The sequence below is a fragment of the Mustela putorius genome, unplaced genomic scaffold (genome assembly GCF_011764305.1).
Source record: "Mustela putorius furo isolate JIRA1106 unplaced genomic scaffold, ASM1176430v1.1 tig00000242_pilon_pilon_pilon, whole genome shotgun sequence".
NCBI lineage: Eukaryota > Metazoa > Chordata > Mammalia > Carnivora > Mustelidae > Mustela > Mustela putorius.
Window position 1 is genome coordinate 14174250 of NW_025421325.1, and position 144179 is coordinate 14318428.

Sequence of the window (144179 nt, forward strand, 5' to 3'; positions counted from 1 at the left end):
TATTGCTCTTTATACATAAAATGAATAATTAGACATGTCTTGATGTTGAATAGTATAATTGTGATTTACATAGTTGGGTGTTCAGAAGTTAAATTCTGCTTCTAAATAACTTAGTAAAATGCTACTTGATTATTTTCGTACGTGTTTGCAGCACACAAGTATTGATTGAGGCTTGATCCGAGTCTAGGAGATGCACATGTATAGTAAGCATCAGCATTACGATGTTAAGACACAGACTCTAGATTGAGATCTGATTCTAATACTGTCTCTGCCATTAACTTCCTGTCTAATGTAGGATAAGTCAACTAAGTTCTGTATACCTCATTTTTGTCATCTAAAAAGTGGTAATAAAAATAGAACTGATGTCTTAGAGCCATTATAAGTATAAATGAATGAGTTCATTTTTCAGACATCTTTCAAGAGTATGTGGGAAGTAGTAGGTACTATATAAGTGCTTGTTAAATACAACTTCAAAAATCAAAATCTCTGCTATGATGTAGCTTTTACTGGATGAAATAGCAGGGGAAGACAACAAATGAATAAGCAAATAAATGTACATCCTTTCAGGTGATCATCAATGTTATATAACAAAAAAAAGCAGAAAACGGAGAGTGATAGAGCAGGACTGGGAACTGCCTTTTAGGATCAGTGGACAGGAATGGCCTCTGTGATAAGATGAGGGGTGAGTAAGTGAAGGAGTGAGCCATGTCGGGGATAAGGACTGTCAGTCTTAAACAGTGATAAAATCCATTCTTTCAATGACATTATTAGTCATGCTCTCAGTCTTATTTTTGCACAATAGTATCTATCATTACAGGAGAAGTATTCATTATATGCTTTATCCAAAATCTAAATATAATCATTAGTTCAAAAACTCTAAAAATAATCATCCTTTTCTCAGATTCGTATTATCTTAAAAGTTGGGTATAAATGCTGCCAATACTTCTGTTCCATAAATGTCAGAGACGTCACGTTGCCATAATTATATCCTGGCCATCAGGGAATGAACTGCACAGCTTCGTTTTAAGGAGGTTATTTTCTTTTGAGCCTTTGATAAAAAAACAACTATACCACTTTTTCGATCATTGTAGATTTTTTGTGTTTCTGAATAAATATTAGAAATAGACCTCTTTGCTATGATGAAACCCAGGAATAGTGTCATGTTCAACAAAAGCTTCCAGGTAGATCTCCCACGCTTGACGTAGATCGCCAACATGGCCATGCAGTCAGAATGCTAGGGCTCCCTAGTGGTTGGGACAGCCATTTCTGGAAGAATGCATTTGCTGCTTAATTTCCTACCAGATGTTATTATAGCCTCCAGCAGAATAGAGCTCACCTTCTCTCCTGTTTTATTTTTCTATTTTGATAATTAATATTTAAGAGTTTTAGTAGTAGGATTATGGAGTGTGGCAGATTAAAAAGAAAAAAAGGGAATATTGAGAAATAGAAAATTCCTTTTTATGTCAGCTAGATGTTTATCCTCTAAACTGGCGCTTCTCACACTGAGGACTACTGACACTGGAGCCTGAAAATCTGTTGTAGGAGCTGTCCTGTACGATGCAGGATGTTTAGCAACACCTGAGCCTTTACTCTAGATGACAGTCAGCATCCCTCCCTTCCTCCCTCCTCCCCACCCATATGACCATCACAAACGTCTCCAGACATTGCCAAATTATGTTTCCCTAGAGAAGGATTGTCCCTGCTCGAGAACAATTTCTCTAATTATAGTTATAGCACTTTCAAATAAATTGTGATTAAATTTGCTTAAATTTAATCAGATGTATATATACATGCTTACATGTATGTATCAGAATTATCTCAGAGAAGGCTTGGCTAGCAGATTTCAATTAGCTAAGCCAGTAGATCTCCAGCTTTTCCTCAGATTATAATTCCCATTTCTCCTCTCCACCACTAGATCCCAAATCCCTGTGTCCCACAGTAAATTACGGAGAGTCCATTACAGCGAGTTAATGGACAGTGAACTCTCACTGTGACTCTTATTTTGATTAATTCTAATATGAACATAAAAGAAATAATGCATAAAGGAAGTACACAAAATATTTTAGCTGGTTTTAATTTCTAACATTAATTTCTACCAGCACCTTATTAAAAATGCTTTTTAAATTACTAAGTTGAACGATTTTCATACCCTGTACTATGAAATCTTGATTTGTTTACAGCAGTAGTGAATTGAGAGCTAAACTGTATGTGAGCTGGGAAGTGGGGAGACAAGGATATGAACAGTCAGCCACGGAATTATACACACAAACATCTCTTTCCAGGAAAAGGTAATAAACAAACGCTACAGAAACATAATGATACACCCATAAATACGGCATATGTTCTCTGTGTTCTGTTCTCTTTCCTTTGAATCATAAAATTTGTGTTGAAGAACCCAGATTGTGTGGCCATAATCACACCCCTTAGACTAAAGAGAGGTATGAGGAAAACCATTTCAGCAGCTCTGAGAGAAAAAAAAAACAAAAATTTAGGGCTCTGTCTCCTGCCCAAAAGTTGGTAGACCTCGTGCAAAACAGAGGCAGCAAATTGGAATTCTGCTTTTATAAAGTTTGTTCTTGAGTTGACCTTTCTTTTCCCATACCTCCCCCACATGTCTGCCCACTCTGTGTCTAAACCTGTTTTGTGATTGGATCCTTCTATTTATTTTAGCTTAAGATTTCCCAGCTTCAATTTCTTGGTTGACCTGCTTCTCCAGTCTTCAACCTCTTGGCTTCTCAGCTCGTAGTCATTCATTTAAAAAGTGTTCTATTATCTCAAACAATGGGGACCCAACAAAAAAAAGGAAAGAGTGGTCTATCTGGGAAGGTGAACATGGAATAATTACCATACAGGGTGATGAATATTGTGAAAAGAATGATGGGGGTGTGCTGGCTTGAACTCTTCCCCCAAAAATGATACACTGAAGTTCTAACCCTGAGTACCTATAAACACCACTGTATGGGGAAACAGTCTTTGCAGATGTAATCAAGTTAAGTTGAGGTCATTAAAATAGGCCCTAATCCAATAGGACTGTTGTTGCCCTTTGGAATTAGAAAACATTATACAGGGGCGCCTGGGTGGCTCAGTGGATTAAGCCGCTGCCTTCAGCTCAGGTCTTGATCTCAGTGTCCTGGGATTGAGCCCCGCGTCGGGCTCTCTGCCCAGCAGGGAGCCTGCTTCCCCTTCTCTCTCTGCCTGACTCTCTGCCTACTTATGAATGATGTCTCTGTCAAATAAATAAATAAAATATTTAAAAAAAATAAAAGAAGACATTATACAAAGACAGAGACACAGAAAGAATGCCACGCCATTTGATGACAGAGACGAAAAGCTGGCTTGTCATAAAAGAGGGGGATTTCTAAGCTCGTGGTTTCTCAACTGTGACAGAAGTTCACTGCATTAACTTCTGGCCCCTTAGAGCCCTCCGCATCACTTAGGTGGGATTTAGGGGACAAGGAAGACAATCCAAACGTGATGCTCCTGCTATGGGCTGTTCTGTGGTTAATAAAATGTTTTCTTTTCACCCAGTATCCATGAAACAGCAATAGGCTAACTTATAGGCTTTCCAAGAGAGTAATGTCAGGACCAAAGAATAAGTGGGAGACGGGACAGTAGAAGAGTTCATCAGGAAGCTGTGTTCAGATTGTAAAAAACTGCAAGCACAAGCTAGAGAGTTGGAGATCTTTTCCCCTGTAAGTTTGGGGCACTCTTAAAGGATACTACCTGCATAAATGTGCAAGGGGTTGGCATGCAGTGGCTACACTGCACAGTGAGTCTGGAGACAGAAAGTCTACGGAGACCATTCCACTGTCTACTTGAGAAATCATGGTGGACAGTGTCAGGACAGTACCCAAGAGGCTAATGAGAGAAGAAATATGCATGATACTGAGTTTGTAGAGTATGAGGCATAGTAAAGAATCTGTGATAAGTATTAAGAAAGAGTCCTGGTTGTCTGGCTTAGCTTCCTGGGTGGTGTATACTGAAGGGAACATACTGAGGAGAGCAGATATTCCTTCCTCCAAGGAGAAGGGATATGATGACTTCAGTGTGGCCATACTGAGTTTGAGGTGGCTCTATGATGTTCAGGGGGTGATATCCAATGGAATGCTTATAAAAAGCATATAGAATTCAGCAAAAACATGAGAGAGAATTTTAGGTAAGTGATAAAATTATAACATAGTCACTTGAGAAAATGGAGTAAAAAGCAAACTGGGACCATAAAAATGATTTCCAGGCAGATTGACAGTCTAACCAAGACTAAATAACATAAATGAGTCAAGCTGTAAATCTCTTTTAGTGTTTGATTATTCCTGCATCATTCCAGAGTCCAGAGCCTGCGAGAGGGTAGATGGTCAAAACTGCAACATTGGCAGTTTCCTGAGCAAATGCGGTGAGAAAGCAAGGGACTAAAGAAGCTAAAAGTGCTAACGCAACATGAATAACAAGTGTGACATGCCAGGGGTTCTCCGTAGGAGAAAGGACTAATCAGGCAAGGGTTGGTGGCTTTGAAAAAAAATAAAGGAATCAAAGGACTAAGGTGTCATTGAAATCAGATATTGGAGAAGGGACTGAGATAATGGGGTATATAAAGACTATGGCTGCTCTGGTCTGAGTGCATCCCCTAAAATTCCTCTGTTGAAATCCTTGCACCCTGAGGTCTTGATATTAGGAGGTGGGGCCTTCGGGAGGTGATCAGATCATGAGGACAGAGCCCTCATGAGTGAGATTAGTGTCCAGAGAGTTGGTTCACCCCTTTGACCATGTGAGGACCGAGAGAGAAGACGACATCCGTGAACAAGAAAGTAGGTTTCACTAGACACAGAATACACTGCTTCTTTGATCTCCTACTTCCAGCCTCCAGAACTGTAAGAAATAAATGTCTGTTGTTTATAAGCTACTCAGTCCATGGTAATTTGTCAGAGTAGCCTGAACAAATTAAAACAGTGATCAAAGAGAAGAGTATTAGATTTTCTTCAAGCTCTTTAATGTGAGAAAAAAAATGTGCATGAAGATTAAGATTTTTAAAATCATTATGAAATGAACCACTATGTCCAAAAAAAAAAGCTTTCAGAATCCTAGAAGCCCTTTGATCTAATACCCCCTTTTCTTCTTCAAGAGATAATAACTTTTACTTTTGCGAAAAATCATTTCTGGCTTTTCTATAGTTTTGCTACCTATGTATTTTCCCTAAACAATATAGTGTGGTCTTGTCTACTTCTAACTATATTTAAATGAAATCATATTGAATGTACTCTTTTGTAGCTGATGTTCTTTTGTCCTTTCCTTATATTTGTAATATCCAATGATATTTTTGCAAATAGCTATAGTTCTTCAATTTTCAGTGATATAAAATATTATATTGTATGTACCACCATTTATCCATGTGACTGTCGATGTACGTTGGGTCATTTCCAGTTTGGGTGTTATCACAGTACTCTAATGCACCTGCTTGTATAAGCATCCTGGTTCATTTGTGCACAAATTTCTCTAGAACACAAAACTAGGAAAGGAACTAAAGGGTTGCAGGATATGTGAATTTCCACAGATTATGCCAAGTGATTTTCCCAAATGGTTTGACCAATTTATGCTCCCACCTGCAATGTCTAAAAATTCCTATTTCTCCACACCTTCATCAGTATTTACTGTCAGACTTTTCAATTGTTAATGGGGTAGATGCTTAATATGTCAAAATACAAATGGATTTTCAGTTGCCTTATTACTAGTGGACTGAACATCTTTTTATATGATTATTGCTTATTTGGGATTAAATTCTCATAAAAAGCCTACTCGAGTCCTTTGCCCACTTTTCTATTGAGATATACCTATCCTGTCAACTTGTGAACATTGTTTATATATGGATATGAGTTCTTATTGGCTATATGGGTTGTGTGTAACTTCAAATTCTATAGCTTGTCTTTTCTGTCTTTTTATAGAGATTTTTTACATGTACAGAAGTTCTTAATATTATTTCACTAGAATTGATCAGTAAATTCCTTTGTGGGTAAAGATTTGTGCATCTTATCTGAGAGAACCTGACCTAGACCAACATCAAAGTCACAAAAATATATTTTTATAACTTCAAAAAGCTTTATACTGTTGCTATTTACATTTAGTACTTTAAACCACCTTGACTGTTTAAATATGGATGTTCTCTCAGATTAAACATTTTGGAAGTAGTTCCTAAGATGAGGATCTTTGTGCAGGTGACTCAATGCATAAGGCAGCCCTCACAACAGGAGCTATCACATCCAAAATGTCACTACTGCCAAGGCTGAGAAAACCCTGCTTTGGAGTGTGACTTATACCTTGGAGGTCTCAGACAAGAAAGCGCTCATCAGTCATCCACGAAGAACTTCCAGTAGGAAGTTGCGGGGGGGGCATGTTTCTGAGTCATTTCTAGTTCTCTGAAAAATGTGGAGATAAATGGACTACGTAGCTCAAGGTCCATCTTGCAGGATGGAAAAAAGTACATCAAAGCTATTCACAGAAATGGTACAGTGGCAATCAAGAACATCTAATTGGAACAGAGCCATAGACTCTAACTACTATGGTCCACTCCATGAACGGCTCGGAGGCTCCCATATTTTAGTCTACTCTGTTGTGTGCTTAGAATAGTGATGGTCACAATGTCTGGTGAGGAAAATTACAAGAGAAGGATCGTAGGCACAAAGTGGTCTCCACTGCTATAACTGATGTGGAGCTGAAACTAACCATACCACCCACTTCTTATTTCCTCACGCTTGCCTAGCACTTCCGCTGTCTAAGTTGCTTACCTGATAGGGTGATCTTCATCCTGGCCTTCATTCCTGGTGGGCTGCTGATGACCATGATCTTCTCAGGCAGTGGTTAAATAATTGTCCTCTCACTGTTAAATTTAGGTGTAAGAGTACCGAAAGATGCCTCATGGATCCCACAAATTCAAATCACACTTTTCTCTATCCCCATTATAAAATTATACCTCCTCATGATAACCTGAATCAATTGCCTGCTGACTGAACAGCAACCAAATGACCAAGCAACCTCTGGAGTTTTAGCTTTGATAGGATTCTTAATGAGTCTCCTCTCTAGGAAGCAGACCTCCCCCCCCACTTTGAACTTACAGTTACTGGAACCGGCAGCAAAAAATCCCCCAAGGGCTTATACTGAAGGATGGTGTGTGGAGCCACTCATATTTTTATCGTTTGGTGGTTTGTTTTCTTAACTTGGCAGTTTCAGAAGTGTCAAGGAAGGGGTCAGGAGTTTCCACTCAGCCTTTCCCTATAATACAGTTTTTATCTCATAAGTCAAGGAATCAAAATGAGAATTATTCCAGCTGTCCTAATGTCCATCCCATGCCAGGCATGAATTTATCACCTGAACTCCATATGTGTCTACTCTACCAAGGGGTTCATGATAGGTGGCTTGGGTCCCTTGCTATCAGTATCAGGCCAATCTCTGTATCAAGCTACCTTCAAAACACCTAGTAGATAGTTAGTGGCCATTTATTGGGTAAGTGGCCATTGATCTCTTTGGGGAAAGATGGGGAGAAATTACTATTGTGTACATTTGTTGTGATATCACAGAATGCTTCTTCAAGAGGACACAGTCATTCCTTCCATGAACTTTGTGTCTAAGAACTAGCTCATTTATGAAAACCCACTGGGGTGTCTAACAGCTGACTTAATGTTCTGATATCCTTTGATATCTTTCTGATATCTTTTGATCATCCCTTCTGATATCTTTTGACTATATAATCCCTCTTTAGATGTCCTTACAAATATAGTAATCTGCTTGTCATAGCCATGTTTCCCTACAGGCCAGAGCTCCCTCACTGCCAGTCTGACCTTGTTGCCCATTATTTATCCACATTTTGCTTCATATTATCCTGCCTCAACTACTATCATTTCCATTACTCTAGCAAGTCACATTTCATAATAGAATAGCCTACTAACATTGTAAGTGCAAGGACAACCATTATTGAGTTTCTAAATGATACCAGAAGATTTCTTAATACCTTAAGTGAAGGTAGTGTCTTCTGGACCTCCCTCCCCCAAAGAACATCATCATCTGGAGAGTCTCAGATGGGATCTTATAGAATGTAATATATAATCCATTCAATTATCCTTATTTCTCTGCATCTTTAGGCCCTTTGTCAACACTCTACGAAGACAACTGTGGCATCTCCACCTCATTTAATGTGTGCTCTTGTTTCTTCCAAAGTTAAGAGCTATCCTAACAGTATATGAATGGTTCCAGGAGGGGTGCCTGGGTGGCTCAGTGGATTAAAGCCTCCGCCTTCGGCTCAGGTCGTGATCCCAGGGTCCTGGGATCGAGCCCCTCAGGCTGAGCAGAGAGCCCACTTCCCTCTCTCTGCCTGCCTCTCTGCCTACTTGTGATCTCTCTCTGTCAAATAAATAAATAAAATCTAAAAAAATTTTAAAAAAAGAATGGTTCCAGAAGCCCTCATAAGAACATTATATCCTAAATCATTGGTGAATGATGCATATCAATAAATTCTTACTAGGCCTTATATTCTGCCTCCACACTCCAGTCCAACCCCCCTCAATATACATTTCTAGGCATATTCTCTGCATGCTTGCCTGGGGATTAATGTTCTCCAGCACATCCACCCTAATGTTTCTGCCCCAAGTCTCAGAGTCCCATTTCTTGCCCATTGACTTATCTTGGGAGATGTGCCAAGTCTGCAAATTGAGCCCTCTCAGTTATTCCTTTCCCAACCTTGATATTCAGCTCCTAGACCAAGGTTTGTAAGAGACTTGAGATACATACATCCTAACACAACCAGTAGTTCTTGATTGGATTCTGAAGGAAACAGTTGTAAAAGACATTTTAGAAAAATTAGAAAAACACAAATCAAGACTGCATGTTAAATGGTATGTATTACGGTGTTGGGGGGGTGGTATTTGAGGTAGTGATGGTAGTGGATTAGGTAATCAGGAGTCCTTGTTTTTGGAGATAAAGACTGGGATATTCAGTGGTAGAGTGTGGTGATGAATGTGGTTTTCTTGGGAATATTTCAGCAAAAAAGGATGATGAAGCAAAATGACAGAACATTAATAGTTGTTATGTCCAACACTTGGATGTTGGTATTCCTTATACTAAGACATGGGTGTTCATACATGTTTGAAATTTTGTGTAGTAAAAATTAAATAAAAGGTATTTATAGAGGAAGGAAAAGTTTTGACTTAGGTGAGGAAAGAACCGGGATCTCTAAGGAGAAACGGTCAGGTTAGAATGGTCCTGGAAGTATGCCAAGGAGGCTAAGTGATGCTAAAACTATCCCTCAGGCCCTGCAGATTTTTTTTTTAAGATTTTATTTATTTATTTGACAGACAGAGATCACAAGTAGGCAGAGAGGCAGGCAGAGAGAGGGGAGTTAGCAGGCTCCCCACAGAGCAGAGAGCCCCATGCGGGGCTCTATCCCAGGACCCTGGGATCATGACCTGAGCCGAAGGCAGAAGCTTTAACCCACTGAGCCACCCATGCGCCCCAGGCCCTGCAGATTTTGAAGAATGAAATCCTGGGAGGTCTATGAAGAGATGCTCTCCCGATTACGTGAGAAGAGAGGAAAAGATCCCTTGCTTTACAAGAGCCAGTTTTCTGAAATCCTTCTTAAAAAGGATTAAAAAAATACATCACCTCTTAAGATATACCACTTGTCTTCTCCCCCCATTAAAAAAATTTTTCACTTTAAATGGCCCATTAATGGGGCACCTGGGTGACTCAGTCTGTTGAGTGTCTGCCTTCGGCTCAGGTCATGATCCCAGGGTCCCTAGAATCAAGCCCTGCATCGGGCTCCCCGCTGAGCAGGGAGCCTGTTTTTCTCCTCTCCCCCTGCTTGTGCTTATGCTCTTTTTCTCTCTTTCTCTGTGTGTCAAATAAATAATAAAATCTTTAAACAAATAAAAATAAATAAATGACCCATTAACTCCAAATTACCTAGATACTGCACAAACTCTTTCTATAATTATTTCTCCTATCTTAGAATACCTTTAATCTTTGGGGTGAACTCCAAAGCAGAATCACCTTATACTCGATTCAATTTTAGTACTGAGATTCTGCTATACTACATTTAAAAAAAAAAAAAAGACATTGTTTATACCATTATTGAGAAACATACTTTGTTCCAACAGTCCTAATTCTGGGTATATATCCAAGTGAAATTATTATCTCCAAGAGACAGTCACACTTCAATGTTCATTACAGCCAAGATATAGAAACAACCTGTCTGTTGCTGAAAGAATAGATGAAGAAAACGTGGTATATATACACAATGGAATAGTATTTGGCTTTAAAAAAAAAAAAAAAAAAAAAAAGGAAACCCTTCCATTTACAATAACATGGAAGGACCTGGAGGACATTATGCTAAGTGAAATAAGCCAGATGGAAAAAGACAAATAAATACTGCATGGTATCACCTATATAGAGAATTTTTAAAAAGAAAGAAGAAAGTTGAACTCATAAAAATAGGGAATGGTGGTTGCCAGGGGCTTGAGAGGTGGGGGTAATATAGGGAGAGCCTGGTAAAAGGGTATAAATTTTCAGCTGTAAGATGAATAAGATCTGAGACCTAATGTGTTACATAGTGATTGTGGTTAGTAATTCTATACTGTATAATTGAAATTTGCAAAGAGAATAGAACTTAAATATTCCCACTAATAACAATAATAATTATTATTTTAAGACAAATATGTGAAGTGATGGATATATTCATTAACTTAGTGGTGGGAAACATTGTATACCTATATCAGATCATCACTTTGTACCCTAAATACATTACGGTTTTGTCATTTATATCTCAATAAAGCTAAAGAAAAAAAAGGAAACAGTTTGTTGATCAGATTAAATCCATCAGCTAAGTTATCTTTCCTTCCACAAATTACCTTGTTCTTTGAACTTGAGATTTCTTGAGATTCAAATTCTACTTATTAGTAGAAATCCACTCACCTTGAGTGGATTTCCAGGGACTTAGACCATGAAGTCACAGAGTTCCTAAAATATTGACCACTGTTCTGATTTGCTGTATGCCTAACATCTTTATCTAGTAGTAATTGAAGATGGTATTCTATATTCTCAATCATTTTTCATCTCATGGTGAATAAGCCCATTTACGCATACTGGCTATATCTTTAAAAATTGGAACTTTGGGGCACCTGGGTGGCTCAGTCCTTAAGTGTCTGCCTTCGGCTCTGGTCATGATCCTAGGGTCCTGGGATGGGCCATCAGGCTCCCTGCTCAGTAGGGAGCCTGCCCCTCCCTCTCCCACTCTTTTTGCTTGTGTTCCCTTTCTCACTGTGTCTCTATCAAATAAATAAATAAAATATTTTTTTAAAAAGATGGAATTCATTCACTAATTACTGAAGTGTTAGAATAGAGTTTTATCCACCATTTTCAATCAGTGAATAAAATTCCGTCTCACATTTGCCATGTGCCAGACACAGTACTAGACACCAGAAGTGCCATGTACACTGAAGACAGCAGGTCCCTGACCTCAGAAAGCTTACAGTTCTATAGAGAAAATCAAGATTAAACCAGAACATGCAAATAATTAATTAAATCACTATCTACATTGCAAAATATTTTAAAAGAGAACAAGAAACAGGGGACCTCCTGGCCTGTAAAATGCAGAGATGATAATATCTTTGCATCATTTTCAAGGTGAATAATACCAGGAAGCCAAACATGGTTGGGTAAAAGAAGAAAATTGCATATTTTTAGCAAAATATAGAGTATTTATTATTACTATTATTATTATTATTAAGAAAGAGTGAGAGCAGCATGGGGGAGGGGCAGAGAATGGGGTAGAGAGATAATCTCAAGTAGGCTCCACACACAGCGTGGAGCCCAATGCAAGGTTCGATCTCACGACCCCGAGATCACGACCTGAGCCAAAATCAAGAATCAGATCCTTAACCAATTGAACCACCCATGTGTCCCCAAAATGTAGAATATTTAAGCCAAGGAAGGGAGGGGAATGCTGTAAGAAATGAAACTATAAAATTCTTTTCTACCAGTAGCCAAACGAAATTTAACTATTTCAAGCAAAAGAGCATAAATAGTGAAAGGCAGATTTTTTTCTATAGTACATTTTGTTTGTGATGAGTGCCAAATTAACTAGTATAATCCCAGTGAAACTATTCCATTTTTTTTTCAATAAATGTACATCACATAAAATAATTCTTTATAATCTCCTAAGTCTTATTACAAATGTGACACATAATCAAATACCACATAAAAGATCTACTCGTAATTACAAAGTCTTAATTTTATTTGATGATCCCATGTCCTCTTACAGAAACATCAAACATGCTTTTTACATGTTCTCAAGAATTTAAATTATTTTGCCATAAGACACTGGGGAGATAGGTATGATACAATTTTTTCTTCAGCAAACACTCAACATATAATTTACCTTACAGACTTCAGATTCTGGAAAACTTAATTTTGTTCTTTTTAAGCAGCAAGTACAAGTCTCTCAACACAGTTGAAAATTTTAACTCACTTCTATTTTTTCAAACATAGAAACTGAGGCAGGGAGCACATTACCTTCTTAATTATTATCTGCTATTATTACCTTTGGGTGAACTGAACTCCTTTAGCTCCAATGAGAACTCTGAAATTTTGAATTGCTTTAAAAAAGTGTTTCCAAGTTTAAAAATTAGAAAGGATAGACTACTGCCAACAGATTTTCTGGAGCTGGGTAAAATTTCAGCGCCAGACATGAGTGACCCAGAAATGAATAAATCTCCGTTATATTCAGCATTCAAATACTAATCTATAATCTGGAACTTTTGTTGTCTATGAAGCAATAAAAATGCCATGTGGAGGGGGCAATATCTAATTTCACAGCACTTTACCAAACATCTCATTTCACGAGTAACCCCTCTCGTGCCAAAAATCCACATTAAAAACCCACTACAGATGACATGTGGCAGGGGAAGGGTTGGGAATGAGGGGGAATGTGGTAGGGACAAGTCAGTTTGTTGAGGGAAGTCAAGAGCACCAAGAAAAACAGAGAAATTGCCAGCAGCCAGAGGACGACGACAGCGGTCAGCACAGGACAGGGAGCAAGGGAGGGGCATGGAGCAGCAGTTTTAGGAAGGATTGCACAAAACAAGGTTCCAGATCTGGTTGTCATTGACCTTATGAAGGATTTCACATATTACAGAGAACTTACACGTACATTACCGTATTCAGACCTCACTGCAGTGAGGCAGCTACTATTAACCACATGTCGCAGCCACGGAAACAAGAGACCCAGAGCAAGGCTTGAGCTGTGGCACTTGTCTAAGGGGACGTGACTAATAAGCAGAGTTCAGACCTTCCCCAAATCGCCCATTCCTCTTCCCAGTATCTCACATTCAGACTCCACTATTACAACCAGAAGCACCAAATTTTACTGTAGGCAACTACTTCATCTACCATATAAGTTTTAGCATTTTCATCAGCTTAAGATCCAGTTTGTTCCTTTACGATGCTTTGATTGCATACTATGTAGGAAATCTGACTCAAATGGATACACGGTTATAAATGGTTTAACAATTTCTTAGCAGCTCCTCTTGTAATTTCAGGAAAACTTCAATTAAATAAAAATAGCAGGAAAAACATTTTTCTAATAACCACACAAAAATGAGTTAAGTCTGGCAGTACAAATTATAGTATTGGTCATCTCCAATGTGTGAAGGTACAGAATTCAATTCAATGTACCCGTTGTTTTTACAACACAGTTTAAATAGTATCTGTGTGCATACACAACTCACACATGTGTGATACACATATGTGATACACATATGTGATATATGACATATACTTGTGTATATACATATACAGAGATTCATATATAGACAGCGACATATCTAAGTACATGCATATATGTAGTGACTTGAAACTAAAACCAAGTATTTGAAAAACAAGGTATTACTCTATGTGAATGCCAATAAAGTTTGCTCTGAGTCTTTGAAAAAACAACAGAGGTAATAACCAAGTAAATTTATCAACAAGAGTTAATTGGATTGCATAAGAAGGCTATGACAGAAGCTTACAGTGCTGTAGAATTGGCCTTAGATAATTATATTCCTATGCCTGAGCTTTATATGAATGAATAAACAAATGAGTTAATTCATCTTTATCTGAGGCAATCAATCCATAGATATTTACTGAATGACTTCTGCTTGCCGAAAGTGCAGGGTTATGAACTCTAGGGGATATAAAGACACAGTCTAAATAGAAGTTAATAATGAAGTACAAACAGGAACAGATAACCAGCCTTACAGAGAAGTGAATAATGAGTACCATGAGAGTAGTGTGCACAGTAAGTAGTCAAGTGGTTCAGAAGAGGGAGAAATCACTTCCATCCTGGGGACTCAGGATGTTGTAGTAGGGGTTCAGCTGGTGTCTGATAGATGACTGACACTGGACTCTCCAAAAAAAGGAAGAAGGGCATTCCAGGTAAAGGAGATACCACAAACCACTAAGTAGAAGAAAAAAGAAAGGTGGGGGTGGGGTGAGAAGGAGGCTGTAGCCTTCTGTAGGAGGCATTACGAGACAGACTACAGAATTGAACTCTATCTGAGAGGTAAGAGAAATTACAGAAAGCTTTGAGGGAAAGGAGAAGCATGATCAATGTCGAAGGATGCAAGATGCATAGAGACTTGGAGAACAGTACAATAGTCCAGTCATAAAGTGACAAAAGTCTGGAGGAGGGAATTTGCAGTGGAAAAGGAAAGCCAAGATCCAAGAAAAATTAAGTCCTGAGTAGCCAAGGCTCTGAAGAGACCTGACAACCCCTAGAGGACAGAGATTGCCTTGTATTCATCACTGTGCCTGACTCTTAGCAAGGGGATATTTACATATCTGGCTATTTGCAGAGAGAATGAACACAAAAGATTAGAGAAGGAAGGCTTTTGATGATTAACTGGAAGAAAGGCTGCCCTCGTCATTAAAATGGGAAAATCAGTGGTGAGACAATTCTGATCATGCAATAACTACATTCGTACTTCGTTTTATCGTGCTTCAAAGATAATGGGATTTTTTTTACAAATTGAAGGTTTGTGGCAATCCTGCATCAAGCCTATCAATGCCATTTTTCCAACAGCATCTACTGATGTGTGTCTCTGTGCCACATTTTTGTAATACTCACAAAACTTCAATTATTTCTTTTTTGGGTTTTCCATATAAAGTATCATGTAATCTGCGAAGAGAGAGAGTTTTACTTCTTCATTGCCAATTTGAATACCTTTTATTTCTTTGTTGTCTGATTGCTGTTGTTAGAACTTCTAATACTATGTTGAACAAAAGTGGTGAGAGTGGGCATCCTTGTCGTGTTCCTGATCTCAACGGGAAGGCTGTCAGCTTTTTCGCCATTGAGGATGATATTAGCTGTCAGTTTTTCATAGGTAGATTTTATGAAGTTGAGGAATGTTACCATTATCCCTATATTTTGAAGGTTTTTAATTAGGAATGGATGCTGGATTTTGTCAAATGTTTTTTCTGCATCAGTTAAGAGGACCATGTGGTTCTTCTCTCTTCTCTTATTGATTTGTTCTATCACATTAATTGATTTGTGAATGTTGAACCACCCTTGCAACCCAGGGATAAATCCCACCTGATCATGGTGGATAATCTTTTTAATGTACTGTTGGATCGTATTAGCTAGGATCTTGTTGAGAATCTTAGCATCCATATTCATCAGGAATATTGGTCTGAAATTCTCCTTTTTGGTGGGGCCTTTGCCTGATTTGGGGATAAGGGTAATACTGGCTTCATAAAAAGAGTCTGGAAGTTTTCCTTCTGTTTCTATTTTTTGAAACAGATTCAGCAGAATAAGTATTATTCCTTCTTTGAAAGTTTTGTAGAATTCCCCAGGGAATCCATCAGGTCCTGGGCTCTTGTTTTTTGGGAGGTTTTTAATCACTGCTTCAATCTCTTTACTAGATATTGGTCTATTCAGGTTGTCAATTTCTTCCTGATTCAGTTTTGGAAGTTTATAGTTTTCCAGGAATGCATCCATTTCAGCTAGGTTGCTTAAGTTATTGGCATATAACTGTTGATAATAATTTCTGATGATTGTTTCTATTTTTTTGGTGTTAGTTGTGATCTCTCCCTTTTCCTTCATAATTTTATTTATTTGGGTCTTCTCTCTTTTCTTCTGGATTAGTTTGGCCAGTGGTTCATCGATCTTATTGATTCTTTCAAAAAATCAGCTTCTAATTTCATTGATGTGTTCTACTGTTTCTCTAGTTTCTATCTCATTGATCTGTGCTCTAATCTTGATTATTTCCCTTCTTGTGTGTGGAGTTGGCTTAATTTGTTGTTGATTCTCCAGTTCTTTAAGATGACATGATATTTTATATGGGAAACCCAAAAGACTCCACCCCCAAACTACTAGAACTCATTCAGCAATTCAGTAATATGGCAGGATACAAAACCAATGTACAGAAATTATTTGGTTTCTTTTATACTGACAATGAAAATACAGAAAGGGAAATTAGAGAATCAATTTCATTTACTACAGCACCAAGAACCATAAGATACCTGGGAATAAACCTAACCAAAGAGATAAAAGATCTGTAGTCGAGGAACTACAGAACACTCATTAAGAAGACACAAAAAGATGGAAGACCATTCCATGCTCATAGATCAGTAGAATAAACATTGTGAAAGTGTCTATACTGCCTAGAGCAATCTATACTTTCAATGCCATTCTGATCAAAACTCCACCAGCATATTTCAAAGAGCTGGAGCAAACAATCCTAAAATTTGTATGGAATCAGAAGAGACCCTGAATTGCTAAGGAAATGTTGAAAAAGAAAAACAAAAGTGTGGGCATCACAATGCCTGATTTCAAGCTTTACTACAAAGCTGTGATCACCAAGACAGCATGGTACTAACACAAAAACAGACACATAGACCAGTGGAACAGAATAGAGAGCCCAGATATGGACCCTCAACTTTGTGGTCAATTAATCTTTGACAAAGCAGGAAAAAATATACAGTGCAAAAAAGACAGTCTTCAATAAATGGTGCTGGGAAAATTGGACACCTATGTGTAGAAGAATGAAACTCAACCATTCTCTTACACCGTACACAAAGATAAACTCAAAAATGGGTAAAAGACCTCAACATGAGGCAAGAATCCATCAGAAACCATCAGAGAATATAGGCAGTAACCTCTTCGACATCGGCCACAGCAACTTCTTTCAAGATATGTCTCTAAAGGCAAAGGAAACAAAAAAAAAGTGAAAATGAATTTTGGGGACTTCATCAAGATCAAAAGCCTCTGCACAGCAAAGGAAATAGTCAGCAAAACAAAGAGGCAACCCACGGAATGGGAGAAGATATTCCCAAATGACAATACAGACAAAGGGCTGACATCCAGGATTTATAAAAAACCCCCTCAAACTCAACATACACAAAACAGATAATCACATCAAAAATGGGCAGAAGAGGGACGCCTGGGTGGCTTAGTGGGTTAAAGCCTTTGCCTTCAGCTCAGGTCATGATCTCAGGGTCCTGGGATCAAGCCCCACATGAGGTTGTCTGCTCAGCTGGAAGCCTGCTTCCTCCTCTCTCTCTGCCTACTTCTCTGCCTACTTGTGATCTCCATCTGTCAAATAAATAAATAAAATCTTTATAAAAAAATGGGCAGAAGATATGAACAGACACTTCTCCAATGAAGACATACAAATGGCTAACAAAGACATGAAAAAATGTTCATCATCACTAGCCCTCAGGGAGATTCAAATCAAAACCACATTGAGATACCACCTTACATCAGAAGGAATGGCCAAAATTAACAAGATAGTAAACAACGTGTATTGGAGAGGATGTGGAAAAAGGGGAACCCTCTTACATTGTGGGTGGGAATGCAAGTTGGTGCAGCCACTTTGGAAAACAGTGTGGATATTCCTTAAGAAATTAAAAATAGAGCTTCCCTATGACCCTGCAATTGCACTACTGGGTATTTACCCCCAAAATACAGATGTAGTGAAAAGAAGGCCATCTGTACCCCAATGTTCATAGCAGCAATGGCCACAGTCACCAAACTATGGAAAGAACCAAGATGCCCTTCAACAGATGAATGGATAAAAAAGATATGGTCCATATATACTATGGAGTATTATGCCTCCATCAGAAAGGATGAATACCCAACTTTTCTATCAACATGGATGGGACTGAAAGAGATTTTGCGGAGTGAAGTAAGTCAAGCAGAGAGTCGATTATCATACGATTTTGCTTATTTGTGGAGCATAAGGAATAACATGGAGGACACGGGGAGATGGAGAGGAGAAGGGAGTTGGGGGAAATTGAAGGGGGAGAGGAACCATGAGAGACTGTGGAATCTGAAAAATAACCTGGGGGTTTTGAAGGGGTGGAGATTTGAGAGGTTGGGTGAGCCCGGTGGTGGGAATTATGGAAGACATGTATTGCATGGAGCACTGGGTGTGGTATATAAATAATGAATTCTGGAACACTGAAAAGAAATTGAAAAAATAAATAAATTTTTTTTAAAAAGTTCAATTATTTCTCATTATTATTGTATTTGAGTTGCTGCAGTCTCATGATAAAACACTAATGGCTGAGGAGTTGCTTGTTATGGAACATGGTTCCTTGATATGGAAATTGCTCCTGGTGAAGATGCCTAGAGGATTGTTAAAATGACAACAAAGGCAGATTATTCCATTGACTTGGTTGATAAAGGAAAGGCAGGGTTTGAGAGGACTGACTCCAATTTTGAACATTCTGCTGTGGGTAAAATGCTGTCCAATATCATGGCATGCTACAGAGAAATCATTCATGAAAGGAGGAGTCAACTAATGTGGCAGACTTCATTGTTGTCTTATTTTAAGAATTTGCTCCAGACACCCTGAACTTTAGCAGCCACCATCCTGGTCAGCAGCCAAAAACATCAAGGCAAGACCCTTCACCAGCAAAAAGATTATGACTTGCTGAAAGCTCAGATGATGGCTAACCTTTTCTAAGCAATAAACTATTTTTAGTACATTTTTTAGACATAATGCTATTGCACACTTAATAGACTTCAGTATAGTATAGACATAGCTTTTATATGCCCTGGGAAATCAGAAAATTAATTTGACTCATTTTATTGAGCTATTTGGTTTAATGCCCTGGTTTGGAATCAAACCCACAATATCTCCAAGGAATGTCTGCAGAGTGAAATGAGATAACTGTGTTCAGTTGGAATATTTCTGTTATCCTGTTCCCCTTTAGCATACCTAATCTATAACTGACCCAGAAAATTGTTTTTAGTCAGGTCCTGCTGGTATATCTACAGTAACATGAGTCATTCCTTTCCTGGGCATGATGGTCTTCTTTCCTAGGTCTTTATACCACTCTTCTGTAACTCTATGAAGTAATTATGAGGTCAAAGTAATTAGAAAAAAAAAAAGTACAGTTGTACTCTGCTTGGAACTGCAACACCAAAAAGAGCCAGTCGAGGGGATTGCAATCTAGCTGTGCCATATGTCCAGAGGAATAAAAGACAGCCCTGACCATGGTTAGACAGACCTTACATCCCAAAGACCTATAAAGATACGAAATGTGAACTACATCTGGCATGAATGGACTGTATCACAGGTACATAGAAGGAGTTAAACTTTTACGCAATGAGTTCTACTCATGGAGGCAGCTATTTTAAGAGCAGGGAAAACATTTTAATCCTCCAAACAGATTATTTGGTTGGAATTATTCTCTTAATTGTTCATCATTTTCTTATCAATGCTTCTGTGGACCTTTTTATATAAACGGACATTCTCTCTTTCTGCCAAGTCTGAAAATGTTATCCAATTCTTTCTCATAAAGGCTGCAGTTTGCAAACTTAGCTCGCAAATCCAAATAACTATGTAATTACCAACCACATCTTTAATTTAGAGCATCTGATGTTATAAGGCATAAAAGTAAAAGTAATGGTTCTGAACACCATAAATGTCTTGATAACAAATAAACCAATAAAAATATTACTCAAGATAATGCATGCAATAAGGAAACTTATAGAGAATTTATATGTATGCTTAAAGCATCCATTCAAAATTTGCTTTTACAATCATTTTAAATGAATAATAAACATGTTACATTACTAAAAATAAACTCAATGACAGTAACAAAAGAAAAGAGAACAGCTGGTATAGTGTGGTGCAGTGCAGCTGTTTCGTATTATTTAAAATTTTACATTTTGCAATAGAAACTAAAGCAATCTAGGTTTTTTTAAAAATGCTGTATTGATTTGGACTACTTTAAAATTTCCTCTCATAGCCCAAAAATACAATGTTTTAAACTTAAAGTCATCAATTTCAATCTCCATATTACAATGGGTCTACATGCTCAAATATATGAATAGATGGGGTCGAATCTTAATAAATTTCATATACAGCATATTTGCATCCGTTTATAAGATTTTGTTTCAAGACCTGAAAACAAAAATAGACACAATCTTCAAAATACAGACTATTTATTCCTCCACATGCTCTAGGTACTAAGGCCAAACCCAGAAAGAGCTATACATACCACACCACACAATTATGTGAACTGTGACAACCGGACAAAAACTTTGGAATGATTTTTTTTTTTAAGATTTTATCCATTTATTTGACAGACAGAGATTACAAGTAGAGAGAGAGAGAGAGAGAGGGAGGGGGAAGCAGGTCACCGCTGAGCAGAGAGCCCGATGCGGGACTCGATCCCAGGACCCCGAGATCATGACCTGAGCTGAAGGCAGCAGCTTAACCCACTGAGCCACTCAGGCGCCCCTTTGGAATGATTTTGTGAAAAAATCTTATTGGATACCACTATGCGTTGCATCCTGAAAACAAAAATAAGTGAAAAAGCAATTCTTGCCCCTAAAAGGAAGAGAATGAGAAAGGAAACCACAGGTGCGGGGAGGCCAGGATGCCTCCATGCCAGGCACCTTGCACACCATCTCCTTTGAATCTCACTCTAAGAGGCCATCCTATTGCCCTCATTCTCTCTTTCCCTGTGAGCCTTCTCTCCCTCCTATTGTGTCTTCCCCTACAAATAGCCACCACCACTTTCCTTTCCTCCATCTTTTCCTTCCCCTAAAACATCCTAATTTCTCCCCATTTATCTTCCAAAACAGAATGAGGTACTGAGTGGATATTGGTCCAAAAGATGGCCTGCATACAAAATTTAAGATCACTTTGTGTACCATGTACAGCCACTATGGAACCCACACTTGGCTTCAGCATCCCTGCTGCATCATAGCCCTCCAAGGTCAACTGCCATGTCCCCAGGAAGCTTCTTTGCCATGTAGCTTTTTTTCTCTACTATGGGGTCAATGGATATAGCTCTATACCATTTCTCATGATCCCAAATTAAAATGAAACTCCATGCATACGAAGGTTCTTTCTCCCTGCCCCTTGCTGCACTACATACCCTGTGATGCTAAATATTCCCATAGTTCCTAAAAGATAGACATCTTCCAAAAACCATACATCTTGGCAGGCAAAAGATACTTTGCAAAACAACACTGTGTCCTTTAATAGATGACCATGCTTGAGTATAAAGGGTGCACTTTGTTAAGCCAGCCCAGACCAAGACCCAATCTCTCTCCTCTATTTTCTTCTGCCCCATATCTTGATTAATTCATGATATTTAACCTTTAATATATGTGCTGCCAAAGCGAGCACATGTTTAACCTTTAAGTAGTCGAGATCAGAGCTGCTTTGAATTCTCCAAATACAATCTGATCACACTCGTTAACCTTGTCAACCTTCCAAATTAATAGTGACATTTGCCCTTATTTAATGACTGAAAAATAAGTTTTTCTCATAAGCAAAATTTTGGCAGTGACTCCAAACTTCCCATATCTATCCTTTAGTGGGGGAGGAGGAGGAAGAATGATGGGTTGTGCTACTTGATGTGATTTCAAGAAGTCCCTTCTGCTAGTCTCTAGGCTGTCTTTGGCAAGTCCAGTGCGTTTCTCTCTAGCTTGGACACCACGCATACTCATCCACACATGCAAATACAGTCTCATTGGATCATCCTGCTACTTTTAGAATCTTCTTTTAAAAATACTTTTTTTTAAAGGATTTTATTTATTTATTTGACAGAGAGAGATCACAAGTAGACAGAGAGGCAGGCAGAGAGAGAGAGGGAAGCAGGCTCCCCCCTGAGCGGAGAGCCCGATGCAGGGCTCAAACCCAGGACCCTGAGATCATGACCTGAGCTGAAGACAGAGGCTTTAACCCACTGAGCCACCCAGGCACCCTAAAAATACTTTTGATATGCCAGTTATAAATTAGTCTTTAGCAAATGATTACGTCAATTTCCTTGGGAATTCCTAACAAAATGTTTAATAAAACTTGTTTAAATCTACCAAATGTATTGGAAATGCCCTTGAAAGTCAAAATTAAATAAATTTGCCACTTTAAAAATATTGTAAACATCATAAAGAAAGCCTTCTAGAAGTTATTCTGAATGAGATTTCAAAAACAACAAGTCAATTAGTGAAGCAACATTTACATGGCCTTCTCTTCATCTTCATTCCTAGGTCACTTTAAATGGAAAAACTTGCACTAGTTTTTAGTCCCATCTGAGGGAGATACACACATCTATAACCTATATGGACATCTATAACCTATAAGGATTTTCCATGTGTCAGTTTGGTATTGGTTTGCAAAAATTTGACCCTAGAGAAAAATCCATGGTAGGAGTTAGTGAGGCTACATAATACATTATTGATAATTTTTATTATCATAATTTCTGGGGAGAAAAAACTAATAATAAGGTGGATTTGCTCTTCTCTATAAAAGCTTGCTGAATTGATTTACTACCTAACTACCTGCATATGAATTTACAAGGAGCATTGCCTTAACTCTAAGTATGGATAATCAGTCCCCTATTTTTTAAAAGATTTTTCTTATTTATTTGAGAAAGAGAGCATGAGCAGCGGGGAGAAGCAGAGGGAGAAAGAAAAGCACACTTCCTGATGAGCAGGGAGCCCCACGTAAGGCTTGATTCCAGGACCCTGAGATCATGACCTGAGCCAAAGGCAGTCACTTAAATGTCTGAGCTACCCAGGTGCCCCTAAGCAATCCCTTATTAATGAGGTAGAACTCAAATTAGATTTTTCCCCCTTCAACTTGCCTGGCAAATGTTTCCCTACCAAGTTAGTAATCTTTACAACTAGTAGAGAATATTATGACATACCCACCCTTGGCCGAAGGGTGAGACTGATACTCAAATGGCTCCAAAAGACAGGAAGTCCAAGCCCCCAGCCAAAGAGAATTATTCTCAAAGATTAAAATCTAATGTCATTTGCCCTATCACTGTCAGACTTGCTCGGGACCCACGATTCTTTCTTCTTTCCTTTTGGATTGGAAATGTCTATTCTATGCCTGCCTACCATTGTATTTTGGACACAGATAACTTTGTTTTCTGGTTTCATAGGTTCACAGATGGAGAGGAATTATGCCCCTAGATTTATCCTATGCCAAGTATCACCCATAACTGATTTAGATAGTATGTGCCTATTTTCGACTTAGAGTTGATGCCAGAATAGGTTAAGACATTTGGAGATGTTGGGGTGGGATGAATGTGTTTTGTATGTGAAAAGGGTATGAATCTGGAGGGCCAAAGCAAACGTGCTATGGTTAAATCATGTCCCCCCAAGATCCATACATCTCAGTCCTGGCCCTCAATACCTCACAATGTGATCTTATTTGGAAATAGGGTCTTTACAAAGATAATAAAGTTTAGGTGAAACTATTAGAGGGAATCCTAGTTCAATATAATTGGTCCTTAGAAAAAGGGGGAATTGGAGCACAGAGATATGCATGGAGGGAAGATGGTGTGAAGACACAGAAGGAGGAGACAGCCATCTATAAATCCAGGATAGGGGCCTGGACCAGAGCCTCCCCTCACAGTCCTGGGAAGGAACCAAGCCTATTGAACCTTGATTTCCAACTTCTAGCCTCCAGAGCTTTGAGATTATAAATTTCTATTTAAACCACCCAGTCTGTGGTACCTTCTCATAGCAGCCCTGGAAAACTAACACAATACCATTTAATACTAATGATTTAACATAGAAAATATGTTGATATTTAAATCATAAGGTTTATGTGATATTTGAACATCTATTCAATGCTATTAATTATATTTTGAATAAGATATTGAAAAAGCTTTCACTTTCTTATAAAACATAATTAAAAATTATAGAGTTATACTTTGATAGTCATATATTTGGTATGCATATTTTGCACTTGCATAACTAATTAAAAGGAGAAAAGTCAAAACAGAACAGTCTGAAAGCATATGCAAAAGAAAAAATAAGAAGTAATAGTAATTATATTTAATTGATAAATAGGCTACCAAGTCATTTTCAGAATTTGGCTGAGCTTTTTCAGAGCCGAAACCATGATTGTAATATTCAACAGATCAATTCTTAAGTGAAAGAAAAAGCTGATTTATTAAAAATGCATAATTCCCCATCAGATAAAACTTGCATACAAATAAACAGGATGATGCCGAAGAGTAAGATTTCTTTTTAACTCACTCTAATTAGATTAATGGAAAACCCAAATAACAAACAAAACAGTACCTTTAAGCCATTCTGATGTCAGTTTCCATTGAAATATCTCCAAAAACCACTGCCAATTAAATACCATTCATGAGAACTTCTGTTTCTAAAATTTGAAACTACTTAAAAGGAAATCTCTGCTGAATACACATTGTACCTACATGTACTGCAAATGAATAAAGAATACCAAATAGACTAGAAAAACTCAATCTTTTAACTTTGATTCTTTTTTTTTTTTTGATGTGTTCTTCATGCCTTCCTCTGAGATTAAAAAAAAAAAAGTTCTTTTCTATGTTGTATGGTTTAGAGTAACATGATCAATGATCATGTCACAAATTAGTCCTGAATAATGCCTTTTGTTCTCCCAGGGTTTTATTTTCTACCAGGAATGAGAGAAATTGAATCAGCTCTTTGTCCTGGTGCACACCCAAAGAGAACCTTAGTCATCTCCCTCCCACAGGCTCCCCTGCCCTGGACTTCTCTCCACCCATCATCTTCCCTGAGCAGCCACAGCTGGAACAGGAGCCACAGGAGTCAGGGATCTTGTACCCAATGGCCAGAAGGATGGCTCTTTCTGGCATGAGAGAGGTAGGACTACCTGCTCTTTTCCAGGTGGCTGTTAAAATCTCAGAAGAGCAGACAAAATGTTCTGATTCCTGTCCTCCCTGTCCTACCCTTGTTCCCAAATGCTCTGACAGTAACAATGTACATTAATAGGATGACTAGAAATAATTGCTGGGAAAATTTTAGAAATTAACGCATGCAGCACCATGATGACCACCTCGCCTCATAGGGTGATGCTTGCCTTCCACAACACCTTATAATGTATGGAGGCACAGAAAACAATGGTGCCCATCCCAGGGCCTGGAGATCCCCCATCAGAGAGATCCACGCAAAGGCAGCTATGGCCCTGGAACACAATCATGGGGGTGGAGCTGTAGCTGCTGCGTTCTTCAGAATGGGAGGAGCTAGTAAGACACACAGGCGCCCCGCCCCACTCCACTGACTGTGGGGACAAGGCTGACTTGACCACTGAAGGCTGTGTGCTTAACCTCTCCGGAAGCTGCTGTCCTGACAGATGACAAATGACCTACACAGCCAGTGGATGCCGTTTTAAAATTTTTTTTTTTTTTTTGAGGGGAAGGCTTATTTGATTCTTCAACCTGTAGCCTCCCTGAAACATATTCTTCAATGTCTAAGAGACCATTGCTGGCTCCAAGGTCGATTAGAATAAAGCCTCCAGGTAGGTTTTACTGTCGTATATAACATTAAACATTTGCAAGCAATCTGATTCAAGGCATTCATCTTATGATATTTAGGATGTAAGCCCTTTTATTCCCTAGCTGGTAGAGAAAAAAACGGCATCAGCAAAGACCAGGTTGAACAGCTTAGCCTTGACGGGGAGCAGAGACACTGTGGTGGAACTTCTCGGTTCACGGGGTACAAACTCACTCTACTTGTGCTCAGTTAATTCTCCTAAAAGCTATGTGACTTTTCGGAGAATGGACTGCCACCTGCCAAAGCACAGGCAGGCCGTTTGGACCCATTGTCTCCTTTCTATGACCTATTAAATATCACTGTACTTAGGGCAGAGACAACTATTTATGGAGTGGGACTTGACAGAAAGTACCCTGGGGTGACAGGGACATATGAGGAGTCCTACACAGGACATACTTCTAGGGAAAGTTGAATTAATTTATAAGGTAAAATGCAGCTCAGTTTTAAATAATAAATTTGGGAGGATAAGAGGTAAAAAAGACATACAATTGAAATTGTTCTGCGGAGTGGGAAGGAGACTTCAATAAAATAAATATTTGGCTAGAAATCAAATTTTCATTCTCTACACAGAACTGTCACCAGCCTCTAAGGAATCGACAAAGTCTGAGGATGAAGAAAGTAAAACCAGTAACTAAAGTGTCAAGAGGACCAATAAGCACAGCTCCAACCGTTTACTCAGATCTCTCTCATTTGCTTTAAATGTCCCTGATTCTTGTCCTTCTGACTGAGGTGGTTTGGGGGTTTGTCTTCTGGTCTCCTGCTTGGCTGCCTCTCTGATGAGCTCTTTCCTTGCTGCATTTTTGATATCTCAGTGATCATCTCGGCTACCTATTAGGTACATGAATTTGGCTGTTTAGTTACAAAGTTAACAAGCCAACCTGGAGCTTTTTACCTGTGTCCATGCCCTGCCCCCACACCCCCCAGCTGGTAATGGGAGTTCAGTGATGAGTCCAAGCAGCTGCCTAGCTCTTTTTCCTAGAGACCGTCCCTGGTGCCCCACTGCACTGGACACCTAACCTCCGGCACCTAACTTAATTCTTGCTGCAAGGAAATGGTTTTGGAGTTCGGTTTGCACGGACAGATCTCTCTTCGTGAGTACTTCCAGTGGAACAGCACCTGAGCTCTTCCTCCTGTTTGCCTTGGCTCTCCCAGATTTCTTCCTCCCAGTTGGTTGCCTCCTTATAGGCGGTTTAGGGTCTCTTTGCCTGCTTTCCTAGCTTATAAACCTGAGGAGGAAGCCATTTGGTTCAGTCAGTGATGCTCTGAGCTTTGGGGAGAAACTAGAAAGTAGAAAGCTATTTGGTTCAGTCAGGAAAGCCCCAACTTTTGAGAAGGAGCCTATGCTCACAGAGGTCCTCTGGACTTCATTTGGTTTGCTTGTCCCTGAAGCTTTCTATATCTTTACATAAAACTGGCCATGTTCTAATTGGGAAATGGAAAATGTTAGCCTTGTTTTATAAAAGGAAGATTTTTGGAAATTGGGTCTTTAAGATTTTGTTTACATCTTGTTTATTTGTATATGTTCATGTATGTTGTACATGAGTGTACACGTAAACATACACATGTATGTTAAACACGTGTATGTTGTACTGCTAGATAATTTCTCTACCTTTCATGGTTTTGCTAAAATTAATTTGTAAAAGAGCTCTATTTAGTTGGTTTAAAGGCAAGCGCTTATAAGAATTGGACAATCTAAAACTCAGAAAAATAGAAATACAAATGTATTCAGGTTCATGCAATCTTGAAAAATACTCAGTATTAAAGCTAATTTAAGGTGTGGTTTAATTAAAATGGACATGTCTGTGAAATGATCAGCATTAAATGTAGGACTTTTATTCTGCTTGTGTTTACTGAAAGTCAAATAAGTTCGTGTTACCTTCATTGCAAAATTTGTCAGAAAAGAAAAAAAGGCCTGAGAACATTGTCAAATGCCTCAAAGTTTTATGGGTAATCTAATAGCAAATAGATTTGAATAATTTTAATAAATGTAATTGAAACTACTAGAAATAGTAGGGGAACAACACTGTATGCAAGGAAAGCAAGACCGATTATTTAAAGAGAAAACTTAGGACAAACTCTGAATATAAAAGGAAAGTTGTAGAAGGCTTTTGTGCAAAAGGAACCTTTGGAATAGGAATTTTGTGCATGGTCATGAGGAATGAGATGATGGAGATTAGCGTGTAAACAAGTTAACTAGGGAGTGAGCCCCACCTGGAGAGGAGAAGGGAGAGTCAGAGAACAAGATCAGGTGAGAACTGAAGCGTCAACTCTGCAACGCATTCCAAATGCAGGATTACCCTTCAGAACCACCCTGAATTTGGACAAAAGGGCTGGATTCTCTACCCTCCTGTGGAACAGTCTTTGGACGTGACCACCTTGGAGGAGGTGTCATCACCTGTAATTCTAATTATTAAAGTGTTGTATGTCACTGAATTTCCTTGTCAATTGCATTATAATAACAGTTTTGGTATCTTTAAGGTCACAAAACTAAACAGTGTAGGACTATTGGAGCTAATGGGGAAACAGCATTCAAACAGACTCTTGTTTAAAACATTGCCGGTTTGCTATTGTTTTCTTTCCCAGATTTTTTTTAAATTTTTTAAAATATTTTATTTATTTATTTGACACAGAGATCACAAGTAGGCTAAGAGGTGGGGGAGTGCAATGGGGCAAGAGAAGGGGTAGGAAGCAGGCTCCCTGTTAAGCAGAGAGTCTGATGCAGGGCTCCATCACAGGACCCTGAGATCATGACCTGAGCTGAAGGCAGAGGCTTAATCCACTGAGCCACCGAGGTGCCCACTTTCCCAGATTTTAGGCTATGTATGACTTAGGGAAATTTGGTATAACATTCCTTTGTAAACAAATATGAAACATGTATCTTTATTTCCCTACCTGATCCCTCCAGAATTTAGACTCCCTCGTGAGTATTCTTCTATTTCAATAGCAATGCATTTATTTGCATACGTTTAATAAGGATCTGTTCTCCTTATGTCAGGACACAATTGGAAACACTGGTTATCTTACCGAGGCTTTCCAGAGAATGTCATAGTTAAGGGAGATCTGCATAGATTCAGCTATGACAAGGCAGCTTTAAGGAACTAAGGTTAACTTGATGGAGCGAATGAATCGACCTGGTACCTTGCTTCCAGGGGTACCAGCTGCCTTCCCAGGTGAGTAAAGAAAATCAGTTCCTGGCAGGTGCGGGAAACTCGGGCTATTTTGGGGACCCCAAGAAAAGAGGAATTCACCCAAACCTCTAGGTATTGCAGGTGAAGTCAGATGGCAAGTATTTTGCTTGGCTTCTTAGCCTTAAGGGGCGACTAGAAATTCAATCTGAAATTTCTTATGAAAAGTTCCAGGAAAACCAATTTAAAAAAACAAGCAAACAAAAACCTATATGGACCATCACTATTTTGCTGCACTGAGGTAAATAATTAGGCCAAGTTTATTACAAACATTTTACAAACAAATTATTTTACAAACAAATTAGTCCTAATTTGGCTATCTTTGGAAATGAGGGTGATTTTAGAGAAATGATGTTTTAGTAAACATACTGTTATGGATGTTAGATTTTAGTGCTTATTAACTGTTTGTGAGAGCTTACTGTTTGCCTATAAAACTGAGTTGGATCCTGAATTCTGGTGTTCTCAATTATCTGGCCAAGACTCTCCACACTAATATTTCTAGTTTTCTCCCATTCTCTTGACTTGGAATCATTGAGAAATGAAACTACTCTTTTTCTTAAAACCCTGCAAACTGAAACTATACAGCTTGATGTAAACTTCAGAGAAAAACTGCCACCATGGCCCATGTTTAGGCCATCTTCACGCCTGTTGCTGTATAAACCACTCAAAGATCCCCAGAGACCTACAGATAATTGAGCAAGTTGATTTCAGCCATTCTGATATGACATGTCTGCCCCTAGAAAACCCAAAGTTTAGATGTTTATGGACAAGAACAGTTCCATGGATCAAGATCATTAAGATCTGGGTGCAATGGTGACCCAGCAGCTGTTGTCCACTGCTGAGAACACCAGAAATCAGACTGGTTGCCCAAGAGAACACCTGGGCAGATCACGCTACCAAGCCAGAGGCTCTGCAGTCTCTGCAGAGATCCAAAAACCTCTGTAATGGCTTTAGCACCAGGCACAGATTTAACTAAAGTTATCAACTGCAATATTCCTTGGAGGACTCAAAAAGACCAAAGGAATGAGGATTCAAACACCATGCCAGCACTAGAACCAGGTGGAAATACAATGAATCCTTATCCCAGAACATCTTATGGGAGAAATATTTAACTTATTCCCCAAAGCTCCTATGATGGGTGAGATGCTACTCTTCGATGGACCCAGGGTATATTGCAGGTCCCAGAGAACTATTTTTAAAATGTGGTATTTGTGGGGCGCCTGGGTAGCTCAGTGGGTTAGAGCCTCTGCCTTCGGCTCAGGTCATGGTCCGAGGGTCCTGGGATTGAGCGCTCTATCGGGCTTTCTGCTTGGTGGGGAGCCTGCTTCTTCCTCTCTCTCTGCCTGCCTCTCTGCCTACTTGTGATCTCTGTCTGTCAAATAAATAAATAAAATCTTTTTTAAAAATGTGGTATTTATGCTAAAAACAATCCTAAGACTGGGTCCTTACCCATTTAAAAAGGTACACAACTCAGAGACCTCAAACCTGGAGGAGACTGGCAAATAGATTTTGCCAGGATACCAAGAACAACAGGTAATTTTTTATTTTATTTTTATAAATACAACAGGTATTTATAGAGAACTCTACAGACTAGGTTGAAGCTCTTCCATGCTGTTCAAAGAAGGCCTTAAGTTACGAAAACACTTTATGCAAGATCATTCCTAGGTTTGGATTGCCACTAATAATTCAGAGCGATGACAGAGATGCATTTGTGGCAAAAGTCACATAAGCAGTGTCCAAAGCCTTGGGCATTAATGGAAATTAAACTCCTTCCTGAAGACCCAAATAAACTGGAAAAAGAGAATAAATGAACATCAAAAAAACGCTGCTTGTGGTTCCATATAAATTTTAGAATTATTTGTTCCATTTCTTTGAAAAAGATGGATGGTACTTTGATAGGAATTGCATTAAATGTGTAGATTGCTTTAGGTTCCTCAAAATGTTGAACATAGAACTGCCCTATGACCCAGCAATTGCACTATTGGGTATTTACCCTAAAGATACAAATGTAGTGATCCAAAGGGACACATGCACCCGAATGTTTATAGCAGCAATGTCCACAATAGCCAAACTATGGAAAGAACCTAGATGTCCATCAACAGATGAATGGATCAAGAAGATGTGGTATATATACACAATGGAATACTATGCAGCCATCAAAAGAAATGAAATCTTGCCATTTGCAACAACATGGATGGAACTAGAGCGTATCATGCTTAGCGAAATAAGTCAAGCAGAGAAAGACAACTATCACATGATCTCCCTGATATGAGGAAGTGGTGATACAACATGGAGGCTTAAGTGGGTAGAAGAAGAATAAATGAAACAAGATGGGATTGGGAGGGAGACAAACCATAAGTGACTCTTAATCTCACAAAACAAACTGAGGGTTGCCGGGGGGAGGGGGTTTGGGAGAAGGGGGTGAGATTATGGACATTGGGGAGGGTATGTGCTTTGGTGAGTGCTGTGAAGTGTGTAAACCTGGTGATTCACAGACCTGTACCCCTAGGGATAAAAATATATGTTTATAAAAAATAAAAAATTAAAATAAAATAAAATAAAATAAAATAAAATAAAAAAAAACGCTGCTTGGACCAGCAAGCCTCTGGTCCAGAGAAATCTGTGGACAAGTACAATAATTTGTTGGTTATAACAGACCTCCCCTAAGGCCCTAGATAAAATAGTATAAGAACAACAAACCAAAGTACAAAAATCCTGGTAACAGAATATTGGGTTTCAACTTGGAGCTAAAGTTTTCTAAATGAATGCAAAGAGTTTCCATTCCTCTAATTCTGCTCTTTGCCCCATTTTAGCAGGAAGTAACTAGAAGGGTCATTATCCCAATTCCCTCAAGAATGAGCCATAATCAAAAGACAGTGGGGATTGACACTGGTAACCAAAGGGTTAACAGGACTGATAAGCACAGCTGCAACTTTTACCCAGACCTTTCCCATTTGTCTCTAATTTCCCTGATTTTCCTCTTGCAGCAGGGTGGATCAGATGTTTGCCCTCCTGTCTCCTCCAGCTATTCTTGGGCTGCCTCCAAAATCAACCCTTTCTTTCGGTGCCCAATGTCTCAGTGATTGTCTTTGCTGCCCATCAGGCAGATGGACTTGTTTCAATTACAAAAGAGGCTAACTTATACTTGTACTGGTTTGGTTTCTCTTGTTTTTGTTGTGAGTTTTTTTTGTTTGTTTGCTTGGCTGGCACCTAGACTTCACAGTACATAATTACTACTTCTCAATTTCTTATTCATTCAAACAGTAAATACTTTTATGTACCCATTATGCACAACTCCTTGGCATCAATGGCTATCACGGGTCAATATTGCATGCTCCTTGCTCTCATGCAGCTTAATCATGTTATCCCCAAATGCAGAATTACAAACCGATTTAATATGGCTTGGGGAGCATAGAAAAAAGACTTTCTGAAGAAGATAGACTTAAACCACAAGGAAGGAGGAAAACCAGAAGGATGTGGCAAATGGACAAGACGAGAAATAGTCATGGGATTTTGCCACATGGTGGTTATTAATGACCTGACATAGAATTTTATTGATGTTTTTAAAGTGGAAACCAGACTGGAGTGTTCTAAGCAGGAGTGAGTGGAAGAAAAAGTTATGTAGATAACAGGAAAAACGAAACCCCACTTTTAAGAAGCTTGGTAGGGAGAACAGAACAGTAGAAAGAATGTTACCTGGAGGGGAAGGATCAGAGGACAAAATTAAAAACCTAGTAGCTTAGTTTTCTGTCACCTGCAGTCCCTACCCTCATCTCTATAATAAAAATAGCTCATGGACAACATAGTTGCCCAGAGTGAGTGGTGCTTGGACTGGAATCAAAATTACACTCATACAGGAATATTCATTTGGTAAAGTTTAGTACATGCAAAAAGTTCTATTATAGAAAAACTATCCTTTGGACAAGGCAGTAGCGTTATGAAATAGAATTTCTCTTTCATTTACAATGGAATTTTACCTGCTTCAATTTAAAATATTTTTTAAAATAATTTCTGGACACACTGGACCAGCATAATTCGCTAAATATTTTGTTTCAAATTTACTATCTCTTAATATTCAATTATATGAACAAATCTGCCTAATCTGTGCTGATGAGGTGTACTAGCATTCCACCTTGTGGATTATATAGACCCATGGCCTTTCACTTGCTAAATTAAATATTTAAAGAGAATATTAATGCTTTCAAGCCAAAAGCAGATTATTTCTGCTCTGGGAGTCAGTGCTGCTGCTGCTGAAATGCATAAGACAGGCTTCTGCAGCACAGTAAAATAAAATAATTTGAGGATAACATTGTATACATATATTCCCCTCGAAGACATATTTTATCATTATAACTTAGAACACAACTATTTTCACTGACATCAACAAGTCTCACATTTATATTAATTGCATAAGATAGCACATTACAATTTTTAAACACATTTTTTAAAACTTTTATTTATGCTTCAAATCTTAAGCCCAAGATACATTAACTTCACAGGAAATCCGCTCTGAGAAACCTCTTTCTAGGCCAAACACCTGCTTCCCCTCAGACTCCCCAAAACACAGCGCATACACGTCATTCTCTGTTCACAATCACCGCCTTCCTGCCAGTGCGCTGCTCACACCCAGATCGGCTCAACTGTGGTGTTCTGCAGCACATTACAATTTTAATTACAGGAAAAGAGTAATTGGCTCTGTGCCTAAATGGACACCCCTAATATTTGAAAAAATAGACATGAAGGGGCACCTGGGTGGCTCAGTCTGCTAAGTATCAGACTTGGGCTCAGGTCAAGACCCCAGAGTCCTGGGATTGAGCTCCATCCCCTCCAGGCTCAGCTCAGGGAGTCTGCTGCTCCCCCCACCCCCCATCCTATGCCCCTCCCTGCATTTGTGCACTCTCTTTCTCTCTCTTTTTTTTTCTTCTCTCAAATAAATAAATAAAATCTTAAAAAAAAAAAAGATATGAGACTAAGTAGCTAACATTACACCCACCCAGGGGAGGCATCCTTAACCTAAAAGCCACAAAGAGCAAGCCTAATTCCATTCCAAGTGTTAAATAGATTAATTCACAGAAATTGATCCAAGTACCTGGGCTATTTTCTCTGCTACCGTTTCTCTTGACATTCTAGCCTCTGGCTACTATATATTTTTCTACAAAGGAAGTATTTAGGATACAGCATATCTAATAAACTCAGAAGGAGTCACTGTTGATCAGATAAGGAAACCACATTCTTAAAAAAAAAAAAAAAAAAAAATGGAAGGAAGCCAATCTGCACACTGGGTTGTGTGGTTATGTGAGACCCCTGATTAGAAACAGATTTTAAAAGCCGTTCAAGTTCTCCAGCCTGGATGCTAATCTTTTTCCTCCAGAACTGAGTGAAGAAAAATGCCAGGGTTATTTTGGAAGCACCGAATTACAAGATCTAGGAATAAGCTACTTCATCAGACGGGCAGCTAGAAAATCCTATTTGCAAAATAGCTCCCACCAGCTTCTTTTATGTCCGAAGTGAGACTCAATTTTGGCTAGAAAATGCACGCCTGTCAGCGGTAAGGAAGAGGAATGGTGGCTCTCCCCGCTATCAGAAACACCGTTGCCTGGATGAATGGACCGCGGGAGCGCAGTGTCTTCCACGCACAGAACTGACCCGGGTACAGTCGCTGTCTGTCTCCCAGTCCTAAAGAACAATCTCTTCGAGACACCCGGGGAGAATATCCCAAGCAGATGGTTTGAAGCAGGCAGCCGGGGCTGCACAGTGGCCGACTACCCCTCCCGGCACGAAGGTCAGTAAGGTAGCGAGGTTAAAGGCACAAAGCAGCGGAGGGGCGAACTCCGGCACCCTCGCGAGGTCTGCGGGCGTTGGGCATATCTAGGCGGTCCCCGGAGCCAGCCGAGGAGAGGCTTGGGACGCAGGCAGGGCAGAAGGTGAGCATAGCCCTCTCTCCCCGCTGCTTTTACCTGCCACAGCTGGAGCATGGCTACTGGCTCCTGCTGAGTCCGCGCCCCGGCTCCGGACCGGACAGCAGCCTCCAACTCCCCAGCCTGCACCTGCAGTTGAGCCGGCCCTCTCTGGACAGCGTACTCTCCAGGTATCCCAGCGTCAAGGTCCCATGGCTGGGACTTCTCCGCGCCCCGCTGGGACGCCCCCGCAGCTTCTCCCGGCTCTCGCCTACGTGCTCCTGAGCTGCCCGGTGCTACAGGGACAAGCACCCTCGCCTGGGACGGAACCCCACCCTGCGCTCTATCTGCCCACCTGGGATGCACTGGCCTGCAATAACCCCGACAGCCCCAGCGTCCTGATCGCTAACCCCGGACTCCGGGTTCCCGCGGGCCGCTCGCTTTGGCTCGATCCGCTCCAGGACCTGGTGATTCGAGTGCAGCCCGGGCACCAGTGCGAGGTGACGGTGCTGGACACCCTGCCGCTGAGCCACGGTGCGCTCTCCCCTGGCCGCTTCCCCTGCACCTTCGGGCCCCGCCAGGTCCAGTACACTCACTTCGGCTCCCGAAGCCCGGGACGCGCTCGGGTGCGGCTGCAGCTGCGCTATGAGGCCCCGACTTACACGCTGGTACGGCCCTTCACGCTGGATGTGGACCTGGTCTTCTCCCAGCCAGAGCTGGTGACCCGCAACAGGCCTTTGTCGGTGGAGAGGCTGCGGGGCTGGAGCCAAGCCATCGACCGGAGAGTGCTGGAATTCGCCTCCCTGGGGAACGGAGCCTCTACCACCAGCAGGTGCTGGCTCACCCTTCTTCCTCCCCAGGGCGGTCCGCTGCCCAAATATGGACGTTTGGTGGACGCCATGGGGACTCCTCTCCCCAGAGGCAAGAGGGTAGACTGTGAGGCTTTTGTCAGAGCTGGGGTGCGGTATCAGCATACTGCCACTATCCTGTCGCCCAATCGGGACTATGTGCCCCTAATGGCGGAGCTGCTAGGGCCAGAGGACGGAGGCGCTGGGTCAGAGGAGGTGCTGTCCCGCGAGCACTTCCAGCTGCTGGTGAGCATCCATGAGGGAGTAGAGAACACTGCACCTAGGCCCAGCTTTGCGGCCCTGATGATGATGGAGGTCAGTCAGTTCTTACTAACAGCCCTAACCCCTGACGCATTGGCTGCAGATGACGAGGAGTCTGACCCTGATGACCTGGTCTTCAACATTCGCCTTGCCCGCACAACCACGCCAGGGCAGGGGTACCTAGTCAGCACTGATGACCCCCTGGGTCTTCCAGTCTCTTTCTTCACCCAGCGTGAGCTACGAAACCTGAAAATTGCCTACCAGCCCCCAACAGAGAAACTGGATTCAGAGCACCTCTTCCAGCTGGAGCTGGAGGTGGTGGACGGAGATGGTGCCACCTCAGACCCCTTTGCCTTCACGGTGATAATGAAACCCATGAACACCCTGGCCCCAGTGGCTAGATGTAACCAGGGACTGCTTCTATTTGAAGGTCAGTTAAAGCCTCTGTCCAGCACCCACAGCCTTCAGATTGGGGATCATGATAACCTAAAAGAGGTGATAGTAACTGCAGTAAGGGGCTTGAGGCACGGGCAGCTGGTGGTGCTTGGGGCACCAGCTGGGTGTAAGCATTTCACACCAGAAGACCTGGCAGCAGGGCGAGTGGTGTACCAGCATGACGGCAGCAACACCTACAGTGATAATATCATTTTTCGGATGGAGGATGGGTGCCACCAGGTGGAATTCCTCTTCCCTGTCACCATCATACCTGTTGATGATGAACCACCAAAGGTCAAGGCCAACAACGGGCTCTCAATTACAGAAGGACAGGTGGTCCAGATTTCCCCCTTTGTCCTGAGTGCTACTGATCCTGACTCTGATGACTCAACCATCCACTTCGTGCTGGAAGACCAGCCTCTAGAAGAAAAAAAGGAAGAAAGAGGGTGGGATCTTGCCCCTGGTTCCTCTTACTCAACTCAGCACCTGGGGGAGATGTTCCTGCGGCAGGCTAAACCACCTCTGTCCCCTGAAGATGAAGATTGGTATTATGTGGAAAAAGAAGGACTTTATGAGAAGGTGGTGACTGAGTGGCTTCAGCAAGACATCATGGAAGGGAAACTCTTCTACCGCCATCTTGGACCCCATAGCCCTCAACCTGTAATGGCTCAGCTGACTTTCCATGTACAAGATGACCATGACCCACCCAACCTATCCAACCAGCACTTCTTCACCATCAAGGTCCAACCAGTGGATCTGCAGAGTCCAGAACTATTTCCAGGAACTACCCTAGAAATGACTGTGCACCAGTACCAACTCACTTACTTCCAGAAGAAATTTCTCCAATATATTGACCAGGACTCAGATGACCAGAATCTGTGGTATATCTTACTGACACCCCCAACTGACACAGATGACAACCACCAAGTCCAGGCTGGAGAAATTGTGCTCACTGATTCACCAGATATGCCCATCATGAACTTCACCCAGGCCCAGGTAAATCTCCTTAAAGTTGCCTACCAGCCACCACAGAAGAAGCTGGGTGTCGTACCACAGGTTTTACAGTTCACCTACCAAGTGGAGGATGCTGCAGGCAACAGTGTACCTGGAACATTCACATTATTCCTGAAACCTGTAGACAACCAGCCTCCAGAAGTCACCAACAGAGGCTTTACTGTCTTAGAGGGAGGAAATTTTATCCTCAGCAGTAATGAACTGGATGTCATAGACCCTGACACTGATGTTGACCAGATTGTCTTCATATTAGTCTGGGGTCCCCAACATGGACATCTGCACTACTTAAATAGACATATGGTTCCAGGGGAACTTTTCATGCAAGCTGATATTATTAATGGGAAGGTCTCTTACCAGCACAGCAGAGACCAGTCTACCAACGACAACTTCCATCTGGAGGTAAGTGACAGGGTGCACCACATACCCATCACCGTCCAGATTTCTGTGCATCCTGCTGCAGCTTATAAAAATCCCAGGATCTCTATTACAGGTAGTCCATTATTAGATGTTTCCATAGATGTACTAGAGAGAAGAGCCACTAGGATCACCATAGGCATGATACGTGGCATAAAGAAGGGTGCAGGTGACTTGATGCTATCTTTCATTATGGAGGATAGTCCCAAATTGGGTACTCTTCTAGTGAATGGTTTACCTACAGGACGATTCACCCAAGAGGACCTCATCAGTGGGACAGTAGTCTATGTCCACACTGGGGGTGAAGTTGGCTTCCAGAAACAACATGATACCTTTAGCCTCACCCTTTCCAAGGATTCTTATCAATGGGTGGTGGGAGACAGCATAGTGGAGAGAGTGCGGGTACAAGTGGTTGTGCTGCCTGTGGATAATGTGGCACCCACAGTCTTGGTGGGGGAGTCTTATATTGTTGATGAAGGCGGTAAGAGTCCCTTGACCTTACGACATCTCAATATTGAAGATGTGGACACACCCCAAGATGAAATCCTATGCACAGTGACTGGTCAGCCAGCCTCTGGCTACCTGGAAAACATTGCACCAGCTCCTGGCTCAAAAGAATCACGGGCTGGTAGCCCCATCAGTGCTTTCTCTATCAAAGATGTCCAAGCGAGGCATATCAGTTATGTACAGAGTATTCACAAAGGGGTAGAGCCACAAAAAGATCAATTCACCTTTCATTGTTCCGATGGCATCAACTTTTCCCCAAATGTCTTCTTCCCTATAATCATCTTACCCACCAATGACGAGCAGCCTGAACTCTTTGCCGGTGAGTTTGTGGTATTAGAGGGGATGAGCCTGGTCATAGACACCCCACTGCTCAATGGAGTAGATGCTGACTTGCCACCAAATGAGCTTCACTTTCAGCTCACAGCCCTCCCTCAGCATGGCCGAATTGTCCAGCAGCTGGCCACAGGCAGCCAGCCCATCCACAGCTTCACCTTACAGGAAATCCAGGAGGCCTCTACTATTGTGTACGAGCATGATGACTCTGAGACCACAGAGGATAGTTTTGAGGTCTGGCTGAGTGATGGCAAGCATACCACCCACAGGAAGATTCCCATTATGGTGATCCTGGTGGATGATGAAACCCCTCGACTGACCACCAATGCTGGACTGGAAGTAGAGACTGGACACACTGAGGTCATCACAAATTGGGTCCTTAAGGCCACCGATTTGGACTCCAGTAAAAAGAGCCTCAGTTTTGTCCTCCGTTCAGGGCCTCAACAAGGGCTTCTACAGCGGCTGAGAAAACCCAGAGGGGAGGTGAGAAATAACCTCACCCTAGGAATGAACTTTACCCAGGATGAGATTGACAGAAGCCTCATCTGTTACACCCACACAGGCCTAGATGGAGTTCTTGACATTATCAAGTTCGATGTGACTGATGGGATTAACCCTTTGATAGGCTGCTACTTCCACATCACCATTGGGAGCTTAGACAGGGTCTTCCCTGAGGTGGTTAGCAAAGGGCTGACCCTGACAGAAGGTGGCAGAGTGACCCTTACCACCAATCTGCTTAGCCCCAGTGACCTCAACAGCTCCAATGAACAGCTTCACTTCAGAATCACACAGGCTCCTAGCCTCGGGCACCTGGAGAGCTCCGACCACCCTGGGAAGCCCATTGCCTCTTTCACTCAGCTTCAGTTGGCTAGCAACAAAATATTCTATGCCCACACTTCAAATGATGAGATAAAGACCGACAGCTTTGAGGTTCAAGTGACTGATGGGCTCAGCCACGTGTTCCGAACCTTCAGGATCTTCATCACAGATGTGGATGATAAGAAACCTATCCTAACCATCCATAAACTAATACTGCACAAAGGGGAAGGCAAACACCTAACTCCCTTTGAGTTGACAGTGGAAGACAAGGATACTCCCGATGATCTTCTCCTCTTCACTGTCACCCAGCTCCCCATCCATGGTAGGATTTTGTATAATGGCAGTCATCCTGTGACCACCTTCACCAAGCGGGACCTGAATGAGAACCTGATTAGCTACTGGCACGATGGGAGCAAGACAACTGAAGACAGTTTCTCCTTCACTGTGACAGATGGCACTCATGCTGATTTCTATGTCTTCCCAGACACTGTCCTAGAGACATACAAACCTCAGGTAATGAGGATCCACATAAACCCTCTAGACAACAGACTCTCCCAGATTGCCATTGACAGAGGCATGTCACCCTTGAAGCGCCTTCACACTGGACACGTGAGCTTCCTGATTACCAACAGATCTTTGAGGGCAGAGGATCAAGAGAGTTTCCATGGGTTTCTGAAGTATAGAGTGACCAGAGGACCAGAACATGGCTTCATTATCAACACTGGCCTTGGAAACCAGAGCACACGAGTGTTTGTGCAAGGTTAGTAACAATGTCCCTGATGCCTCTGTCCCTCTCCTTGAGCAGATCAGATCTCCCAATTCTGTATAAAATTTTCCCAACCTCAGCCCACTGACAGAAAGATTTTGATTCTAATGAAATACGATGGAATATGAGATTATTCTGGTAGTAAAAGAGGGCAACTAGTCCTTTTCCAGCCATCTCATCAGGATGCCCATTTAACTCTCGGACATCTAGTAAAGCTGGTAGTTATGCCCTAAAATTGCAGAATGCAGGTGGACAGTTTCTGCTTCTGAAATCCCCCTGTAAGATAAGATTACATTAATTTTGGTAATATCAGTTTAATTTCAAATTTTAAGTCATGACAAACCTAGGAATTGTTTCCCTGGTTTATTAGTAAGTTTAGATTTCTGAAGATGATATTTTTTGTATTTAGGTTTGGGAGATAAATATTACACTGCACATTTTATTGTAGTATTCAAATGTAACTTATGTATCTAAAAAAAAAAAAAGCATAGAACTAAATTTTCCTAATTGTGTGGTGAGATATGTTTTAACGAACTTTTTAAAAATATATTTGTCATCACTACATGGTGAATTTGAAGCAGGCTCCTCTGTTTTCCCAAGTAATGTGACACCTGCTGTCTTTGGCATCTCTTTACATTGTCTTAAAACTATTTCATGTAGCTTTATGTTTGAGATGTGAAAAGATACATGGAATGCAATCTTAGATTAAAACTTATGAAGGGTTAAAAAATAGTCCAGTTACATTTTCAGAATTGCTTCTAAAGCCAATGAAATCATGTGGTTTTATAAAAATTATCTTTATAAATAAATACCTCCAAAATGCATATTGTCTTTAATATACTAATAGTTATCCATACCCCCAAAAAACACAATTACAAACCAAGTGACAAATCTTAAAAATCCAAGAGAATAGGTAATAACAAAATCGTGATTTTATTCCCATTTTCTTTTTTCTTAGAATACTGCAGTTATTCTTGCTTAAATTCATTTGACTAATAGTTAATGAATAACCACTGTCATTCCAAGCTCCAGGCTTATACAGAACCAGCTGGGCTCAGCTTTCCATAGAGGGCCAGGGTGTTGTAAAATATGGATCCCTGGAATGTCTTTCTTGTTGGGGATTATCCTACAGATCATACACATAGCACAGTAACAAAAGTTTAATCTAACGTTCTATTTTTGTCAGTGTAACTTTAAGAAAAAATTTGATTCATTTTCACTTAATCATTTTTTAAAAGTTAGATTTGTATGCATTTAATCATTTTTAAATTTCTTTATTGTCATATTTCCATGCCTTAAACCACTGAAGTTCTTATACTCGTTTTCTATTGTGCCAATATGATGAGTGATACTTGCTCTTTTATTAGCTGACGTTGATGAAAGGAAGATCTGCTATGTCTTGAATGAAGGCAGCAGAGCAACAAAGGATATCTTCTACTTCTCTGTTGAAGACAATGGTAAGTCAGTGTTGAAACCTTAAAAGGGAGTCTTGGTTACTTAAAATCAATATGAAACTAGAAAATAATTAAATTATTTACATAGTAATTGCAGTCGGTATATGTCCTAATACAAACACGAATTCTTTTTGCTCTATTTGCAATCCTATGTCAAATGATTCTTGATATATCATTATTTTGGAAGGGAAAGCAATGAGGAATTTCAATAATAAGATATGAAGTATTTTGCCTGACCTAGATTATGTGTGATGTCCTATAGGCAAGTCAATCTGTTCTGGTGGTTCTGAGAATCTGACTGGTGGCTTCTGTCATTCTGGAACAAATTAGAAAGTCCAACTTTAGATTTTGTGAGGATTTTCAGCTCCAGCGCCGAATCTTAATGGCTCCTTGATCTCCAAATTGTAATATTCCTAGATGGAGTAAAAATTATGTTGACCACCATCGAGGAACACTTGCTTTAAAAATTGCCTTTGTAAGCTGCCCTCTGTCCTCAAAGTAGCATAATGGGAAGCAACAAGCTAGCAGAAGGTGCTTGACTCAGCCAGAAATGAGCTGATTATGTCATTGAAGAAAAATTATTTTGCAGTATGACAGAATAATTACAAAAATTATGTCCGTGTGCTGCTTGCTGCTCAATAACCCTTTCAGTATAAATCATTACTCATTTCTAGTGAGTAACATGCATTTTCTTTCACAATCATATGCCATCATTCAGGACTGTTTGGGAAAATAGTCCTACCTGAAGGCTGCACAGTATATTGTGTCTGAATCCCAGCGTACCTTGTGTGACTTTGGAAGAAGTAACCTGGGCCTCTCAGTGACTCATTTCACTCATGTGTAAAATGGTGGTCTTCATACCACTTCCAAAGGGCTGCCAAGAGGATTAGTGAGATAATATATGTAAAGCGTTGGGCACAAAGTAGATGCTTATTAATAATAAGTCACCTTCTCCACTCTGATGAGACTACGGTGGAAACCACTGATCCCTTCTCTCCATCTTCTCAGTTAAAGTTTAAAATCTGATCTTTCCTTCATCCTCCAACTTCCTAAGGACCAAAGTCACTAAAAAGATGAAGATGAATTCAAGCCTTCTAAACGGACTCACTAATGTAAAGCATATGTGAGACTCAAATAGTTTATAATGACTATTTTTCTTTCTGTTTTCTAGAAGGATGATATTCTAAAAAAGATGGGTATCTGATTTGCATGTTATACTTTCTGGATGACATCAGAAACAAGAGTCAGTCTGTGATGATAAATGTGAATTTTATATTGTGACCATTCTTGAGTACTTGCTATGGGCCAGGCAATGCTTATATACATTATGCCTTTGATCCTCACTGTAAAATAAGAGGTAAACATTACGATGCCTATTTTTAAATGAGGGCACCAAAGTTAACTAACTGGATGGAAGTCATCCAAGTAACAAGCAGGCGAACTGGAATCAAACCCAGGTAGTGCAGGTTCCAAAGCCAGGGTTCCTAACCACCATTGCTCCACCACCTCTGTTCATGAGGCCAAAAGTATGGACAGAAGTCAGGGAATAAAGCAAAGACAGCACTTCCTCACCTCACAAAGAAGCTTCTATTAAATTAAAGTGATAATAATAACCAAACATAGATTCCAAAATATTTGAGGACACCTTTGCTCAAGGTGTGGATGGTATCAGCATATGTGTTTGTCCATATGCTGATTCAATATTTATGCATTTACTTGTTCCCTGGATTTTGTTCTTGTTTTCTGAGAGTCAAGCACAGAGCTAAGACCCGTATCTGCCCATTTTTTGGAGCTTTCTTGGAATAGCTTAAAACTGCTAAAGAACTTGCTTAAACATTTTCGTGTCAGGCATTTTCAAATTTTATAAATTTTTTTTCTCTACAAGAGCTGACTTGATATTTGCTTTTAAAGTATCCCAGTTTGGGGGTGGGGAGTACCTGGATTGGCTCAGTCTATGAAGCATCTGCCTTCAGCTCAGGTCGTGATCCCAAGGTCAGGGACAGATCCCCACATCGGGCTCCCAGCTCAGTGGAAACCATACTTATCCCTCACCCTCCCCCTCTGCCTGCTGCTCTCCCTGCTGTGCTTTCTCTCTCTGGGTCAAATAAATAAATAAAATCTTAAAATATATGTAAAATAATAATAATAAAATAAAATATCCCAATTTTAAAAATATTTCCCAAACGGCATAAGATTTACAATTTGTTAATTTTTTTTTATCTTGACAACATATAGCACTAGCAGAAGGTACTGCTTCCAGTTATTTAAGCTTTTGGAATTGGGCACACTTCCAGGGCTGCATTTTTTACCAATGGGTTGGTGTTGGTGGTTGTACTAACTTTGAAGGCATTAAAAGAAGCCTGTGCCCTACCTCTAGGACTGGGCATTAGGCACATCCATAGGTGAGCTCAAGGGTCTTAAAGGTGGAACTATTGGCAATATGATTCTAAAGATGCAATGTATTAGAACCCCAAGCTGGACATCAGGAGGCTTCCAGTGCATGGGCTCTGAAATCAGGCTGTCTGCACTCAAACCCCAGCACCACACTTCAGTGGTTGTATATCTTTGAGAAACGGTGCTTTAGTTTGCTCATCTGTGACTCGGAGATGATTATAATGTGTATCTCATAGAATTATTATGAGAATTTCATTGGTTTCCCATTGCTACTCCAAAGAATTACCACAAATTTAGTGGCTTAAAACAACACAGACTTATAAGTCTGTTGTTCAGAAGTCCAGAGTGGTTCTTACTGGGCTAAAATCCAGGTTTGGGCAAGGCTGCCTTCCTTTCTGAGGACTCTAGGGGAGAACCCATGTCCTTGCCCTTTCTAGCTTCTAGAAACTGTTCCATTTCTCCATGATCAAAGCCAGAAGTGTCCAGTCTTCCTCGTTAGCTTCACTCTGGCCCCAACTCTCCTGCCTCCCTCTTTCCCTACGAGAATCCCTGTGATTCCATCGAGCTCACCTGAATAATCCAGGATACTGTCCTCCCCAACCCCACCCAAAATCGTTAATCACACCTGCAGAGTCCCTTTGGCCACGTGATACATGCACACGCTCTGGGAATTAAGATGTGGACGTCTTTAGGGACCCATCGTCGTAAGCACCTCGAGTCCTAAAGAAGGAACATGCATGAGACCCTGAAGAGTGCCTGGACGAAGCAAACACACGATGGGTGTTATTATCTTTAGAATTAATAGCTGAGATACCAAGTGTTATATTTCTCTTGTGTCAGGTAAAAAGAAATTTAACAATTTATTCCTGAAAATCTACGGTTAGATCGGTTGATTATATAAAAAGTTCAACTTCTTTTAAGATTTATTTATTTATTTATTTATTTATTTGAGAGAGAGAGAGAGAGGGAGCCCAAGTAGGGGGAGCAGCAGAGGGAGGGAGAAGCAGGCGCCTCGCTGAGCAAGGAGACCAACACGGGGCTCAATTCCTGGATTCTGGGATCATGACCTGAGAAGAAGGCAGATGCTTAACTGACTGACTCACCCAGGGACCCCCCAAAATTCAACTTTTAAACTATTATGGTGAATTATCTTATTGGGGTATTGCCTGGAACTCTTGGTTTCTCATCTTTTTCTCTGCCCACTTATAAACTGATTTCATAGTTATTAGAAGCCCACTAAGAAAAAAAAAAAGTCCACTAAGGAGATAAAGAGGAGGAAGTAACTCAGATCCACTGTTCTAGGCTTTGTCACTGCACTCTGAGCCACCACACACAGAAATACCTTACCTATCCACATCCTGTTTCCTATAGCAATTGTGCCTTTTTCTTTTTGCTCTGCTATAGTTAAATGAAGTAATGTATGCCAAAAATATAATAAGACACCCAGCATCTACCAATTCCCCAATAAATATGAGTTTTCTTTCCTTCTTTCCTGTAGGATAGTTATACATATACCTATATTCATGTACACAGCTGGACTGGGAATCCAAATGTAAAGTTTTTTACAATGTACCTAGTTTGTATGTTCTATCTGTTGCTGCATCATCAGTTTTGAGTAACTCAGACTAAGGCCATTGCTGTGTAAGATCTCAATCTTTTTTATAACATTGGTGGCAAATTTCATTTTGCTCAAGGTTATCATGAAAGCCACGGGTAAAATAGGGAATGCATTTTAGACTTCTAAAGCTCTGGACCAGGCACCTGTGTGGCTGTCATTAAGCATCTGTCTTTGGCTCAGGTCATGATTCCAGTATCCTGGGATCGAGCCCCACATCAGGCTCCCTGCTCAGTGAGAAACCTGCTTCTCCCTCTCCTACTCCCCCTGCTTGTATTCCCCCTCTCTGTCTCTCTCTCTCTCTCTCTCTCTCTCTGTCAAATAAATAAATAAAATCTTAAAAAAAAAAAAAAAAAAAACCTCTGGACCAATTAAGCATACTGTCAAGTTCATCTATCTTCCTCTCCATAAGTCATTATACTCGTAGATTTGTCTTGAAATTTTGCATTATCTTTACTATATGTAATGCTGAATGGATCTGTTCTACTTACCCTATAATAACATAACCCTAAATTTATGTAGCACTTAATATTTCTACAATGTGTTTTTACAGATCTTATTCCAGTCGATCCTTACTATGATCTGTAAAACAGAAATCATTATCTCAGATTTTAAGATGAAGAAATGGGCTCGAAGAATTAAAATGATCCTTAGGAAGGAACCATCAGAAACATTAAAAGTCAATACTTTCTAAAAAGCCACAACAGATTGTGAGACAGTTTTACTTTGAGGATGTGCTACAGATACTTCACATTCTCCTTAAGACCTGAAACAGATTGTTTTATTTCCTCTTAAATTATTCAGGGTCTAAAACCAATCTGATTAACACTATGCATTCTGATATTTGAATTTACTTTAATTTGACCTGATACATGCCTCATGGTCCCTGTGAACACCGGTTTTCTATTTAGGTGAAGTGTCTTTCTTAAGCAAGTTATGAAAGTAAAGAGCAACAAAAAGGTTTTTTTTATGACCAGTGATAGAGCTAACCATAAGTCTAGTGAGTCTACTCTGCCCATGCAGTTAAGGGAATATCACACTTGCTTTGGACTTCAAACTCTCCAGAACACATCTAAGACTTCAAGAGCAAGGCAGAAAATGTCTCTGAATAGTCAACTCACAATATGTGGCCTGATATTTTCACACTTGACTCAAAGAAGCCCTTATTTGGAGTCTATTTACTCTTATTTCCCAAACAATTCTAATTTTATTTCAAATAAAAACAGTGGTAAGAAGAGAGTGGGGTTAAAAGCAAAGACCTACAGAATGCAGAAGCGATAGATAACAATGGGCAGTCAAAATATTCAAAGTCAGGAGAAACCAGGAGACAAGGTAGTGAAGAGACAAAACGTTGAGCCTGTTTCTATAACTATTTATAATATGGCAGAAGTGTACCTGCAGTAAGATTATAAAATGTTTTGCAAGTCTTCAGGGTGATGTCATAATAAGCCATATATAATATGGAAAGAGGTTCCTGATGTATTGTTAAAAAGAAAACCAAGTAGCAATTTATATAAAGCTGTAAAGGATGATTATATTTCCATGTATACATGCCTATATATATGTCTAGGAAAAAGTCAAAAGTATATATAGCAAAATGTTAAAAATGATTTATAATGGCAGTGATGGATTTATATCTTTTGACTTTGTTTTACATTTTTTTGTGTAAATGCTTTACAATGACCACTATTATCAGGGGGGAAAAAAAGCAATTTCCATTTAAAAAAAAAGAACAATGGACTACATCACAACTAACGTGGTTCAATAATATTGATTTAAATGGCCAAACATATTATTCTAGCTTATCAATAATTCAAAAATGTCCTCTTAATAATGCAATGGATTTAAAAATCCAAACAAAGGAGAATCAAGGTGGATCCTCTTCAGGCAGAAAGGAACCAACCATTACCCATGTTGCTGGCTCTTCCCCTCATGAGTCCTTCTATCATTTCTTCATACCATGACCAGAAATGAGTTGTTAACTCTTGGGCAAGCTATAAGCAAGGCAGGTCCAGAGACAATGGGGCAGGTGGCTAGAGGGATAGGCAAGGCTCACCACCAGTGTCCCCATGTTCAGTCTATGGAAGAATTAGTTCAGAGTCACAAGGTACAGGAAAACGCTAGCAGTTTGGTTGTGCTCATACTGTGCTAAGCAAAAATTAATGTCATTCCCCTCTCCTTTGTGAAACATGCTAGGTAATCTTTCCTTTATGTCATTTATGTCATTTATGTGATTTAATTTGGTTTTTTCACTTTCATGCTGAAACCATTGTTTCTTGATAGAAAAATGAAAGAGGTACTTCTATTTGGATCACCTTACAAGGTGTCTAGACAGACACCTCAGCCACATTTCCTGTATCTGTCCGGAGGCCACACTTGGAGTGTACCTGTCCTACAGTAATATTTTGCTACAAACTAATTCTTATAGAAATGGCAACACCTTTTCACAACCTCCACTACTGAGTCATTTTTAAGAGCCCATTCCATGAATGGGAGAATGGTAAGGGACAATATTGAAAACTACCTTCATGGCACTATTTATGCCTTGTCTTTAGTATTGCTAATTGTACTTCCAGCTGAAAGCTTTAAGTCTACAACTCCGCATTCAAATACCTGACTGTACAGGTTATTTTTAACATAAATAGCCTAAAATTTTTTATATGGCCAGTAATTCCTCCACCAGATAACAAACTATGCACATTTTTTTAAAAAAATAAATGCATATACAGGGGTGCCTGGGTGGTTCAGTGGATTAAGCCTCTGCCTTCAGCTCAGGTCATGATCTCAGGGTCCTGGGATAGAGCCCCGCATCAGGCTCTCTGCACAGCAGGGAGCCTGCTTCCGCCCTCTCTCTCTGCCTGCCTCTCTGCCTACTTGTGATCTCTGTCAAATAAATAAAGAAAAAACTTAATATATATATATATTTAAAATAAATGCATATACATAGTTAAAGAATAATAATAATTCTTTAACCTAATCCCTTTGCATTGATACCTAATCCCTTTTCTTCTTTTTTCTTTCAAAAAGAAAATTAATCACATAGCAGAAAATAAATGTATATTCTTTTTATTTACACAAAAGAGATTATTTTTTATGCTTGGCTCTGAGCCTTGCCTTCTTTTGTCTAGGTTATATCCAGATATATACTGAACTAACACAGATCTACCTTACCTGCTTTATCCTTTGTAAACAGATAATATTTTTTACAGCTATGTAAACCAGAAACTCTTCTTACATATATATGGCGGTATTTTTTCCCTTGTATTTTCAGTGCTTCCTGAACTTACTCTTGGCCTACACTTGTGAATGCATCCTTTTTTTTTAGCAGTGAAGATGCTGATTTAACCTGGGTATTTGCATGTCTAAAACATTCTAGCTTTTCCCTAAATTCATAGTTGCTTCAGACATACAAGGCTCTCTCATATGAGGGTACCAAGTGTAGTTCAGATAGAAAATGTGAAAGTAGTTTATTCCAAAATTAACTATTAATCCTTAGAAGTTAAAAAGTATGCACAAGGGAAAAAGAAAAAAGAAAAAAGAAGCAAAGCATTTTCTGCTGGTAGGTGCTCCCAGAAACCCCCTCAGATTTCTTGCTTTCTTGGCTCTGCCAAGGCTGACTCTGGAGGAGTCTCAGTTTTTTGGTGTTTTTAAGGTCTGTCATGCTGAACTTGCAAGGACTGAGTCCACAATTCAGAGCAAAGTCTAAAGTCACAGGGGCACTGAACTGCCCCAAGATGGTCTGCTTCTCTGAGTACAGGTCGAAAGAAGTTTTGCAAATTTCTAGCTCCTAGTCAATGAGGTTGTGAGGACCACCACTCTGTGACACTACGAGAGACGGGCAACCTTATCCATTTACAGGACACATGGCAGAGCTGAGTCTAAGCCTGTATGGATAGTATAGGAACACTTTTAAACCTCCTAATTCTAGATAAGTCCCACATCTTATTTTTTTTGGCATCGGCTTGTCCATGCTTGAAAAACGTAGCTGCTTTTTTCATATATTTTAATAACAAAGTAGAATTCCTTACTGAGTTTTCACATAGAAAATTAGGTGAGGATTTGAGATAAAAGTTCTACAGGTATTGAGGTGAAAGTGAAATAATTTCCAGATGATTTTCTCAGTTCTCAGTTTTATCCTGTTGGTACTAAAACATCCCTAATGTTTCAGACATATTTTTTTAAACTAAAAATAATATGTGCACAAACAGTACAAATATTCGAATAGTACAAAATATTATAAATATCTATATTTTTACAATTTTTTGTGATTTTTTTTAATTTTTTATTTTTTATAAACATATATTTTTATCCCCAGGGGTACAGGTCTGTGAATCACCAGGTTTACACACTTCACAGCACTCACCAAAGCACATACCCTCCCCAATGTCCATTTATACAATATTTAAATAATTATTCAAATAAATATTCAAATATACAAGAGCATACAATAAAAAGTGGAAGTTCTCTCCTGTTCCCATCCATAGTCCTATCCCACATGAAACCAAAAATTGTTTTTACCTAAGCAAATGTTAGCACACACACATACATCTTGTCGTAATTATGTCTTCCATTAATGTTGAAAGTCCTGGAGGTCTGGGAGATAGATAAATTTTATTTACATATTGTCCAATTTTTAATCTTTATGTAAATGGAAGCTGTTTAAAATTGTAGTTTGGGCTGTGTATGCCAGATAAAGATAAAGAGGAAATAATTTGGCTAATTGAGCTGATACACTCAATCAAATCACATAATCCTGATCATAATCTGTGTTAGAACTGATATGCCTCCCAACAATAACTGGCATATGGTAGATGCTTAAATCATAGTGGTTGAATAAAGGGATAAACCCAAATTCATGAAAAAGTGACCAAATCTCAAATTCATCTTATGATTTGTAGAGGCTGTATGCTTAGTCATAGTCATGATTCAAAAAAATAATGTTGATCATGGTTGTGGGTAATTTGGGAGGAGACTTTTGAAATTAAAAAATAAATGTATTTTAGAGTTTATGATCCACAGCAAATAACCTCAGAGAAAAATGGCTTTGGTCTCTTTATCTTTGAGTATTTGCATGAAAGCATTTTGTTCATATTTTTCTCCCCATAGAATAAAACACAGGCTTATTTTTTTTAACCATAATCTATTTTTTAAAACTGTGCAATTCCATATATAAAAATTGAAAGCCAGGTTGAGCATGCAGTAACCTAGAAAAGCTCTGGTGTAAGAAAATAATTATACTTCACAAAGATGATTAATGAAAGGAGAAAACGTTTTTGAAAGTGAAGAAATACTATGAATGATGCTCTTTCAGTATTCTTGACTAGTAAATCAAGACCTGCTATATTCAGAGAGTGTCTCATTTAGATCACATTATTGTGCTTCTCTTGCTTCTCATTTTCCAGTTGCTAAATATCCTCATTACCACATACATCAATTTAGGGAACATTTTATTGCTTGAAAAGAGAATTTATTGCTTAAAAACAGCAAAGCTGTTTTTGTCTTATGTTATGTAAACAGGCTCTTAAATAATCACTTCAGGGATCAATTTAAAATAAAACTTGATAACCTCAGGATTAGGTCCTAAATTCTGTGTACATAACACATGTACCTAATAAATAGATAATTATAAGTAAACAAATACATATGTGTATATGTGCACGTATGTATGTATATTAGTTTGTGAGATATACATGAACACCCAGAGGTCTCTAAAATAAGAAAAAATATTTTGACTCATGTGGTATGGCTAGTTAACATGTATCCATCTTCTTGATAATGAAGTAAAATAGTTTGATTTCAAATTCGGGCTCATCATTTATTGAACATCTCTTTCTTGCCCCAGGTGTTATGTGAAGTAACTTACCTTTCATTTAATCTCCACAGTACCCTCACAAGATAGATATTATCCCCCATTTTATAGATAATAAATGCTAAGTCTTGGTGACATTGAGTGAAATTGTTATTAATGTTATTAGCACTTGAACATTCTAGGGAGTCTTATGGAAGGATAAGACCGTAGCAAAATCCTAATGCTTATGAAATTAAATCAGTATTACAATTATCCTTATGTATTGATCGCCTCTTTATCTAAAAATTACATGTTTCTCTGGAATGCAGAAGATATTTAACTTAAAGCAGAAATTATAGGGAATATTTGGAAGCAGCTGTTTATATAGGGCACATGCAAAAGATAAGTCCCACAGTGTAAGGAAGGCAAGAAGTACAAATGCCCGAATGATGCCATTGGTCCTTTCAGGAATCAGAAATCACTGTTTCAACTTGGGTCGGATGACTCATCTGTAGTTTTGAATGACTAGAGTCACCGAAGACACTATTCTTAATAGAAAAATTATCTGCAGATGCATTCTGTCTGAGCTTCAAATAAGTCGGTCTGCTGGGCACTTTGCTCATCATTCTCTATCAGGACACAAACGCATTGTCTCCATGTATGATAATGATTCAGACTTTCTTAAAGGAATTTACAAAAAGTGGGAATTAATGTGCATATATCCAGTCTGCATGGTCTCAGCCCAAATCTATGAGAAACTGGCAGAGAGGTGAAAATATGTACGAAGCGCAGAATGGGTATCAAACCCTGATCTCACTAGCAGGAAACCAGGTAGTAAAATATGCTGAGCATACCTGGTGCTTAACCCAGTCAGGTTTCCAGAGGCTTGAGCAGTAGCACAGAACCAGAGAAGTCAGTAACAGTGGCATTTCAGCCCCTTGAAATCTCAAGCCTACATCCAGGGCAAGGGATAACTGCTAGAATGGCCAAGGATCACAGTGTTTTGTTCGTTAGGTGTGTTATTAGGATGCTGTGCATTTGAAGGTGTGCAAGTAGAATGTTTGGCTTTCACTTTTCTTTTTTGACAGTAGATTAAGAAAATGAACATGGGAATGTATTGTTTCGCCAGGTGGCCTAAGCGGAGGGACCTTCAGAGCCTCCCAATCATCATTTGCTAGCGATGCCTTCAGGATTCGGTTTCCAGCTTTGACTTTCTTCGTCTTTCTACCTCTCCTTTCACCCTCTGTCCTCATTTTCTTCCTCATTTGCATTTAATTTCTTTGTACAACTTATAGAATTAGCTCTGGGTGCTCATCATATTCCTCCTGGTTTTTTTCCCAGCCCTGCAATATCCTCCACCTATGACTTTATTTACATTACTTAATCCTACTTTTGCCTTCTTTTCCATTCTCCGAGGTAGTTTCCAAAAACCATAATATCCTTCAGTGTGTTTATTCAAAAAGCGTTTGAAAAAGGATAACAATACTGTTATTAAAGCAAGCCTACATCTTATAATAAGAGTGGGTTTTTTTGTAAGATTTTTTTTAAGATTAAGATTTTTTAAGATTTTATTTATTTGACAGACAGAGATCACAAGCAGGCAGAGAAGCAGGTGGGGGATGGGGGAGAAGCAGGCTCCCTGCCGAGCAGAGAGCCCAATGCAGAACTCGATCCCAGGACCCTGGGATCATAACCTGAACCGAAGGCAGAGGCTTTAACCCACTGAGCCACCCAGGCGCCCCAATGAGAGTGTTCTTAATACCTGTCCTTAGTTATATCTAATAAATGTGCTAAGGTGTGCAATTTGTTATGGTTAGAAATAAAATTCTCTGAAACAGAACGAGGGGTTATGATGTCTACCCAAAAAAAGCCATGAACATTAGAAACATCTGCTAGAGCCTGGGTGGCTCAATGGGTTAAGCCGCTGCCTTCGGCTTAGGTCACGATCTCAAGGTCCTGGGATTGAGTCCCACATCGGGCTCTCTGCTCAGCAGGCGGCCTGCTTCCCTTCCTCTCTCTCTGCCTGCCTCTCTGCCTACTGTGATCTCTCTCTGTAAAATTAAAAAAAAAAAAAAGTCTGTTTCTTGATTTCTCTCTCCATCTCTACTCTATCTCATTTTTTAAAAATTAATTAATTAATTAAAATAAAATAAAATAAATTTATTTAAAAAATAAATAAATAAATTTAAAAAATCTGCTAGAAAATAAAATCCTGCTGAAGGGAGGGAAATGAGCTTCAAGGAGCTAGCTATCCTCTCTCTCTCTTTTTTTAAAGATTTTATTTATTTATTTGACACAGAGATAGAGCACAAGTAGGCAGAGCAGCAGGCAGAGGAAGAGGGAGAGGCGGGCTTCCTGCTAAGTAGGAAACCCGATGCTGGGCTTGATCCCAGGACACTGGGATCCTGAACTGAGCCAAAGGCAGCCACTTAATCCACTGAGTCACCCAGGTGTCCCAACTAGCCATCTTCTCTTTACTCATCAGGCTGGCACTCAGCCGTGCTCAGGACAGGCCCTTGGTGGTGAGCTGGCCGAGTTCCAGCCAGAAGCATCTTTGCTCAGGAGAGAGCCAGCTGAGGACCACTGTGGAAGCAATTAGGATAGACTGAAAACGGCTGTGGTCTCTGCTTCCTGTGATGAAAGTGGAATATGCACTAGTTGGCACAGCATTAGAACAAATAATAGGTTTCTTGAGACAATGACTTTCTAGTCTTTTTAAGAGACTCAAAAGAACTACTGGAGTTCAATAATTATTTGGGGGAAGACCTATAATGGATTTCTCATTTCCTTTTTTTAAATTAATAAATGCTGCCCTGCATCAAAGTCTCAGTGGCCAGAATTATGTATGTAGATGAATTAAAGACATCAAAGGCAAATTCAGTTTTTCTCTTTTGTAGTTTATTTTCAATAAAATAAATCTGTAGATCTTAACCCAAGAGATCTATAGATAGAATTCAGAGGCTCAGTGAACTTAAATGGAAAAAAAAATGGTATCTTTATTTTTATTAACCTCCACCTAAAATGTAGCTTCCCCCCCCCAATTATAAATGTAAGTAACAAACAACAACATGATCAGCAGCACTTGTGGCTTTGTAACTAGTAGAAATAACATATTTTAATATCAAATTATAGGAAGTGTAGAGATGTCCAAGTATCCTTTATAGTCATTACTTTGAAATTTTGGTGGTAATTACTATTGGAAATTTCTTCTGTAATAGACTTACAAGATAATTCATATACCATAATCATTCATATCCACCCATTTAAAGTATGCAATTCATTGGGTTTGGATATATTATTAATTTTTTAGACTGTAGTAACATATAGAGCATAAATGTGGTGTTTCAGCCAGTTTTACACATATAATTCAGTGGCATTAATTGCATTTACAGTATCATGCAACCATCACCACTGTTTTCAATTTTTTTTATTTACCCCAAACAGAAACTCTCTAATCATTCAACAGTAATTATCCATTCTCCCTTTCCCCCAGCCCCTGGTAACCTCTAATCTACTTTCTGTCACTATAAATTTGTCTCTCTGCGTATTTCATATAAGTGGAATCATACAATATTTGTCCTTTTGTGTCTAGCTTATTTCACTGAACATGATGCCTTAAAGGTTCATCCATGTTTCAGTATCAAATGTATCAACTTCCTTCTTATGGCTGAAGAACATTCTATTGTGTCCATATACTATGTTTTGTTTTTCCGTACACCTATTGACAGATACTTTGTTTCCAACTTTTGGCTGTTGTGAATAATACCATAATTAATTCATTTGGGTCTATACCTAAGAGTAGAATTGATAGGACTCATATGCTAATTCCACGCTTAGTTATTTTTAGTAGCCGCCAAATTGTTTTCCATAACAACTTCAAAAAAGTTTTTAATTTTCTGATAATTGCATTTTAATATAATTGAGTTTCACATAATCCTATGCATTTTTGCACATACATTCAGAAACATTGTTCGAAGAATAGGACCAGAGGCTTCCCCGGATTGCCAAAACACTTCCATGGCACACAGGCACAAACAAATGTGAAGAGCTCTGCACGCTAGCTTCCCTTTTTTTTTTTTTTTTTTTTTTGAAAATTTATGTATATTTATAAGCTACAGATCTTTAAAATAACATATATATTTCTTTTTTTAATTTTTTCAATTTATTTATTTTCAGAAAACCAGTATTCATTATTTTTTCACTACACCCAGTGCTCCATGCAATCTGTGCCCTCTATAATACCCACCACCTGGTACTACCACCTGGTACGCCACTTTAAACCCCTCAGATTGTTTTTCAGAGTCCACAGTCTCTCGTGATTCACCTCCCCTTCCAATTTACCCCGACTCCCTTCTCCTCTATAACACCCCTTGTCCTCCATGATATTTGTTATGCTCCACAAATAAGTGAAACCATATGATAATTGACTCTCTCTGCTTGACTTATGTCACTCAGCATAATCTCTTCCAGTCCCGCCCATGTTGCTACAGAAGTTGGGTATTCATCCTTTCTGATGGATGCATAATACTCCATAGTGTGTATGGACCACATCTTCCTTATCCATTCGTCCGTTGAAGGGCATCTTGGTTCTTTCCATAGTTTGGCGACCGTGGCCATTGCTGCTATAAACATTGGGGTACAGATGGCCCTTCTTTTCACGACATCTGTATCCTTGGGGTAAATACCCAGGAGTGCAATTGCAGAGTCATAGGGAAGCTCTATTTTTAATTTCTTGAGGAATCTCCACACTGTTCTCCAAAGAGGCTACACCAACTTGCATTCCCACCAATAGTGTAAGAGGGTACCTCTTTCTCCACAACCTCTCCAACACATGTTGTTTCCTGTTTTGTTAATTTTGGCCATTCTAACTGGTGTAAGGTGATATCTCAATGTGGTTTTAATTTGAATCTCCCTGAGGGCTAATGATGATAAACATTTTTTCATGTGTCTGATAGCCATTTGTATGTCTTGATGGGAGAAGTGTCTGTTCATATCTTCCTCCCATTTTTTGATATGTTTGCCTGTTTCGTGTGTGTTGAGTTTGAGGAGTTCATTATAGATCCTGGATATTAACCTTTTGTCTATACTGTCATTTGCAAATATCTTCTCCCATTCCGTGGGTTGCCTCTTTGTTTTTTTGACTGTTTCCTTAACTGTGCAGAAGCTTTTGATTTTGATGAAGTCCCAAAAGTTTATTTTCGCTTTTGTTTCCTTTGCCTTTGGAGACATATCTTGAAAGAAGTTGCTGTGGCTGATATCGAAGAGATTACTGCCTATGTTCTCCTCTAGGATTCTGATGGATTCCTGTCTCACGTTGAGGTCTTTTATCCATTTTGAGTTTATCTTTGTGTAGGGTGTAAGAGAATGGTCGAGTTTCATTCTTCTACATATAGCTGTCCAGTTTTCCAGCACCATTTATTGAAGAGACTGTATTTTTTCCACTGTATATTTTTTCCTGTTTTGTTGAAGATTAATTGACCATAGAGTAGTTGAGGGTCCATATCTGGGCTCTCTACTCTGTTCCACTGGTCTATGTGTCTGTTTTTATGCCAGTACCATGCTGTCTTGGTGATCACAGCTTTGTAGTAAAGCTTGAAATCAGGTAACGTGATGCCTCCAGCTTTATTTTTGTTTTTCAACATTTCCTTAGCGATTCAGGGTCTCTTCTGATTCCATACAAATTTTAGGACTATTTGCTCCAGCTCTTTGAAGAATACCAGTGGAATTTTGATCAGAATGGCATTAAAAATATATATTGCTCTAGGCAGTATAGACATTTTAACAATGTTTATTCTTCCGATCCAAGAGCATGGAATGGTCTTCCATCTTTTTGTGTCTTCTTCAATTTCTTTCATGAGTGTTCTGTAGTTCCTCGAGTACAGGTCCTTTACCTCTTTGGTTAGGCTTATTCCCAGGTATCTTATGGTTCTTGTTGCTATAGTAAATGGAATCGATTCTCTAATTTCCCTTTCTGTATTTTCATTGTTAGTGTATAAGAAAGCCACTGATTTCTGCACATTGACTTTGTATCCTGCCACGTTGCTGAATTGCTGTATGAGTTCTAGTAGTTTGGGGGTGGAGTCTTTGGGGTTTTCCATATAAAGAATCATGTCATCTACTAGCTTAGCTTTTGTCTAAGCAAATCAATTTAAACCTGTAATATCCTGGCAACTGTTTGATGTCTAGAACTAAAATGAGCAATGTTATAAAAATAGTGATTTTGCATTATCTTGGAAATTCAGTACAGCTGAACTGGACTAATGACCAAACTTTTAAAGCACTTTCAGAACCAAATTTTCTCAGTTGAAAACATAATAGTCATCTTTACCAACAAAAATGTTGAGTGGCCTTCAACATACAAGAGGCCTTCAACATACAAGAGCATAAGGGCTAATTAGTTGAAGATACTTTGAAAAGCCAGATGGCAGGGATCTGTGGGTGGCTCATGCGTTAAGCCTCTGTCTTCCATTCAAGTCATGATCCCAGGGTCCTGGGATCAAACCTTAGGTCTGGCTCCTTGCTCAACGGGGAGCCTGCTTCTCCCTCTTTCTCTGCTGCTCCCTCTGCTTGTGTTCTTTCTCTCTGTCAAATAAATAAATAGAATCTTTAAAAGGAAGGAAGAAAAGCCAAGTGAAACCAAGCCAGATAGCTCCTGAGATGTAGTTAAGTAATCAATCAGTTATTTTGGAGTTCTGAAAAAAGAATAAAAAATATAAATGCTTCAACAATTTACAGCTCTCTTTTAGAGCTATAGTCAATTTAAAACATCATTAAGTACATTATTTCACAGTCGTATGCAACCATCATCTCTCTGTATTTTCAAGAATATTGCAGAATTTTCAACATTGCATTACTTTTCACATTATAAATGGTGCTGGGAAAACTGGACAGCTATATGTAGAAGAATGAAACTCGACCATTCTCTTACACCATACACAAAGATAAACTCAAAATGGATAAAAGACCTCAACGTGAGACAGGAATCCATCAGAATCCTAGAGGAGAACATAGGCAGTAATCTCTTGAAATTACTTTTCAACAAAATGCAGAAGCCATGCAACCATTAAAAGTATCTGTCAGCATGACTGTGTCATTTATGTACCGTTTCACCTAAACTCTGTGTTTTATAGTTAGAAATACATTGTAGCCACTTGCTCAATTCAGGTGTTTAGGATTCAGAATATGATAGCCATCAACTATGAAAAATAATGCACAGGAAGAACTTGGACTCAAATTTCAGAAATGGCATAGTACTTTTCTGACTTAAGTATCACTCATTTAATTAACAAATGTTTATGGAGTACCTGCTGTATACTAGGCTAATGGGATAGGGCAAGGAAAAAAGGCATAGTCCCTCCTGTCAAGGAGCTTATAGTTCAATGGGGGATAAGTTTGAAGGCAGGGTAGGGCGCCTGGGTGACTCAGTTGGTTAAGTAACTTCCTTTGGCTCAATCCTGGTGTCCCAGGATTGAGTCCCAAGTAGGGCTCCCTGCTCAGTGGGGAGTCTGCTTCTACTTCTGCCCCTCCCCTGTCATGCTCTCTTTCTCACTCTCTCTCTCTCAAATGAATAAATAAAATCTTTTTGAAAGGTGGGGGGGTGGTTTACAGGATAAATGCTATATTAAGAGTCAGTGGGACACCTGGGTGGCTCAGTTGGTTAAGCATCTGCCTTCAGCTCAGGTTGTGATCCCGGATTCCTGGAATCAAGCCCCAGATGGGACTCCCTCCTCAATGGGGAGTTTGCTTCTCCTTCTCCCTCTTCCCTGCCTCCTGCTCTCTCTTTCTCAAATAAATAAATAAAATCTTTGGGACAAAAAAAGGGTGGGGGGGACTTAGATTGTTATGAGAGCAAATGTGCAAGGCATCTTATCCAGGACTCAGATGAGGCTTCCCAAGAAAGTGATCATCTCAGCTGACACTTGAATGAGTGGGATTTAGCCAGGTGAAGGGAAAAGAAAAAGAAGAGGCATAATGGCCAGAAAGAGCGGTGGTAATTTGCGGACTGCTGTGAGCTCACTCTGACCACAGAGACCAAAGAGCCGGGACTGGAGCTGACACAGTGAGCAACCTCCAGACCAGGAAGGATGTTCTAAATGTGTCAACAGACTTTATCCGGAGGGTGATGAAGAAAGAGTAAAAGTTCAGACAGAGTGCTGACACGATCACCGGGTGTTCTGAGCACATAACTTTGCATTACAGAAAATAGACCACAGATGGAAACAATAATAGAAAGAGGAAGATGAAGGAAAATAAGTGAGAAATAATGTTGGTATAACCTTAAGTGGTAGCAACAAGTGTGGAGAGAAGTGGATAGATTTTTTTTTTTTTAATTTGTAGGAACTAGAATGGACAGTTCTTGAATTTGAGGGAGTAGAGAGAGGCGGCCAAGCGTGATGCCTGGTGTTTCCTTTCCAACTATTATTACTATCTCCCTAATATGCCGTGTTCTCTCGAAGTTCTAAATGCATGTGGGCTTCCACTGGCCAGTGACAGGTGGTCCGTCTCCCACTGGAACAACAAAAGAGACAGAAAAACATAACCAGATCTAAGAACACAAGCCTAATGGATAATACTTTCTGTGCAAACTAGACTGAGACCCGAAGAGGCAATGGTAACTGAGAGTCATGCTAAGACCGATAGTTTTGATCAAATCTCTCAAATGGTCAAGAGAGTAATCAAAAAAGGGGGACTATTGACATAAATATCTAAGCCCGAGATGGAGCTGCTTCTGCCCACAGTGCCGCATCTGGGAACTGAAGCTTAGATAACTTTCATGTCCCTGCAGATGCCCGGCTTGACCGGAAATGCAGTGCGCCGGGGTCATCCAGGCTCCACATGCCAATTCTGGGCCTTCTTGCCCCTAACAAGGCTGACACTTGGCCCCAACCAATCAGATATTCTCTATTTATTCCTTTCTTGCTCTTTATTCTTGAACACTGTTTTTTTTTTTAAAGATTTTATTTATTTTAAGAGAGAGAGTGCACAAGTGAGGGAGGAAGGGGCAGAGGGAGAGGAAGAAGCAGGCTCCCTGCTGAACAGGGAGCCTGATGTGGAGCTCAATCCCAGAACCCGGGATGGTGACCTGAACCGAAGGCAGATACTTAACCAACTGAGCCACCCAGGTGCCCCATTCCGTGGTCTTTATCCTATAAAATATTCTTGCTGGGGCACTTCGGTGGTTTGGTTGCTTAAGCATCCAACTCTTGATTTGGGCTCAGGTCATGATGTCAGAGGTAGTGAGATTGAGCCCCACGTCAGGCTCTGGAATCAGCGTGGAGTCTGTTTAGAATTCCCTTTCTCCCTTTCCCTCTGCCCCCCCACCCCGCTAGCTAAATATATAAATAAATAAACATACAAACAAGTAACATCTTCTAAAACAACACAAAACTCTTGCCCTCCACCCCATTTTACAGATCTCCTAAAGGGGACTGTTCACTTCATAAAGTGTTCGATGAAATTTGTTTGTATCACCTAAAACAAAGTGATGCCCAGATTGCTAACACGAGAACCTGGGTGACCTGGAGGCAAAGAATAATGAGTTCTTCTTGGAAAATATTGTGTGTCAAGTTCTCATTCCAGAGTCAGAATTTACCAGCCCTATGGCCTTGGGCAAATCTTACCATCTTTTTGAACCTCTGTCCAAAATGGAGACACTGATTTCTGTCTGGTTCATGGGATATGATGAGACTCTAAAAAATTATGTGCCTGAAAGCCCTTAATAAACTATACAACTGAAAAGAACTGGGACTCTGATCAGTGCTTCCGGACCTTATTCAGTGTCATTGTTGCTATCATGAATTACCATTTGGAGCTAGGCTTAGCAGGAGAGTACAAGCCTGGGAATCAGGAGACCTGCGTGCCTGCTAGCTCCCCGATGGAGGAGGGCTGGTGCTCTCCTGAAAAATGAAGACGTTGAATTGTTCATCTCCGAGGGCCCTTCTAGTCCTAAAATTGTGAGAATGCTGGGGACATCTGGGTGGCTCAGTTGTTAAGCGTCTGCCTTCCGCTCAGGTCATGATCCCAGGGTCCTGGAGTTGATTCCCGCATCAGGCTCCCGGCTCAGCAGGGGGCCTGCTTCTCTGCCTGCTGCTCCCCATGCTCATGGATATGCTCACACTCTCTCTGACGAATAAATAAAATCTTTAAAAAAATTAAAAGAATGCTGTTAACTGCTTTAATGAAATCTATTGGATAACCACCATGATCTTAGTAGGTCTAAGGGGGATTATTCTTATGGAAAGCAGTTTAAGAATTTTCAGTCATGTTAACCTACTTTATGGAGGAAAGAAGGCTTAGGCTATCTGAGAACCATTATTACACAAATAAGTACATATGTGATTAATATGTTACTTGATAAATGTGAATGTGTTTGCAGAAACAGTATAATTGAATATGACTAAGGGAATATAAAATGTGGTTCACTTGGTGCAATAAACAGTCAAGGTATGAAATAATTCTAGCATCTTCTGTTGGATTTCATTTTGTGGATTGAATACATAAAGCTTGGTTTTCCCTTGTGCCTTTAATTGCAAACAGCAAGAAATCTGTAAAGCGCTAAACAATTCCCTGCTAAGTTATTTTACGTTCTGTGTTGTTGAATATAATCAGCCTCTTCTGGGGCTTCCTCTGCCCCTCAGTTTTTGTTTTGTTTTTTAAAAAATCTATTTATTTACATGAAATATAAGTACATAAAAATACATGAAATGTAAATACAATATTTTAATACCTTTATTGAGACATAATTCGTATATTATACAATTCACCCATTTAAAGTATACAGTTCTGGGGTTTTAATACATTCCCAGGATATACAATCATCACCACAATCTTGTTTTCTAACATTTTCATTGCCCCAGGAAAAAACCCAGACTTATTAGCAGTCACTCTCATTTCCCCAACCTGCTTCCCCACTCCAGGCCTTGCCACCACTAACCTACTTTCTGTTTCTAAAGATTTGCCTATGGTGGATTTTTCATAGAAATGGAATCATGGAATGTGTGGTCTTTGTCTGGTTTCTCTCACTTAGCATAATGTTTTCAAAGTTCTTCCACATTGTAGCATATGTCAGTACATCATTCATTTTCTGGATGAATAATATTCTGTTACATGGATATATTGCTTTTCATGTATCCGTTCATCAGCTGATGCACATCTGGCCTGTTTCCACTTTTTGGATGTTATGAATAATGTTAGGAGCAGCCATGAGCAAGTGTTTGTGTGAATGTATGTTTTCATTTCTCTCAGATATATAGCTAGGAGTGGAAGCTTTCCCCTCACTTTGAAGAAGCCAGGGCAAGGGGAGGGGGGCCTAGGTGACTCAGCTGAGCAACTAACTCTTGATTTCACGGTCATGATCTCAGGGTCATGGGTTTGAGCGCTGAATGAGGCTCTGTGCTCAGACGGGATTCTATTGGAGATTCTCTGCCCCTCCCTCTGTCCTTCTCCCTGTTCACACACACACACATGCTCTCTCTCTTTCTCAAAATAAATAAATCTTAAAAAAAAAAAAATCAAGGTGTAACCTGTGCTGTCCTTGATGCCTTGAGGAACACTTTCTTCATTTGAAAGACTAACAATGAGCTCCAACTAATAGGAAATCAGTTGAATTTCTTTTGAAAATACATGCTAGGCATTTTTAAAAAAATAATTATATATTTCTTTGAGAGCTGGGGGGAGGGGCAAAGGGAGAGAGAATCCTCAAGCAGACTTCCCATTGAGCCTGGAGCCTGACACAGGGCACAATCCCAGGACCCTGAGATCATGACCAGAGCCGAAATCAAGAGTCGGCCGCTTCACTGACTGAGCCACCAGGTGCCCCAGGGCCAAGCACTTTTCAAGTGTGCACAAATCAGTTGTTTTCAAGTTTGTTCTTATGAAAGGGTCAGAAATCTTAGCACAGTGCAGGAGCGAGGCTCAGGAACCTAAGATTGTAGTCTGCTTTCTTTAGAGACTTTGTGACTTCTGCAATGCTTATTGCAAGTAATACCGTCATTAATACAGGGTTTGTGTCCATGAGCTGGGGCGCACGTGAGAAGACTCAGTAAATTTGGCACAGATCTCCTAAGCAGGGTTTTACTTTCAGTTAACACAAGTTTTTCTGTTATGAAGCAGAATACAAAAATCACAGGGAAGTTTTAAGGTATCTCCAAGACTTCATAGCTCATGGCCTCATAGCTCTGCCCCAGGTCCCTGTTTCTCACCCCTCTTCAGGACAAGTTCACTGTGATGTGTCCTTAAGGTTATTTTGGGGTGAGGTTTGAAAAGCACTGATGGAATTAATTTTTTTCCATATGGGTGTGATATGACTTCAAAATAATTTAAGTGGTACTTCCTGAATGAAATCCCGTAGAACTGGTTGTTAAAAGATATTGTTGTGTTAAAAGAAAAAAAAAAATCCTGTGTTCAAATAAGCTTGAGAAATAACGGATTTGACAAATGTATAGTTTCTTTCATTTAAACCTTCTCAGATGCCAGACAGTTCTTTTATCTCTTGCTCAAAATGGAAGATCTAGAACTACCTGCTACCACCTCCAGCCTTAGGCCTGCAGAGCATTTCAAAAAAGTTAAACCTTTGCCTTTTAGTTCAAAGTTAAGTTAGCCAAAACACTTCATTAGAAACCCTTCCCAAATGTTAATTTTAGAGCCCTGAGGAGATATTCACGAGAGAGTCCTCCCTAGATGTAAAACACTCTGATTTTATGAACCACTGAAGACAGTTTTGTCCGCCTGCAAGGTTTTCTCCTCTCTCGTGTGTTCATGTGTGACAGTGTTGGGGTTGGTAATGCCATTTCCTTAACTGTTTCACCTGGGTTGTTTTCTGATAAAATGGATGCATGCTGGCAGACACATTTTCTATGATTAATTAAGCATGAAAGAGTGATTTTTTTTTTCTATACAATTTCACCTTTCAAGTTTTAAATTGATTTTCCCTTGCAGCTCCAATTTTTTTTCTTCTGTGGACTCATTTGTTAGGAAAGAGAGCCCTACCCCCAGAACCTGCTAGTGCACGGTATAACAGGGGTATTTGGAAGGGGTGTCTGACAGGTCTCTACAGAGTCTTCAGCGGCTAGCTACCGCCTGTACCCCCAGGACTCAGTTCCCCTGGTGTAGAAATGGAGGGAACAGCCCCACTAGGGCTATTCTCACCAGCCATTCCTCCCTGAGAGCTCCAACACATCTCTAACTCTGCCCTGTTTCATTACGAGGGCCAGCATACCCCGCACTGTTCATCGCCAAGGAGTACGGTATCATAGAAAGAACACCAGTTTGAAGATACTGCTTGAAGCGTGGTTGTCTGGCAAGTTTAGGAAAGTTGAGTCTTCCCTCCCTCTGGCAAGAGTGTCAAATGCCCCAGAGAACAGGGCCACTCCAGCTGAGTGGACGGCATTGTTTTACTCACAGTTGTTCAGGAAGAACATGGTTTTAAATCATATGGCAGAACATGTAAGCCATGTTTAACTGAGAGCAAGCACAGCTAGAAGACTGGAAAGAATCAGATCCACTCTAATTTATCTCTTCCTTTTATTCTTATCAACAATCATTTTATTACTTTTTTCATTTCATCCCGAGTTCATAAATGTTAATTTTTTTTTAAAGATTTTATTTATTTATTTGACAGAGATCACAAGTAGGCAGAGAGGCAGGCAATGAGAGTGGGGGGAAGCAGGCTCCCTGCTGAGTAGAGAGCCCACTGCAGGATCCCAGGACCCCAGGATCATGACCGGAGTCAAAGGTAGAGGCCTTAGCCCACTGAGCCACCGAGGCGCCCCTCATAAATGTTAATTTGTATACAAAAGATTCTTCGGTCTGTTGTTCTGAAGTCTGAATTTAAATCAGTGTCTGTCTTGCTAGCACAAACTTGAGAGATTCTCCACAGGCCTTGAAGAGCAAACAGCCGCACCGCAAACGACCTGTTGAATGCCCCCACATGGAAAGAAACTTCAGGAGGCCTTGAGAGGCGGAAGGCAGCATCCAGCCAATAGCCAGTGAGAGGCTGGGGCTTTCGGTCACACAACAGGAAAATGAATTTCGTCAATAATCTGAATGAGCTTATGTTCTGAACAATAGCATCACAACAGCAGTGTTTGGTTTTGAAAAGGAAAGGACTCTTTATTATTACTATAGAAACCTAGTAGAAACAGAAGAGGAAAGGAACCAACCCAGAGATGAAGGTAACAGCAGGCAAGAAATGAGAATGAGGCAAAGTTACATCAAGTTGTGTACTTACAACCCCCAACCTCATTGGCTGGGGAAGGCCCCGTGGAGACAGCCTGGCTGGAGTCCCGACTGAGAAGCCTGGCAGGGTGTCCCCCTCTCAGGTGAGACTTCCAACTGACCGTCTCCATAAGGGCCGTATTTATAGGGCAAATAACAGGGTTTGAAATTAAGCATTTGTTCACCTATGTGCAGTTAAGAGCGAGCTACATTTCCATGTTATCATGTTTCTAGATTTTCCAGAAGTCTGGGCTACGTGTGCCTACCTCCCCTCCCGATTCTGTTCTGGGGGACTAGCCCAGCCTGGAGCAGGAGGGCATGTGAGACAAGACTTGCGCTTGTGCGATACAGAACAGAAGGGCCAGTTCCAACCTGGAGGCCAGATAATATGTTTTGAATAGCCAGGCTCCCAAGATTATTCACACAGCACGAGTCCAAGAAACAACATTCCTTATCCTGCCTATGTGTGTGCAGGCCCCCATGGTCAGTTAAGCGGGACAAATCCCAGAAGCATCTATCCCTACGGAATGGCTTGGAAGCAGATTCTTCCTAGTCAGGATTTTGGATAAGACTGCAGTCCAGCTAACACTGTGATTGCTGTCTTGTGAGACCCTGAGCCAGGGACTCAGCTAAGCCATGTCAGTCTTCCTGATCCACCGAAACTATAAGATAATATATGTGTGCTTTATTTAGCTTCTAAGTTTGTGGCAATTTGTACATGACAGTAGCAAATGAACACAGAAACCACTCTAATAATTACATCAGAGCATCTGGGTTTCAGTTTTACCACCAATGCCTGGTAAGGTTTACCAGGAATATAAAATAATAGAAGGGACCATATGATTTGCTGGATGCTAGAATCAACCATGCAGATTTTTTTTTTCTCCAAGCTCTTCATGTCCTTAACAAGCAGACAAGTGTGATATTGTGATGTATAATAGGAATGTATATATTTGGTCTTCTTCCCATTTCTAGAACAGAGCTTCTAACACCCTTTGCATTTCCTGTGATGAGAACAATAATGGTGTCTTATGTTACGTTAATGAGGTGACTCTGGAAAGTCTGAGGACAGGGGCTGATTGCCAGGGGAGCCAACCAGGTGTTTAGAACTTTCAGTTCCACCTCTCTAGCCCCTGTAACTTCCAGGAAGGGAAGAGGGGCCCGAACCAATCATCAAAGATCGGTGATTGAATCAATCATTTCTTTGTAATGAAACCTCCATGAAAACCTAAAACGTCCATTAGGAGAGTTTCAGGTTGGTAACAAGTAGAGGTAGTAAGAGAGGGCACGGAAACTCTCTGCACCCCTTCCCACCTCCCCTTACCTACGCATCTCTTCCATCTGACTGTTTCTGAGTCGTACCCTTTTCTAATAAACCAGTAATCTAGGAAGTAAAATGTTTCTCTGAGTTCTGTGAGTCACTCTATCAAATTAACCAAACCCAAGGAGGGAGTCATTGGAATTTCTGTCTATAGCCACCTGGTCAGAAACACAAGGGACAGACTGGACTTGTGATTGGCATCTAAACTGAAGCCAGTCTTGGGGCGCCAGGGTGGCTCAGTCAGTTAAGCATCCAACTCTTGATTTTGGCTCAGATCATGACCTCAGGGTGATGAGATTGAGCCCCGCATCAGGCTCTGTTTTTAGCGGGGAGTCTGCTTCTCCCCTTCCCTCCAATCCTCCCCCACTCTTCTCTCTCTCTCTCTCTCTCTCTCTCAAAATAAATAAAATGTTAAAAAAAAAATTAAAAAATAAAGTGAGGGCAGTCTAATGGGACAGAGCCCTTACCTGTGGGACCAGATGCTATCTCAGGGTAGAGAATGTCAGAAGTAAGCTGAATTGTAGGACACCCAGGTGGAGTCAGAGAATTGCTTGGTAGTCCTGGAAAAATTGCACATTAGAATTGCTGTCAGAATTATAGCAAACATGCATGGTCTTCACCTCAGTTGTTCAACTCACACTACCCAAATGGACTGAGTGAAATTTTTTTCTTTTTTCTTTCCTTTCTTCCATTTTCTTTCCTTTCCTTTTCTCTCTTTTCTTCCTTCCCTTACTTTTTTCTTTTCATTGTTGTTACATAAACTAACTCATTTATGACAGAATAGCAATGTTTCAAACCATCGAGCTTCCACTGGTGTTTCAACTCCTTCTGTCTTCTGATGGCGGACATTACTGTGACAGCAGAAGAGGTTGCTGTGGGTCTGGGTACCGCCAGCTACCATTTTCATGCAGGAACCACAGAGCCAGATCCCCACAACTTGTCTCTTCATCTTGGTTTAGCCATAGAAGAAGCAAGTGTGCTTGGCATGCTGATTCAATATTCTTCACCATTTTCCTGAGGAAGGAACCATAATGGGTTCCATATTTACTGATGATTCTGACCTTGGTGCGTTTAGTCATGTCATCACAAACTAGGTCTGAGTCCAGAGAGCTGAATGGGATTCATTTCAATATCCCATTAAATTTCCCAGCTTTATTTTCTATTGTTCTTTATGGCCTTTAAAACTCTGATGTATTCATTCTTTTCTTCTAAAGGAAAGGAAAAGTCCATTTGAAGGAACAGCTTAATTATTTTTAAAATTATGTCTTTAGAGCACACCAGGAAAACCAAATAAAGGGAGGAAACTGGCAACATTTTTTTAACTTTATTTTATTTTTCCGGTGTTTTAAGACCCATTGGCAACATTTAATATTAAGTAAAAGGTGGTGAGATGTTATATGCAACTGGGGACTTACGAAAAACACAAAAGATAGAAAAATAAAATTCAAACCATTAGTTCTTCAGAGACTAAAATAAATGTAGCACTAAGAACTGGTCCATTGAAATGGAATTATAATAATATTAAAGTACACGATTCCATTCAGTGCTTAATGGATCACTTAGCCCTGTATCATCTGTACTATCCTTTCCTCATTTATCTTCAAAGAAGTATGGAGAGAAAGAGACGTGATTTTAAGATGGTTTTTATTTTTCTCTCACAGGCCAAAGGACTTCCTAATGTCCTTACTGGGTGCTCACAATTCTAATTAATATAGAAACCAGTTCTTTTGAGGGTCAAAAGAACTCGTGAACAAAAGAAACAGATGAATGGTATTTTACTTTACTAATCAGTATCCACTGAAGTAAAAGCAAAGTTACCCTCTGTTAGGAAATGAAATCTAAGGTGCGCCAGGTGCCAGCATCCTGTGCTGTGCCTCTGAATATATACCTCCCCATTCTGGGCGTCAGGTACTTTCCAGTGAAATGCTGAGTCGTCTTATCTGAAGCATTTGGTATTTGAGAACTGCAATGCTGATTTTTTGTAAGGCATGTTTCACCTATCCTCTGAACTCCTATTGAATTCAGAGGAAATCAAAAGTTTCTATTTTGCTCAATTCGTGTACAACAAGCCAAATACTTAAAGAAATTTAGCAAATGATAGAGAAATTATCTAATGATGAACATTAACTCTTTGCTTCTATAGTCTGTGACAATTAGAGGAAAACTAGCAAGTGTTAAAGTGGGGTGATTATGGGATCTGTTTTAAAAACCACTCAAGAGGGCACCTGGGTGGCTCAGTGGGTTAAGCCGCTGCCTTCGGCTCAGGTCATGATCTCAGGGTCCTGGGATCGAGTCCCGCATCGGGCTCTCTGCTCAGCAGGGAGCCTGCTTCCTCCTCTCTCTCTCTCTGCCTGCCTCTATGCCTACTTGTGATCTCTCTCTGTCAAAGAAATAAATAAAATCTTAAAAAAAAAATAAAAACCACTCAAGAATCTTTTTTTTTTTTTTAAAGTCCCAGTTTAACACCGTAGAGTTATATTACTTACCTGGCCAAAAAAAAAAGAGAGAGAGAGAGAGAGAGAGAGAGAGAGGATTATCTCCTATTTAAATAATGAATAATATAGAGACATATGAAGATTATTAAAAGAAATACTGAGACCACTGCAATGGTCAAATAAGTGAATGCTGAGTTTACTGACTTGTTAGGCAAGGAAATACACATCAGTGAGGAAATTCAGAGTGATTCACTGAAGAGGAAGAGTCAGGGACCTATACATCCTAGGAAAGGGAAGTTCACTCTGTACTAATTAAGGACCAGAGCCTACATTTAGGAGAAGGTGAAATGATTCTGTAGCACTGATACAACTGATTATAGTAAGCCCCATTGTTCATTGACTGTGGAAGACTAGCCTACCAGTCACTGATCATCTTTAGATAGTGGGTGATTTTCATTCATAGCAGTTGACCAGTTGTGGCTGGTTAGAACCAATGGTAGGAGGTACAGCATCAGCTTTCAGTATCTCCTGGGCAAGAGCTTCTGTGAATACAAAGTTCATTTACAGTCCCTCCTATAAATTTTCATCAATCCAGACAAAATGCAGTGACTCCAGAAGGATAGGCAAATTGTCAGATTTTTGGGTCTACAGCACTGTTTTTGGTGAGGGGGGACTAACTTTATCCAATATCACTTTCTTTATCAGGGTCCCTCCAGACTCCTTCTGTTCTACAACCTTCAGATGCATGACAGCTGGAATAGTAACTGTAAGATATGTATGATTTTGTTAGCAATCAACATGACAACAGCAATAATTAGGAACAAGGATAGAAAGATTAAAACTATGTATAGAATACCCCCAGCTAGAATCCTGTTTTGCCAAGCCCAGCCATGAAAGTAGATGCCATAGATTGGTTTATTCAGTTTTAACAACCAGTTGTTTTGTTCTGAATTTTATGCAAGTCCCAGGAACTGGTCCTAAAACTTTCCCCCAGAAGCAACAAAGGATGCTAACCAGTGTGAACACAGAAACTTGACTTGCCAGTAAATAAACTGGAGAAATTCTGCTATCTAGTACCATCATATCAGGTACATGAAGGCTCATGTATGAATCGTTTACTACATGTATAGTTTCCTATGCAATGGCAGACAGGAAGAGAGGAAGACTTGTATACAGCTTTCTAATGTAGGTACTCTGAGTCATGTTTAAAAGCCTCATAAAAAATAAAAAGCGAAGCGTGTCTTCAACTCTTCTAAGAAGGCCTACCTCTTCTCAAAAGTGTATCAGAGAAATGGACCCCTAGAAAAGAAAACCATGGGCCAGTGTCCACATATAGATGCAATAAAACACTAGTAACCCAAATTCAGCAGCACATTACAAAGATTATACACACCATAGTCTAGGAGGCTTTATCCTGAGGACACAAGGACACTTCAACATACATGAACCAATCAAGGTGCTATGTCACAATAATAGAATAGAAGAAAAGAATCATATGATCAACTCAACAGATGCAGAAAAAACATTTGACAAAATCCACATCCATTTGTGATAAAGAGTCATAACAAATTAGGCATAGCAGGAACATATCTCAACATAATAAAGGCATATATACAAGCCACAGGTAACATCATGCTCCATGGTGAAAAGTTGAAAGCTTTTCTTCTAAAATCAGGAACAAGATGAGGATGCCCACTCTCACCATTCCTGTTCAACAAAGTAATGAAAATCCTAGCCAGAGCAATCAGGCAAAGAAAGAAAGAGAGAAGGAAAGAGAGAAAGAGTGAAAGAAAGAAAGATCAGAATTGGAAAGGAAGAAGTAAAATTGTCTGATTTTCAGATGCTATGATTTTATAATATAGAATATCCTAAAGAGGTTTTCTGAAAGCCTCAGTGCTGATCAGAGGTTGCCTGATAAACACAGTGAGCAGAGGAAGAATCTAGGATCTAGAACATGAGTATAACTAAAGAAAACTTAGTTACAATGTTTCACACCAGTGAGGCAGAATCTGTAACCGCAATCAAATGCAGGAAATTTTCACAAAGAAATTCATCAGTCACAGAATCTTGTTCTGATTTTTTTTTCTGTAAACGACACCCTCATTTTGCTATCCTTATTAAAATGTGAAACTGACTATTTTATAAAACTAAGATTTGCAAGCCAAAGAATTTAAGTTAAAAAAAAAAAATCTAATCCTTAGCTCCAGAAAAATACAAAAGGATATATCCTAACACTTTAAGTAATCCTTGCTAATATATATCTCTTCTTTATCTCAAGTTTTGCCCTGGATAGTTTTGAATGTATATTTGGTCTATTTTATATAAAAACTCTCTAAAATCTTTGTGTTATATCTCTAATCTTTCCTAGCATTTTCAAGCAGTGGTAAAGGTTCTCAGTTTTAGAAGCATAGATTTTTCTTTTTCATCTATTAATATTGTCTTTTTTGAAGAATCTGAGTTTAAAGCTTCATAAAAGCTCTTTGGGCAAATTAGGTGGATTAAAATGATTCATCTCTGTCACTGGGGAAAGGGATAAATTCTTCCCAGAGAATTCACGTTGCAGTGGCTGTGTGCTAAATACATCTGAGTGGATTACAACAAATGAAAACAGGGTCCAAACATCTAAATACGATTAAAAGGACATGTTGGGAGATGCTTGCATCTAGAATAGTTTCAGAAAAGCTTGGTGTATCAGAGAGAAAAAAAAAAAGAGGGTAGGGGGTAGGGATTATGGTGACTGTATTAGTCACAGTTCTGAACCCAGAAGCACAGAAGAGTAGGAGGGGGGTGTGTGTGTGTGTGTGTGTGTGTGAGAGAGAGAGAGAGAGAGAGAGAGAGAGAGACAGAGAGACAGAGACAGAGACAGAGACAGAAACAGTGACAGAGAGACAGAGAGTGAGGTTGGTTCACACAGTTGCGGAGCTGATGAAGCTGTAGTTCAGGTAAAAATTGCAGTTTTATGCTGAAATCTTCGGGGCAGGCCAGGAGGTGGGAAACTGAGGCAGGTTTCCATGTTGTAGGCTTGAGGTAGAATCACTTTGGGGAAGCCTGTCATGATCTTAAGCCTTCAAATGAGCGGATGACGGCCATGCATGTCATGCTTTACTTAAATTCAACTGACTGCAAATGTTGATCACAGCTAAAAATACCTTCACAGCATCTAGACTAGCATTCGACAAAAACGCTGGGCTCTGTCAACCAGCCAAGTAAAAGTAACCATCACAGCAGCAGTTCTGCCAAAAGGTTTTAACCATTCCTGAAGCAAATACAAATCCCCGCCCCCCAAAACTTGATGAAGAGCCAATCAGGGCATAATGGTGTCTCTTTGTCCCAGGCTGGACTACTACTACTTGGGGAGTGCAGAAGAACTACTAAGCATTTACAGAGATCATTACTGTCTTGGCTTGTCTTGGCAAAATTCCTTTCTCGGATTCTCCTACTGTGCTGCCCAGGGTGCTAGGGGGCTGACTACAAATCCCCTCTTTTTTGCAGGCTGACTACAAATCCCCTCTTTTCTCTATTGATTCTTATTCCCACTGTGTTGTGTCACCTGTTACTAATACACAGAAAGAAATCCAGAATCTGGAAAATTATGGAAATAATCATTGTGGAAATGGTAGTCTTGACAGAAACAGCATGTTTTAGTCCTTGATTCATGACTTCTGCCTGGGCCTGCCTAGGGAAACTGAGAGGCCATTTACTCGAATATAACTGTGGAAATTCCATGCTGTGGAAAGGACCTTGGTGTAAGGGCAATCGTATTTTTCTTCTATTGCTGGCACCATAAAATTCATATGCTCTTAGGAGGAAAATGTTCTTTTTCCTTACAAACTCCAAGCAACACTTTTTGAAAGAATTAATATGCCTTATAGATTGAGCTTTCATTTTATTATTTAAAAAAAAAGCAAAATTATAAAAACTATTATGAGTATTACTATACCCACTTAGAATCACAAACTCAAAGACCGGAAATGACCTCAGAGATTGTACCTATCTACCTACTTACCTACCCATTTATTTATTTATTTATATGAGTTTTATACCCAGTTTTATATTTCAACATGTTCCTTGAAAGATATGGGAGTGAAGCACTACCTTGAGATTTTATCATCAACCTCAAGGAAGCTACCAGATTGGATTCCATTTGGTATGGTACAGGCAAAGAAGAAATTGAGAAACCTCTTTGTAATGCTGCTTACGGAATCACCATTCCTTATGTTCTAATTCTTTTAAATACAATGTATACAAATACTAACTAGTCTTCTAGAAGCTGGAAAGATCTCATGTGAACACAAAGATGAAGTAGAAATACAAGAGAGTCAAATGCATGGGAAGGACAAGATAAAAGAAGCAGAGAGAGGCTTTAACAAAGCACACACACATACACACATAGCAGGAAGGAATAAGTGTGAAGGGAAGACACAGAGAAACAGAAAGCCTAGACTATATTTTAGACCACAGTCAGATTTCTTTCCACATGTGAATGTCTCCTGATCATTATACATAATGGTATATCCAATGTCAAATTCCACAGCAGCATAAATCAAAAAATATATAACTCAAAGCCTTCAAAACAAATATTGTCTTCGTAAAATATATCTTAAGCAATTGTTACGCTGAATTTCCCTTACCGTTACCACAGCAATGGGTTCAGTCTGTCACAGACCTATTAGCATGTGCTATTCTACCATTTTTTATTCTGTGAATCTATGGCATCATTCAATGTGATGCCTAACAGAGCCACTTCCATTTTCCATAAGGGTCTATAAGATTTATGGATCTGGCATTTGATTGCTTTAGTGGAACCCACTGGGACCATTTATACCTTGTGCTATAAAAAAGGAATTTTTATTTCTAGAAAATAAATAGTTTGCCCAAGAGTTTGTAAGTTGAATGGAAGTGTTTCATTTATCTAGCAATTGTTGATTTGTGGTCTGGCAGAAAGAAATTGCTGACAAACGGAATGCCTCCCCGGGGAGGGGGGGTTGCTAAACTCAGTTTATATTCTTTGCCTGATAAATGCATGCCAAGAATTAGGCTAATGACATCTGTTGGCTCTCTGGCTTGCCCATTTTTATAATGCCTGGACGAACAACAGAGATGACACAGAGCTAGGCTGAGGTTTACTTTAACTTCCAAACTCTCCTAATTATTGTCTTGTCAGACCTTAAGAACTCTACCAGAGGTCATTCCCCATTCATTTAGAGCTTAGTTACATGGTTCCAAAGTTTGGCCAAACCCACTTACAAGAGTGTGTGAATACATTTGGTTCTACAGTCTGGGCTGTGATGAGAAGACCTTTATTTTTATGCCTCTACAGAACTTTCTTTTGACACTTTTTTCACATGGCTCCTTCCTTCCCAACACTTACAAGTCAAATCGCTCTTGAAACAGTCTTATATATCCTTTGAGCGAACTGTGGACATAAGCTGGGATGGGGATGTGACATTTATCTCTTTTGTTATAGGAGAGTAAGTGATTCTAACTTTCACACTCACTATTTCAGAGCTGCTAGTCACTGACATTAGAGTAGACCCACAGGGAGATGTGCCCTGTGTTGAACACCTATAAGAAATTGTAGGGGCTTAGGGTGCCTCAGTGGCTCAGTAGGTTAAGCATCTGCCTTCGGCTCAGGTCATGATCTCAGGGTCCTGGGATTGAGCCCATCATTGGGCTCTCTCTCAGTGGAGAGTCTGCTTCTTTCTCTGCCCCTCCCCCCATACATTTTCTCAATCTCTCTCACTTTTGCTGTGTCTCTCAAGTAAATAAATAAAATCTTAAGGAAAAAAAAAAAAAAGACTCTAGGAGCCTTCTTTGGCTAGGTCTCCCTAAGATATAGAGTGCACTATGGCTTTTCAGGAAATAATTGCTTTTCATTATATATACATGTATAATTTTTATTACACTGTCTCATTCTTTAAGCCAATAAAACACAAACTTATATGCCCAGTGTGATGTGATCAGTTTCTAGAACATGAGCAGAACACTAGATTGGGGGGGGGGGGGGTTAAATAATACATACTATTGAAATGTAAAATAATATTTTTATTATTTTTTCAAGGGTCTCTTTAGAACTAGACCCTCAAAGATCACTTCACAGCCTGTACACACAGTTGATCCCCAAAGAGGAATTTGCTGCATATGTTACACGGCATTACATTCTCTAGAAGGCAGAGTTTGCTTCAACACCCTCCTTGACTCAATCCCATACAGTCTTGAGAATGAAGAAAGCACAGTTTTCTCCCTTCCAGTTAAGCCACGTGGAGCCCCAAATCCCAAAGAGAAATAGTCATTGCATATGCTCATACAATCAGTATCTTTTTACTTTCCTAATAGTTGGAAACTTCTGCTAATATAGGGTTATCCTTTTTTTTAATTCTCTAAAATCTTGCTCTGAGAGTACTTTGGATAGTTTTGTTTTGTGTCAAGAGCAGAATGTGGTGCCCCTATTGAGGTATGCAAAAGAATCTTTAAAAATCTTCTGGTCTGTATATTTTCCCACTGCTTCCACTGTGCTAATATTGAAGTACTCTATTTTAGGAAGGTGGAAAAGGGCACGGAAAACTTGTACTGTTATACATAGCAGTAATGTTTTCAGTATTTATTCTTCAAAATGGAAGCCAAATTTATCATCAAGACAGTTTGGGGAGATCTCTGAAAAAAATATACCAAACACCTCTTTAAAACTGCATTGCACCTGCCACCCCTCCCCATCCCACCCCACACCTGCTGCCTCACCTATCCCCCTACCCTGACATTTCCAAAGATTGCAGAAGTATATATAGAAACATGGTCTGGGAGGTAACATTGCTGCGGCTTAGAAGAACACAAGGAGAGAAACGACTGCAGATGTCTCATCTGTGTGCTCTTCTTTGGTTCCCCCCTGCTTTTCTGAAAACCCTGCTGCGTGATTTCACAAAACAACCTGCTATTGTTCCTCAAGAAGAGAATGGACATGGCCTGTGTGTTGGAGACACCTCTCCTTCCCAGCTTTGAGTCGTGAGTGGTTGCACTGTAAAGCACTGAAGGGAGGATCAGGCAGGCTTGTGGAATTATTGAAGAGAAGTGAATTATGTGAAAGAAATGGGAGTGGAATAACATCCTCGAGCAGGAAGGGGATGTAGTGTATCTCACTCAACAAAGCACATTTTTCAAATTGCTACCCACAGCTCCAGGAGCACTGGGGTCGGCTGGGGGAAGAAAATGGAGATCAATCTGACATGCAGTTTGACTTTTCTTCTTACCTAATTTTGCTAATTCTTCTGTCTCAAGTTCCTTTCTTTTCCTTGAAATTATAGCTCTACTGGGGGAAAATATATTATATTTATTATATTTATATCCTGTAGACATGCAGCTTATCAGTACACAACAAGCCTCGAATTCAGAATAACACATTTCATCACAATAAGGCACTGTGAAGCATTTTCCAAAGACAAATGACATTAACTGACACTGTGTGACAACTGATAGTTACAGGTATTATGATGAGGAGGTGCTTAAGGAATTCAGATGTATTTTAAAGTTGGTATCTGTAGAAGATAAATGTTTATGAAGATGAAGCTATTTGAAAATGTCAGGGAATATTTTAAAAATATTTAAAAATGTAAGTATAATATTAGATTATTCTTTGGGTAATTATTAAACATTTAAGACCAAATATCCTAGTTAATTCATTTTTTTTTTTAAGTTCAAGGCCATGAGCCGTTAACGTTTGACAATAGCGGACACCTTATCATTCAGTACTTTATTTTATTCATTTGACAGTCAGCATTTATTTATTATTTTATTTGTTTAATATGGAATACTTCACGAATTCGTGTGTCATCCTTGAGCAAGGGCCATGCCAATCTTCACTGTATCATTCCAATGTTAGTGTACATGTTGCCATAGCAAGTATGAGATTCAGCATTTATTAGCTGTATTTCTTTTCACACTAGCACTTTTTTATTGTTGTGGGTTTTTTAAACTTTTATTTATTTTTTTAATTTCTTTTCAGTGTTCCAAAATTCATTGTTTATGCACCACACCCAGCGCTCCATGCAATACGTGCCCTCCTTAATACCCACCACCGGGTTCACCCAACCTCCCAACTCCCCGCCCCTCCAAAACCCTCAGATTATTTTTCAGATTCCACAGTCTCTCATGTCTCCCCCTCTGATTTCCCCCAACTCCCTTCTCCTCTCCATTTCCTCATGTCCTCCGTGTTATTCCTTATGCTCCACAAATAAGCGAAACCATATCATAATCGACTCCCTGCTTGACTTATTTCACTCAGCATAATCTCTTCCAGTCCCGTCCATGTTGATACAAAAGTTGGATATTCATCCTTTCTGATGGAGGCATAATACTCTGTAGTATATATGGACCACATCTTCCTTATCCATTCATCTGTGGAAGGGCATCTTGATTCTTTCCACATTTTTGGCAACCGTGACCATTGCTGCTATAAACATTGGAGTACAGATGGCCTTTCTTTTCACTACATTTGTATTTTGGGGGTAAATACCCAGTAGTGCAATTGCAGGGTCACATGGAAGCTCTATTTTTAGTTTCTTAAGGAATATCCACACTGTTTTCCAAAGTGGCTGCACCAACTTACATTCCCACCAACAGTGTAAGAGGGTTCCCCTTTCTCCACATCATCTCCAACACATATTGTTTACTGTCTTGTTAATTTGGGACATTCTAACTGGTGTTAGGTGGTATCTCAATGTGGTTTTGATTTGAATCTCCCTGATGGCTAGTGATGATGAACATTTTTTCATGTGTCTGTTAGCCATTTGTATGTCTTCTTTGGAAAAGTGTCTGTTCATGTCTTCTGCCCATTTTTTAACATGATTATCTGTTTTGTGTGTGTTGAGTTTGAGGTGTTCTTTGTAAATCCTGGAAATCAGCCCTTTGTCTGTATTGTCATTTGCGAATATCTTCTCCCATTCTGTGGATTGCCTCTTTGTTTTGTTGACTATTTCCTTTGCTGTGCAGAAGCTTTTGATCTTGATGAAGTCCCAAAAGTTCATTTTCACCTTTGTTTCTTTTGCCTTTGGAGACATGTTTTAAAAGAAGTTGCTGTGGCTCAAAGAGGTTACTGCCTATATTCTCCTCTAGGATTTTGATAGATTCTTGCCTCATGTTGAGGTCTTTTATCCATTTTGAGTTTATCTTGGTGTATGGTGTAAGAGAATGGTTGAGTTTCATTCTTCTACACATAGCTGTCCAATTTTCCCAGCACCATTTATTGAAGAGACTGTCTTTTTTCCCACTGTATATTTTTCCTGCTTTGTCAAAGATTAGTTGACCATAAAGTTGAGGGTCCATATCTGAGCTCTCTATTCTGTTCCACTGGTCTATGTGTCTGTTTTTGTGCCAGTACCATGCTGTCTTAGTGATCACAACTTTGTAGTAAAGCTTGAAATAAGGCAACATGATGTCTCCAGTTTTGTTTTGTTTTGTTTTCAACATTTCCTTAGCAACTCAGGGTCTCTTCTGATTCCATACAAATTTTAGGATTGTTTCCTCCGGCACTATGAAAAACCCACAATGAATATCATTCTCAATGGGGAAAAACTGACAGCCTTCCCTTTGAGATCAGAAACATGACAAGGATGCCCTCTCTCACCACTCTTGTTCAACATAGTATTAGAAGTCCTAGCAACAGCAATCAGACCACAAAGAGAAATAAAAGGTATTCAAATTGGCAATGAAGAATTCAAACTCTCTATTCGCAGATGACATGATACTTTATATGGAAAACCCAAAAGACTCCACCCCCAAACTACTAGAACTCATAAAGCAGTTTAGTAACGTGGCAGGATACAAAGTCAATGTAAATAAATCAGTTGCTTTCTTATGCACTAACAATGAAAAGACAGAAAGGGAAATTAGAGAATTGATTCCATTTACTATTGCACCAAGACCCATAAGATACTTGGGAATAAACCTAACCAAAGAGGTAAAGGATCTGTACTCTAGGAACTACAGAACACTCATGAAATTGAAGAAGACACAAAAAGATGGAAGACCATTCCATGCTCATGGATCAGAAGAATAAACATTGTTAAAATGTCTACATTGCCTAGAGCAATCTATACTTTCAATGTCATTCCAATCAAAATTCCCACCGGTATTTTTCAAAGAGCTGGAGCAAACAATCCTAAAATTTGTAGCTGTATTTTCAAAATTGTGCCATAGCAATATATAATCTCTTTTTTACTTTAAGGGTTTTTAAATTTTTTTAAAATTATTGCATTTTTAAAAGAAGAAATTACATCAGAAACTAGAATTGGTAAATAAGTTACATCAAAATTAACTCTTCTCCTACCCACTTAAGCCCCCATGGGTAGGAGAAGAATAAATGAAACAAGATGGGATTGGGAGGGAGACAAACCATAAGTGACTCTTAATCTCACAAAACAAACTGAGGGCTGCTGGGGGGAGGGGGTTTGGGAGAAGGGGGTGAGATTATGGACATTGGGGAGGGTATGTGCTTTGGTGAGTGCTGTGAAGTGTGTAAACCTGGTGATTCACAGACCTGTACCCCTGGGGATAAAAGTATATGTTTATAAAAAATTAAAAATTAAAAAAAAAATTAACTCTTCCTGAATATAGTATTTAGGTAAAATACTTAGTGTAGTTTTCCTTTTTTTTTTTTTTTTTACCCAATAGCAGATAATTGTGAAAATGTATATGCATTAGACTCTTGAATTCAAGTAGTTAGAAATTCTGCAGTTGGGTGTTTTTCTCCATTATTATTTCCATAGCTGATTTCTAAGCTATTCCCATCCCAAAAGTCGCCTTTGTATTTCCCTTCTCCTCACTGTGCACTCAGATCTTTCCATTGTCCAGACTGGTCCCATCAGTTCTTGTTCACCAACTCCTGTCTGCTTCATCTCATTTGTCTCTTGTTTTTCTTTTTCTTTTTTTACTGGCCTATTGCACACTTCCTAGCCCAGCACTCAGCACATATCAGGCACCTGGTACATGTTGGTCCCTCTTTATTCCATCCTCCATCCCCCATTATGAGCTTATAGGTTCTATTTAGAACATTAAACATTAATTATGTTCTACATAGTTCTCTTATCAACAATTTCTTCTCCTGACTCATGAAGGAAAAAAAGAAACTTAATAATATTAGCTCAAACCATCAAAATGACACACCCACACTTTGCTACCTACAAGGCTTCTCCCATGCAGTGCCTCCTATGTACTTCTCTTTACCTCAGTCTTACAGATGAGGGAACAGGGCTGGAGGCACATGCCTAGGGCTTCAAGATCACATGTGGGAGGGCAGCCTCCAGTCTTCCCTCCTAAATCTGATGACCTCGTGCTTCCTCTTTAAAAGCTGCCCAGGATAAGTGTGATGGGGAACCAGATTCCATGAATAGAGCTCTTGTCCCCAACTTCAAACTCTGATTTTCCCACAGGAAAAATAGTTTTAATGTTCTTGATATTGTGGCCTTCTAATTTTCCTCAGATTGACTGAGATCAGGCTAAACTCTGAAGCCAATAAGAAATGTTAGGTTATGAATGTCAAATTCAAATCCAAAAGGTTTGTTTTGTCATTCTCCTAAAACAGGAGTATGAAGCACAGGAAGAATTTTATCACAGATACCGTAAAATCCTTTACACCAGTGGTTCTGAATGAGAGGTCATTTTTCTTCTTTGGGGACATTTGGCAATATCTGGAGATAATTTTTTTTTTTTTAATTTTTGTTATAGTTGCAGTTGGAGGGCAGTGGTGGGTAAGGGACTGCTGTTGGGATCCAGTAAGTAGAGGTCAAGGATACTGCTGAACATCCTGTGATCCACAAGGCGACCTCTCACAACAAAGATTTCCCCAGCCTAAATGTCAGTAGTACTGAGTTTGAAAAATGCCACCCTAGGGTATAACTAGATATCTAGCTATGATAGTTTGATAAAGCAATTAACAGGGCATCATCCTTGGATAAGAAGATTATAGTTCTGCTTGAAACTGTTCCTTTTTTCCTCTAGATGATAGTCTTAGATCAGACTTCCACACCATGATAAAACTAACTTGCAGCCTTCTTATTTTCCATTCTATTACTTATTTTCCATCACTGGCTCCCAAATGCAACTGTCCCCAGAGTTTAGTTCTTGGTCCTCTTTGTTTAATGTTATTTCTTCATTGAAGTACAGAACTTTGTCTATGCAAAGTCTTGTATAAATTGGACTTTCAGGCAATCCAGGCTCTGCACTCTTATTCATTATACATTAAACCAGCTCTCATTACCTGGAATGTAATCGTTAATGCATCAGCTGGCCGGCTTCCTGCTTCTGGGTGCAGGGGAAGGAGCTGCACCTGTGAGGAGTGCCTATGAGGTCAGAGCTAAATCCTAGGAAACCATGTCTCTGCTCCCCACTGAGAGGGCCCTCAGTCATGTCCTCCTCCCCTGAGTTCTGAAGTCAGAACTCCCTGACTTCAAAAGCCAAGGGCCCTGAAACTGACCCTCACAAGTGGGGCCTCCATCTTTGTGGGAGTCCCCTGGCCATTCCAACTGCCTCCTCTGTCTCATATTGCATTCCCTCCTCCTTTCTACCTCTATCCCTTCCCAGCAACAGATGGTGCAGAGTCAACCAACCCAGGGAGACTAAATCTGAGCCACACCTCCAGAGGCAAGATGGCTGGTAGAGATGAAGTCCTTTCCTCCACATCACCCTGGTTTGGAGTTTCAAAGTCCAGGGACAGTCTGGTCTGAAGACGCAAAAGGGCAAGGCCTGAATCAGCTTCCTCAGGGCCCCAGGATATCTGCTGTCAGGTGTTCATTTAACAGGTTCTGATCCACTTCCAACATTGTGTGGATCCTTTGAGAGGCAGTGCCTCACAAAATACAAAGATAGTATAATATATACTTAGCTCTCTATTGTTATACTTCAAAAACTGAACTTTAAAACGTCCTTTCAGAAACTCCCTGTCACAGTACACCCAAATATATATATCTTGGCTTTGTCCCTCCCCCAGACCTTTTTCCCCATACGTCCATGTATCCAAGTAGCTGATGGACTTTTCTCTCGGATTACTTACCACCCCTTCAAAGCCAAATCTGAAACTAAACTCTCAAGCTGTCTTTCCCTCCTGACTTCTTTCTATCTGCTCACACTATGCAGCTCCTCTAGGCCCCGGATTTGAGCTCTGAGTCGTCTCTGACGGCCCGCCTCCCACGTGCTGCTTCTCTTCTCCCAAATCTGTCGCCTCTCCCTTACTTCTCCCTAAACCCACCTTTTCCTCGCCACTGTCACTGCCCAGTGCTTAAGCCCTTACTGCCTCATGAAATCTGTCCACATCCTCTCTGAAGAGATTATATCTTGTGTCAAATGACAAAAATAATACAATCGGGCAAACCAGTCTGATATTGTTTATGCAAGGGGAAGCAATACATGTACTGGGGGAGACAGAGCCTCCCAAGCAGTGGAGCACTGCTCCTGAGGGACCTGGGGCTAGAGCAAGTCTCACAGAGCGTAAGAGGCAACTCAGAAACAGAGTGGGATTGGCAAGGAGTTTGGAGATATCCTTGTAAGACTTCAGCAGGTTCTAATTTCTAGAGTAAGATAGACTAGGTAAAGGTGAGTTGAAAGCTTGTGATTGGTGTATGTTGGGTTTCCTTGACAGGTGCTTGGAGTAAGCACAGGCTGACTTAGGTTTAGTTCTGTGACGTGGACTGGGCCACTGGGGGGTGTCCATGTTGTAGGTCCTGATGCACAAATTCCATAACACTTAGCCCAATGCTAAGCACTGTGTCTACTGACTGGCTGGATATGTAAATGAGCATGTAAATGGTCCTCTGTACCTAATTGATTAATGCATTTAAAAAATACTAATTTGTACTTATTTTCTCCTGCCTCTCCATCAAAATGTGTGTGTCCGTGTCACAATAACCTTCATGTGACCTGTTTCTTGAGAGCCTACTGTGTGCCAAGCATTGTGCTACTCATTTCCACCTTCACTATTCAGAGTAATCCTTAAAATTCAGTGATGAAGATATTATTCTTGTCCTTGTTATTGTTATGGTGCTCATTTAACAGTCAAGGAATCTAAAACACAAAGGTACTCAGTAACTTTCTCAAGTCTGTATCACTAATTAGTCAGATTGAAGTCCCTGCTATTTCCATGTATCCTCACTGTTTCTTTGTATTACCCATACATTTTATTTTAGGAATATGAGTACAGAAAAATTATAGGAGACAAGAATTTAAAAGGGCCCCTCTTCTATTTTCACCTCATTTTGGCATCTTAATATTAAAGATAAGCACCATTTAGATATCTCTAGGTCTCTGAGCCCTCTTCTCTGAGAACTGTCTTCCTCCTCAATCTCACATGGCAACAAAGCCACAGCCAACAACACCATAGATAACCAGACCCAGACTCAGCCACTGAGATGCCGAGGTGCGTTATCTATCTCTGCAGATCATGTGATAGAAAGATAAGCAAACTCAAGATGAGTGGGGCCATATGCATGGACAAGTGGAGAAAGCCAGTAGGTCTTCAGAGAACACAGAATGAAGCAAACATCTCAAGAGAAATCTTAAGAAACCATTCAGCTCCAGGAGGCAGAGACTTAGGGGAGTTGCTAGGATCTAAAGATATTCATTACTTATGCCCATTTTTTTAAGAAATCTGTGTCATATTCATTTGGGCTCAGAAAATGGTTTTGTCTCCAACTGTCGATTCTTTTTTATCATACATGTGTTGATTCAAAGGGTCTTGTTTGCAATAGATTTTGCCCAGTTCCCTTTTGAGGTATTTGCGTTGCATTGATCTGGGAGCATTGATCATAGGAGCGGCAGCTTGGAGTGAAAAATAGAACACAGAGTATGAATACCCTACTTTTGCATCAACATGTATGGGACTGGAGGAGATTATGCTGAGTGAAATAAGTCAAGCAGAGAAAGTCAATTATCATAAGGTTTCACTTACTTGTGGAGCATAAGGAATAACATAGAGGACATTAGGAGAAGGAAAGGATAAGTGAATTAGGGGAAACTGGAAGGGGAGATGAACCATAAGAGACTGTGGACTCTGAGAAACAGACTGAGGGTTTCGGAGGGCAGGGGGTGGGGGATTGGGTGAGCCTGGTGGTGGGTATTAAGGAGGGCACGAATTGCATGGAGCACTGGGTGTGGTGTATAGACAGTGAATTTTAGAACACTGCATCAAAAACTAATTATGTATTTTATGGTGACTAACATAACACAATTTAAAAAAAATAGAACACAAAAATAGAAGTCTGCAGTCCAGAAAAGACAGGACCTTGCCACCACCCTGCATGAACCTGGTCAAGTCACTTCACTGTCCTAAAACTGTTTGCCTAGATATACAATGAGACTAATTACTTACCCTACTCTGTAGTGTCATTGTCAGAATAAAATAGAGATTATATCAGAAAACTTTGAAAAAGAACAAGTAAACATAAACTGTTATTTTGACTCATGATTTCAAAATCCAAAAAAACTGTATGAATTAAACTGGAAGAATTGAAGTGGTTTTAAACTAGAAATAAGATCAATATCATATTTTTTAACAACATGAAAGGATTTCTGGTATATTCATCTTATATTTTTTCTGTATTTATCAGAATATCCACAATAATGTCAACAGTGTTACCTCTAAAGAGAGAATACAGATGGAGAGTAAACTCAGGAAATCCAGCAGGTGCATTTACCCTGCGGTCATACCTCAGTGAGTTCCTAGGACGCCAAACAAGCATGATTTGTGATATAACCAAATTATAATTTGAGCTGTCTGTCCTTTTACTTTGCAGTTATGTTGTTGGCAGGCACGGGGTACTTCCCCTCCTCCCACGGTGGAAACCGGGGCAGGTCACACAACTTTTCCAATCACTCACAGATAAAAACATCTTACCGTCATATTAAATCAAAAGCTGTGTCAATCTGGTCATTAGAATTCACAGCCCCAAGCAATAATTAAATTTCAGAACTTGTTCTGTGTTAAGCCTTCTCTGCAGCTATTAGCCAGAACCTGTGCCAGTGGGGGAGGGCAGACACCAACTTCCGCTCTCCATGACGATGCTTCCCCTGGCTTCCTAGCAAGCTTTGTATCCTTGGGTTGGCCCCCCAGAGAGAGGAGAATGGGGGAAACAACACAGTCTGGTAAAGGAAGTATTGTTATTATCTCATGTTAGGGCCCCTGGATAGCAACTATTTAACAGTGATTTTTTTTTTAAGATTTTATTTATTTATTTGACAGAAAGAGAAAGTGGGAGAGGGAGAAGCAGGCCTCCCACTGAGCAGGGAGCCAGATGCGGGGCTGGATCCCAGGATGCTGGGTTGGTGGCCTGATAAGCCCAGGCACCCCAACAGTGTTTTCATGAGTTCCTTAAAGATTCCTGACTCTGGAATCTGCAGTTCCTTATCTTTTGTGTTTCTGCAGTTGATGATAGAAATCTGGTGGTCAGCTTCCAGCATCCTTCCACTGAGATCCCACTGCCTCCTCAACAGTGTGTGTTGGACAGATGACCCACCCCCAGCCCACATGCATGCTTTCTCTGTCCCAGTCGTTGTGGATACTTAACTACTTCCCAAAATCTAGGTCCCACCACTCTCCCTACACTGCCAAGGCCACGTAAGCTTTTTTGAGAACGCATTAGTCACATGGACCTACAGTTACAGAAGGGCTTGTCGACTCTCCACAAGGTTCGTGAAGCCCACACCCTCTAGGCTGGGTGTGAAGATTGTAGCCTTACTCCATGCCCACACCTACCTTGGGCGGTGGTAGAGATTCCCACCAGCTTTTCTAAAGTACTCTCTTCACAAATCCACCTTTCTTGTCTCTATGTTGCCCTTTTATATTATGATTGATCTGACTTAGGGGTTCAGTCGTTGTAGCCCTGGTTAGTAAAGCTTTCTGTTGTAAATTTTGCATATGGTAGTCTGCCCACACTCACTTCGTCTTCTGGTATCTATCACACTGGTGCATCAGTTGAAACTGAGTCACAGAGAATCCTCTTTCAACATCCTTTTACAAGTGGTTTTTTGTCATGCCTGATCACCAGTGGAGGTAACCTATTCTTTCTTCCTATCCACACACACTGCATAGCCCCAGTACAGAGCTAGACTGACCGTCATCGAAAAGGTCTGTGACCTAGTGTGGACGGGAGCAAATCAGATAGAGTCTTATAGCCTTGTCTCTTGTTCTCCACTTGGACAGTTTTTAAACATTAAGAATCTGAGTTCCAGACACCACAGCAGATCCTCACAGTGGGAAAATAAGGAAATATAATGGGAGCACGGTCTTTAAGGAACTTGTAGCTTGTTGGCAGAGCAAAGTGGATATGCGAACAATACAAAGGACTAAATCACAGGGCGGAGGAAGGAAATGAGGGAAGGAGGCAGGGAGAGAGGAGGCAAACAGAGCCACCAGTGAGCAAAGGATAGAAGTGTTGAATATGAGTGGGATTTTTAACTACCAAGGTTTGGCTCTTTGGAACTCTAGTGCATAAGACCTTTTAGGAATAGACCCGGATGAATAATCCCATATGAAGCAGGGAGATAGTGCTCATGAAATTCTCCAGAAAAGCAAAGGAAAAAAAAAAAAGAAAAAGCATATAGTTTAAAACCTTTGGCTTTAGGACCAAAATGAAAACACCGCATTCGATGATTTTTCCATCTAATTCAATCTTCATCCAATGTCTCCTTTACCCCTATCAATTGCAGAAGGAAATAAACTAACACATCAACCTTTCCGTCTGAACTGGGCTTGGATTTCTTTGGAGAAAGAGTACTACATTGTGGATGAAGACTCCGTGTTTTTCGAAGTGACCCTCACACGCAGAGGGTATCTTGAAGAAACATCCTTTATCAGTAAGTAAATTTAGATTGGTTGTGGGCGATAGGTAATGGAATCTAAGCTTAAAAATAATTATGAGAGAGTTCCTTGGAAGAGAATCGACGGCAGGTGTGGGGGAACCTCTAAAAAAAATCGTGTGAATTTATGCCATAGTTTTTACTCCATGATAGTTACAGGATTAAATAAACACTCCAACTTTTCATCCTCCTCCTCTTCCTGTTTGCCTCCTTCTGGAAGGTCACAGTCTTTCTGTTTCAACCCAAATGATCCCAGGAAAAATGCAACATTTCATAGTCATATACCACAATCCCCAAGTCACTTGGTTTCTTTTAAAATTGCTTTTATGCCTACAATATATGATTATGCTTCTTTCTAGCTATTTCCTTTGAAAAATTATTTGTGAATACATGATATACTATTGTGTTTTGTTGTATCTATTTCCTTCAATTATACATATCTGGCTTTGCCCTGCAATTAAGTTCTAAATTCTTCTAAAACATTTACAGGATCAAATTTTTCTATGTGCTACAAAGACCTATGTCTCCTTGGGGTAAACAGATATAAATGCCTATGTAATACCTGTCATCATCATCATTAATAATTAGTAATAATGGTTCTAATAATGCATTAGATTTTTATGACATATTCAGCTGCCACCACTTCCACAGATCATTTTGTCTTTATTTTCATAAGCTACTGAGAAGACAGATAGGATGTGTGTTATCTTCATTTTACAAATGAGCATTCTGAGCTTCCCAGGCATTTGGAATCTAATCAGAGACCTGCCAACATATCAAAGCTGTTGGAGAGAAACCAGAAGGAGGTGTCTGAGAATAGGCAATGAAGAAAAGGCAAGCTTTTCCCCAGTCACCTCTTTAGGCCTGAGGCTCTGGGATAGAACTGTTCCCCTACAAGAGGTCAGTGAAAGAGCACTCTGATTTCTAGGTGGCCCCTAGCCTCAGTCTACACTGCAGGTCACTTTGTCAACCCACAGTGGAATTTGCCAGAGTAACTTGAGCTGAAATACGTTTCCTTTCTTTTTTTTTTTTTTTTTTCTCTTTCTCTTGTAGGGTTCTATCTTTATAATTCTTTTACCTCAGGGATTTCCCAGGGGCACAAGATTTGGGTTACTATGACAAGGACTATTTTCATATCCTACTCAAGAAAAAACTCATCTATCTGTCTAGGACCATTTGGATAGCGGTGGAGTCAACTCCTGAGAGAGGTGTCCCCAGCTCCCTACCTGAACCAGCCCCTACACAGGTGCTATCCCCAGTCTCTGCTTTATTCTTTATAGCGCTGAGCATCCCTGGCAAGCATCACATGTCCATCTGTCTACTGTCTGTCCTCCTCAGTAGATTTCCAGCTCCACTATGGCAGACGCTACAATCTGGGTTATGTCGAACTTTGAACACAGCACAGGGCATACAGTAGTCACCCAATCTGTGTTGTTAAGTGAGCTACATATAATCCACTCTTCTGTCCTACAACACATTCCTTAAAAAACCACATCAACACCACACTAGAGAACCTTACTCAGTGCTCCAAGAAGCCCTCCTAGTCCCCTCACCCCAGCCCATGCTGGGTTCTTTGTGGATTAAATATGATGAGTGCAAATCAATCTAGCATAATCGCTGGCCTACATTAAATACTCAGTAAATGTTAACTATCATTATTGTACCATGGCACTCACTAAATAGAGTTGAAATCATTTGTTTCTTACTCTTAGGGGTAGTAGTGGCTCTGCCGAATTCAGCTTTGCCTCCTCAGCACCTCACACTGAGCCGATGTTCACCAAATATTAATGGTCACAGGCCTACTCTGTTTACACAGCGATCCCAGGACCTACACTGAGGCTGTGGCTAAGGACACCACTCCCTCCTCCTCATCTTCTCCCAGTCCAACACAGGGGCACAGGAGGCGCTTCCTCAATGTCGAACATTTATTCTCAGCTACCAAACCAGTACTGATGCAAGCCTTCTCCAAACAGTTTTAAGAAGTCAACGTGTGCTCTCTTATCTTGGACATTATAGTTTGGGTGTCTTTTCAAGATATCAGGTTCTGAGAGTAAGTAGAGGGAAGGACAAAAGGAGCTACGCACCTCATTTTATATAAAGCTTTTCACAGTAGCGGGTACTGCTCCAGGGTGGGTAGTAATATTTGATTTCACATATTCGAACAACGGCAGAGTCTTCCTCTTATAATGAGACCCAAAGTGAGGAGGTACAGGTATTCTTGCTTCACTAGACATTCATTCAGATGTTAAAATCACAACCAAAAAATATAGAATACTGTGGAACTTTTTGTGGTGAGGGGAGCCTCTCTTCAGTGTGGAGGGGGTAGTACCTTTCACCTTGTGTCTCACTTTGAATACTTTCAACACTATGTTGCTGCTGTTCCGTTTCTTTAGTGAGTCATTAATTCCTATTTCCTAACAGACCTCAAAACTGTTCCCCCCCTCCATTTTTACCAACAGCATCCTACGTGTCTGCAAATCGCTATCAATCCTCTTACAATTATAAATTACTAAACACAGGAGGATTCAAGCCACCATGAGTAAAGATCCACATGAGAAAAAAATTAATTATGTTAATTAAAACTATTGAAATTACTAGATGCAAAATAATCACCCCCCAAAATGTTTATGGAATACTAATTCCATGCCAAGCACTGTTGTGATCACCAGGAGTGCATCAGTGAACAAAACAGCTGAAGATCTCCACCTCCATACAGTGCCCATTCTGGTGCTTTCTCTGGAAGCTGGAATGGTTTCATCCCATCTCTGAATCCTGAGCACCTGATAGAATTTGGCATATCAGATGCCCTCGGTAATTATTTATAAAATAAATCAGTTAATGACTGTTCTCTGTTCTCTCCTGTCTCTCCTCTTTTCCTGCTTCCCTCTCGCTTCCCTCCACTTTTGCTTATATAAACTCTTAGCCAATAAGTATAGTTTAGAAATGTCTTTTGGGAACATTAAAACAGGTACCTGTTACTGTTTTTCATCAGCAGAAGAATCCACTTTGAAAGAATCTTTCTGGGGCATCTGGGTGGCTCAGTGGGTTAAAGCCTCTGCCTTTGGCTCAGGTCATGATCTCAGGGTCCTGGGATCAAGCCCAGCATCTGGCTCTCTGCTTAGCAGGGAGCCTGCTGTCTCTCTCTCTCTCTCTCTCTCTCTCTCTCTCTCTCTGCCTCCTTCTCTGCCTACTTATAATCTCTGTCTGTCAAATAAATAAATAAAATCTTAAAAAAAAAAAAAAAAGAAAGAATCTTTCTTCAGTCACTTGGCTTTATTACATTCATAATTTCCCACTTTTTTTAGGCATTGAAACCAAAGATGAAACTGCAAAAAAAGATAAAGATTTTAAAGGAAAGTCTCAGAAACAGGTCCACTTCAAACCTGGACAGACTACTGCCACATGGAGGGTGAGAATTATATCTGACAATGAATATGAGGCTTCAGAGACCTTTCAGATCATTCTGTTGAACCCTGTCATGGCTGCACTGGAGTCTCCAGAAATGGCAACTGTTGAAATTGTCGACCCTGGGGATGGTATGTGGTTCCTGCTGATATGATTTATTAACCAGTACATGTTCCTGCATCTGTTTCAGGCATGCATACCTCCCTGAGGCTCCATAAGCCAAGGAACATGTTCATACCATTTAGGTTTTAAAGTTAAGCGATCACTTTAAGGCAGTAATTTTTCTTTTGCTCCTAGGATTTTTGAAAAGGAATCTAGCAGATTGAAATAGACGTGACTTTATAAGCATTTCTTTAAAATATGCACGAGCCTTCATAGTTTGCTCTCTACACACACAGTATGGTACCGCTTTGCCCCCAGATCCTCAAGACTCCTTCCAGGCCACTATCTTCCCACCATTTTCAGGGAGCACCTCACAGATCAGGGAGGGACTTTAGATATCCCTTATCCTAGATGTGGCTGCTGGACACCAGTCAACTTGTTGGCTTTACCACGTGTTCCACAAAGTTCTGTTAGAGTTGTGCATCATATTCTTGAATTCACAGACGCATTTGATTCATTTATTCATTCATTGGTACAGCAAATATCTCCCAAGATAAATTAAAAAGGGAAAAATTTTTAACTAATAATTGTGCCATTGGCTGCCCCTTTTCCTGAAAGGAGAAGAATACTACCTTAAGGAAGGTTTTAGTATTCATCTTTGAATTTTAATTAGACACATTGATTGTCTTAATAGTTGAAAGAATTCAGGCATCCCCTAGAATTACATGACTTACTACCAGAGCGTAAGTCTTAGTTAAATTCACAAGAATGCATGAAGAGTCCTCTGTATTTGTATGTTCCAAACTGCATTATAGAGAACAATGATATAATAGAATTTCTACAACAGGATCACAAAGCTTTCCATGGACCAAATAAATCTAGAAACTGTTTCAAATATCTTCCTTCCTTCGAATATCATAATTTATACTAGCATATTAAAATTTCTAAGAAATTTTCCTACAAAGAAACCTGTTTAACTTCATTTAATCAGTTTTCCCAAACTAGACTATAGACTTTTTAAAAATTTATTGTCCCCAAGGAGTATCCTATAGTTTCTTATAGTCTCTTACTGTCTCTTATAGTTTTCTCTAAATACAATTTGGGAAATACCATTCTATATACTTTGGGTTTTGGCAGACAAAAGTACAAAATGTTGCCCCATTATCCAATGAACAAGGTATCTTATCAGTTTTGTTGATAACAACACTTAGACCCATGACTCAATTAGGAAAGCCCAATGTTAGGATACATGGCTAAAGCAGTCAAGAGTTCAGAGGTAAGAAAGTAGAGAGATCACCATAGCCTTAAGCAGTTAAGCTTCCCGGAAGAGGAAGGATTTGAGCTGAGTCTTAAAGAGTGAATGGGATTTGGATTCATAGATGAAAGAGAGCAGGCTTTTCAAAACGGGAAAATAGAGAACATGTCTGAACAACTCAGTATTAATATATTTTTCCAGTTTTTTAACATGATACTAATACCTTTAATTTACTTTCAGCTTCTTCAAAAGATGTCAAGACAGTAGACTACTGTAGAAGGGTAAAATGGCAGAAAGAAAATTATCACTGGTCTTTTCCTCTGTAAATCAATACCACTATTTTCTTAGAGGTAGATATCAGTATCTGTTGAAACTAATTTAGGCAGCAAAATAAAGAAGAAAAAAATTAACCCATGATTACTAGACAATTCAACATCGAATTCTGGATTATAACTTAGTAATAGCTCCAAAAGAAGAAACGATGTCTATTATAATATTTTTCCTTCTTGCTCCCAAGGGGAAGAATATATGTATATATATATATATATATATATATATATATATATGTTATGAAGGAAAGAACTGAAGAAGTTAAATGTGGTTTGATCCATTGTCCACTTCACTCTGGGAGTAGGAACAACCCATTTAAATTTCTATTTTTTTAAAACAAACCCATACATTTAATTGCACAATGCATGCTTAATGAATAGCCTTGGCAAATGTTGAAAAACCCAAAGGAAAATACCACATATAATTCCATCAACAAGAGATAACCAATATTCATATTTATATTTCAGTGAATGTTCTGATGATGTGTATACATGCAGAAATATACACACGTGTGTGTACATACAGACGCACACACAGAGCTCAGTAGACCCCAATGGGTATGTTATTTTAAAGATTAAAGGTAGGAATATGTTAACTATACCAGAACTAAAATAAAAAGCTTAATAAGAAAATTAAGAGAAAACCAGTAACTTATTTTTCTCAAAATATTAATTGGCCAGTGTCCTCCACACAATATCAGTACAATAAGTGTTGAATAAAATGTTTGTTGAATAAAGCAGGGAAAAAAATGTTTTCTGCATTAATCAATTAGATTACTTGACAGTTGAAAGCATCACAAAATTATATATAAGCAGTAAAAGTAAAGCAAGGGTAGAAATGTGTGATCTCTAGAAGACCTAAAATTTGATTTAATTGTTGCAAGATTTTCCCTTCCATTTTAGTGCTAGCTTTCCTTTTAAACCTTTCAAAAGCCTCCCAAACCCAATTCCACTGCTTTTCTAGCTCCACTTAATATGAAACATTTTCTATCCCAACTACATCTCATATGGTTAATCATGTTTGAAAAATGTAGGGGTCAAAGACTATGCACATTTCTACTCAGTTTAAAATATCACCAGTTATCACCAGTCCACTTGAAGTCTTGCTGAAGTATTTTCTACCATCTTTTCTAGAATCAACGGTTTATATTCCAGAGGCAGAATACAAAATAGAGGAGCATGTTGGAGAGCTTTTGATTCCAGTAAGACGGTCTGGGGATGCTAGCCAAGAACTAACGGTCATTTGCTCTACACATGAAGGTAGGAGGCTTTGCGGGGTGCTGACATCCAGGAATAAGATTCTCAGGCAGAACTGTGGGGCTGTGGGGAGTAGTTGGGTGGTAAGCCAAGCGTGTGGAGGACGGAAGCCTGGATCAGCCCGGGACCCTACCCTGCTGCCTGACAACCTTGTGACCATATGCAGGTGCCCTAATTCGGCTATAGCTGCTCTCTTGAACCAAGGGTAAAATTTCACTGGAAATTGGGCCAAAAAAATATGTTGTAACTACCTCATAAAGTTGTTTGAGGGTCAAATGAGACATTTTATGTGAAAATAGTTTATATATGCTGGTAGAAAATATAAATAAGGGATTCTTATTTTTAATAGCCCTCATTGCACCTAAGAAACAAAGTAAAATAGTCTGTATGTGCTACTCAGTCTCTTCTTCTCCTCCCTCTCTACTCTCAACAATGAAAAATGTCCCCTAATCATGGGCCCAGGTGTCCTTATCCCTCAAAACAACGTCACATTCTTTCTGACCTCTCCATTTCTATGCAGTCAAAATTTAGCTGTCCTCTGTCCAATCTGTCAAGGTTGTATTTTTTTCACTCATTAGAACTAAGTAATAGACAAAAACGATGGACCTATAAGAAGACCACACAAATGAGAAGAAGAATAAACTATAAAAGTAAACTACATATTTCTACACTCACACCATATTTCATCTCCGACATCAGAAGTGTGCAGGTTTTTCCCATACCAAGCAATTCTCCAGTTTCTGCACACGTCAGCTGGGTGTCCTAAAATTTATTTCGGATGACATCTACCTGGAGATAACACAGACCCTACAGGGTAAGGGCTCCATCCCACCAGACAACATAGTTGTCACTGTGTTTCTGACCTACTGGAGGTTCCCACTACCCTTGTTTGGGTTTGATAATTTTCTAGAATAGCCTACAAAAACTCAGGAAACCATTTACTTCCTAGATTACAGGTTTGCTGTAAAGGATACAACTCAGAAACCACCAGATGGAAGAAATGGACAGGCAAGGTTATGTGGAAAGGGGCACAGAGCTCCCTTGTCCTCTCTGGGCGTGTCCCCTTCCTAGCACCTAGAGGTGTTCAGCAACCCTCAAGCTTTCTGAACACGTTGGTTAGGCTTTTTTTTCTGGAGACTTCATCACATAGGCATGGTTGATTAAATTATTGGCCATTGGTGATTAAATCATCCCCCAGCTCCCCTTCCTTCCCTGGGCTTTAGGGGTGGGGCTGAAAATTCTAAGCCTCTATCACTGGTTGGTTTCTCCAGCAACCAGTGTCCCACCCCCAATGCTATCTAGGAGCCCCCACCACCACTCATCTCATTAGCATGCAAAAAGACAAATCACTTCAAAGATTCTAGGGTTTGAGGAGCTTGTGTGCCAGGAAACAGGAACAGAAAACAAAAATATATATATATTACTTATGTCCCAGGCTAATTTATTCAGAGCTCACTATAGCTATGGGGTCAGCCACCATCACTTGCATTTGGCAGAGATTCAAAGGCAGGCAGAGGAGTGCACAGCTTCATAATGGAAAAAAAGGGAAGGCATCCCTTGATTGGAGGCTGTTGGCTTAAGGAAGCTGGAGGCCTACATGTTTCATTAGAGAAGTATGTTTGGCTTTCTCTGGTTGGTCCTAAATTGGAAGCCAGGGCAAAAATTAGAGAAGCTGGCGGTTACTAAGTCCTGACCTTTTGCAGCCAAATGTCGCAAGAGGTAGTGGTTTCACATCATAGATGGGTGGCTGCAGAGGGTGGGTCAGATTTCTGTTTTTATATATGGCCTGACCACAGTCCGTTCATTTGTGCAATCTCTCCAAATCTATGCTCACACTTCCTAAACACCTAACAATTCAGGACACAGCCCCCACAATTGAGAATCATCTACCCAATCTATTAATAGTGCCAAGGTTGAGGAAAAGAATGAGAATAAATTCTCCTCTGCCCTGAGGACAAGGAATTTGGCAGTAAGCAGGTAATTCATTTTGAGATTTTTCAAAGCCAACTACAAGGACAAGACATCTTCGAGATCTTCACATTTGTTTTTGGCTTTATATCCAGACATAAATGTCCCTGTTCATTAAAGCCTGTTCTTTTAACTAAGACTCCCCTCTCCCCTGGCATCAGACACTGCCAGCTACATGTAACTTACATTTTAATGTGAATGTTATCCCGCACAGGAAGTGAAAAGCAAGGAGAAGAAATTACAAGGTGAGGCGGTCCTTGAGGTCTTCTTTGCCAGGTGATCCCTGGGAGGACATGCTTTACTCTCTCTTCCAACTCCAGTCTGGGCTCTATTTCAAGTCTTAGAATGAATGAGGACCTGGGCATGCAGGGGAGGGGCTGCAGCTGGGCAGAGACCTGTGCTCATCCTCTGCTCTAGGCTTCTTCTGATACCAGTGGCATATTCTCTGCCCACACTACTCATACGGTCTGGAAGACAAGGGTTCTAGAGTTTCCCAGATGTGAATGGGAGAAATGAGGGGGTAAATAGACCAACTTGGAAGATCAGTTGCAATTGCTAAACTGGAAAGGACCACCAAGGTCTGCCCATCCCTCTGCTTCTGGAAAGAGCTGCATTGTGGAAAGATCAGCAGAACAAACTAGGAAATTCAGAAGGTTTGGCAATGAGTCATTTAGAATAAAGGGATGTGTCCATTCCACATGGGAGAAGCTACACCCAGATCTAGCTTCCCATAGAACTCCTCAGTGGGACCCAACTTCCAATAAAGTCTCTCATTTCAAGACGGATATTCCCAGAAAACTCCCTACTTAGCTGGGACACACAATTCAGACTGCTCAGTACCTGAGTCTTGACCCACACAAAAGATAGTTCTCGTGCTTTCAGTAAAAAATAAAAATAAGTTTAAAAAGTATAACAGGGCCAGGGCCTTTCCATGGAGTACAAAGCCACGGTGTTCATGGTCACACCAATTCTGGCACACCTCTCTGGAATCACAGGAGACAGAGAACTTGTAAATTTTGTATGCACATTTGAGTGCCATTGTGGTATCTATCCTCACTTAATCCCCACAGATACTAAAAAATCTCAGAGAGTAAGAGTTTAATTTGGTTATTTAAAGATTTATTTGTTTTTGAGAGAGAGAGAGAGCATGGGGGAAGAGGCAGAAGGAGAGGAGAGAGAGAGTCTTTCTTTTTTCTTATAATTTTTTAATTTTTTTATGAACATATAATGTATTATTAACCCCAGGGGTACAGGTCTGTGAATCGCCAGACTTACACACTTCACAGCACTCACCATAGCACATACCCTCCCCAATCTCCATACTTCACCACCCTCTCCCTACCCTCCTCCCCCAGCAACCCTTAGTTTGTTTTGTGAGATTAAGAGTTTCTTATGGCTTATCTCCCTTCTGATCCCATCTTGTTTCATTTATTCTTTTCCTACCCCCCAAAACCCCCACATTGCATCTCCACTTCCTCATATCAGGGAGATGATATGATAGTTGTCTTTCTCCGATTGACTTATTTCTCTCAGCATAATACCTTCTAGTTCCATCCATGTCATCACAAATGGCAAGATTTCATTTCTTTTGATGGCTGCATCATATATATATATATATATATATATATATATATACATCATATCTTCTTTATCCATTCATCTGTTGACGGACATCTAGGTTCTTCCCATAGTTTGGCTATTGTGGACACTGCTGCTATAAACATTCAGGTGCACATGCCCCTTCAGATCACTACGTTTGTATCTTTAGGATAAATACCCAGTAGTGCAATTGCTGGGTCATAGGGTATCTCTATTTTCAACTTTTTGAGGAACTTCCATGCTGTTTTCCAGAGTGGTTGCACCAGCTTGCATTCCCACCAACAGTGTAGGAGGGTTCCCCTTTCTCCACATCCTCACCAGCATCTGTCATTTCCTTACTTGTTAATTTTAGCCATTCTGACTGGTGTGAGGTGGTATCTCATTGTGGTTTTGATTTGTATTTCCCTGATGCCAAATGACGTGGAGCACTTTTTCATGTGTCTGTTAACCGTCTGGATATCTTCTTTGCAGAAATGTCTGTTCATGTCCTCTACCCATTTCTTGATTGGATTATTTGTTCTTTGGGTGTTGAGTTTGATAAGCTCTTTATAGCTTTTGGATACTAGCCCTTTATCTGATATGTCATTTGCAAATATCTTCTCCCATTCTGTCAGTTGCCTTTTGGTTTTGTTAACTGTTTCCTTTGCCGTGCAAAAGCTTTTGATCTTGATGAAGTCCCAATAGTTTATTTTTGCCCTTACTTCCCTTGCTTTGGCGATATTCCTAGGAAGACGTTGCTGCAGGTGAGGTCGAAGAGGTTGCTGCCTGTATTCTCCTCAAGGATTTTGATGGATTCCTTGTGAGAGAGTCTTAAGCAGACTCCTCACTGAGTGTAGAGCCCAGTCTGGGGCTTGATCTCCACAACCCCAAGATCATGATCTGAGCCGAAACCAGGAGCCTGATGCTTAACCGACTGTACCACACAAGCACCCCTTAATTTGGTTGTTTAAACTTTTATGGAATATTTATTTAAAATTAATCTTCACTAATTCTTATTGTCATGAGTAAATTAAGCATAAACTGTATGAACGGTTGAATGGAAAGCAAATGCATGCTTTTTAACTTAGTAGTAATTTACAAATACCAAATGCATATGACACCTACTGCTAGATAAAGGGAGTGACTCATTTTATGTTGTGCTTTAAAGTTTCAGTCTGCTATGGAATTGCCTGTCCTTGCTACCTGTCTGTAAGGTCCATCATCAGTATTCTGGGACAGTGATATAAGAACATTGTATTTAAAAAAAAAAAAAATTCTTTGGGAGAAGAAGAGCTGAAGGGATTAACTCCCCTCCATGATGAAGAACTGTAACTCTCTAGTGAAATGTTTTAAGCTCAAGGATACCTTGGGAACTATGTGTGCAAATCAGTTCTTGGCCCTGTTTTATTCTTAAGATAGATGACATTTATCTTTTTTTTCTTCTTCTCAATAGTCACTTCCTTGTTAGGAAACTGCTCTTATTGGGGAAAAAAAAAAAAAAAAAAAAACAGCCAATGAAGAGCAAACCACAGAACCTAAAACCAACAATCCAGGAATGGTGCCGAATCATCCGCGGTTTTGGTCAGCCCCAAGTCAAATAGTTTGAGGTTTTTAAATGATCGACTTTATCCATTTGCAAAGGACCGTGTGGTGAACCACAGGCCATGGTCCAGCCCACTTCTCTGATTGGGCTGTTTCTCTGGGTCATGTTAAGGAGGAGGTAGACAGCACATGATTCTGAGCAGGTTCCAAGCACATCCAAACAGAAAACTTTCTCCCTTTTTTTTTTCCCTTGAAAAAAAAAAAAAAAACTCTGTGCCTATTTACTTGGTTATAAGAGTGTTCATAGGTTGTAGAAGCTACACCTTGGATCAACTAGAAGATTCTTGACTGGAGGCTTGCTGAGGGCAAACTCCTTCAGTTTTTATTTCAACCTCAGTCCTGCAGTTCTAGATTGACAGTTATTTTCTCCCAGCATTTTGAATTGTCAGTGTCTTCCAGCTCCCACTGTTGTTGTTAAAAAGGCTACCCATGGTTTAAAGTCATCTTTGCAGTGATCTGTCTTTTCTATGCGTTTAAGATCTTCTCGCATTTATTTGACTGAGTCTGTGAAAGATCTGAGGACTTTACGTGTGGAGGCTTTCCTCCAAGGAGGATTTGTGTTGCTTCCTCCAGGATTTAAGAGCAGTGCTGACCCAGAAACACTCCTGCTCACCTCCATCCCAGGCTTAACTACAGAGTTTCGGGTTCTGGAAGCGGATGGAGCCTCAGGGCAGGACGCAGCGCCCCCTGCAGGGATGATGCTGTACTTGTTCTCACGACCACACGGCTTCTACGTGGAATTCACTTCTCTAGCTTTATGACATTTGGGGTTTAGAGGTTTTAGAATATTGTTTTTCTTTTATTCTGGCCCTTGGTGATTTTCTTTACTCCTATGAGCACAGAAAAGCCAGAATAACATTTCTTCTGCATGTTTTGTGCTGGGAGAGCTTCCCAGAGTACCTAATTAGCCGCAGTACTGGGAACAGTGTCCCAAAGACTCTTCTAGACAGCACTCCCATGCTGCTCCAACTCAGCGTTCCCCACACTTCCTTTCTCTCCACTTGCGCCCCCCACCTGTCCCAGTCACAGACCCTCCCGGCCGTGACATGGACTGTGCCCAGGGCTTCTGACAATGACCTGTCCAACCAGGAGTTAAATGCTGCGTTTTTAAACAAGGGGATTTCCTGTCGTGCTGCCTTATAAAAATCTATACTAAAGGGAATATGTATGTTTAAAATAATGTAAAATTAAGTAATATAATAACTAAAGATAATGTGGAGAAGTAAAAATGCCCCATCAGGAGATGGATCTTTGACTCACAGATAAGTCTCCAGGGTGTTCTCTGCCTCAATTTTCTCATTGATAAAATGCCCTTGCCACCCCATAAAGTTATCAAATACCATAATATAGTGATGATTCTATTGCCCTTTAGTATAGTTTCTTGAGAGGGCTTTCTCTGACTTTAAGTATGATCTATGATCTTTATAAAGCAAATGTACTATGTGGCCACAGAAACTGAGCCATATATGTTCTCTATAAAGAAAAAATTGTTTTGTTTTTTTAAAATAACTTCATAGATTCTCAGACTCCCAGTAACAGAGTCTGAGATGGGTGTGGATCGGGTAAAATCTATGCCATCATCATCAACGATGCAGTGGCATGCTGGATCCTGCTAGAAACTGAGGGTAAGAGTCAGTTGTGTATGTCGTCATCCCAAATCTAGGTTCTGACTTCACACTGATATTTACATGGCAAAAATCGGCAAAGGCTACTTTTTGGTATTTTGTTTATTGGGAGAGCTAGCTGTTAGACGTTACCAGCAAACATTCTTGCTGGTGCTGCTGGAGGGGAGAGGGTAGTTCTTAGGTTAGTATGAAATGAATCCTCAGATCTAACCTTAATTTTGGAGATCTGAACGGTACTCACGAGACAGTCCATCCTGCCTCATAATCTACCTTCGAAAGCAACAAGAGACCTATTATATGAGAGCCTTCTCTAATGTTCCCTGCAAAAATGCTATAGAACAACACTGGCTGTAAGACTTGAGGCCCAGTTGCTAAAGTGTCTTTTTGAAAACAACCAGGAACACCATTCCTACTCCTTGGACATGCTTCACTATTACATAAGAGATACATACAGACTCTTGCCAAGGACCTGTTCTTATTCCTCAGGTTATAGTTAATGTTTTCAGAACAGAATTTTCTCTCTGAATTCCTGGGAATTCTTAACTTGCTACCAATAAAACAGTGCTTTGATTTAAATTGAAATAAATACCAGTAGTCTCTGTTCTTGACTACTACATATAACTGATCATTGGTTTTCCAAAGTAAAATTTCCAGAATCCTAGGAAGACTGGGTCATTTAGATAAACTGAATTTTTTTTATTAAATGAGAAGTAAATTAGACTCTTTTCTATCAATGCTGGTGTTTTAAAAAATTTTGCTGGGTGGGCCTGGGTGGCTCAGGCAGTTAAGCAGCAGAGCCTTGATTCCAGCTCAGCTCATGATCTCTGGGCCCTGGACTCAAGCCCCAGGCTCGGGCTCCATGCTCAACCAGGAGTCTGCTTGAGGTTCTCTCTCTCTCTCTCTCTCTCCCTCTGCCCCTGTGCCCATACACACACACACACTCTCTCCCTTTCCATGAATAAATAAATAAATCTTTTTTTTAACTTGCTAAAAAATGCTGAAATGTACTGTTTTACTTTTTCTTTTAGCAGAGTTCCATGGCCAAACGATTTTCAGTAAGAGTTATATTTCAGTCTTTCACTGAAGCCAGAAAGCTACCTATTTAAATGAATGTCTCTTTCACCAAGTGGATCAATCAGCTAAAAAAATTGAACGGAAAAGGGGAAAATCCCACTCACTTTTGTTTTATGAACTATGATAAATCATTATTTGACCGTTCACTAGACAAAATACATTGCAAAAAAGATTTAATAAAGATAGTTGCTATTTAGTAACGATAACATTAGATACTCACTATGCAAGTTCAGTGTGTATCTACTTTTAGTATTTATCCTGAGGAGCTAAATGTGCAGTTTCTGATAAAGTGGTTTTTTCACATCAGCTGTCATATCAACATTCTGCACACCAAATGACTAGGGGAAAGAAAAAAGTGTATTCTCATGTATCATCCCTTCTAAACTTTGCACTCTTAGAAAAGCATCCCAAAGGTTGTTTGTTATCTAATCAGATTATTATAGACTTTATGTCCTTTTTTCCATTTTGTGTGTATATTCTGAAGCTTAAAAAGTCTCCCCAGTAGGGTGCCATCATGTCCTGTGAGCATCTTGTCTTGGAGCCACTTACCTCTCTGTTTAACTGGGAAGTGTTTTTCTCTAGTGCTTGTTGATGGCCTTGCCTCTGACATCCTAAGGACCAGCCTCTCCTTCCTGACTTGGCTCAGAAAGCTTTTCAATGCATGGATTTCACAGGACTGAAGCAGGAGGGAACGTCATGAAGGAACAAATTTCAAAACACAGGCTGGCACTGGGACTTGGTTAGCTTCCCCAGAATCTGCTCATCCTCCCCCTGCCCCACCCACTGCCATAGCTATCCATGTCTAGCAGTTCCTGCCCTCTGCCTTTGTAAACAAGTTTTCTTCTCATCAGCCCCTCTGACTCTAACCTTTTATTAAGTTCCCAGAATAACCAAACAGTCCATTTGTTACTACCTGATAATTCTAAAATTTGTTCTATTGAAAAGTCATCCTGAAACATTTTGTGAGTTAGTGCCCCTCACAGCAAAACCTAGAAAGTCAATTTGGAAAGCATTTTCATTTTTTAACAAGTTGTACGTAGACATGCATGTAGATATCAACTTATATTTATATTGACTCCCATTAGCAAGAAGACTGTGGACATTGGCATTAGCCCTCAGGTACGCATTTACCACAGCTACAAGAAAGAGAGACCCTTGCAAGACTAGAGTGTCAGTTCAGAGGTTCACTGCTATATCCCCACTGCTTCTCAATAAGAGAAGTGTGGTGAGAAACATTTAGGCTTTTAAAAATTGCTTATTTAATAAATTGAGTTATTTTACAACACTCTTTGTTCTACCTCAATCTGGTCTGCCTAAGTCATTTAGGTTACTGTGACTACTTTCTACTCTTTCAGCTCTCAATCTGTGTGTTGCTATTTTTTTAATACTGCAAAAAAAATGCACTGACTTGAACTCTTAGGATCAAGGTGGGGATTGGAAGATGGTACAGTTACTATGGAAGACAGTACAGAAGTTGCTCAAAAAATCAAAAATAGAACTGCTACATGGTCCAGCAATTCCATTTCTGGGTATATATCCAAAGAAGTTTAAAGCAAAGTTGAAGAGATCTTTGCACACCCTTATTTGTAGCAACATTCATTCACAATAGCCAAGGTGAAGCAACCCAAGTATTCATGGACAAATGGATGGATAGACAAAACGTGGTTTATACACACAATGGACTACTAATCAGTCTTAAAAAAAAAAAAAAGGAAAAAATCCCATCACATGCTACTACATGGATGAAGCTTGAGGACACTGTGCTCAATGAAAAAGCCAGTCACCAAAAAAAAACTTAATAAAAAAAAAAAATTCCACTAACATGAAGTACCTAGAGTTGACAAATTCATGGTGATTGCCAGAAACTGGGAGTGGGGTGGGGAGAAGGAAATGGAAATTTGTTATTATTTAATGAGCATATAGTTTCCATTTTGCAGCTCTGCCACTGCAGGAAGGGTCTGCACCATGACCACCTCATGGTTCTCTGGTTCTCATCTCTCCACACTTCAGTGTTCCCATCTGTAACATGAACAAATTGAGATAAACCAGGCCTAGGATTTTACGATCCTTCAGTTTATTTAGCCCCTAATCCAAACAGACCTTATTCAATACATACCCTGTTTAGAGACCACTAACTGTGGATCATGTCAAAATACCAGGGTTGGCTCTGAAAGCTTTCTAATTACAATATTAATATCTGTGACTGTCAGAGATAGTTGTGATTTATAAGTCATACAACATTGTGCTCAATGCTATTACATCAAAAGAGTTTGAAGAACCAGTGGGGAACAGGTTTCCTACTTAATTCCATTTCTTTTCACCTTCTCTGTTCCATCTCATGTTCCTATAGGTTCTGCCACAGGCTCCATTCCTTCCACAGTGTTATCTTTCTCCGACTACATCTCTCGTCCAGAAGGCCACACCAGCATCGTCCACTTTGACAAGGATGAGATTGAGAAGAGCTGCCGGGTCTTGATCATCGATGACTCCCTCTATGAACAGGAAGAATTCTTTAGCATTTCACTGAGCCTGCCAATGGGAGGGCGACTGGGAGCCCAGTTCCCCACCACCAAGGTGGTTATCCTAGCTGATGGTGGTGATGGTAAGTCCATTTCCTGCTTTCAACTCTTGGCAATAACTGTCTTCTTCTTACACTCTTCTTCTTACACTGTCCTTCAACAGTTGAGAGACAAATCTCACTTAAATTATCTATTAAAGGAATATTTGGTGTTCCTCTTTCTCCAAAAGCTGTGAATGGCTTGTCAAATATGTAGATATCACCAACACCAAAAACAAAATAGCAGTTCAGGGAGATAAAATATCTGTGTATAACTTTACTAGGAAAAAAAAAAAAAGCCTAAGAAATGACCTAAGACTTGAAAAGAAGCCAAGAAGAGGACCAAAGTTTAGTATCTGGTTCCCCAAACAGGACTGCCCACAGGGACCCTCATCTTAATAGCACAAGGGAGGCGGGCGGGGGGGGGGTTGCTCACAGCAGGAGGTACGTGAGTTTCAGATGGTACAGGGGTCCCATGGAGCACCCATGTATAGGCACCCAGACTTCTCTTCCTACCCCTATGTGCCAGGGAATTTGGCTCCAATTCCTAGGGAGCCCAGCTGAAATTCAGCCAGAGAAGAGGGGGTGTTCCTCACACCTCAACACCAACCCCATGCCCCAGATATGGTAAGAAGTAATAAGCTCAGTATGATTTTCCTAGGTCTCCATTGCCCTTTTTACCAGAGGCACTTTCAAAAGAGATAATGTAGGTCAAGCCAGAGGCAGGATCAGACTATTTTATTACTGTCTCAAACTGCTTCATCTCTCAAATGTGCCTCTATCAGGATTGGAGTGGTCATGAGGTGCCGTGTTCAGATCTAGACAAGATTAAAATGACTGCTACCTCAGACCCAAAATTAGGGTGACTGCTTTATGGCTACACACAGAGCTTCTGTAAAACTGAGAGCTGAGTCAAGAGACAGAGTAGGGGCTGGAGAGTGCACACACCCTAGCTGGTAGGGTAGATGTGTTCCATGTTCTGGGTGACATGATGCTTTTCTAGCCACCAAAGAATGAAGGAAGATGAGGAGTGTGATCAAAGGTTTTTTTTTTTTTTTTATTTGTTTGGTCTCTTAAGTGGGTTTATTTGTTGATGTTGTGTCCTATGGACAAAATCTCAGAGTTGTACAACAGACTAATTTGGCTCCATTAAGAGGATAAAAATCATCATGAACGTAAGTCCATTCCAAAACATATTTTCACAAGTATCAAGGGCTAAGGATAAGTATAGACCCTGAGGCCTAGGATTCCTTTATTTTGTACTTTTCTTTTCAAAAATTTCTCCATTAGAATTAAGAGAATGATTGTTTTTCTTCAAATGTATGAATTTTCACAGTATGGAAATTTAGAATTTGTATTATCTTCTCTTCTAAACCAAAAAGTTATTAGGAAGTGTCTACTAAGAATATCAATATGATTATCCAGTTTTTCTGGAAAGAGAAATGTTATTCATAGTCTTAGATGTAAATTATCTCTTGTCGTCCCAAAAGAAGTAAAGGAAAATCTGAGTAAATTTAACTAGTTGAGACTCCTGAAAAATCCAATACCTCAAGTCTATTTGATAAATATGAAGGGCAGTCTGAAAGGAAAGAATGATGATATGGTGTTTTGTGGTTTTTGAAGCTCAAATGAAAGACTAGATTCTTTTTAATATCAGGGTTATGATTATGATTATGATTAGGACTAGAGCACCTAACTCTTACTGAGAACTAGGGGAAATTTGCTGGCCTGAGTTCCAGAGACTGAGAAGTTCAGGGCAAAACAAGAAGAAAGAGAGAAGGACTTCTTAGATTATTCTACATAATTTTTTTTTCTTAGTAGCTCTTTCCTTTTCCAACCAATTCTCAGTTTTCTCTAGGGAGAAGGACTTCACATGAAAAGATGGAAATCTATAAAAAGAAAGTTTCAAATTCCTTTTCCCTTCACTATGATACCTCTCTCTATTGCCAGAAAGGTGATGTCAGTACAATCTGAGTTTTCTTTGCTGGACCTGGTTATTGTTCCAAGTATACAAGGAAAAATAAAAAAGGGCAGGAGAAAAATGAAATAGAATCAGGAAGTGAAATGCCAAAGTGATGAGAGCCTGCACTGGGAGCTTAGAGACTTGGATCCTGAACCTGGGCACCACTACCAATCCAGGTGACCCTGGAGCTCTTTGCCCCTCAAGCTCTGTAGAGCTCAATTTGCCAATTCATAGAAGAAGGAGGTTTAAATGTGTTGTCTCTAGGGACCCTTCCATCTCTAGAATTTGATGGTTCTTGAAGTCATTTTAAGATGAAGGTTTTAGTTAATTAATACTCCTATCCATAAAATGAAGTACCCTGCAGAAGATTTGAGTATTTTTTAAATAAAATTTTTCATGGACTTAGAAGCTTGTGTTAAAATTTTACTACTAAAAATTCGGATAAAGAACAGAACTAATCATTGAACTTGAATGGTCTTGTGATTCAGGCTATCCATTTTGTCTTCTATTTCTCCAAGGTTTCTCCCAAATAAATAAATTCCTATTATTTGACTCATGATATTTTTCCTACTTGGGTGCTAGGAGACCTCCAAAAGTAAAGCTGTATAGTTTTTCGTGTTTTAACATTTTCCAAGCATAGAATGAGTTACACTTTGATAAGGAAATACATTACAGTCCCATCCACATATTTAGAAAGACATGTTTATTAAAAATCTTCCTGAAAAACTAAAGCAAAATTCAAGAATAAGATTGACTTTCAATGATTCTCTTTTTTCCCAACAAGAAGTATATTTCCTTCAACCTCTTTACCTAACACTTTCTAAGACTTTATAAAAAAAAAAAAACAGAATGTACCCTAAAACTACAAACACTAGAAATGGTCATAAATGATGAGACAAACAAGAAAATTAGCAGGTCTCAGCATGGACTACAACTTTGTTGGTGAGCTCAAAACTGAGTTTACTCATGGAACTTGGACAGAGCTTCCTGACCCACATGTCAATGTTTGTATGTGCAGTAAGACATGAATGGCTGTCAAGGGGTTGGACATGCAAGTTCATTGGTCAGTGTGGTAGGTGGAATAATAGCCCCCAAATGAATCCATATCCTAATCCCTAAAATTCATTAGTATGTTACCTTACTTGGGAAAGACTGTAGATGGGATTAAATTGAGGATCCTGAGATGGATAGATTATCCTGGATTATCCAAGTAGGCCCAATATAATCACAAAGGTCCTTATAAGAGAGAGGCAGGAGGATCAGTGAGAGAAAAATGTGACGATGGAGCCACAAATATCAGGGTTTGCTTCATTAATTCTCTGTATATCCTGGTAACCCACTTTAGCTACATTTTTCTCTCTCTTTGACTATGTCATTTATATTTCAAGTAATAAATTTATATATTTAAGTCATGGTGGCCACCGATACAACAGGTTGACTAATCAAATTCCAGTAGTGAAAGCCAGAAATGCCTGAGATGAATTTTGTTAATGCCACGGCATTATATGAACAACAGAGTCATTATGTGAACAATAAATTAAGATGAACTAAAGGGGACTAACCTGTAGGGGTAACTGTGCACAGGAACATTGCTAGGTGAATTGGGGAGACCCCGGACCCTGAGGCCTAGGCTTACCCTATCCCAAAGATGTTGCCAAAGGCATGTGGTCTTATCACAAGAGAGAATTCAAGGACAGACACAACACAAGGGATGAGCAACACAAGGAGGAATATTTATTTAAGCAAAATTGCACTCAAGATGCGAGAACAGGCAAAGGAGAGGGACAGAGAGACAGCGGCAGAGAGAGATACACACCCCACAGTTTGGGTTTCTATCTTTTATTGAAACTTGTTAACAAGAGGGGTGGAATATTCGTTACTTGGGGTGGGAATTTCTGGGAAGCAGGGTTTTGTGCCTTATTTGTCTTCCTTATTTGGTCAAGGATTTCCAGCCTGCCTTGTCAGCCATCTTGTGTCTGTCTGGGTTGATCTGACTTCCTGTGCTTTGTTTTGGAGTGCTGCCAGGACTGGCCTCTGACTTTCCCAACAGCTGGGCATGGCTTCCTCTTTACTGGCCTCCAGGAATCTTATTACACCTAACAGCCTCTAACAGGAATGTGCAAAAATAAATAGAAGTATTAGTATCTGTTTCTTGAAGAAATATTTTCTCTTTGAGTACTGACATATCTCCACTTACTTTTTACTTTAAAACCATAGTAGTTTTAAATTTTCCCATGGTTAGAACAGAGAAATTGTGAACTCTCCAACACCAATATTAAAAAAAAGGAAAAAAATAGAACAAAAAGGGAAGAAAATCAACACAACGTCCAGTATATGATACATAATAACTTGTAGTATTATTTGAAATGATTTTAGTAGATACTTAAATAATTAATTCATTCAAGTAACATTTGCAGTGGCCTATTGTGCACTTAATATAGAACCACAAAGTCATTAAGGTCTTTCTTCTGCCTTCTGTCACATCTGACTTGAACTGTATGTAATTAGACTATTCTCAAACCCATGGAGGCTTTTGAATGCGGGGAAAAATCATGTGCAGAAATAATTGGAAGGCTTTTAGTTCAGTATAATCAATCGTAATCACTACACATTTTTCTGAGCCAGTCACTGTTAATAAGTGTTGAATCCAGGAAACCTGCTTTCAGATACTAAAATATTTATTGAAGATTGAACACTTTGCTAAGCTTAAAAATACCCCAACACCCATTCGTTAACATATCTTTTTTCTTAAAAGAGACTCTACATGGGTAGCAACCTCATAAGCAGGAAATCATTTGAAAAGCATGGGATCTTAGCAACACCATCAAGCCACAGAAACACCTCTATTCCTGGGAAAATACTGCTAGGGATCCTGGACCCTCAAGGTCCATGGTCAGAATACTCTTCCTTTCAACATGGCTGAAAGGGGGCAGCCCATTCCTTCTTCCTCCAGCTGCTTTCCCTTTTCTGGGTTCCACACAAAGTGAACTTCAGCCAAAACAGTTTTGCTACAGATGTGACCATACTAATCTAGCCACACTCTTCCAAGACAGCCTGGTGATGTTCCCTTAGCCCAAGACTGACTCTACTGAGTCAGTGCCCTAGGATATCCTAATCTCCTTGGTCAGAATTAATGATATTTCTGAAAAGGCTTTCTGTAAAATTCTAAAGAGCGGCTTCCTCCCCCTTCGGGTCCCCAGCAGGCATTCATTTAGCAGCTGTCCTTGAATGACTACTGTGGGAACTATTTGCACTTTGGTCACTAGAGTAAAGACATTCAGAGGTTTTGCCATTCGTGACGCTAATGGTTCCTTTGAATATTACCACTTCATCTTCTCCTTGAGAAAACATCCACGGTGTTATTAGCATACCTACCACATGATCATAATCTTTTGAAATATTGATGTGAAACAGTAATTCCCCTAATTCGGTTTTAAGCATTAAACTTTTATCAAACTCTAATGTGTATTGTATCTCAGGTAGTAATAAGGTTGTCATTTCAACCAGGAATAAAAACAAGTGTCGTACAAAATTGACGATTTGGGGAAATACGGAGGAAAGTGTATGCTCGTTTTCCAGGGTCACGATTTTGTATGTAATTGGCCATAGTCTGAGCACTTATTAAATACCAATAGTGCTTTCTCTATTTAGATGTGTCATGTCCATCATCATGTATCAAAAGCATGTTTTCATTTAGGCCAACTGGTGACACAGTGTCCAGCAATCTAAAAATGTGCTCAAGTAAGTCGAAGGAAAATGTTATTTTTTTCTAGTTAGAATTGGGATGAAATGGGTGGTTTTGGGGGAGTTTTGTTGTTGTTGTTTGGTTGGTTTGGAGTTTAGATAATTTTTTTTTAGAGTTTATTTATTTATTTGACAGAGAGTGATCCCAAGTAGGCAGAGGCAGGCAGAGAGAGGGGGGAAGCAGGCTCCCTGCTGAGCAAAGAGCCCGATGCAGGGCTAGATCCCAGGACCCTGAGATCAGAACCTGAGCTGAAGGCAGAGGCTTAACCCACTGAGCCACCCAGGTGTCCCTGGATAATTTTTTTAATGGAAGAATAGTATGTTCCATTAGTTTCACAACACAGTGATCTGACAGCTCTGCGTTGTTATGTTCATCGCCAGCATAGCAGCCATCAGTCACCATACACAGCTATTACAATACTAATGACTATAATCCCTGTGCTTTACCTTTTCAGGGATCCAATATTTTCATTCTGTTTAGCTAGATTCTGAGAAATGTTTTGCTTCCTTAAACAGAGAACAGATATCCCTTGTCAAATGCCAAATATCCCTTGTTTAAAAAGGAATATCTCTGTAAGGGGAACTACTGTGGAGTAATGCTAAGAAAAGAAATCGTCCATGCAAACCTGGGTGGCTCAGTGGGTTAAGCCTCTGCCTTTGGCTCAGGTCACCATCTCAGGGTCCTGGGATCGAGCCCTGCATCCGTCTCTCTGCTTAGCAGGGAGCCTGCTTCCCCCTCTCTCTCTGCCTGCTGTTCTGCCTACTTGTGATCTCTCTCTCTCTCTCTGTCAAATAAATAAACAAATAAATCTTTAAAAAATAAATAAATAAGGGAAAAGGAAAGAAATCGTACAAAAGAAGAAGCAACCTAACCACCAAAGATCTTGGCCCTACCTGCCACAGGAACCCTTATAAAAAACATCAGCTGCATGAGGCCCGACACCAGAGAACACGGCCAATAAGTTAGCTGAATGCACAGCAGGCTTCATATGCATTCACTATGCTTCAGACTTTAGCTTCCAGGGGCTATACCAGGGTCAGGAGGGAACTGAGGACACTTGTTAATTAGCAAATTATGTCTGTTTTATATATAAACACTTAAACAGGTTTCTGCTTTTCTACCAAGGATGGGTTTTTTTTTTCCCATTTTTAGCATGTACTTTGAAAACTTACAATCTGCTACAAAAAGAATTGATGTCCAGTTTCATAGAAGGCTGTTAGTTTCGTCCTGAGGCAATAAGATTTGCATAACATGCATAAAATTTTCCTATAAAGATTACCAGCTAGATTATTATCTTCATCATTAAAAGGGTAGCTAACAGAATAAGGACAGATTTAAGAAAACATTGTAAAGAAAAATGGTACATAATCCAAGTGTCACTTTGGTGAAATCAGCACATCCAACTTTTTTTTTAAATATGGTTAATACCGTTGCATGGACTAAGATCAACTTCAACACATAAATGTTTTTAAAACTTGAGAGACATATTGTGGTGCTGTAAAACCAGGAACCATTTGGAAGGAAGAGCATCGCTATTGGTAGGACAATTGCCATAGGCTTTACGAGTAGGAAAAATTTATTTCAGGTCTTATTCTTCAATTTGGGTGCCATAGTTCACCTTTTGAAGCTTGCACTTTCATAAGATGTATTTTGGTTATTTTGCACTGATTGCCACTGTTGGCTTGCACGTGTCTTTCTGGATACGCTTGCTGCATTTGACATGGTGACCCCTTATTCTTCTCACTACTCTCTGCTCTTGATTTTCCTGGTTCTATTCCTCTTGTGCTATCAGTTTTGTCCTCCCCTTCCTCTCCCCCGCCCTCCTCCCTCCCTTCTTCCTTCCTTCCTTTCTTTTCATTTCTTTTTCTTTTTTTTTTTTTTTTGTCTCTCTTTTGAGCCCTTTCCCATCTACCAGTTCCCTTAAAGTTTGATGCCCCCACTAAAATTCCCTTTATTCATCCATGTGGAGGATTATATCACCTATTACAGGATTGACTGCAACTTATGTGCTAAACCGCTCAAATCTTATCTCCAGCCCTGACCTGAATTGAACCCCGAATTCACACATTAAAGCCCTCGACCTATCTACTTGGATATCCCATCACATATCATCTCTGACCCTCCCTTACCCCCATTACAGACTCTTTCCCCTCCTATTTACCATCTAAGTTATTGACAGTCCCACTCCCACATCCACAGAGCATCCTAGAAGCCCCCTACATCTAACCACTGGGTGCTGCTCAGGGCACTTAACACATTCTTCTCCCACTTCAATCTTAATACTGGTGCATAGTTCAAACCATGCTCATGTCTTACCTGGATAATTGCAAAAGTTTCCTAATTGGTAACCTTAACTCTTCCTTAAATCTGTGGCTCACACTGAAGTTAGATATCCAGAAACAACAACAATAACAACAACAAACCCGACCATATTTCCACTGCTTAAAATTGGTCCCCACATGCTATAGAGTCTAAAACGTAAAGACCCACCCACTTCAAATGGTCCATGTCCCTGCCGGATCTGGCTTCTACCTCCTCTCTCACCGATTCCCAACAACTCCTTACTCTCATCGCATACATCACTTAGAAACAAATGCTTGTTTTCCCCCCCAGACACTGGGCTTCTTCAGTCTTATATGACTTTTCCATATTAACCACTTTGGAACATTCCTCCCACCTTTCCCATTGGTCCATTCTCATTCATCCTTCAGATCTAGCACAGCTTCGTTTCTCTCCGTACTCCTCTGAGCCTTGAGGCTGGTTCCTTCTTTTGTCAAAGCACTCGGGAGCTAACTGACTGAAATGGATGTGGTCACCCTCTCATACCGAAAACACCTCAACAACAAAAACTGCGTTTTTCTCTACACCCCTAGTAGCTACCACAGTGCTTAGAGCATAGAGAGGATGCTCAGGAGATGCTTCACCAAACAACAAAAAATTGAATTTGACTACATGAAGCCTGATATTAAAGAATTAATATTGACTCACAGGCATCACCTTTTTCTTTTCTAAGAATTCAGAAATCATTCTAGAATTTTTCTAGAGAGTAAGCTTACCAGTTTGCTTCTAGATTTTATTGTATTTTCTCTGCTGAGGTAACTGAAAAAATCATTTTCCTAGCTTCCATCTTTGGACATCTATCCTGTCCTGAGTGGTTTCTCAAAGTTTACCAATAATGTTCCTGTCACTTCATCTGCAAGTCCCTTTTGTATCTTGTCATGAAATTTCTCCGAATCTGGACATTGAGTTAATATTAAATGATGGTCATGTCTCTTTTGAGAGCTTCACTTCCCAACTTGTCATATTCTTTTTCCTTTATTTCCTCTAGAAGAGAATTCTCTTTGAAAGGAGATTAAAAACACATTTACGGCTGTGGAATCAATTTAATATAAGGATGATGTGGTCAAAACATCATACACTCATAAGTGCCCACCCTTAGGGATAGAACTGAGACAGGGGCAGTAATCCCTAAGGGTGGGCACTTATGAGTGTATGATGTTTTGACCACATCATCCTTATATTAAATTGATTCCACAGCCGTAAATGTGTTTTTAATCTCCTTTCAAAGAGAATTCTCTTCTAGAGGAAATAAAGGAAAAAGAATATGACAAGTTGGGAAGTGAAGCTCTCAAAATACTGCCCCTGTCTCAGTTCTTCAGACAGAGTGAGGCCAAAGAGAACTGGAGATACTGCTGGGCAATGCAGAGGAACTGTTTCCTCTATTTCAACAAATCCCCTGATGCTCAAGACACAGAGCATCTCAGAAGAGTTTCATGCACTTTTTCTCTAAGTGACACCATCCTCCTCTTACATCTGGTATCTGACCATATTCATAGAGACTTGATCCATTTTTTTCTCTGCACAGCAGCGTAAGTGACCCAGATGTGTTTTCCCTTTCTTACTTCTTGCCCTTCCCTGATACCATAGAGAATAAGTTCGCTGCTAAAAAAAAGATCACTTTGTCCCAACTTTTTAGAAAAGAAAGCCTTTGTAATAAGTTCAAAATATATCAGAAGTGAGTTAAAATTATCCATTTGACAAATTCTTGAGTACTTACTTATATACTAGCCTCTGTATCCCTAAGGGTGTAATGACACTTGGACTATGGTCACTGACCTTGAGAAGCTTGTATCGTTCTAAGAAAAATACAGAACTATGTGTGAGCTTGTTAGCTTTAGCATTTTGACTTTTCCCGGAATTCGTAAATCGAGAGAAGGAGTTCTAAGGAGACCATTTGAGAAGTAACGTGCGTCATGTGCAATATGGAGGACACAGTGAGTGGAGGTCTGGCTTTATCTGGAACATCACAACATAGGAGGCAAGCTGGTTGGCTGCTCTGATGGATGAACAAAAAAGAGGAGCCGCATCAGGATTAGGCAGTATTCCTAGAGTTGATCAAGGTGGCAGGGGTGTTGCCATGGACCAAATGTGAGCCTTGCACACAGGAAAGAACCGAAATAAATTGGTCTTAGGTCTTGCCTAAAAGCGCCATCTAGAGGGGTGAACAGTCCTCAGCAGGAGCATTGCCCATGTTAATGGGTTGAGGGAGGATGAAGTGACCAGCAAGAATAGGGAGGCATCATCCTCATCAAAGCAGCAGCAGATGAGAACTATCCAACTGTGGGAGTGAGGGGTCTCCATAGAACACACAAAAGTGGCCATGAGAAACAGAATCCGTTTTCTCCATCATCTCAGACTAGAGAATGGGATCACCATGAGAATACCCACAAGAAAATACTTCCCTGCTCCTCTTGCCTCTCCCCGCTTTTTCCTGTCCCAAGCTCGGAGATATCAGAAACATTCATCAGCAGCAATGGGGAGATGCTGTGAAAGGTCTTGGCAAGAAGAAAAGAGAGGATGCCACTCCCCTTCTCTGAGTGCAGAGAAGGTGAGCCAGTAGCAAGTGTGGCCCATCACGCAAGTATAGAGCTATTCAAAATGTTAGGAAGCATGGGGTAAAGACGCCCTGATTCCTTGAGGGAGTTATATACAGCTTCCCAAAGCAGGTAACTCTTACTAACAGTCTTAAAGAATGAGTGGAAATGTGTGAAACTGGCACTTTGGGAAGAGAGTTCCAGCTCAGAGAACATCACCAGCAACAGTGGAGACTTGTAAACACATGGTGTATTGGGTACATGGTGAGCTGTTTGATGCAACAGGGCACAGGGCCAGTTGTGGTGCCCAGTGATTCCAGAAAAAAATGGACTCCAGTCGAATAAAGATAGGTCTTGTCCATCATGATAACCCTTTCAGTAAAACTTTCCTCACCATTAAGAGACCTACTAACATACATCCTGAGCAAATAATACTTATTATCTTGGTTTCTACCTTCCAAATTTTTTAATTTAACTCAGATGTTTTCTATTGTATTAGGCTTGCAAAGTTGTCATCTCTATGATGTCAACTTTCCATTTACCATCAAGGGTCATTCCTCTGTGGTGAAGCTGCTTCCTAGTCTTTTCATTTTTTTGCCTCCATATTTCACAGTCTAAACAAACATTTGTTTCAAATCTTTTCATGGCAGCACATCTAGTATTACAGCTAGATCTTGTGCAAGGTTTAAATAGTCATCTAGGTTCATAGGCTACTTTCTGAAACACAGAGAGCTGGATATAAACAGATATCCTTGTAAAAGTCCCAACTTTCTAATTGTCAAACTTCCCCCCCCTTCAGGAAATATATGCTACTCTTCCACCAGCACCACACCCGCCCCCCCCCCCTGCCAAAGTCTGATGCCCACTCTGGCTTCCTTCAAACTTCTCTTTCTGGGGAGTCCCCTCTCTGCTTCCAGGGGAGCTTTCTGGCATCTCAATTGATGGAACCCTGCCTCCTCCCAGATTCCTGTCCATCCCCTGTGATTAACAAATATCATGAGAAAAGAAAATGGCAGCAGTCTCTGAATTCAGAACCCTGGTCAGACTGTCCCTCAACATAAAGAGCAATTTCTCCTGACAAAAATCCTTCCAAATTCCCCCACCATCTTTTCCCAAATAATAGCTGACTTGCCTGAGTTACAGCTAGCTGGCCAGTTTTCCCCAATAGGGAAGTTTCTTTATATGACAGAAATCTCTTGAAACAGAAAAATGAACAGAATTCTAACCAACGCTATCTCACTGCACCTCCTGGAGTCAGATTTGTGACACAGTTTGTGTGTATGTGTGTATGTTTTGTTGTTTTTGCCTTGAGCCTGTAGAATCTGTCAAGTCTGATGATTGTGACAAATACCTAGGGTCACAGGAGCCAACAAGATAGTTGGCCTGGAGGGCTGAGGTATTCTTAGTTTGTCTTTTGATGCCTCCCCAGAGCCTACCCTGCGCTTTGGGAACGCTGAGTACCATGTGGAGGAAAGTGCTGGCTCCGTGGAGATTCGTGTCTGGAGGACAGGCCCGGACCTTTCCCAAGCGTCATCTGTCACTGTGCGCTCCAGGAAGACAGAGCCAGCAGCAGCAGAAGGTGAGAGGGCCATTTAAAAATTATATCATTATCAAATATCATTATAATTATATCATTATCAAATTATATCATTATCAAGATCTACGTATAGGATGGGGCATAGTCTGTCAACAAGTCTTTCAAGTGTAGTGTGCCTGGTCTGTGTTGATAGACTCTGGTTTTAAGTTTTTCTTATCTGAGCACATAAACGGTCCGCATAGGTAATGACTTCTGCTGTTTATAAAATAAATGGACTATTCAAAAAGCAACCTCTATGATTTATTCCTTGACTGGCTTGTCACGGACCCAAAATAACTTTCCAAAAAAGTTCAGAATATTTGTAGATACCGTAGATTGCTCATAAACAGGATTTCAGACCAGGATATCCCTTTAATGGCTGAGCAAGGCCCATCTCTGTGAACATCCAGGCCCCTGTTAGATGTTAGAAGGATCGAAGGTTTGCACTCCGGACTCAGGCGTTTTCCTTGGCTTCAAGCAGCACGTCCTCATGTCCCACTCACCTTAGCCTCTCTTGATACAGACAATCAAGGCCTAGCCATAAGAGGAGCTAGACGGTTCTAAATAAGACTTCCTCTGGGGAGCCAGTCAGCTGCTCTACCAAAAAATAAAAGAACCCCAAAGGTAGAAAAATGCAACAGGAAAAGAAGGGGAAATTTCCACCCGCATTTTCTCATTTACCACCTGCGACTTTTTAGTTTTTAGTCTTCTGGGTTATGAGCAGTCAGTTAGTTCAGGACTAGCATCATCTGTATCCAAGACAATGAGAATATTTTAAGAGAAAAGCACAAATCCTACAAATAAAACCCAGTAAAGTAAAAGCCTATATGAAGTAATGAGGCATAATGAGAATAAAGTAGGCATTTACCTCTGAAAATGTTTGCCGCATGTACCCAGAAAGTTAAGGACAATAAAGAGAGCCAGTTGGGTTTAGAGCACAACACTTTCTCTTAGAAGAATTTGCAGGTTATAACCCTCCAGTGAATATATGATAGCACATGGTACATGAAACTAGTAATGATGCTTACAAGGGTTTTTTTTTTTGCTTTTTTCCCTTTTTTTTCTTTTCCTTAATTTTCAGAGAAGATCATTTTTTACTCTCTGTTTGTGGAAATGAGAATAAATAGATTAATTGGCTCATTGGACTATTTGGCTTGTGCTTGGGAAAATAAATTCGAACTCATTTAAACTCCCCTTGCACACAAGTCATGATCCTTCTGGGAGCTCTCAGGTAGGGACAGACTAATAGAAGTAACACAACTGCTCAGCTTGGTTAATTCACAATAATAATTATGCATACGTGGGTAACTATACCATTATAACTTCTTACATAAATAATAATGATAATTTCCTTGTACCGGATGCCTATTATTTGCCAGACTCCGTGCTAGAATTCTTGCTGTATTATCTCTAATCTTCTCAGCAACTCTGTAAAGTAGAAGTAATTACCCCCATTTTGCAGTTAAAGAAACTGAGACTCAAGGAGGTTAAATAATTTGTGCAAATAAGCAATGGACTCAAGATCCAAACCATCGTGCAGAAGATCCCAAGGTCTCTCTCCCTTACTCTTCTGCCTTTACAATTTTCAGTGTAATCTTGTTTTATTTTTCTTAACATAATTATTTAATGACTTTTTTTTTCAAAGTATTTTCGTGGGTGCCCGGGTGGCTCAGTCGGTTAAGCATCTGACTTTGACTCTGGTCATGATCCCGCATCAGGCTTTGTGCTGGGCTTGGAGTCTGCTTGTCCCTCTGCTCCCCCTCACTGCTCATGCTCTCTCTCTCTCTCAAATGAATAAATAAAATCTTTAAAAAAAAATCTTTGTAACAATCTCAAACTTACAGAAAAGATCAGTACAGTGAAAAAAAAAAAAAAAAACACTTTTTTTTCCTGAACCATTGAGAGCAAGTTGCCAATAAATTTGCAATCATCTCTGAAAACTTAGAATGCCGTTCCTGCAAAGACATTCTTCTCTGTGACCCCGATGCAAGCATGAAGTCAGGAAATTACCCTGATACATTACCACACTCCAATCCTCAGACCTCATTCGAGATCCGCCAGGTGTTGCCCATTCTCTACGGCAAAAGGGTCCAGTCAAGACTCCCATTCTGTTCAGTTGTCGTGTCTGTTGAGTTTCCTTCAACCTCAAATAGTTCCTTGTCTTTCCTTGATTCTCATGACCTTGATATTTTTGAAGACTGTCAGGTTTGGTCTTGTAAAATGTCCCCCAGTCTAGGCTTGTCTCATGTTTCCTTGTAATTAGATTCAAGCTCTGCATCTTTGGCAGGAAAGTTTGCAGACATAACATTGCATTCTCCTTGGATTCTATCAGATGGCACACGGTCTCCATTTAGCCCATCAGTGGTGGTGTTAACTTGGATCACTTGGTTAAGGTGGTGTCTGTCAGATTTCTCCACTATGAAGTTGTTTTTCTTCCTTTGCAATTAATAAGTATTTTATGGAGAGATACCTTGAGACAATATATTCTGTTTCTTGATTGACACATTTATTTCTATCATTTAAAGCTTTCTATTTTATTCCACTGCTTATACTTTATTGCTATCATGACACTTGATGACTTTTTAAATAACTAGCAAAGAAGTTATAGGATCAGGTGACCCAACTTACAAAATAATTAATAATTCAGGAAGTCACAGAAACTCCATGTCTTAGTAAAACCAAGCAGAATGTGGTAAGACCAACCAAGTATCTGGCTAAGGTGAATGAGTGAAACCTAATGAAAATAAAGTTCATGATAGTGACCTTAAAAATTAAAAATTAAAAAGTAAACTTCTTCGTTAAAAATTGAAGTGGCCTTCAGAGAGCCTTCAGTCTCTCAGTGAGATTTTGGGGGAAGTGCTTGGAAGGTGATGTACCTGGTCTCAACATGGAGAGCCCCGAAGAGGACGGGCCATGGTCATGGATGAGTGACTATCATGGCATTTGGTTGAGTATGGAAACTCCCCCTTTCTGGGGATCGAGCCAACAAAATATGATTCTGAGGGTGCAGTGTACGTAGAAGTATGCTATCTTTCTCTGAAGGAAGTTTTCCTCTAAAGGAAAACTTATGACAATGAATCCTACAGTCTCACTATTGACTTTCCCTTTCCCACTAGCTGGAATAGATTATGTTGGCATCAGCCGAAATCTGGCCTTTGCTCCGGGAGCACGTATGCAGATATTCCAAGTGAGGATCCTTGATGACCTGGGACAGCCCATCTTGGAAGGTCCAGAAAGGTTTGAATTAGTTCTCCAGATGCCAGAGGGTGCCGCGCTTGGAGAACCACATAAAACCACCATTTTCATCAATGACAGCATCTGACTGTAAGCAGAGTGCTTGGAGTTCCCTTGAATAAAAGACTTTAAGGACTTAAACACCCAAAAGCATCTCCTAACAACAGAATGAAACTGTACATATTTAGGTCTTAGCAACTCTGGGATAGCAATGATATGTACTGCCGTTGGTGTTATATATATTCTGGTGGTATGTGAGAATGTAGTTTATGTGATTGTATGGATACATATAGAGAGAGAGAGAGACATATACAGAGAAAGGATTGAGCCCAGAAAAGATGAGACTGCTCTTGCTTTCCTTGTCCTATTTTCTTTTACTTTGTTTCTAAAGCTAGTGAAAGCCATTGTCACCAATTAAATCAAAAGTAAGAATAAAAGGGTCGACCTCTCTTTGCCAGTTGGTGCTGGACAGAAAGCACCTTTCAACGATATACATACTGTCCCATTCTTTTAGTGTTTCAGGTTATTGCGATAAGAGTTCCCTGACTGAAATTTGCAGAGAAGCCCAAAGCCCAATTACTCGATTGAATTACTACAATTCTTACTCAGAGCCACTTAGGTGGTAGGGAGTCCTTTCATCAGCTGTCCCTTCCTTTGCAAATTCCTTTATAAAAGAGAATAAAAAGGGGCACCTGGGGGGCTCAGGCGGTTAAGCATCTGCATTTGGCTCAGGTCATGATCCCGGGGTCCTGGGATCGAGCCCCGTATTGGGCTCTCTGCTCAGCGGGGAGTTTATTTCTCCTTCTCCCACACCCACTGCTTGTGTTCCCTCTCTCGCTGTCTCTCTCTCTGTCAAATAAATAAATAAAATCTTTATAAATAAATAAAGAAGATAAAAATAAAATGATTTTTTAAATGTAAATATCATGAAGAAGAATGAAAAGTTGAAGATTTGTGTAAGCCCCAAACTGCCCAATTTGTTCTTAACCAAGTTTAAGTTGGCAGTATAAATACCATCAGCATGCCTCAACTAATACCACTAAATCAGAGTGTCCAAATTATTTTGAAAACCATATCTTCAATCTAGTCATTATCATTATGCAAATCCTTTTTAAATTTGTGTTTCAGACATGACTAAACCTATTCACAAGCCAACAGGGCACATGATAAAAAACACTTAAAAAAATTTTTTTTCAAGAAACCTTCCCCACGGATGCTGAAGAGAGGACAAGGAGGCCCTTAGCTTCCATGTGGTCTGCCTATATAGGTAAAGAAGTCCTTATCTATCATCAGGCTGGGTTTTGCTTCCTTGCTGGACAATATCGGCTTCCCCAACCAGAGAGATTTTTCCAAGCTACCTTGCAACTCTTGATCTCACTTGCCCTTCTATAAAATGAGAAATCTGGCCTCTATTTCCAGTTCTAATTCCTGTCTGAGTACTTATCTGCCAACAGGAAATCACCCTCCCTCATCTTGTAATTTGTCCAGCTATCAGGATCAAAATTCTTTTAAACTCGGGATGCCTGGCTGGCTCACAGTGGAGCATGTGACTCTTGATCCGAGGGGTTGTGAGTTCAAGCCCCATGTTGGTTACAGAGATTACTTAAAAATAAAATCTTAAAAAAGATCTTTAGACTCAATTCAACAGATATTTGTTGGGCTTCTCCAACATGTCAGAAAGATATGAAACCTTCACAAATGTTCAAAAAAAAAAAAATAATGAAAAAACGACATACAGGCTGGGATAACTCTCAGACACATCCAACAGTCCCCAAGTAAAGCAACCATCCTGAATTTCCCACTGAGTACCTCTGTGCCTAGGAAAAATCCATATTGTCAGCTTTGTAGAGAAAGCCACAGTGGATAAGTTTTGAAACTGAAATTAATCTCAGTCTTTCGGAGTTTTTCCAGACAACCCCTCTCTCTCACTCTCTTGTTCTGCCTTTTGTTAAGTAACTTCATTCAGAAGAATGCAGTATTTATGCATACATCTTTTTTCCTGGGTGACATTACCAATTGTGCTTTCTGTACAGTCTGCTCCATTCCTAGTTTCCTCCCAGGAGAACATGCCAGGAAAACTACATTTTTTAGGCTTCTAGGATAAAACCCAGTATATTCTAAATATGATTTTAATTGTACTAAATGAATGTACATTCTGAGTGAAAGTGATCTAGTGGTCTAAAGGAGTGAAAAACACCCAATTTCCTACCAAGAATGGACGTAAACACTATGGAAATTGGGCTCGTATTCATTCCTCACATATTCTTCCCTGTGCTACATTTTTATGGAATAAAAAGTATATGCATTGTTTTTCTCATTAATACTTCAGTTTTCAGGGACCCTGGGTGGCACAGTCACTTGAGCAATTGACTCGTTTCTACTCTGGTCGTGATCTCATTGTCATGGGATCAAGCCCCACCTCAGGCTCCATGCTCAGCTCAGAGTCTATTTAAGAGTCCCTCTGCATCTGCCCCCCACCACCTTGATGCTTGCTCTCTCTCGCTCTCTCTCAAATGAGTAAATAAATCTTAAAAAAAAAAAAAAAAAAAACTTCCATTTTCTTAGGGATTTAGAAAGCATCATGGAGCCATACCAGATGCCCCATGATGTCTCTACTACTGAATTAACTGTATGTGGAAAGGTGTTGTATATTTTATTCCAGTATCCAGGGCCCAGTTTAAGAAGCCCATTCACAGGGTGAATGAAAAACACAGACATCCAACGGCAGTCATTTACTGAAGTGAACAAGACACCAGGCATGAGTCCTCCATGCACTGCTGTACCCACCAGGGCTCAGCCCAGGTGACAATGGACCATGAAGGACAACCCAACACTGATAACTCCACAGTGTATTTTTACCTGGCAAGCACTCTAAAATTTTTTGCCATAAGGCACCACAATGTTTTACTCCTAAACTTACTGTATTATAATAGTGAATAATTCTAAGCAACCTAAATGTCCCATACTAAAGGAAATTGTTAATTGAATTGTGGGATATCTACTTGATAGAATGGTATGAATTCTAGATTACCAACAATAACGTTGCTATTGCAATCTTTAAAAATATGGAAAAAAGTAAGAGGACATGCCTAGGAAAGAGAATAACTTTGTGTTAAAGCCAGCATATTATCAGCCATTTTTTTTCCCAAACTTACTCTATACTTACATTGGTAAATATATGCAAGTTTTTGCTATTTAGGAAGTTAAGCAGGTTATAATGACCTCACTGCTTTATATCATCACAGCTTATGATGGAGTCAAATGGGGTCTTCATTAGCCCTGAGTTTAGAAAAATGAGCCAGATACAAAGAGGTATCACCAAAACTATACACAATAGAAGTGAAAACAAAATGTAAGTGGGGTTGTGAAACGGGGTTTCACCATATGTGTCTCTAAATATGATGAAGTAGAGAGAAGGAAACAAAACAAACAGAACTTGATAGGTGTAGTCAGCTGGAAATGACCTCCAAAGAATGCAGGTCTCCCTGGAACATATGAATTTCGCCTTATCTGGAAAAAAGGATCTTGGCACATGAAATTAAATTAGGGATCTTGAGATGGGAAGTCTCTCCTGGGTGGGTCTAACTGTAATCACAAGTGTCCTTATAAGAGAATTGAGGGAAATCAGACATAGAAAAGTTTGAGTGATGCGGCTACAAGCCAAGTGAGGCCAGCAGCCACCCGAGCTGGGAGAGGACAGAAGTGGATCTTCCTCTAGAGCCCCTGGGAGGAGTGAGCCCTGCCAACATCTAGACTTTGTCCCGGTGATACTGATTTCCAACTTCTACACCTGTATCCCTGTATAAGTTGAATTTATAATGCTCAAATGAAGGGCAAGTAGCAATGTGATCTTCATACGCTTGAAAGAATATTTTCAGAGCAGGGGACATATATGCAGCTGTCTTCCTTTCTCTTTACTCATTCAGGAATTTCTCTTGACCTGAGGTTCATGTTGGCATTTGAAGGACCAGGGCCTCAGAAGCTTCCATTCTTAGTTTCTTGACATATCTTGACACTAAGATTTATCAACTGGATCCAGCTGAGAGCAAACACAAACATGCTCGACTTGGTGCAAAGCCTTGTTCTTTGACTCTACAATGGAATATTAATTAAAAAAAAAATAGAAATCATCACAAAATCTTGCCTCTTCCACCCCACCCCCACATTTATAATGTTAAACTAGGAATTTGATTTCAAACTTACAACCCCCAAAAAGTCTACCATAATTTTGTGTTAAGAATATTTTATTGTAAATATATATATATATATATATTTATATTTATATATATTTATTTATTTATTTATTTATTTATTTTTTATTTTGTAAGTCCTTAAAAATGGGTGATTCATGCAGTGACTCTCTACTAACCAAAAAGCTTAATTAACCAGAATTACTCAACCATCTTTCTAGAAATTCAGCAATTTACCCACTATTCTTAATATGATATATTTGTTTGGTAAATGTTAGGAAGCATGAAAAAAAGAGAGTTTGCTTCTATAAAAGATGACCAGTATGGATGTGATAGTGTTCTATAAGGAAATGAGATTGGGTATCATACATTATGTCTCTTTTCTTACTTTAAGTAGCACTAAGCACCTGCATTAATGATTGAATGCAGATTATGCATTTGGCATTTCTAAAAACATCATCAGTAAAAGAAAGGTGGAGTCTATGTCATGTTACACTTTTTATGTCCAGCACTTGACACCATACCTGACACATAGGATTGTGTTTCAAGATTACAAATACAAGAGCAAATAAATTAACAATCCCAAGTCTATGACTAAAGTGCTCTTCTTCTTCCCAGGAATTTTTACTGGGTCAAGGTCCCAGCGGGAAAATCACAGGACACTCAAAAGTATTTAACTGGAGAGTGTTCAATGAGGGGAATATTGCAAATGTGTGGGCAGGAGTAAGGGAATCAAAAGGGGTGCAGAAGCACCGAGAGACCAATGACAGTGTAGAATCATCCCCACCATGAGGCCTGAGGGGCAAGCACAGAGCAGTGTACCAGAGCCTGGAAAGGACAGTAGCTGGAAACCTATGGAGAGAGGAACCACCGAAGGAGGCATGTGTGCAGGGTGAACCAGGGAATCAGTATCCTAAGCTCTCCGCACCTATACCCTGCTCTCCTGAGGGCACTTCCCATCAGGCAGACCCAGCAGGAAGCCAGAGGAAAAGGGAGCTCGGTTGCCATGGTCTATTGGACTCATGTCCTGGGGCATCAGAGAAGCAGGGACAGTGGGTCTGGTGGAGACAGACCAAGATCATAATCAGCTCACAGGGGAACCATATGGACAGCTTCAACAGGACTTCCAGGCCTCGGAGTCTGAGGAACCTCAGCGTACCATTCCCAGGTGGGTGTTCTACATCCAAATCTGAAGGACAAAGGGATGAATGAATGCAATAAAATAGGAACTACTAGTTTCTTTGGCACAGTCCCTTCAGGATTGTCCTTAAACATCCCAAAGTGGAATACTGAGATAATCTAATGGAAAATATGGCAAATATACTGGGACCACATATGGTCCATTTTGCTGTTTGAGAAATGACATTTGTATATCTCTATTTCAGATCACCAGAGCTATCGTGTACACTGAAAGAAACCAAGAGCATCATGCATATCACCTTTCCTTCCAGCTGTGCCCCAAGTGATGTCTCTTCTCACACTTCTGCCACAAAAAACAAAGACAGACATCTGCTGGCTTTCCACTTGTGTGTATGAACATGGGACCCATTTTTCAGTGCTCTGTGCAACCCAGCACACATCAACCCTCAAAATGGTCACTTGCCCTCCAAGCTAACAAATTCCACAGCTTGTGATATAGACAAAAATCTGTGAGCCTCTAATTTTAGCTTATTCTTACTTCTTTATACTCAGAAATCCTTTAAGCCTTTAATTACTTTAAAACCTTGATGCTGGGGTTTCAGTCTGTAAATAGAATACAATTCTCCTCAAATTGGAGTGTGGGTGCTTCTCAGTGGGTACCAGTCTGGGTGCCAGGATGTGCCAAACAACATCGTAATGAGAAATTTGATTCATCTCCCTCAAGCATTAGTGGTATGTATTTGAGACACTTTACTGTAAACAGATATAGTATGGGAAAAAATTTTTCTTACTGAGACAAGCCTCAAATTTTAAAAATGTTTTGTCATTTTAGCTTCTTGCTCAGCTCCCCAGGGTGACAGGTATGTGGCCTTTTTGCAGTCAGAGCTACAGTCAGTAGAAATATTTGATCCACCCAGACGTAACCTAAAAGAAGGCATTTTTTCCCTGCCATTTTGTTTTGTCTCATTCTAGGCCTGTAATCCCAAATCTTTCAATTATGAGAAGACAAGAGCCATCTGCTCAGCCAAGAGCATTAATGACACCCTGACCCTGTGTGGCTCGCTGGCCACAGCTCCCAGCACCAGTGACAGGGACCACAGGAATAAGACCTCAACACTTTCTTCACTGACATGAAATCAATCACACTTGACCCCATCTATGTCCAAGCCAGCTCAAGACTCTAGTGTGCAGCTCGAGCTGTCACTACCATCAGTAATGTGAGGCTCACTCTTCTGAGTCCAGTTGTCAGCATAAGCAAAAAGGTTGGGGCATGGTAGTAGCCCAACGGGAAATTCCTTGGCACAAGGGCTGCAGAATGAAAAGAAAAAATTAGAACTGCTTGAAACCTGTGGAAGTTGGTCCCCATCATGTTCACTCTTTACCACTGAAATAACATGATTCCCAATATATGTAAACTATCTGGGAGCACAATAAACCAGATTTGGGGGGTAGGGACTTTTTTTATGCCCGCTTTCCATTTTGTTTCCTGTACTATCATGAGACAAATGGAAGATAAATGAATAAATTGATGCAGCCACTGTGGAAAATAGTATGGAGGTTACTCAAAAAATTAAAAATAGAAATACCATACAATCCAGTAATTCCACTTGTGGGTATTTGCCCAAAAGAAATGAAAACACTGATTCAAAGATATATGCACCTCTATATTCACTGCAGCATTATCTACAATAGCCAAGAAATAGAAGCAACCAAAGTGTCCACCCATGAACAAATGGGTAAAGAAGATTCCAGGGGTGCCTGGATTTCTCAGTGGGTTAAGCATCTGCCTTTGGCTCAGGTCATGATCTTGAGGTCCTGGGATTGAGCCCCATGTCAGGCTCCCTCTGCTCCTTTCCCTAACCCCTACTCATGCTCGCTCTCTCACTCTCTCTTTCTCTCACTCTCAAATAATGAAAATCATTAAAAATAAATAAAAATAAATAAATTCTTCCAAAAAAAGATTCCACATACAGTGGAATATAATTCAGCCATAAAAAGGAAGAAAATCCTGCCATTGGCAACAAAATGGATGCTCCTACAGGCCATTATGCTCAGTGAAATAATTCAGACAGAGAAAGACAAATGCCATATGATTTCACTTTTTTGTGGAATCTAAAAAACAAAACAAATAAGTACAGAAATAGACTTATAACTACAGAGAACAAAGTGGTGGTTTCCAGAGGGGAAGTAGGAGGGGCATGAGTGAAATAAGTGAAGGGGATTAAGAGGTACAAACTTCCAGTTACAACATAAATAAGTCACAGAGATGAAAGTTACAGCAGAGGGAATATAGTCAATAAAATCATAATAATGTTATATGGTGACAGACACTAAGTACTTATATGGTGAGCAAAACCAAAATGTGTAGAATTGTTGAATCACAATGTTGTGCACCTGAAACTAATAGAATATTGCATGTCACCTATACTTCAATAATTAAAAACAATTTTAACTTTCCAAGGTGTTATAAGTTTTGTAAGTTCAAGACCAATGCATACATCCACATTAGCAGGGCTGTATGACAGGTTCTCTCAGTTATTTGGAGTTGACCACCCGCCAGGAACTGTGTTAAGTGCTTTACACACATTCTTTCATTTCATCTTAGAGCATTCCTCTTTGGTATGTATTATTATCTTCAGGTGAAAGAATGCTTTTACGGGTAATGAGACAGAGGTTCTGAGAGGTTAGACAGTGTGTACAAAGCCATCTGGAGAGTCAAGATTGCAGCTCAGTCTGGTTCTAGAGTTATAGCTCCTCCCAACTCAGCCTGCACCGCAATACGGTGCTGCACAGAAATAAAAAGCAAATGTAATAATGTCCCTTAAGTAATGTAAGACCGATAAGGATCTCCTAGACAATAATTTTTAAAGGTTATCAGTATTGCCTTTACAATATCAGGATCAACACATTTCCTACACCTACTTAATAAAATTCATTATATACATTACACACAATATGTACATACAAAGGTAGTGATTTCAGTCATAGAGGTATCTACAACTGAATTGCTTAACTCAAATAGATACGTGGCTACTAGGAATACATTAACTGAAGAGACTCTTGAAATTCACAGCTTTTATAGTCATGAAAGGAATGGAAAGAAATGGGATAGCCATCTCCAGGCCACAGAATGCGTGCCCAGTCTCAGAGTGTGAGGTGGACAACAGCTTTCTCTAAAATAGAATTCCCCACTAGTGTGATGGTATGGGTAAAACGTCCAGGTCAGGGCTGGGTGGATGGGACTCCCCATGAGGGGGAAGCTTCTACAAACCACCCAGACATCATATCAGCGCAAACCCCATGTAACAATTTTTAGCCCTAATAAATCACTTTTTTCACTGGGTCCATGCTCTCTTCCCACTTCTCAGCGATCCCCAGCCAGATGGCCATTGGAGGCAATAAGTAATCGTCTCTTCCTCCTTTTTATTTTCTTGAGGCATTCCAAAGATGATCTGTTGGGCATTTTACATTTAAAAAAATCAACAAATAGGAAACAATTTCACTAAGCACATATTTGTGTGCATGAGTATTTATGATACTTTATGTACACAATCAGATCCTTCAGGGACTAGAAGAAACCCATCAGACAGTCAGCTGAGTGCCTCCATGAGGAAAGTGTTTCACAGGTTTGCATCTAGTAGAAACAAGAAACGAGACCTGTTTGGATGAGAAATTATTTGACAAAAATACATTAAAAGAGGGGCACCTGGCTGGCTCAGTTAGAAGAACATGTGACTCTTGATCTTGGGGTCATGGGTTCGAGCCCCACAGTGGGTGTAGAGATTTCTTAAAAATAAATAACTTTTAAAAAATACATTTAAAGATTATCATTACTAGTCAATTTATTCCAAGCTTTTCTCCCTAGTAACAGAGAAGTCAATCATTTACAAAGACAAAATCACGTCACTGACTCCATTTTCTCATCTGCAAAATGAGAATATCTCCTTTATAGGATTGTTGGGAATAAATGTGATGATGTGTGTACATTACTACTTAGGAGGCACTGGACAAATTATAACTACCATTTCTTTCCTTATTCTTATGAACCCTGGCCTAGCCCATCCCTTAGGTCTTCATTAGCTTCTATTTCCCAGGCCTTGGTCAGCCTTGTCTGCTTGGCACAAGTGGGGCTGAAACATCCTCAGCCAAGAATCAATATTCAGGGACTGATGGGGCCTGATTACCCCAATCTGATCAAAAGAACTGTGATGAAACCAAACGCAGATGGTAAGCATCACCATAAAACTAAAGGTTAATAACTGCATTCACTGGGAGGAGAAGGGGGAATCTTGGGGCCATGCCACAGGCAACTGAAGAGCTAGAGATCCAGGTGGCCTCCAGGTGCCCTGGTCCCTAAGTCCTTCCCTAGGCAGGCCACCTCTCCATGTTCCGGGAATGCTGCCTGTCATCTCCTCATGGCTTTGGGCCAACTTCAAGCTCTTGCTCAATGGCACCTGTGTAGGCAACTACAAGTTCTCCAATCTTCTAGACAGCAGTAAGCTCTATACCAAGTATGGCTTCACCACAACACCTGCCAGGCACGGACAGAGGACCCCTGACCAGTAGTGTAACTCCCAGAAATCGATCCCAGAGCCTGCTGGGAGTTTTTACCCGGGTTGTGTGGGCCCCCCTCTTATCAGAACCCTCATCTGGAGTCCTGCCTCTGGGAAATGTGTAATTCCTACGACACCCTGGAACCGTTGGCTGAGCAAGGTGATGGCCAGGTATGCTTGTGAGACTCTCTGCTGGAAGGGGCACAGTGGTGCTCCAGGCTCTGGGACTGAGGGCAGGCGACCCCAAGCAAGGCTTGCAGAAATCCTAAGAGTGGACGATCCCCAGATAAACTGGTTCATAAGTGAGATTTCTCCAGAACTAAAATGCCAAATGAGCTCAGACACCTCGTCATGCACTACCACTAGTTGCCTTATTTGAAATTGACAAAATGCCTTTTTTTTCTTCATTTTCTCATTTAATCCTTAGTCCCATGTGAAGTATTTACAAACACCCCACAGCAAATATAAAAGCACTGGGAGTTCCTCAGACAACAGGGCAGAGTTAAGACTTGAACCCACATCCTCGCACTCCCAGTTCTACCCTTGCACAGCGTGCGGATAAATAGAGCCTGTGCTCAGGCGCCAGTGACAGCGGGTGAGCACATCCACATCACTGGTAGGAAACGCGTTGTACAAAGAATCCTGGTGACCCAGGAGAGCGGCCGAGGCTTGCACTGATTCAACTGAAATGTATAGGCCCAAGTGCTGTAAGATGGTGAGTTTGATGCCGGCAGCCAAAGGGTTAATGCACCTACTAAGCACAGCTGCAGCTTCTTACTCACACCTCTTTCCTTTTTGCCTTTAAATGTCCCTGACTCTCCTTCCTTCCCGGAGGTGGACTGGAGGCTTGCCCTCCGGTCTCCTCCTTTGGCTGCCTCTCCAATACCCTTTTCTTTGTCACATCCTTGCTACAGCCTGGACCACTCAGCGGTTGGCTCCAAGGGGCCTCGGGCCGGAGACGTGGGTTTGGTTACAAAGCTGAAGAGCCGGCTGGGAGTTTTTGCCTGGGTTGTGTGGCCCCCAGCTGGCAATGGGAGTCCAGTGGCTGGCTGAGCGTAGCCTCTTCGTCCTACGGCCTGTCCCGGGGCCCCATCCTGCCTGGGTGCCTCTGACCTTCAGCCTTCAGCTCTGGCAGCAAGGAACCGGTTCAGGGTTTCAGTGTGGACAAACCTGTTGGTGAGTACTTTGTGTGCAGCAGCCCCTGATTCCTTCTTCCCTGGTTTGGCTCTCGGAGCCTCCTTTTTCTTGCTTGATGCAGAAAGGGGTGGCCAGGAAGCCGCTTGTTCGTTAGGGAGGCCGGGACTTCTGGGGGGGAGCCCAGGCTCACAGAGGTCCTCTGGGCTTCATTCGTTTTGCTTGTCCCTGATGCTTTCCATATCCTATGATAAAACCAGCCCTATTCTAACTGGAAAATGGAAAATGACCATTCAATTCCCAAATGTAGCCCCTTGGGCCATATCCCGCCGACCCCCAGACTGGGGAACGTTGAGCTATGAACCTCTGAAAAGAAATAAGGTGGTCTTTGTTCTTGCTGCTACACTGCTTGGCCACAGTATTCCTTAGACTCTGGAGAAAAATGACTAACGGATCCATAAATCCTAATGCTGTCTTGTAATCAGATTTGTAAAAAGGAGATCTATGAAAATTAGGCCTTTAATGTGTTCTCCACAGATACCACTAGAACAAAGGCTATAACATTTTGTTTGCGTCTTGCTTGCGAATTTGTTTGTGTGTCCACATGTGATGTAAATGGAGGATAATTTCTCTACCTCCGGATGATACTGCTAAAATTAATTTGTAGAAGAGCTCTTTTTAATTGGTTTAAAGGCCAGCTCTTGTGAGAATTGGGCATTCTAAAACTCAGAAAAATGAAAACGAACCCAAACATTTAAGTTTATATGATCAAAGAAAATACTTTATATCAAGGATAATTACAGCTATTTAATTAAAATGAACAGGTCTTTAGAGGGGTCAGCATTAGTTCTAGAAGCCTGTGTTTCCTGAAAGTCCATCTCATGCTAAGTTTTAGGATTACCGGAAATAAGGGAAACAGCTCTGTATGCAAGGAAAGCAAGATTGGTTATTTAAATAGAAAACTTGGGACAAACTCTGACTATAAAAGGAAAGTTGTAGAGGCTTTTGTGCAATGGGCATCTTTGGAAAAGGAATTTTGTGCATGGTCATGGGGAGTGAGATGATGGAGATTAGTGTGTAAATAAGTTGACTAGGGATTGAGCGTCCGAGAACAAGATCAGGTGAGAAGTGAAGCGTCAACAGAAGCCTTAGTTGACTCTCTGAGAGTTCCAAATATTGGGTTACCCCTCAGAACCACCCTGAAATGGGACAAAAGGGCTGGATTCTCTACCCTCCTGTGGAACGATCTTTGGACGTGACCACCTGGTGGGGGGGCACGCCCTTGGCAAGGCCATTCTCTTGGGTCAGAGCAGTCCCACTGGCCTCACAGAAGGGAGGACTCGGTCTCCTTCCTACAGCCAAGAGCTCTTCATTCCTGCTGGGGATTCTGTTCCGCACATCCCAGCACCCAAAAGAACTCAGGCCCTCAAAGTGCCCTGGACGTCCTTGTCTCAACATCCACACGGGAGAGGACGGGAGGAATAAAGGAGCGACTGCATAATTTTTTAAAATTCACCTTGGATTGAATGGGTCTTAATATCAGAAGTACACTGAATGAGATGGAATTTGGTTTTTCTCTGTTAAAATGACAGTTTTCTTAGATTAGTCTAAATTATAAACGAAGTGGGTTTTCTTATCTTTAATCGAATCTGTCAACAAAAACGAAGTGCCTATTTTGTCTTTATTAGGTCTTTGATGAAAGCTGAAACATCTATGTAACCCCTGTACTTGCCTTTAGAATCTTATTAAAGCCTTTGGATATTTCTGACAGACTTTCCAGAATTCAACTTGTAAAGGAAGTCTTTTTCGGCAAATTAGGCTTGTTGATTTGGAATATCAAATGACATGGGAAGCATTGTCAAATAAATGGTGATAAATTTCCTTGGGTTATATTATATGGTTGATGGCTAACTGTTCCAGAAAACATAATTCTTAAGGTTTTACTATGTCCTGGGATAATGTCCTCACTGGCAATTCTAATTATTGAAGTGTGTGCCACAGAATTTCCTTGTCAGGGGCACCATAATAACATACAGGTCTCTGATAGCTTTAGGATCCTAAAGCTAAAGAGCTTTAGGATCCTAAAGCTAAAGAGAGTAGGAATTTCCACAACTAGTGGGAAAACTGCATCAAATAGAACAAGAATTAGTAACATGGGACCAAATGAATTGAGGCAGATGGTTGTATGACTCCTGTTTGAAATGTTGCTGGTTCTCTAACATTTGCTCTTCCAGTTAAATTTAAGGAAACTTTTTTTCTTAAGTGACCTGACTTACTGAAATCTGGTAAAATAATCCTTTGTAAACAAGTATGAAACCTTTATCTTTTTCTCCCTGCCTGATCTCTCCAGAATTCAGAAATTCCTAGTGAGTATTCTTCTGTTTTCTTGGCAGCGTATTTATTTGCATAAGTTTAATAAGAATCTGTTCTTATGTCAGGACACAATAGGAAACACTGGTTTTATTATCAAGGCTTTGACCAGAATGTCCTGTTTGAGGGAGATCTGCATAGACTCGGATGTGACCAGACAGCTTTAAGGAACTAACCTCAACTTTATAAAGCCAATGAAACCCCTTGGAAAAATCGACCTGGGACCTTGCTTCCAGGGGTACCAGCTGCCTTCCAAGGGAGTAAAGAAAGTTACTTCCTGGCTGGTACCAGAACGTCAGGTTATTCTGGGGACCCCTAGAAGGGACGAATTCATCCAAACCTCTAGGTATTGCAGATGAAGTTGGATTCCAGGAAACAGATTTTTTTTAAAAAAAAACTACAAAAACCTGTATGGTCAATTGCTATTGCTGTGCTTATATGATTAACTAGGCCAAGTTAATTATAACTAATTCCAGCCATAAAAATCTACCATTGGGAAATGCAGACCTTGAGATGGTCACAGATGGGGTAGTTTTACAGATGAGGGAAAACCAAGAGCTGGATGCAGTGGTGAGCCATCAGCTATTGTCCATTGCCAAAGACATTAGAAACTGGACGGTTTGATTGTTCCTTTGGGCAGTTGGCAGATCAAGCTGGCAGCCTGTACAAAGACCCTGTATAATGGCTTTAGTACCAGATCTAGATTTAACTAGATAACCACTCTGGTTTTTGGTTTTTTTGTTTTGTTTTGTTTTTTTTTTAAGATTTTATTTATTTGAGAGAGAGGGGGAGAGAGCATGAGCATATGAGCTGGGGAGAGGGGCAGAGGAAGAGAGAGAAGCAGACTCCCTGCTAAACAGGGAGCCTGGGATCATAACCTGAGCAGAAGGCAGATGCTTAACCAACTGAGCCACACACGCGCCCCTATCAACTCTTTTTTTTTTTTTAAGATTTTATTTATTTATTTGACAGAGAGAGAGAGAAAGATCACAAGTCTGCAGAGAGGCAGGCAGAGAGAGAGGAGGAAGCAGGCTCCCTGCTGAGCAGAGAGCCTGATGCGGAGGACCCTGACATCATGACCTGAGCCGAAGGCAGAGGCTTTAACCCACTGAGCCACCCAGGTGCCCAATCAACTCAATTCTTAAGAAGAGCTGAAGAATGGGGATTTTGAACACAATGCCGGCATTCAAGCCAGCTGAAGGGTGCCTGGGTGGTTCAGTTGGTTAAGCATCTGCCTTCAGCTCAGGTCATGATCCTAGGGTCCTGGAATCAGGTTCCCAGCTCAGCAGGGAGCCTGACTTGCCCTCTCCGAGCTGCTTGTTCTCGTGTGTGCTCTTTCTCTCTCTCCCCCTCAGATAAATAAAGGAAATCTTTAAAAAAAATGATAATAAACAAATTTAAAAAGCCAGCTGGGAATATAATGAAGAAGGGATAATCTTCATCCCAGAACCTCTTATGGGGAAAAAAAAAGTCATATTTACCAAAGCACTCATCATGCGTGAGTTGCTACTCTTCAGTGGATCCAGAAATCTACTGTGGGTCCCAATCTTCAGAGAACTGTTCAAAAAGGTCTTCCAAAAATGTAACATTTGTCCTAAACACAGTCCTAAGACTGGGTCTTCACCAGTTCTAAAAGGATATACAACTTCAAGGTACCAGACCTGGAGAAGAATGGCAGGTAGACTTTACTAAACAACAACAGGTAATTTTCAATATTTGCTAGTACTTGTAGACCCCTTCTACAGGTTGGGTTGAAGCTTTTCCATACCCTTCAGAGAAGGAGAAGGCCTCAGAAGTTGTCAGAACACCTTTAAACAAAATTATTCCTAAGTTTGGATCGCCGCTACTAAGTCAGAGCAGCATTTGTGACAAAAATCATATGAGCAGCACCCAATGCCTCAGACATTAACAAAAATGAAGTGCTTCCTAGCAACCCCAATACACTGGAAAAAAACAAAAAAAAATAATGGTGTTAGGGGAAGTTTAGCAAAAAGTTGCCAAGAGGGGCGCCTGAGTGGCTCATGGGTTAAGTCTCTGCCTTTGGCTCAGGTCATGATCTCAGCATCCTGGGATCAAACCCCACATCAGGCTCTCTGCTCATCAGGGAGCCTGCTTCCTCCTCTCTCTGCCTGCCTCTCTGCCTACTTGTGATCTCTGTCAAATAAATAAATAAATAAAACTTTTAAAAAATAAAAGTTGCCAAGAAACCAACTTGGATAAAGCCCTTGCTAATTGCCCCACTTTGAGTAAGAGTGGCCCCTCCAAGTGAGCAACTACAGTGAGCATCCCAATTTCCTCAAAAATCAGGAACAATCAAAAGATGGGGGATTGAAACAAGTAATCAAAGCCTTACTGATAAGTCGATTAACGTGGTTTTTATGTTACATGTATTATCTAATACAATATTATAATAAAGTAAACTAGAGAAAAATGTTGAGAAAATACATTCGCAGTATGCACTAGAGTGAAAAAAAAAAATCCACGTTTAAGTGGACCCATGGTTCAAGGGTCAATTGTACAGCGTTCCGATGAGCTCAAGTGTGAAGGCCAAGCAGATACCAGGGAAGATTCTGGGTCCATGAGGCTGAGATGCACCTGTGTGCATTATCATGCGTTCAGAGCTTTCCTGTACTAAACTCTGGGGCAAACATGCAGCAGGTCAGACAGACCTCGAGAATTAATATCCAGACACAAAAAGCTTTGAAAATTACCTTAGATGAGTTATTTATAAGATAACCAGGAAATACTTTCTTAACCCCTTTCTAAGTTGGTTGCCTGGCATTTAAAATGGCAAGAAGGTGCTTCTCCTAGAGGACCACCTATTCCTTTTGGGAAGTATCCAGAACTGGGATCTGCAAGTCCGAAACCAAGCAGAGTCAACTGCTCGAGGAAAAACATGCTTGTACGCGCAGTCATTGGTGTGAACCTCAACCCACCACCTGACCCAGGGAAGCTGCCAGTCTGAGAAGCTTTGACAAACATTCAAGTATCAGCCATAGAGAAACATGCACGGTCTGGAGAAGCCATGTTGCTTCTTTGCAACTTAAGTACTGGACAAAGCAAAAGCATCAAGAGATTTGACCCGAGGGAGAGTCACCTGTAACAAAAGGGATGGTTTATCTCCCTGTGTTTTAAAGTCTTGGTGCTAGAAAACCAAAGACATTTGAACGTATCCTTCAGAGGGTTTAACCCTCTGCCTTCCCCTTTTCAGATGTTAAAGCTGGTCCAGGCCTTACATGATTCTGTGTGCGCCCCTGTGTGTCTCCTGCATCTTTCACACCCCAGCCTAGGTGGGTGGTGGGCAACACCTTGACCTCCAGTCTAGGTGCAGCTCGCCTTCAGGTGACACTGCCACCCCATGGAGAAAAGGGAGTCTGCAGTGCCTCTGAGTCAGAGCTTCGAGATGAGCCTTGAGATCTCTAGGAGTATTTGCAATTCCACCTACTTCAACTGTTTCTTCCCCTATCAGGCACAGGGTAACAGATATGAGGAAGGCGCACATGTAAGGGGTTTTTGTTTGTTTGTTTTTTGGGTTATTGTTTTTTTTTATTTGTTTTTTTAAGGTTCATTCCTACTCTGGAGAAACTATGCACAGTCCACTTTTTTTTTTTTTTTTTAATTTGACAGAGCAGGCGGGGGAGGGGGGGGGGACAGAGATCAGGGGGAGAAGGAGAAGAAGACTTCCCGCGGAGCAGGGAGCCCAATGCAGGGCTCGATCCCAGGACCCTGGGATCATGACCTAAGCTAAAGGCAAACACTTAACCGACTGAGCCACCCAGGTGTCCCTCAGTTCAATTTTGAAGGAATTCCCTCTCACTTGTTTGGGAACAATTAAGGTTGAGAAGGAATAATGCTATCTCTGCAACACTTAGAAACAGATGAGCAGAAGTACCCTGCAGGACACGTGCCATTAATTTCCTCAAATTTGTTCCCAGGAAAAGAGCAGGGAGCAGTGGGCGGCGTGGGGTGAGGCAAGAAACAGGACGGGATGGGCGTGTGCCCAGAGGAAAAAACCTTTTTGCAACCAGAAAACCTGCTAGGAAGCAAACACACTCACGTACTCCGATCAAAAAGAATCCAAACTGAAAAAAGTGAGTTAAGTTTCTCCCTACAAAGTCTGGATGACCAAATGGCCCCTAACCAGCTCCTCGAAAAGAGAAAGTCTGCTGATCTCCAACATACTCGTGAAGGAAAGCTGGTATGAAGTTTTCCTCTTCACAGTAAACCTCTATCAACCATATTGCTCTTTTCTCTCTGCTTGGGCACTATATTCCCAACCAGCATGTGCCTGAATGAGGAAAGCAGTCCAATAGTCAACCTCGGGACTGAGATTTGCTTCCAAGCGTAGCTGGAAGGTCTAATCAAGGTAAGCTTTGCTTTCAGGCAACACCACCACCTGACCCAGGGAAGTTGCCAGTCTGAGAAGCTTTGACAAACATTCAAGTATGAGCCATAGAGAAACATGCACGGTCTGGAGAAGCCATGTTGCTTCTTTGCGGGATTTCTCTGGGCTTTTTGAAACCAGAGTGTGTCTGATGTGTAACAGTGATGCTCACTATAACCGAGCTCTAGAAAGATGCTATTATCTAGGAGCTATCCTTTTCCCAACCACTCGGCACCTCTCCATCCTTTTCAGGGGCTGCTCAAACCCCAAGCTGATAACCCCTTCCCTCCGAGCCTCTTGAGGAGTACACCCACCTTCCACAGACCAGCACAGCACTGGAATTTCCTCTCTGATTTCCAGTTTGCAGGACCGGATTTAGTCTGGGATGGGAACGAAGTTTCTATCATGATCAAGTATGGCATTAAGTTAACCTGCTGTAGCAAGAAAAATACATCTATAATTGATTGGCCTTTGCAAGCATTCATTAAAGCCCTTTCTGCCCATATAAAACTACCAGCTTTAGTTAAACTCCAAGAGACTTTTATGGTACTGGAGATACAGGCTATGCTGTATTAAACACTGATGTCCTAGAGATAAGACCTATCCATCTTGGGTGCCTTAGAATTAGAGGCAACCACCTAGACCTTCAGTCCTCTCATAGCCTCAATACTCCCAGATGAAGTCTGTCATCAGAGCTCGGGGACCTGTCCAGACACAAAGGATCCCCAGGTTGCCGGTCTTGAGGTGGGCAGAGAAGCTGAGATACCAGTCCACTTCCAAAACCGTACTCTCCCGTATTTTATGTTAACCCACTATCAAGAAGTGATCCCAGTTCTTTATTTTCCCATTTAGAATCCCATCATTTGTCATTCTCTCACTACAATATTGGTTCTTACAGCATAATCTCTTCTGATAATCACAGTCAAGCGAATGCTGCAAGTCCTGTTTAATAGAACTTGAACAGATCCGAGGCTATTGTGGGTTGTCCACAGTAAAGTTAATTCCGTGTGTTGCTGATTCCACCCCAAGAATGTCTTGCCTATTATCTATTACCTGAAGGATCTCATCACCTTTGACCTTGACATCAGGTTGCAACAGGTAAGAATATTTTGGTAACAGCTATATATTTCAAGGTTTCTATTAGGTTAATACATGCCTTCTAGCATTTCCTTAATTTGGATTTATCAATTCATATTGGGTTATCAATTCACTCGTTTAAATCTCCTCCTTAAATCCCTGTATCTTTAGCTGTGTCTAACCATACACATGTTCTACCCCCCAAAGCAATTGACTTGCATATAGCACATCCTCTCAAGGGGATTTTTAAGGCTAAAAGGGGTAGAAAAATAAATGAAGTTCTTTTTTTTTTTTTAACTCAGTTTTTCTGGAAAACCAAAGCAGTATTTCATGTTTTGTTTTGTTTGTTTTTTAAGATTTTATTTATTTATTTGACAGAGATCACAAGTAAGCAGAGAGGCAGGCAGAGAGAGAGGGGAAAGCAGGCTCCCTGCTGAGCAGGGGCTAGATCCCAGGATGCTGAGATCATGACCCAAGCCAAAGGCAGAGGCCCAACCCTCTGAGCCACCCAGGTGCCCCGTATTTCATGTTTTTAAAAGTTGAGATTCAGAAATGTACCTAAGCCAAAGAGAGCTTATGTAACTAAATAAAAGATCAGTTCATATAACAGCCTGTGTGAAGTTCAAAGTATATACCTGCCTCTCTCTGTTTTGTGAAGGACTTAGAAATACAGTATAGCTTTTTGGTGTGTTTCAGCAACTTTTACAAAATTATATAACTCAAGGTACATTCAGTCGAACTTGTCAAAGTGTTTCCAAAACAATATCTTATAGTTTATAGTAGCTCCCAGCACTTTACTTTGCTAGATATACAATTAAGCAACATATAAGGTGTCCTTAATCACCATTTTAATATTAAGGCTTTGCAGCAACCCTAGTAATTTGAGAAGTCGTAAATGTTTTTGAGAAAAAATATAAATTATACTTATTTTAGAATAATTTAATTTTGAAGACTAAAAAAATTTGGTTTGAGAACCACAGATAACTCCTACTGCTCTTTTACTCAAAGTTCAATTGTTTTTCATATTACTCAGAACACACACCAATCTCCCACCATGTCCTACGAGACCCTACCCTATCCAGCCTCTGTCCCTCCAGCCTATGCTCCACTCTTCCCCTGGCCTCATTCCTTTTTAGCCACAAAGGTCTATCTTGCTGTGTCTCCATAATTCTAGCCTCCTCTGACCTCACAGTCTTTACACTTGTTTCCTCTGCCTGCAGACTTCATGCAGTGACTCACACAGAGCCTCACCCCCTCGCTTCGTGTCTCTGCTTAAATGGACCCCCTCAGAAAACATCCTGTCTGGAAGAACCCCTGTTCCCTAGCCTTTTAAATCCTGTTTGATTTATCTTCATAGCGTTTACCACTTCATGAAAACGTTACGTATCGGCGGCTCCCAGTCAGGAATGATCGTACTTTCCAGAGGAAGCTGGGCAGTGTCTGCAGATGTTTTTGGCTGTCACAATCAGGAGAGTGTTACTGGCATCTAGTGGGTAGAGGCCAGAGTTGCTGCTAAACACCCAGCACTGCACAGACCAGGCCCTGCAATAAATTACCTGCCCAAAAGGTCCTTGGAACTGAGGTTGAGAAACTCTTCTATATAAATCCTTTCTCTCTCCGGGATTAATATAAACTCCATGGGAGTTGGTGTCTATTTTGCTCACTTATTCCCAAAGCCTAGATTTTTATGTATAGATACTAAAAGGAGTTCAGATCCACACAGCTTTCCAAAATACCATACCAAAGACTTGCATGGTCTTCCTTACTGTTGGCTCCACTGACTAGAAAAATACCTTTGACCCTAGGATCAGAAAATCCTAGATCAGTAGGAATATTAGCCCTCATACTTAGAAGAAATCTTATTCTTTAAGAAATTTTATTCTCCAGGTGTCTGGGTGGTTCATTTGGTTGGGTGACTGCCTTCAGCTTGGGTCACAATCTCAGAGTCCTGGGATCAAGTCCTGAATCAGGCTCCCTGCTCAGCAGGGAGTCTGCTTCTCCCCTGACCTTCCCCCTCTCATGCTTCTCTCTCTTTCTCTCTAATAAATAAACAAAATCTTTTTTTAAAATTCTGTTCTCCAACACACATTAGTCTATAATATGTATCTATTTTTATAAATTACACTAGGATAAGAATTCTCAGATACTTAACATGATGCTATTAGTCATATCATTAAACCTCAAGGTCACTGGGTCTATCCCTTTCACCATGTTGCTTGGTAAGCTTTGTGTACTAGAGTAAATCTTATTGCTAACTTATTTCCGATTTATAAATCATAACTCTTTTATTTTGAATTATCTGGGTTTCATTACATAACTGTCTTTCTCCTACCTATTAGGTCAGTGACCTAGTTGCAGCTGAATTTGGTCTCGATACCCAGATGTTCCTCTTCTCCAAAAAGGAGCTCTGGACCTCTGATGGGTCCATGGATTTCGAGTGTGCTCCTTTCTGAAGGGGAAGGCCCTTCTATATCTAAGGTATGATTTAGAGTTACATTCATAGTTACATTCGTCCATAGTCTTTGGCCTAGTGGTGGCAAATACATGGCCCATGGAACAGTGTGACATCATTGTCTTTCCAGATGTAAATGTGTTAATCAACTATGCTCTCCTTTTCCTGTCAAAACCCCCAGATCTCCAATTATCAGAATTGTCATGAGTGATAAAACTCATCCTGATACTATATTCTGATTTAAAATACCACAGAAGCTGCATCTATGATTGTGCTGCCGTTGTCCAAGTGTCCTTCTAGATTTTTATCTAAATTTGGTTTTTTAAAAAAAAAAATTTAGTCTGTATGAATGTAGGCACAAGAATATCACTTTCGGTAATAAGACTTTGAAAAGTCCTCATTTCTTTGGGGTAAGTAATCTGTTTAAAAAAATAAAACTTTGAGAGCGTAATGGCATCATCTAGCTCAGTAACTTTTATAGTATTTCACAGTTTTATGAGGATGTTCCAGGAGAACCTTCTACTCATCATCAGATGTACTGGCTGCTCTTGACAAAATCTGGAAAATGTCTCCTTACGTCTCTATGATTTTTTTCATTCTTCAACACTTGAAATCACTAGCTTCACATCCAGGAAAGAAAATCAAAGTGCCTAAATCACAAACACACTTTAGCACAGGACTCTCATCTGACTTTCCCCTATGGTCAGCATGACATCAGATTTGTGTATTTTCTTTCAGGTTCAAAGATCTCAGGTAATGTAGAGGTGGACCCAGTTCAACATTGCAACATTGAGAAGGTGTTCTATGTACAGAAACAGATAAACATGTCCCCAAATATTCCACAATATAAGAAATACGACTGCTTGGCTGACTTACCCTCCCTACTCCACAGGTTCAATATCCTGGTATATGATTTCTGTTTATATGTTAGCATCTACTCTCTGGTCAGTAACATGCTACCTTAAGGGAAGAGGGGAATGACAGGCTATATCATTGCTACCAGTGGACAATGTGGCTGGCCAATTAGACACGTCAAGCCCAGTTTCATGACCTTTATTTAATGGTGATTCTTCAAATGAAAAATTTACACTTTAGTCAGAAAGAAACTTATCGACCATTCACTTTTTAATACTAGTGTTTAAAAGCTAAAGCAGGGGTGCCTGGGTGGCTCAGTCGGTTAAGCATCTGCCTTTGGCTCAGGTCCTGATCTCAGGGTCCTGGGATCACACCTTGCATCAGGCTCTCTGCTCAGCAAAGAGTCTCCTTCTCTCTCTCATTCTCCCTCTGTGCTCTCTCTCAAATAAATAAAATCTTTAAAAAAGGGGGGGGGGGCACCTGGGTGGCTCAGTGGGTTAAGCCTCTGCCTTCAGCTCAGGTCATGATCTCGGGGGCCTGTAATCAAGCCCCACATCAGGCTCTCTGCTCAGCAGGGAGCTTGCTTCCTCCTCTCTGCCTGCCTCTCTGCCTACCTATGATCTCTCTGTCAAATAAATTTAAAAAAAAATTTTTTTAAAAAGCTAATACCAAATATCTCATGTCATCTTTTAAGACAAAGCTCATACCCAGAGACTCAAGTTTAAAGTGTGGCAATGTGGATTTTGATGCCCAAAGGAAGCACTGCCTCTAGGGAACCAGCCCGTGTCTGATGCTTTCAGCCAGTCCTCCGCTGTCCTCTGCTCTCCTCTGCAGGTATGTGACAAGCAATTCATGGTAACAGTCGCCTCCAACTTCCCTGCTCCTTCACTTCTCATACTTTATAAACTTCCTCAAAGCAGATTTTTATTTGCTTCAAAGGTGACCACTGGGGGACAGTGGTGTATCCACTCAGTTTACACTATCTGATCAAGACAGCATGCATGCAAACAGCATTTGGAAAAGAGGAGTCTAGAGTATCATCTGTCCATAATTTCTTTTGCTGGGGGCAAAATGTGGAAACACAGTGGAAGGGCCAATCCTGGGTGCCTGACCCTGTCTCAAAATGTACGTACTGGTAAAGACGGGCACTAATATTCAACATATCACCCTGAACCATTCTCCAAACTAATTCCAGGTGATGAGGCTCATGAGCAAATGGGTCTAGAAATTAAGTATGGATACCCAAAGCAGCACCATATCCATCTTAGAGGGCCCGTGTTGTCTCATTACTGAGCAGCCTCAGGTTAGGGACTTCCCTTATGCTCATATACATGCCTCCGATGAGAAATCTTGACCCATCTGTAAGCAACGTTAAGAGCAATCAGACACTGAAGAGAAGTAAAAAATAAGAAAAAAAAAAAAACAATCAGACAGTAACTCCATTGTATAGTTATGGTGACTCCCCAGAAGTCTAAACTGTCTGCTCAAGTTTGAAGGACCTTCTCTGACAAGTGGAGCTTGACCATACCTGGGAAGCAGATCTGGTTGTGTATGCATCAACATGTGAACATAGTTTTCTGACTTCAAACCAGATTAACTGTTTAAAAGTACATCTTAAAAGAATATATAGCAAGATAAATGTGCTTGAGAATTACTTTTACAAGTTCTGAGGTTAAAAACCATCCTTCCTTTGAAAGAGATGACCCAAATCATCCAAAATCATTGTCAGCAAGTCTAGTTCTCTAAACACCGTTTGTACACCATACTTGTAAGGAGAGGTGGCATACAGCCCTACCAGGGTCTTGGTGCTCACTATGAAAATGAAATTACTCACATGCCATTCACTGAATTACCTACATGCTCTGCATTATTGCCTTTAAAAAAAAAAAAAAAGATTTTATTCATGAGAGACGCAGAGGGAGAAGCAGGCTCCCCATGGAGCAGGAAGCCTAAAGCAGGACTCAATCCCAGCACTCTGGGATCACAACCAAGCTGAAGGCAGATGCCTAACCAACTGAGTCACCCAGGCATCCAGCATTATTCCTTTTACAGTCTCATGACTAGATTTATAAATTTGAGTAAAACAAAGCAAATCACAATCACAAGTTCAATCATTTATTATTTCCTTTAAAGGAAAGATAAACAACAGTTATTCTGAGATGTAGTAATACAGTGCATGTCAAACTTCAATATGCCTGAAGAATTACCTGAAGAGTTTAAAGCTTAAATTTCAAGGCCCCACCTGCAGAGATTTTGATTCAGTAGGTTAGAGTGGGATTTGAGAATCTGTATTTTTAACAAGCTGCAGCTGGTCCTCAGACCACACAGTAGAGCAACACTGCTCTAATATATTTGGGATGTATGTAATGACTTAAATGCTAGTATATTGAAACTCACCAGAGAAATTCCTGGTAAAACTATCTGCCTCTCCAAAATATAAAATAAAAGCATTTTCTCTGACTGAGTTTAGGTGAGGAAAATCACTCAATACTGATATTACTTTGATGTCATGTT

At 40.3% G+C, this 144179-nt stretch overlaps 1 protein-coding gene and 1 non-coding gene across 2 annotated transcripts; one reads left to right on the top strand and one right to left on the bottom strand.

Moving 5' to 3' along the window:
- Nucleotides 1-34231: 34231 nt before the first annotated feature.
- FREM3 (FRAS1 related extracellular matrix 3) lies at nt 34232-120234 on the top strand. The gene is made up of 8 exons (XM_045078353.1): nt 34232-40304; nt 41678-41767; nt 87217-87363; nt 90672-90902; nt 93592-93717; nt 103912-104163; nt 116130-116279; nt 119393-120234. The coding sequence occupies exons 1-8, from the start codon at nt 35126-35128 to the stop codon at nt 119596-119598; spliced, it is 6381 nt and encodes a 2126-aa protein (XP_044934288.1). The 5' UTR covers nt 34232-35125; the 3' UTR covers nt 119599-120234.
- On the bottom strand, nt 77322-77424 carry LOC123391582. The gene has a single exon (XR_006606273.1). It is a non-coding gene; the product is annotated as a U6 spliceosomal RNA (small nuclear RNA).
- Nucleotides 120235-144179: the final 23945 nt, after the last annotated feature.

Bases quoted from the DNA above. Each gene is read 5' to 3' on its own strand.
- FREM3 (XM_045078353.1), top strand. From the start codon at position 35,126: ATGGCTGGGACTTCTCCGCGCCCCGCTGGGACGCCCCCGCAGCTTCTC. The intron at 90,903-93,591 runs GTATGTGGTTCC...CATCTTTTCTAG, and splicing joins AATTGTCGACCCTGGGGATG to AATCAACGGTTTATATTCCA. The intron at 104,164-116,129 runs GTAAGTCCATTT...ATGCCTCCCCAG, and splicing joins CCTAGCTGATGGTGGTGATG to AGCCTACCCTGCGCTTTGGG.